This window comes from Monodon monoceros, unplaced genomic scaffold, assembly GCF_005190385.1.
Source record: "Monodon monoceros isolate NGI ecotype Baffin Bay Population unplaced genomic scaffold, NGI_Narwhal_1 Super_Scaffold_9, whole genome shotgun sequence".
NCBI lineage: Eukaryota > Metazoa > Chordata > Mammalia > Artiodactyla > Monodontidae > Monodon > Monodon monoceros.
Genome location: NW_021703786.1, coordinates 16,863,684 through 17,004,887, shown reverse-complemented (window position 1 = coordinate 17,004,887; position 141,204 = coordinate 16,863,684). Strand labels below are relative to the sequence as shown.

Genomic DNA, 141,204 nt, shown 5'->3' with positions numbered 1-141,204 from the left:
TACAGCGAGCAGTGGGGGAGGAGGCATGGGGAAAGCCTGAACTGCCGAGAGGGAAAAGACCAGATCAAAAGCGGAGAGGCCAGGCGGAAGGCGGCCGAGGGAGAATTGGGAAGGGGTGTGCGTGGTCCTACCTGCTCAGGTGCGTGCCGGCGGGGGGCGATGGGGTTCCCAGGAGAACTGGGGAAGCCCTCTCAGCTCGATTCAGGATTCCCCCCTGCTTCTGGGTTAGGCTGCTGCAAGAGGCACGGGTTCCCGTTGGGTCCTAAAGACCACTCTCCAACCAGGAGGCTCTCCCCACCCTCCGCCACCGTCCCTGACTGGGTCAGCGGATGCAGAGCTGAATTGATGGGGCAGAAAGAACTCACTGTAGAAAGACGAGGTCTGAGTCAGGGGCTGGGACAGCAAGAGTCCCCAGTGTCAAATACACAGCACATGGCTGATTTTAGCTGAGGATATTATGGGACAGGAGAAGACGACATTTCTTCTGCCTGCCCTGACCAGATGAATTTGAGCTTTGGGACCGAAGCTGGGGTTAAGATCGCTTTCCTAATCACTCCCAAGTAGCTTGGCTATCGAGAATTTGGGGAAGGGGGAGTTCACTTTGGATGGGAGCTCACTTCTACCCTCCCCCTCCTAGACAGAGCACAGTCTCCCCTTCTCTCCCCCACTATTCCTAACTGCCTAGAAGGCCACGCCAAGTGGGAAGTAAAAGTCCTGATTTCCAGCAAGTAAAAAGAGCAGTATGACTTGGATAGCAGTTGGAAACTGGCAGTTCTATATCCTTAGATCTGGGAGTGTGTACAGATATACAGAGCCAGGTGAGAGTATAAGCAGGTGGGGCTGGGGGAATTTGGGTTACATCCATTAGCAGAAATGGCAATTGTCAGTGAATGAAGGGAATGCAGAACCTAGGGGTCAACTCGGGCCCCTACCCAGCCCTTAATAGGATCCTGAGACTTTACTAGAGTGAATACGTAAAAGAAAGAATATTTTCCCAGGTACGACTTAGGATAAATATAGAGGGGCAGAGGGCCTCTTATGCACAATTAGATCAACTTCAAGGTTACAGACCCCGTTTAGGATAGCCCACCTTCTCCAGAGGGAGAACTCAGGGTTGGTGGGCCAGGTGGGCCATGGAAAGGTGGATGGGAAAGCTGCAGAGGGCTGGGGGGAGAACATTTTGCAAGGAGAGTTGCACATATCTCCAGCACCAGGGCAGGGAATATGTCATGGGGTGAAGGGCCAGGGGAAGTCAGGGACAGAGTCGAGGGAAGGGAGAGGGCATGGCTTCTTCCTAGAAGAGGCAGGAACTGGGGAAAGGAGCTGGACGGGAAGTTTGGAGGGCCCCGGGGTGGAGTCCATGGGGTGAGCTCAGGTCAAGCCTTTCACCTAATCTGCCTCAGTTCTCTCCCAGCTGTTAAACAGGGCTCTCGCTTCTTCCCAGGCAGTTAATGAGTGTTTACAGAAGAGCCTGGAGATATTCAAATCTCAGCTGGGCCACCACTACAGTTATAAAGCTCAATAAGGGCTGAGTGTCATTTGGGGAGGGGAGGAGTAGAGGAAGAGGGAAACAGACTACTCTCTTACAACCTAAGGATAAAGCCACGCTCACAGAGCAGCACAAGCCTCAGCTGCCACAGGATATCCTTGTGCCCAGGGATGGAGGTCACACACCTCCATCCCTCCAACCACCACCAAAGGATGGCCTGCAGTTAACTGTGGGCAGAACCCAGGCTACAGCTGGTCTTCATTTACTCCAGCTTTTTTCACCCCCCGCCCACCCCATACTGTGAACCCACAGCTTCAACAGGCCCAGGCTGGAGAGGCTGCCCTAGCCCGACCTTGCAGCTGACTTTGGGGTGGGGGGCACTGCACCAAAGACTCCCTTTTTGCCACTGGGAGCGAGCAGGGAGGAAAGAAAGGAGTGTGGGGCTGAGAGGGTGGAGGTGGGGGAATTTAGGGCAAGCAGCAGGCAGTGAAGTCAGCGGGATCGGGGCCCGGAAACCCCTACACCCTGGGGCCAAGTCCTACTCTGGCTGCGCCTTCAGCTTGAGTCTTGGCGGGGCCCCAAACTAGGGAAGGCCCCAGCTGCCCCTTCCCGCCTCCCTCCCCCCACCCTTATTAAATACACATTTTATCTCTCAGCATCTTCATTATCTTAACTGAAGGAGACAAGCAGTGGATGGCGGCAGCAGAGAGCACGGGGGTGGGGGTGGGGGTGTGTGGGGGTGTGTGGAGCAGACGCACCCTTGTTATAAAGTGCTGATCTAGCTCTTTCAGGCAGTGTGGGAAACAGAGGAGGGATCAAAGGGAGCCAGGCTGGTTCAGAACTCAATTAGAGCTTTTTAAAAAAAGAGCTGGCTCTCTCCTTTCGCCAGTCTTCAGACAGCCTTCAACCAGGCCCCTTGCACCCAATTAGCTTCTCCTGCCAGCGCCTTGGGCTGGGGTTGAAATCAAGCGGAGGCCAGAGGGCAAGGTTTCTTCCGCTACAGAACCACCTCTTCTGGGAGACGGAGACCTGCTGCTGTTCGTAGCTTAAGACAGAAATGTCTTCGAGGGCACCTGATCTTTTCGGGAGGAACCGGAGATCACATCTTTCCCCAGAAGTTAAAAAGTGGGACATCAGAGGGTTTCCCTGGTGGCGCAGTGGTTGAGAGTCCGCCTGCCGATGCAGAGGACGCGGGTTCGTGCCCCGGTCCGGGAAGATCCCACATGCCACGGAGCGGCTGGGCCCATGAGCCATGGCCGCTGAGCCTGCGCGTCCGGAGCCTGGGCTCCGCAACGGGAGAGGCCACAACAGTGAGAGGCCCGCGTACGGCAAAAAAATAAAAGTGGGACATCAGAGGTGGGTTCCTCCCTGATACCTTGCCAACTAGAGGCACAGCTTCTGGCCCATCTCTAGGGACATTAGGGAACATCCAGACAGGCACCCCCTCCTCCCAGCCTGTAGGTGGACTCTCCCTCCAAAGCCAAGGCTTCCTGGGAGCAACATGGAAGTTGCCTCAAGCAAAATACCACATCAGAGGGAGCCACTGGAACGCATCTGTGAGGCTGATAAATGCTGTGCTGACACATGTTGTAGGATGGAGCACCCCTCCTTCACAATGGCCTGCTCCACCTCGGTGCAAAAGCACGAGCAATGTCTGCCTCCAGATTAGAACTGTCCCCAAGATGGAGGGAGAGGCAGCATCTTACTTGGTCATGTATCTGTTCACTCAACAAGTTTACTGAATACCTCCCAGGTCTCAGGCACTGTACTAAGTGCTGGGGACAGATACAAATGTAAATAAAACCTCCATCTCGGCTCTCTCTTTTGGTCTCCCTCAGTAGTCAAGGTAACCTCTCCACAGATATTTTTTAAAAGCCCCAAGTCGTATCTCTTTCCTCCTTCCCAGTTCTTATTGCTGCATCTTAAAAGGACACTGAATAAAGGCAGGGAGCAATGAAGGGGAAGAAAGAGAGCTCTGCCGACTTTCTGGATCTCTGGATAGCTTGGACCTCACACTGTCTTGCCAGTCATCCAGCCACAGGCAGGTCTTCACTGAGCCAGAAATGTCAGTTGCAGCTCTGGGGTTGAAACTCATGCCAGTTTTATTGTGTCTGTGTGCGTTCCATGGCAATACCCACCAACACTCTATGGAAGCTTCATCTGCTACTGTGAAGAAAAATAAATAAACCAGGATACAGACACACAGCCCACCGCCTTCAAGAGGAAGAATGCAGGTCAGCATCTCTGCCACTACTCCCTGTGAAACAGCCTATGCTCCTGGCAAAAAACAAGTAACCACAGGCTCAGCCCAGCCCCTTAAAAATCCCACCACCTTCCCAGAGCTGTCAGCTTCAGTGAGAAAAGGACTTTCTTCCCCCTCTCAGTCTGCTCCAGCTGTCTGAATCACACTGAAGACCTCGCTGACAAACATGCATCAGGTGTTGCTCCCACAAGGGCAGCGGAAGCCAAGCAGGGACTCTTAAGTCAGCTTCACGCATCACTGACAGAACCAACCCTGTTCCAATTGCTGAAGTCTTAAGAGCATCAATGACCTAGAAATTGACAGTGTGGGGAGAATGGAAGGAAAGGAAACTAACAAACTAGTACACAGAAAACCTGATTTCCAAATACCAGGGGAAAGGGAGAGAAAGGAGGTAGAGGGGAAAGAAATTTGGCCCCTTTGAATCTGCAAACGCGATCTTGGCTCAGAGCCATGGAGGATGCATAGCAGCCCCACTGCGAGGCAAGCCATGTTCCTGACTCCAGCCCTGCAGTTAAGAGGAAGGCGCCAAGCCTCCAACACAACGAGGTGGGGAGGCTGCTCCTTTTTGGGCAGGATCCTACTGTGGACACAGAACAGACAGCAGCTGCCCACAGTGTGGAAACAAACTGTAAAGCAGTCACGTCTCTTAAGGCTGCAGCATCCAATAAAATGTAATTTAAATCAAGCCTCGCATCTGTTCTCAATCCCATTCAGTCTCTGCTTTCCATCAGCCTTCGGACAATCTCTGCAATTATGCTGGTTAACCCTTATAGCCCCAGACACTTTCCAAGCTTCTAGGTATAGAACTGTGTCCTCCCCTCACAAATTGCTCTCAGAGGGAATGAATGCTCTAGTGAAGGAGTGTGACGGTGAGACAGTCAGACTCCTGTCTATAGACTATGCGCTGCTACACACACCGGTGGGTAGTGTTCATTTCAGAGGGCTCTCTCTGTGTGCCCTTCTATCCCATACCACCTGCTGTAGACCAGATCACATTGCAAGGATACAGTGGGCAGCATGAACGAAACAGTGGCCAACAGATCATTTGTACACATATCAAGTTCTCAAACCCAAGCCATGTTGGGAAGGTGGGAGGAGGCAGAAGAGCTCAGGGAGCAGCAGACTTGGTCACTGGCTCTCAGACCATTCATAGCGCACATGGTTTGCATTCCAAGCATTTGCTCGAGTTATAAAAGTACAGCAACCTCCCAAATGAAGCAAACTTGTTTCTCTTTTCCCCTTCTCTCAAAACTACCCCAGCCCTATGCCTGCACTTTCAAGGCAGTCAGTGTTATAATGGTGCCCTCTGGCGTCCCCGTCACAAATTGCCATTTAATGCCACTGGAAACCAAACCCAGAAGAAAGGGGAGACTTGAGTAACCATATGGATGCATTTACCTAGAAGACTGGGAAAATGAGGTGTCATTGAAAATCCAACCCCAAACGAAGGCATCTTGAAACAAGTGGCTTCATTTGAGGGCAGCTAGGACAGTGGGACAGTTTGGGGAGGATTTTCACAATTTTCACATTGCCTTCTGAAAGTTTGAGCTCTCCTGAAATGTGACTGCTTAAGAAGACAAAGAATGCAACTTGAAAATAAATATATTCACAGCCTGTAGTCACATTCTCCTTACCACCTCCACAAGCTTGGGAGTGCCCAAGACACTCAATGAGTCTTTAACATGTCACAATGTGGGGGCTTCCGGGTGGCACAGTGGTTGAGAGTCCGCCTGCCGATGCAGGGGACACGGGTTCATGCCCCGGTCCGGGAAGATCCCACATGCCGCGGAGCGGCTGGGCTCGTGAGCCATGGCCGCTGAGCCTGCGCGTCCGGAGCCTGTGCTCCGCAACGGGAGAGGCCACAACAGTGAGAGGCCCGCGTACCGCAAAAAAAAAAAAAAGTCACAACGTGGAAGTATCTGCAACATGAACACAGTATACTCCAAACAGAAAGACATTCTTTGATCAAAGTGTCCTCCAGATCTCCACGTGGACTTGCTTATTTTCCTGGATCAACCCCTTTTTCATTCTTCTTCCTCTAGCCCAAAAATTCTTTAAAATACACCAATGTTTGAGGAAACAGAGATAAATATATAAACTTTCCACAGCCTAAGTCTGTATACTTGCAAGCATGTTGGTTAGAGGCACACTAGAGGTAGAGGCAGTGAATGTAATTAAAAAGGGTCTACTTGGTAGTTTTTAATGCATAAACATAATAAGACCCAAAGATAAATAATTCTGTGCTAATATTCACGAATTTATAGCTTAAATTTTATCAGTTTTAAGTAAAAAAGGTCATGTTTGCTTTCAGACCTAAGTGTATATAAAGTAATAAAATGAAGATTCCATCCCTCTCCAAATGCCAGCCAGATACTTTTAGGCGGAGTATTAGTATAAAAGAAAAGAATTTAAGGCAATCCAGTAGCTAAGATATTTCCAACTAAAGCTTTGTCCTTCAGAGCATGCTCTATTTCCTTCTCTTCAATCTTCAGAGACACCTGCAAAGAGAAAAGCACTTTTCATGGTGGAGAACTCACAAAAGCAGTTTTTATTACACAAACTTCTACCGTATTAAACTTTTCTCACAAGAGGCAAGCAAGTTAAACACTGCTTTTGCAATAGCCCGAAAAAGAAAAAATCTCATTCATACTTACTACAGCCCTACCTTCACACACCTTAAACCCTACCTAACAAAAAAATTGTTTATCTATTTGTGGTCATTTTTAAATCTTTACTTTAGCAAAAGATAAGCTCGCCAAAGCAGGACAGTTAAAAGCAATGTCACAAAGAAGCAGTTCGTTGTACCTTTGCGAAACGCGTTTCCTTGTTTTTCTTTAATCCGAAAATGCCTCTGGCCTCCAAGAGCCCTGAAAGTGACAAACACTCTGACTGGTCCACAGCTGCCACCTGCTGTTTGCGACAGACGTTACTATAGGCTTCATATAACTGAGAGGAAACAAGGGAGAACAAATGTTGCTTAAAAGTCATATGTCTTTTTTTTTTTTTTTTTTTTTGCGGTACACGGGCCTCTCACTGCTGTGGCCTCTCCGGCCGTGGAGCACAGGCTCCGGACGCGCAGGCCCAGCGGCCACGGCTCACGGGCCCAGCTGCTCTGCGGCACGTGGGATCTTCCCGGACCGGGGCACGAACCCGTGTCCCCTGCATTGGCAGGCGGACTCTCAACACTGTGCCACCAGGGAAGCCCAAAAGTCAAATCTCTTGTAACCCTGTAATCTTTTAAAAGAATGTGAATCTGGGTTTGCAAAACAGTTATCTGAATACCCTAATTCTCTCCCTTTACAATGAAATCCTTGAAAAGGCATTTTGGAGATACTGCCAAAAACCTATACTGTAATGCAAGAAAGGGGCTTTATATATTTCATAGGGAGAGGCAGAAATAAAGGGGAGAAGATTAATGGTAAAGTCTCAACCACAACCCAAGGGAAATAAAGTCAGCTGCCTTTTACATGATACCAGTACTTATTCTTACTGTTAAAATCCATTTTTAATTCACATCAGCTGGAGCGTGATAGGCCTTTTGGAAAATATCTGCTCTGCAAAGCAGATTCTCATCTCCACCCCAGCTCCATCTGCTGAGATTCCCAACTAACCTTCCCCAGAGTGACCTCTTTGGTTTTCAGCTGCCTGGTCAAGAGCAGCAAAGAGCAGACCAAGATCTTCTGCTGAAGAGGGAAGGAATCTTGTGCTCCTTCTTGGCTCAAAGTCATTCTGTTTCCATCAACTTCCGAAATGACTTGTGATATGTGAATAACACCAACCCGCTTGGGAACCAGTGACTCAGAGGGTGATTTACCTATAAATTAAATAAATCAAGCTTAATTAGATTTTTAAAATATTGTGGGTATTGAGACAGATGATATTAAGTTTTAACAGAAGGAAATTCAAGAGCAAAGCAGAAGTTCCAATTCTGTAACTAGAAGCCAAAGGATGAGACAAAATGTGATCCTTAGAAAGATGCCAAAGTGTGACATGACTTGGAAAGTACAGTTATCCTTCTTCTGGGCAGAACGGTGAGCTATTTTATCCTGTAGAGTGCAATTTAATGTCAGAGAGACAAAATCCACCTCATGAAAGAATAAGGACCAGACAGAGAACCAATGTACTCAGCCTTACTTGGAAGGTTCCTAATATCTCAAAGGCAAAGGACAGAACCTTGAAACAAAGATGGCTGGGTCTGGTCTTTTTTTTTTTTTTTAATTCATTTATTTATTTTTGGCTACGTTGGGTCTTTGTTGCTGCGTGCAGGATTTTTCTCGTTGCGGCGAGCACGGGCTACTCTTTATTGTGGGGCGGGCGTCTCTCATTGCGGTGGCTTCTCTTGTTGCAGAGCACGGGCTCTAGGCACACGGGTTTCCAGAGTTGTGGCTCGTGGGCTCTAGGGTGCAGGCTCAGTAGTTGTGGTGCACGGGCTTAGTTGCTCCGTGGCATGTGGGATCCTTCCCGGGCCAGGGCTCAAACCTGTGTCCCCTGCATTGGCAGGCAGATGCTTAACCACTGTGCCACCAGGGAAGTCCCTGGTCATTTTTAAAGGCTCAAAAAATTACCTAATATTTCAAATCAAATGAGTGGCTAGGGGACTCCCCTGGCGGTCCAGTGGTTAAGACTTCACCTTCCAATGCAGGGGGTGCGTGTTCGATCCCTGGTTGGGGAACTAAGATCCCACATGCCTCACGGCCAAAAAACCAAAACATAAAACAGAAGCAATATTGTAACAAATTCCATAAAGACTTTAAAAATGGTCCACATCAAAAAAAGAGTGGCTAAACGTGGACAATCCTACCTAAGTCCTCTAGATAGCCTCCCCAAATGACCTTTGAGGTTGGGTTCATTTGCCCAAGCTGATCTCCAGGAGAGCAACACTTGAGAAAATGTCACTGGATATCTTAGCAGATAGCACCATCTCAGAGTCTGGAGGTTGGGAAACTGCCAACAAGCTTCGGAGGATTGTGGCCTCATTGTTTGGACGCAGGAATTGCAAGACAGAGGAGCGATTTGCTCTGTAACAACCTTTGCCTAAAGTTACTTCCTGAGACCAAGTCAGTTGTCTCACAAGAGTTTGCTTCTATTTCATGATCACAAAAGGGATGCTACCGAGGACTAATCATCATGGAGAAACTGGAGATCAGCGATCAAACAAGCAGAATCTTAAAGTTGAGAGGAATTTAGAGGTCTAGTCTCGCTCCCTACCAACAGCTGAGTCTCTTCAAAACAATCCCAAAAAGTGGTCACTGGGCTTCCCTGGTGGCGCAGTGGTTGAGAGTCCGCCTGCTGATGCAGGGGACGCGGGTTCGTGACCCGGTCCGGGAAGATTCCACATGCTGCGGAGCAGCTGGGCCCGTGAGCCATGGCCACTGAGCCTGCGCGTCCGGAGCCTGTGCTCCGCAACGGGAGAGGCCACAGCAGTGAGAGGCCCGCGTACAGCAAAAAAAACCAAAACAAACAAAAAAAAAGTGGTCACCTATCCAGCTTGTGTCTGAGTATCTTCAACACTGGTGTACCCACACTGTGTCAAAGAAGCCCAGTTAGTGCTATTTATTGGAGAGTGTCTTCTTATATTTATTTCAAGTCAGTCTCCCTATAGCTTTCTAGAGCCATTAAAAGCTAACCACACCGGGGCTTCCCTGGTGGCGCAGTGGTTGAGAGTCCGCCTGCCGATGCAGGGGACACGGGTTCGTGCCCGGTCTGGGAGGATTCCGCATGCGCGGAGCACCTGGGCCCATGAGCCATGGCCGCTGGGCCTGCGCGTCCAGAGCCTGTAAAAAGCTAACCACACCTACCAGAGGTCAAAAGACAGGAATTAGATTAATAATTTATGACAGGAATCCACAACCCCTTTTAGTTGTATGTGTGTAGGCGGTGCTCACAGGGTCCACTGATAAGCCTAAATGTTATTGGTAAGGGAAAAAAGGGAATAATGTGAAAAGTTGAAGAGAAACCAGTATCTAGTCTATGCATTGGCAAATATTACCTGCTATCAGTCTAAGCACTAAGTTTGGCTAATTCTGAAATACTTTTATTAATTTTCTTTCAACAAGTTGATGAAAAAAAGAGTTTTCTGTGGAACTATGGTGCTAGGAACAATTTTAGTTAACACTCAACCAGTGCAGGAGTGAAGGAAGAAACAATCAAATCAGACTGTCCTGTTTCTAAAGATTAAGAGTGGATATTAAACACAAGATATGTAGTTCATGGACATTTTACCTCTGCCATAGCTAAGAGAACAAGGTTGAAGGAAAGGAAAATTAATTTTGTCATTTTTGTAAACGGCTGCAGTTTACCGTAGCAATACTATCTTTGTACCTCCACCCTCCTAGACTTGTTTAAAGGCTTGTGATATCTCAAGTTGAACTCAATTCTTTCCCGTCTGACTCTCTTACTTCCCAGGCTTTGCTTTCACCTATGCTGAGACGTAAAGTGCACTCAACGTAAGTACCCAGAGAGAAGCTGATCCAACCTTACTGTCTAGTTTTCATTCCCAGAGCTTGGAAAGAAAACTGACTCTGTCCCAACCATTCATGTAACACCCTGGAGAACTCACTTCCAGTAACACATGGATTATAGCACTGGCAGGCAAGATGGAAATAAAGTGGATGAAATTGATGAAAAACACGACACCCGTACACAAATGGGTGAGTGTGGATTTAACTATGCTCATTTCAGCTCTCTCTCTCTTTCCTCAGAGAAGTTAAGCTTCAAATTATAAAGGAAGACAAAAAGGAGATAAACTACTCACATTCAGACAGTGGTTTGAGGATAGTCTGGCTTTTGACATCCGACTCTACAATTTCAATAGCCCTCCTGTAAAAAAAAAAATTTCTAAAATTAATTTAGGCTGAGCCAAACCAAACACCACACCAAACCACCAAAGCTCAAAAACAGGCACATTAACAAAAAGCAACATGTCTTATAACTTTAAAGCCCCCAGACAAAACTGGGTTATGTCTCAGCTCCAGGGTACTTAATTGCCTTGAAATAATTCATGGACCAGGGAATCTGAGAAACTTCAACACTACATGGTTTCCTATTACAGAGGCCAAGTAAGTCATCGTACACTGAGCCAATGATAACATTTTGAACAAGGAAAACCTGTCATGGATGGGAGAGAGGACACGTAGTGTGGGTGCTTGACTAAGAGAGCCAGTACCGCCCATACACACCAGACCTAAGAGGAGGGTCCTCAGTTATCTCCACACAGGATATGTGTAGGCTAGAACCACACTGGCCTACTTGACTCTTGCTCATAGTTGCAGTCTTTACCCAAGTAGTTCGCTGACTAGGGGAAACTTTCAAATCCAGGATGACACCATCTAGCAATAGGAAGAGCTTACTCTCCCACTGCTCTCTCCAAAGTACTTTGCCCACAGGAAGCCATAAGCCAGACCTGGATCTTCTGCATCGCAGTAGGGGGAAGTTGGACCAGCGGGCCAACACAGCAAGTATCATTTTAATGGACCAAGTGTCCCTACTGGGAAGGAAGAAATTTCATCAGTCAGCACAGAGGCTTTCCCCAGCAGGAGGGGCCGGGGGATGGGAAGGGAGAGAGAGGTCTGGAGTACAACTGTGGGGGACCACCAACTGGAGGAAGGGGTGCTCACAAAAGCAAAGGAAGGGAAAAAAAAGTCTAAAGGCAAAGATGGTTCAGGTCCATAAATAAACCTGCTTGAGACCAGCTAATGGAAAAGTAAACTGGAGTCTTTTTTAATACAAATGTAATTAACCAATCTATAATCACCACAGGGAGTGCCAGCAACATCTCATTTGTTTCTCCCTCTGTAGGTAATGGACTGATAATGTTTTAGACATTAACACGGTGGAAATGCAGAGCTCCCCGCTGAGAAACAAGTCCTCCTTTCTGAGCGTAAAAAGTGGCAGAATGGAGCCTCTTAAGCCACATTCACTTGAGTTACATGAGACAATTAACAGCATTTCTTTTTTTTAATAAAAGCAGCCAACAACGCCATAACTCACCTGCAAACATCTAGCGCTTTGCGAACATCTCCCGAAACAGCAGAGACTTTGCGGGCACAGAACTGAATGGCAGCATTGTCCAGGACCTGATCTTTAGATGCCTTTGAACAAGACATAGAAGATGACAGTTTGAACTATAAGACTTCCCCTCTGCAATTTAGGTCCCAGACTTGATTGACCAACCTTTAGGGTCTAAGAAGCCTTTTCTGCTTAGAAGTAAATGGGGATTTCATACATTTAAGCATTTTGTAGGAATGTGGTAGAGGTTCACAAAGGGAAAAAAAAGCACTTGAAACTTAAATTAGCAAAACTAAACTAAACTAAAATCTATTTGGTCATTTCCAGTAGAGAAAGTGTTTTCATAGGTCCTATTTTATAAATTTATTTATTTATTTAGGGCTGTGTTGGGTCTTCGTTGCTGCTTGCAGGCTTTCTCTAGTTGCGGTGAGCGGGGGCTACTCTTCGTTGCGGTGGGCGGGCTTCTCACTGAGGTGGATTCTCTTGTTGTGGAGCACAGGCTCTAGGCACTCAGGCTTCAGTAGTTGCAGCACGTGGGCTCAGCAGCTGTGGCTCACGGGCTGTAGAGCGCAGGCTCAGTAGTTGTGGCGCTTGGGCTTAGTTGCTCCGCAGCATGTGGGATCTTCCCAGACCAGGGCTCGAACCCGTGTTCCCTGCATTGGCAGGCAGATTCTTAACCACTGCGCCACCAGGGAAGTCCCCATAGGTCCTATTTTAAAAGGCCATTAGAGAAGCATTTGGGTAACTCCTCTAACTCTTTTTATTCCAACACTAAGGCATCTAAAATGGAGCCAAGAGTAGAAATTCATATAAAAATGAATGGGCTATAGGAACTCCCTGTTTAGTAATGCAATCAAAGCAAAATATTTTTGAACCATCTTCACAGGTGATACAAGGAACACTCAGCTTGGTACAATGCTTGGCACTCACCTGATTAAGTCGATCCTGCAGGATAGTGGCTATCTGATTTTTGGTATAAGGTGGGAAGTTCAACAGCCGTGGCTTACATTTTTCTCTAGCTTGAAGCCTTGGCAGAATTCTGTCTGTGAGATCCAGGGTATTAGCAATACCTGAGGAGGAGATAAATGACACTAAGCATCATTGGTCAAATCATCGTAAAAGGAAAACCAAACCCTCTGAAAGCTGAATAAGGGACTTCCCTGGTGGTCCAGTGGTTAAGACTCCACGCTCCCAATGCAGGGGGCCCGGGTTTGATCCCTGGTCAGGGAACTAGATCCCACACGCTGCAACTAAGACCCAGCGCAGCCAAATAAATAAATATTGAAAAAACAAAAAAACACCCACCAAAAAACTGAATAAAATTTCCAGTTATAATCCAGCATTCCAACAGTTGCTTCGCACTTTCCCCCACCCCCCACCCTCAATACCCATTAGATAAGATGTGTATAATCATCGAAGAATGCTCTTTTTGAGTTAGATTTAGAATTGTTCAATTATAAGCAGGATCAGATACTCCCAAAATCAATTGTCTCTGAAATGCAGCATTATGTCATTTCTATCCAGAGTTAACAAAGTTGACTTGACTTAGATTAAGGTTCCTATTATTTTATAGTAACTTTCTTATTTTGGTAAGAGAGCAGAAAGCTGGTGTAAGATCAAATAATAGTTGATAAGGGAATTCCCTGGTGGTCCAGTAGTTAGGACTCGGTATTTTCACTGCTGGGGCCCAGGTTAAATCCCTGGTCGGGGAACTAAGATCCCGCAAGCTGCATGGCACAGCCAAAAAACAAAACAAAACAAAATATGTGATGAATAAACTGAAGAGATTAGAAAAAGGTCTTTAGAACCACCATGTAACATCAACAACAGAGCACTAACCAATCAGCACCAACCGAGAATTGCTTAGCCATGGCCATTCAAACAGTGTGTACAGTACATCCTGCCCTCTGCTGTCCAGCTGATCCATCTCGTCCAACACCAACACACTACAAAAAAAGAGAAACAATTAGTATCCATGTTCACCTTAACTCTCCAATCTGTTTGATCTGGGCTGACACTAGGTCACATTCCTACAGCTAAGACCAGTTTGAAGGGCTTCCCTGGTGGCGCAGTGGTTGAGAGTCTGCCTGCCGACGCAGGGGACACAGGTTCGTACCCCGGTCCGGTAAGATCCCACATGCCGTGGAGCGGCTGGGCCCGTGAGCCATGGCCGCTGAGCCTGCGCGTCCGGAGCCTGTGCTCCGCAACGGGAGAGGCCACAGCAGTGAGAGGCCTGCGTAACGCAAAAAAAAAAAAAAAAAAAAAGACCAGTTTGAAGATCATAATCTGTCCCACCTCCAGTCACTGTTATGATGATACCCCCCATCATCACCAGAAAGTAACATACAGGTTTTTCAAGTAATTAGTTTAAAAACATTTTCCCCCAATTTAAAATTAGAAGGCTTTTGTTTTTTCTTTTCTTCTTTCCCTTTAAGCTTATGTAACTACCCCTCAGAGAGAAAATATAGGAAATGTTCTTTTTATGAGCAAACTGATACATTCAAGAGACGAGAATGTGAGTTTGTGGGCAATGGATCCTGCAGATTTTCACAGAGCAACATGCAGCAGAGCAATGCTTACATCATGGGGCCCTTCTCCGCAGTCATATGGTTTTCCAGTTTCCTCATTATGTCCTTCCCAGCTGGCCTGGATACTTCTTCCTGACAAATCTCCTGAGCAATGGCTGGGAATACAGCCTGGGCACTCCTCAAGGACATGCAATTCAGCATGATAGTTTTAAAGCTTTTCAGTTCCTTCTAGAAAAATGGAAACATGCGAGTTATTTTGGCCTCAGATAAAGGTTTGATGGAACGTGAAGTGTCTTTGAAGAGTTAACAGCATACAAGAGAATAAGGTCCACTTTCATTTGGAAAGATTTAGACAGTGAAATTAAAAATGTCTTACTTTGGAGAAAACTGCAGTGCCCTAAGCACTTCTACTTTTTCTTAAGCCTTGATAACCAAGTGTCATTTTGGCAAGAGCATCATAATTCAGACTCTCAATGTACCTTGAGGTCCTGCAGAATTCGGCTTAAGCAGGCAGTTTTTCCAGTTCCAGGAGCACCAGAAAGATAAAGACTTCCAGCTTTCTTCCCACAGATGTGCTCCCTCAGGAAATTCCTGATGACATCCATCTCCTTTTCCCTGGCAGGCAGCTGATCTGGGACAGCTGTAGTCAGGACCTGCTTTGCTTGCTGGTAGCAAGTGCCTGTGCCAGACATGAAAGAACAATTAGACACAACAGAGGTGACTGAGAAGACCCACCAGGTTTCACTTGGAATCAGCAGCCATGTTTATGAGGCTGCACTAACAGTTGCCATGTAAGAACCAACCTTCTTGCTTGAGAAGTCTCAGACATGCAGATTCTTTCTCCAGTGGACATCTCTGCTCAGAATTTGTTGCGATGTCTTGACCTTTTGGAACTGAGGAACATATTTTGTTTTGGTGAAGTCTGGCTTGTTCTCTTTTGCTAGGAGACTCCGTTGTCAGCTGATTGTCAAATACCAATCTGCGCCCCTTAGATGTACGTGAGCGAGGGGGACCATTTTCTTTCTTGCTTTGCTTTGGTGGAGAACAGGGAGGTAAACGGGGAGTGTTACACAGGTTGTCGTCACCTGAAACATTAAAATCAAAATGTGGTCATTCATAGCAGTGGATAGTAAAAGGACTTGGAAAGATCTCTGCATCCCCCCCAAAAAGGGGGATGAATTTCTATCATGGTCAGAACCACCAAAATAAAATGCCTCTCATCCAGAAGCAAATAGTGGCCACCAGATGGCACCACTGAGTCTTACTATCTGGTAGCGGTTTTAATGGGATGAAATTCTAGGATTGCTCTAAAACAGGGTTTCCCAACCTTGGCACCATTGATATCTTGGACCAAGTAATTTTTCATTGTGGGGGACTGTCCTGTGCACTGTAGAATATTGAGCAGCATTCCCAGCCTTTATTCACTATATCAGTATCACCCCCTCAGTTATGACAACTAAAAATGTCTCCAGATCCTACCAAATCACCCCTCATTAAAAACAGATGATCTAAAACAAGAAAGGAAAAAACAAACAAAAAATAATTTTAAAACAAAAGGAAAGAAAAATAAAGGATTACCAACCACTGCTCTAAAATAAGAATTGTCACCTGTTTTTCTTAATTTCACAACTAACGAGGCAAGTTTCAAAATACTATATAACTAACTGCAAGGTTGTTTAAAACACTGACAGAACCAAGTTCAGTATTAAGGAACTGAAGATCAGACCTATTAAGTAGTTCAGAAAGTGATCTCAATAAGTAGCTTAACTCTGAAGTTCAGTAAGCACTTAGCAACCACTCTGAAAATAACCAAAGGGAACAGAGTGGTCTTAACTGAACTCAGAAAGCTGTTTCAAAGGCATCTTATTATTGAGAAAGAGAGGTCGAGAGCTACCAGTCAAAAAGTTGTACTCAAATAATGGATAGCTTACCCAGACGTTTTCTGGGGCTAAGAGGCAGAATTTTTGCACAAGGAGAACGGGGTATGGCCTGGACATTTGTCAGTTCTAGTTTGGTGTCACTGGAGTTTATAGCTTTGTCCAATGTCCGAGGCTGTTTCTTTTTTGGAAAACTGATTGTAGCCTGTGACTGGGAGCGGGTTTGAGGCATGACGGCAACACAGCTGCGTACAAAAAAGAGAACAGAACAGCCAGTCAACATGTAAAAGTGAAGAAAAAACAACTAACATGTAACTTATACTGAGGATCGAAATTCATTTCATAAGTAGATTATGTTGTAACAATATTTTAGCATTTAATTTTGCTTCATATCCGAATCTATGCAACAATAGCGAACACCACCTACTACGAGTAAAAGGCTGTCATGAACATTTTAGGTATTAACTCCTTTAAGTTTTACAACCACCTTAGAGGTAGGTACTATTATCCTTATCTTAATGATAAAAAAACAGAGGCAGAGAGGCCCAACGTCACAGCAAAGCAGGATATAAGACCAGGCATTCTGGCTCCAGAGCCCAAATTTTTAACCACTCGAGACGTACAATAACAAGTTGATCTTAATTGGCGTCCATAGTACTTCTACCCCCCTGGCTCCAGGCACGGGGTACATCGTTAACACCAGCTTAGCCCAGCAGCCTCCCACATTTACAGGCTTCCTCAAGCCCTCACTCCGCACTCAATCCCCGCTCTACCCAACTCTCGGCCCCACATAGCCCCAGATGTTCGGGGAACGTCTCCCTCCTGCCGCACTCAACACAACTGCCAGAGCACTCCGAGGGCGCACGTCTCCCTTCCCTACCCTGACCTTCTCACCCTCCCGCGATCTGAGCTCTCCTCCTCTTACGGAACCCGCGGTCCTCGCCCTAGCCCCTCACCCAACTCCGCCGCCCCCCAGGACTCGGGCCTCCTCTCCTTTCCACCTTACAGTGCTGCGTCACCTCAGTGCCGGCGCCTTCTCACGTCTCCCACAGAAAACTAAAGGGACTGTCCACGACAGGATCCTGGACAAACACCACACCGTCAGCCGGAAAGCCCAGACGCGCTCGCGCCAAATCTGCACAGCCGCAGCTTTCCCGCCTCCCGCCAAAGCCCGGCCACGTTTCTGATTGGGTGTCGCCAGAGCGCCGCACGCCTTGGCCCCAGCCCCCTCCTTCACAACCAATCAAGCGGGAAGGCGCACAACCAATAAGAGAGCCTCAGGTCTCAGCGCCACCATGAGGCCACGCCCACCGACCCGTAGGGGCAGTCTACATCCGGGGCCTCGGCGGAAAGATGCGCGCTTGCGCCGGGGCCGACTGAGTGAGGCCCGGCGGGAGCTGTAGTCTTTGCCGCTCGCGACTGTATTCCCACGCCCTTCCTTCAATACCTTCTCACTGCGGCACATACCCATTTTTTCCATACCCTAATGGGCTATATTTTCAGAGAGCTACTACATAATACCTGCCATTATTTGGGCGGTTCTGGGTGCGAGGTATGATGCTAGGCGCTTTACATATCTAATGCCCAACACTGCAAGACACAAAGCAAATGTGCCGAGGGTTAGAGGTCACAGAATTTTGGTGGCCTCGACGGGCCTAGGTCCATTTCCTGACACCAAAAGCAATGTTTCTTTGTAAAGTTATACATACATACATAAGTACACTGCACTTCATCACAGTATCTCCCTGATTTGTGTTTCAAGGGTGAGAAAAAGGGCCAGGCCTTTGCTTTTATTTTGGTTAAAGATAAGAATACGATATTCTGTGCACCTTCCTATCATTAATCCCATTAATCCACACAATGTGGGGAGTGGAGAGAATTATAGCCCCTTAATTTTAAAATATATTTTTATGGCTAAATACAAGGTTTCAGGGCCAGAGAAGACCACTACAGATGGAGTGGCAATCTGAACTTTTAATGAAAAATATAAATTAAAGCAGTAATTTACAGGCCAGCTTCCAATGCTAACAACCCAGGTTCCACTAAAAACCCAAATCCAATTCTAGGTGATGGTAAGCATGTATCTGTCATCCTTCAATATCAAATGAAATAGAGCAAGCCGAGAAATAGGGAAACAATAATACAATCAACTTAATTGTAGTTCATTCATATAGGAGATAAAAACCAATATTGAGTGCTTGTGTGTGCCAGGGGCTGAGCTCTGGTATTTTACCTATATCACCTTATTAATTCTCACAGGCACCCCCATGAAGTTGGAATTATTTCCATTTCACAAATGAGAAGACTGAAATAGAGAGGTTGAGTAAATCTGCCCAAGGTCACACAACTAGTAAGTGGAAGAACTGGAATTCAAACTCAGGAAGTCTAACAGGAGATCAAACTCCTGACCACTTAAACATACCGAGGGGAATAGACAGATGCAGGTTTTAGAGGGAGAGATGGCGAAGGAGCACATCTGGGGAAGGCTTTCTTGGAGCTGAAAACTACAAGAGTGAAGAGCGTAGGCTGCCACGAATGGAGAAGGCGTTACCACAGAATGGAGACTTTTTTACCAGCTGGTATTTCTGATCTCTTAACAGGGGAACAGAACCTAGAAAGAAGCAACTTTCACTGTTCATATTTATTTTTATAACCTGGACACCTAAAACTTGTCCTTCATAACCAGAAATGGTAGTAACAAGTGCCCAGCCAGCTTTTAAGGGATGGTGGTGAACAACTACCTCAGTTACAGTGGGACAGAGGGGGCAGAGGAAGCCATGAGTACTTAACGCGCATATTGGAGCCTATGAAAGCATTCACCAGGAAATATAGCACCGGTCCAAGAAAAGCCTACAAGAATAAGTGACTATTGTGGAAGCAGGCAGAGAATCACAGAACGTCCAGATTGAAAGTTCTCTAAAAGGTTACCTAGTTGAAGTTTTCTCTTTTCACTACTCCAGTAACATGATGAGCATACCATCATACTGTTTCTCGCTTCTGTGCCTTGTCCTTGCCGTTTCCTATGTCTGGAATGCCAGTCACCATCCTCCTGCCCTGGCTAATTACCATAAAGCCTTTAATGCCCCGCATAGGTTTCCCTTGGTGGCTGTCCTGAAGTCTTCTGCTAGACTCTGAGCTCCTTGGAGGCAAAGACCATGTCCTATTCGTCTTCGTATTGTCGGTGCCTGGCACAGAGTGAAATACGCAATCAACGCTTGCTCAATGAGTGGAAAGGACATTCCTGCCAAGTGGATATCCATCTTTTGCTTGAACATTTTTTTGTGGTCAGACAGTATACAGTCCTTTAAATCTCACACCCCTAAACCTAGGAGTGGAGAATCAATTCAATTATGTGTAAAAACAATCCAGACTGGGCTCCAGTGATGTCAAAGACGAAGCATTTCCCCACAGTTATCCTCTGGGGTGGTTAGGATCCTGAGGTTGACATTTTAGTTCTCTTACCTCTGTCTGCAGAGTAATAGGAAGTCAGAGACAGGTAGCTTCCTTGCAGTAAGTTGCAGTTAGTGGCTGGGCTGGGCCGGGCCAGAAAATACTTAAAGAGGCACATTCACCATAAGCGGCTATGTCTTGGTAATAATTAAAGTGGGCAAACTAGTGTCCTTATCACTTGCTAATCCATACACGGTGTCATGGGGGAAGGGACCAAACGACACAGGAAGAACCTGTCCGGCATCCTTACGTGTGTCTGTGTGCGTGCGCGTGTGCACTGGCAGGCACGTGCACACGTACACAGACTAGCAATACCATCCCAATAGGACGGAGAAAGCTTATAGGGTTAGGAAGTTGAGAGTCATCTAGGCAAACTCTATTTGAGGGCTATTCAAAGTCACAGGAGGAACAATTAAATCAATAAATAGGTAGTTTATTAATCATATTAATAACAATGATGGGTCAAAGAATCAGGAATTCAGCCAACCTGGCAAATATGGATGAAAATGAAAGGAGGCCCTTTTTTCTCCTCGCTCCCGCACCCTCATAGGTTTTTATATCAAACTGTGTGAGAGTGGCTCATACACACACCTATTATGAACCAGTACGGGAAATAATTTCAAGACCTTTGCTAGTGATGAAAGTGTAGATTAAGCTCATTAAATCTTAGTGGTGATTACGTCAGCTGACCACAGTAAGCAGAGAATGTCTGGTTCAATTCTGACACCTATAGTCAAAGTTCAAGAAAGCCAGCTAAGATTTCAACTTAAGCAGTGAAGAAAAAAAGGCAACACCCACATAAAAACAGACACAGTCTGCGTGTTCTGCCCTCACCTTTTCTTCACACTTCAGTGTGAGAATCTACCACACAGACAGGTGTAAAGAAGCATTAGGGATATAAGGAAAGGACACAAGGCCAGGGGGTCTCCTGAGTTCCCTGGAATCATGGGCAAAGGGGAGTTAGGTGGCAAATATAAATAATGACCAACTCTATCAGAATCACCCAGTCAGCCTGGCTAACTGGAACTGTGACTTTCAAAACACAGCGGGAGGGGAGGAGAGAAAACTCCGAGGAAACTGCAGGTGCTTCTGCCCAAGTTAGTATTTCTACTTCCTCAGAGGATCTGGAGTCAAACCAGTACCCTAACCGGAGGCAACAGATTTTCTCTCTTCTATGCCACCACTTGTGGTGGTATTCCAGACAAGACTACACAGTTTTCAGGTTTTTTGCTTTTGTTTTTAAGCAAGGTTTAATTAAACTGCACGGCATCCAGAAGAAAGAAATGTACCAAAGAATCCAACCTGAGACCGGATTATACACTGTAGAAGGGGGTAAAGAAATCAATGCTAATTGGGAGAGGGAGCCCTGTAATCAGAAACAACTCCAAAATAAATCATACAATAAATTATTTTTTAGAAGAAAAGAAACCAATCCACATGCAGACAAAGATGGACGCACACATACATACATACACTCTTCATGCACGTCACTCTAGTCTTTTATTCAGTGTTGACGATGGCTCCCATGCTGGTCGCCGTGGAAAAGGACAAGGGTTAGACGTGAGAAGAGAAGGCTCGGCCCCTCTGCCACCAGTGGAATGAGATTTAAGACCATTAGAGAGGGAACCCACTAAGTTGTCAGACAAGAGGAGAAAGAAGGAAACAGCAGTTATCAAGGAAGATTTTAATTGCTTCAAAAAGGGAGAGAGGAAGAAAGCACAGAAATCTAACACAAGTAAAGGCACAATGAATGTGGAGTTGAATGGAACCAAACCCTTCCTTTGGTTAAAATTATCCTTTTTTTTTTCTGTATGTGTTTTGAAGGTGGTTGTAGTTTTGCTTCACTTTGCTTTTAAGAGACGAGTCTCGAAGGCAGAGCTGTAATGCCTCCCATTCCCTAAAGTAGGGTGGCTCACAGAAAGCCACCTTGACCACGTACAGCCAGGGACTGAGATTCAACAGGGAAAGAAAGACTACAACTGGAATGTGAGGAATCTGATTTGCAGTTGATTGTAGGTTGGGTTTCCAGAAGAACAGACAGCTCAGTGTAGTGCCATCAAAGGGCCTCAGATGCCCTCTACTCCACCCCCAGAGCTTTGCAGAAGGGAAGGACCCTGGAGTCACACTTCACCCCCACTCCCATAAGCACTCAGCCTACAGATTATTTCAAGTGATCAGGAGAATTAAAACACACCCCAACCCTGAGTTGCTCTGTAGCAAGTCTATTTACAATTTTATCTCACCTCTCCCTGGAGGTAAATTTAGGTTTCAAGAGGGGAAGCTATGGGGTGAGGGGATGCCCCCAGGGCAATGGTCAGTGGCTAGTCTCCTTGCCTTTGCCAGTTCAGAGGGCTGGGATGAATTTTTGGAGACAGGAGCCTCATGTCTGTTGGGTGGGATAGCCCCTAAGTGCTCTCACTCTGCGGGCCCAGCTGGGAAAACGCTGGGCCTCTGCAGCTGGAGGAAACCCCCACGATAGAGCAAACCACACCTGGAGCATCACAGTGCTGCGATCCAGGTCTGGGGACCAGAGGAGACGGGGAGAGGGGCATCTAGCTCATTTAAAAACCTGCAGACCACTGGCCTGCTTCCCAGAAAGGGCGGTAAGAAACAACTATGAAGTTTTTCCCACCCGAGAAAAACATCATAAAGCCAAACCCACACGAGGGCTTTTAACACAGCTTCTTGATGCCTAGCTGGGCAATGTCTCTTCCTTCTGGGAAGGGATAAGGGGGTTAATGGGACTGGGCGACAGCCTCAACATGAGACCACCCAGTCTTCCACTGAAGAGATGACATTCCCACAAGCAGATAAAAAGAGCAGTTTAAAAGGTGAGAAGTTTTAGTGCTCTTGTAGCCAGCCCACCTCAAACCTATATTACAAGCTTTTTACAGCATACAAAATAGATCAATAACTATGAGGCTCACATTCCCATTCATCAATAGTAAATATACATGATAATAAATCTGTTATTAACACAGGGACCAAATAGGGTATAAGGCAAAGACATTTAAATAGGTACTGTGTCATCAACATGCTCTGAAGAAGAAAATCCATCTGACTAGATCTAGTCCCAGGCCTTTTTCCATGAGGCCAAGAAAATGAAAATACAGTCAATACCCACGTGACACAGTCCAAATGCTGGGGAATATGAGGGGCAGCAGGTCATACGGGAGGAAGATAGTAGCCCCAGTGAAAAGCTGGGGTTTGGCTTTTACATGTGATGCTCATTTCGATGCTCTATGTTTGAGGAGTGAGGGGAAAAGAGATACGCTTTGATAACATTGTACAAAAGGCATCAACTCCCATTTCAAAAATAAATGGGAAGACTTCACAGTCCAAGTTCAGTAACTGGGGTCAGCATCTACCCTGGAACTCTGCTGCAGTATCAAGTCTTGTACTTTCTCCTTTTCCCTCCACTAGCATCCTCTCTCTAAGCTCCACTGGCTTCAGGATGCTGGGGGGATACTGCTGGGAGGTAACTGCTAACAGATTTGAAAATAAGAATGATAAATAAAGAATGATTAGAAAAAGCGTGGTCACAGACCTAATCATGGTTTGCCCCAACAGTCAATATGGTCCAGGGGATGGCAAAGGATCGCAGACCCCAGATAAATAACTCAAGTTGAGAGCTCTCTCATCTAGCACTGGGAGGACTTGGGTTTCACTGGGAACCATGTACAGATCCTTCGTCTGTGATCCAACAGATAGGAAAGGTCCCTAGGGCAGTTTAAGCCTGTGATGTAACTGATGAAAGCTCCTTTGCTCTCACTTCAAGCTTTGAGCAGCCTCTGCACTTGACAAGAGCTTTAGCAAACCAAACCAGCTGGATGTGGAGCCCAGGAGCTCCATCATGCTGTTGGAGAAGGGGAAGTCCCTGTACCACGATCCAAGCTCAGTTCCTACCTAGACTGGGAACCTCCATTTTCTCTGTGCTCTTTAACTAGGACCTGGAAGACGAAACAACATATTGCTGGCTGCCAGGGAAGATCAACTGGACTGAGGCACACCGCACCAAAGTCCTTGTGCTTTTGGCAGAGGAATCTTTGACTACCCCCATAAGCTTCCTCACCCTTCTCTACTCTGCTGTGCTAACCCCTGCAGTCTTGGGGTTGAGTGGTGCAGAAGGGAACAGGAAGAGCCTGCTCACTCAGACAGGCTATGAACTTCACAACGAGTGGGCCTCAGTTAAAGCCATTCACAGCCCGCAGAGCTGGTCCCTTCCACAAGGTGCTTCACCCTTCCCTTCTTCGTCATCCTGGAGCACCCATCAAGGGCTGAAGTTTCTGAACAGGGATGAAAGGGCCAGTGGCCTTCAGGGCCAAGCAGAGAAGACTGAGGCAGCCTCAAGGTCAAGGTTAAGGCCAAGGCCAAGGTCCTATCTTCCTATCTCTCACTAGAGGTTTTGGGGGTTTCTGAATCCATAATGAATGAATGAAAGGGACTTTTCTCTTGAGGGGATAGGTGGTGAGAGGAGGAAAAACATCCCTCAGCCTCAGCACCTGAAGAAATGGAGCAGGGAGCCCCAGAGGGCTCACATGGCTCCTGGTCCCTGTGACGCAGAGGAACTGACTAGCTCTAAAAGGACCCCCAGTTTACTTCACCCTCTCTTTTTATTAGATGTTTAGTTCAATTGATTAGTATTTAGTGTTTATATCCAACCTATTTCTGGGTATAAGCGTGGGGTGGGGTGAGGGCAAAGCCAAAATACCCCTAAAAATAAAGCAGACCCACTTCCTTGCCCATGCTCTAAACTTGACCTTTAAAACAGATCACTTCTCTGCAAACTCCTTTCCCATTTCACTAAAAATGCCCACCCCCAGAAGTCCTGGCCATGCCAGCCTCCTAAAATGATGAAATATAATATACCCACCAAGCTCCCCCCACAATGGGTAGGAGAAGGTAGGAGTACCATTCTCCACCCCGCCCCGACAATGAGTTCATTCATCACAACAAGGCACCTTTCCCCAGAGGAAAGCAGGAGACATGGAATCTTTTTCCTCATCTGGCCAGCAGGGCTTGCAAGAGGAGGGATGGATGCAGGGTTTGAGACCCTACTGTCAATATAAAGAGTCCGGTCACCAAGTCCAGAGACGAGATGCATAGATGGAGGTGAGCTGGGTGGACGCTTGGAGTCTCGAGGTTGGTTGCACTGGAGAAACACGTTAGGAGCTGTCATGCAGGTTTCAGGGAGAATGGAAGGGACCATCTGAGAAGAGGAGAGGGTCCATCCTTTTCCTGAGGAACAGGACCAAGCCAGGCTTCACCTGAGAATGGGTGGCAAAGGTGGGGCTCCACGGGCAGCTGAAAAAAATAAATAAAAACCACATACGCAAGGTCACCCACCACACCCTGAATAACTCAAACATTCCTAAAATGAGAGACAGACAGGCTCTTCAAGCTAACCTTTAAAATCTGGGACAAGGCTTCGTTGTCTGTTTAAGAAAATGCAGACAAGGAGAAGCAAATTTTAAGCTAAGAAAAGCACGCACCGATTCTACAGCCTATGCAATTATGGAAGACCTTCCATGATTCTCTTCTCTCACCTCGGTTTGTTTTGCTGGGATATATTCTCTGAAAGTGTTTATACTCTTCTGGAGCAGGAAAGTCTTCTACTGGGTGGAAAGAATACTTCGACTCAAAGTCATCTGCAAAAGGAACAATATTAATTCATACCCCCTCCTCGTGCTCCCACTCACCCCTCTGCCACTTCCGACTCTCCCCATACCAGTCTCCCGGGCTTCCTGATGTACCATGAGGGCCTGCCTTGCCCACTGAAGCAAGGTTCGTGAGGGCAGCAACAGCATTACTCTCTGCACCTCGTACACACAGTGTGTTCAAAGGCTCTTTACGTTAAGGAATGAGTCTTTGAACTGGTTCTTTAAATCTTTCCACCCCAAACCAGGCACATACCAGGAAAGGAGCCCAGCTGTTTGCATGGCAGGAGAAGGAAATATAGTTCTGTCTTTCAGTAACATAGTCATGTTAGAGACTATCACCATGGGAAACCAACTGAACTAAATCCACAAATTGGCAGAAATTAATCTAAAATGGGACTATATGCCACCAGCTAGGGAACGATCTGACCAGAAAATTCCCTTTTGGCCCAGGCTCCCCTCATTGAGCTCTGCAACACAGTCGGGATGGCCATGTCATGGCTCCCACTCCCACTTTCCATGGCCCCTCTACAAGAAGGCTCAAATGTTCTATGGGTGTGGCTCGATCACATTCCAAAGGGCATATCCTCCAAGCAAAAATACTGGTCCACTTAACAGGAACAGACTAGAGCAGGGCCAGAGAAGAGTCAGCCATTAAAGAATCTACAGTGTTCAGGCTACAAGGGACTGTGCAGATCCTTCCAGACTTCCTCAACAGAGGGTCTAACAATACCTGATGGACAATCTTTACTTGGTGCTCCATCCCAGACCTAATGAATTAGAATCTCTTAGGTAGAGTCTAAGATTCATTTATAACCTTGGAAAAGTTAATCCAATACACTCTTGAGCTAGTCAGTCTCCTTGTTTCATAGATAAGGGAAGTGAGGTCCAAAAAAATGAAGTGACTTCTTCAAAGTAACACAACTAGTCAGTGGCTTTGGATTACTAGATAAAAGTTGGGTACACAGTGTTGTTTTGTTTTCAAAGGTCCAGAAAGGAGCTCTTCTTCCTAGGAGGATACGTAATTCCTGTCTCAATAATCCTGAAGAGGATACAGTCTCTGGCCTAAAAGCTAACCACAAATAATGAGCCTTGGGGAGCAAGAGATTGGCTTTAGAGTTAGCACAACACCTGCTGATCTTACTTCCATCTATTCCAAAGGAATCGTGCCTAGAATTTGCCTACGGAAAGGGATGTCCATGGATGGACCCAGAAGTCTGAGGGAAGGTCAGGAGAGGAACTGCAGTGAACAGAGGACACCAAGTGACCACTCCCACTCTGCAGCGGCCACTGGAATTAGTGAAGTCACCACAGGAACTATGAGACTAAAACAGCTAGCTACTCACCCAAGAAAGATCGGACAGTGGTAATAGAATCTCTGTGGCCATTCCTCAGGGGTGGTGGAGGCGGTGGGGGGGGCCCAGCTGGCGTCCTTGAGGGTGGAGGTGGGGGCCTTCCTCGGCTCAGGGGTTCTGACCCATGCATTCGGTACGGTGGGGGGGGGGGGGGGGCATCCCTGGTACCATTTCGGATCATGGGTGGCGGGGGTGGAGGAGCTGCAATTAAAGTTCAAAGCAGTTAGGTTTGGATGTAGAGACGGCGATGGACGGAGGGATTTGAGAGACATGGGCCAAAAGAGTGCTCGGTGCTTTCCCAAAGAACCAGACCCTGTGAACCACTGGGCAGCATGTTAAATATCATATTCACCCTCCCCTCATCCCTATTTCTTTAACAACATCACCATTCTTCTCGATACCAAAGTTCAGAATAAATTTATGACCCTTTTTCATTTCCCAAGACAAGTCAGTCAAGAATTCCACTTATCCTTGATGATTTTTTTCTCTGCTTTCGCATGCCTTCCTCCACAATTCTAAGTCAGGGCTTTCTCATTTTTATCTTGTTCTACTGCAAAAAGCCTCTCAAATGTTTTCCTTGCTTCTCATCTCTTAGCCTTTCAATCCATTCTGCATACCACCAACTCACTAATCTCCCCAAAATACTAGCTCAAACTTTTCCAAGGGCTTTGCATTTCCCATATCATAAAGTTTCAAATCCTTAGCTTCCACACTGACTGGGTCTCACCCAATCATTTTCCTTTTTTACACAGTAACCCACCACATCAGTCAGCCTGATTGCACCTTCTTTTCTTCCTTGATCCCTACACTGGATTAGGTACCACTCTTCTGTACTGCTCTATCGACTCTGTCTCTACCACTACTATGTTTTTTACACGTGCTTCTTCCCGAGGGTACTGTATATTTCTTAAAGTCAGAGCAGTGTCCATTCATCTGAGTTCCCAAGCTCAGCACATGGTAGGTCTTCAATCAATACGTGCTAAATAAACCAAATTACATATGCTTTACTCTTGTGACTCCCCCACAATACTCAGAAATACCACCCCTCATCCCTTACTATCAAATCCTACTTTTCTTTAAGGTTCAACTCAAGTCCCATCTTCTCAAGGCTTTTCCAAAGCAATCCACACTAACCTGATTCCCTCCTTTGCTCTCCCACAGCATTTACAGGCTATGTCACTTATTCTAACACTTAGTAGTACAGACTAAAATGAGTGATTTTCAAATTATCTATAATAATTTCATCTGCAGAAGTTATATATTTCCAATGATAGGCTCATTGCTCAAAAAAAATAGGGAACACCTCTTTTGGAATTGCCTCCAAACCCAGGTTGTCAGACAGATCCATAAATATTATCATATGATGGTCACTTCTCATTTCTGAGGTTGCACCACCAACAAAAAAATTCATACCTACGTCTGGCTCTGATTTTTGGCCATTTTCGAAAATCAAATTCACCCTTAAGAGACAAAATTTGCCACCAAGCATAAGGTAAGGTCAAAAGCATGTTGGGGGGACTTCCCTGCTGGTGCAGTGGTTAAGAATCTGCCTGCCAATGCAGGGGACACGGGTTCGAGCCCTGGTCCGGGGAGAGATCCCACATGCCGCGGAGCAACTAAGCCCGGGTGCCACAACTATGAGCCTGCGCTCTAGAGCCCGCGAGCCACAACTATGGAGCCCGCGTGCCTAGAGCCCGTGCTCTGCAACAAGATAAGCCACTGCAATAAGAAGCCCGTGCACCGCAACGAAGAGTAGCCCTCGTTCGCTGCAACTAGAGAAAGCCCACGCACAGCAACAAAGACCCAATGCAACCAAAAATAAAATAAATAAAAAAATTAAAAAAAAGAGCATATTGGGGGACTTCCCTGGTGGCATAGTGGTTAAGAATCCACCTGCCAATGCAGGGGACACAGGTTCAATCCCTGGTCCAGGAAGATCCCACATGCCGCGGAGCAACTAAGCCCATGTGCCACAACTACTGAGCCTGTGCTCTAGAGCCCGCGAGCCACAACTACTGAGCTCACGCACCACAACTACTGAAGTCCGCACGCCTAGAGCCTGTGCTCCACAACAACAGAAGCCCATGCGATGAGAAGCCCGAGCACCGCAACGAAGAGTAGCCGCTGCTCGCCGCAACTAAGAGAAATCCTGCGTGCAGCAATGAAGACCCAATGCAGCCAATAAATAAATAGATAAATAAATAAAAAGCATGCTGGACATCACTGGAATAGGTTCGAATGTGTTTAAGTTAGATTATTTCTATGCTCTGCACTAACAATAATAGTAACTACCATTTATTTGATATCCATCATGTTCCAGGCACTGTCCTGGGCACTTTATATGTATTAAATCTTTAAAAATTCTTGTAGCCACCCCTGCACAAGTATGAGGCATTATCCCCATTTCATAAATGAGGAAACTGGGACTCAAGCTATTTGTCTAAGGTCACAGATCTAACAGACCCAGCATACGTCTGCTCTTCCATAGTAAGAAAACTGCTACACAATGCTTTTCACAACAACCTCAAGTATTAAATATCTCCCGAACAAATGTATAACCCAGTGAGATGGAAATGTGTCTTTTGGTACCTGGGCCATGTTACCAAACAGTACATGGAGACTACTTGGCTTAACAGACAACACTGTCTTAGTAATAAGAGTGTATATCATTCTTCCTGAATTACTGTCAGAATTTCTATAGAGTAACCATAGTTAAGAATGAAACAGTAATGGCATGATTTTGTTATTGTTTTTGTCTTTTTTAAGTATTTATTTGCCTGCACCGGGTCTTTAGTTGCAGCATGAGGGATCTTCGTTGTGGTGTGTGGGATCTTATAGTTGTGGCATGCAGACTCTTAGTTGTGCCATGAGGGATCTATTTCCCTGACCAGGGATAGAATCTGAGCCCCCTGCACTGGGAGCGTGGAGTCCTAACCGCTGGACTACCAGGGCAGACCCTGGGATGATGCTTATAGACAAGAAGTCTGGCACTGTAGGCCCAGTAAATGTTAGTTTTAGCTTCCCATAAAACACACTCAGAATGTCAACTCTCCCTCACTCTCCAAGGTCTGTATAAGTATGGATGGGGCCATTAGAGGCCATAATTAAAGAGAAATCTCCTTAACTCCTCCCAGCAGATCTCTGAACCCTGTTTTCATTCCAAATCTGCCCAAACCGAAGCTCTTTCAGGTCATCCTCAAAGTATTTCCCTAAGACTCAGATTTCTCAGGGCCCTGAGAGTCTGCATCTACTGCGAGGGCGGGGTCAGGGAGAGTAAGGTAGATGGTCGGTCAGGCTCAAAAGGACACCAGCTAGACTCTGAGCAGGAGGCAGTGATGAGGGCCAACCTGGATGGGCAAAACGGAGCAGGACCAAGAGCTGCCTGCTTGGCTCCCTCAGCACCCTCCCTCAGGGCCCACCCTGACCAGACTCTGCCATCTCTAAGAAGTTTCTGAGCTCTTTGTCACATCCAGTTTCAAGACTTTCAAGTGACAGAGCCAGAACCCAAGGACCCCAAGAAACAAGCAGCGTGCAAAAGAAACCCTAGGATAGGAAGACTGACTTTTGTAATCCAAGATAAACCCGTATTAAAGAAAGCATGATGTTATTTTTATTTTAACTGAAGTATAGTTGATTTACAGTGTTGTGCTACTTTCTGCTATATAGCAAAGTGATTCAGTTATATTCTCTTTTTATATTGTTTTCCATTATGGTTTATCATAAGATATTGAATATAGTTCCCTGTGCTATACAGTAGGACCTTGTTGTTTATTCATTCTATATATAATCACTTACATCTGCTAAATCTAACCTCCCACTCCATTCTCAATTCTTTTAAAAAGAAAAAAATTCCCTTAAAAAAATAGTGTTTTAGGGACTTCCCTGGTGGTCCAGTGGTTAAGACTCCGTGCTCCCAATGCAGGGGGACTGGGTTTGATCTCTGGTCAAGGAACTAGATCCCTCACGCCGCAACTAAGACCCGGCACAGCCAAAATAAAATAAATAAATAAATAAATACATATTTTTTAAAATAGTGCTTTACTCTGCAAAGGAAAAATTCAGAAAACAAATGCTATGGACAATAAGGGACTTTCTGGTCTCTGAGCACCCCGGGGAGGGTAAAAGACTACAAACTCATTCAAATGTAAATAATTCATATAGAAACAAAAGTAAATTATCCCATGTTATCACACCATATGATTTATTAATAGAGATAAGTCCATGAAAACTGCCTAGAAGTCCTTTGCATAAAACCACTAAATTCGTCAGCACACCACAGTTTATAAAGCACTTTTACACATCCTTTTATTTATAACCATCTCTGAAAAGATGTGAACACCATTTTACAGATGAGGAAACAAACTCAGAGAATCAGAGTGATCTGCCCAATGTCACAAAACAAGTGGAGCCAATACTCGAAAGATCTCTGACTAAAATATCTCAATTTTTTTTCAGAGTGTCACTCTTGAGAACTGCTGCTCTGGTTACTGATACAGAAAGCAGGCTGAGGCCTATGTCAGGCCTCGAAGTTGGTGATGGCTAGTAGACAGAAGAACAAGGCTCATAACTTCACATTTTTCTAAAGAAATCACAAAAAAAGAACTGAGAAGTGGGAAGCAAGAAGTCTGCAGACATTTAAAACAACTCAGTTCAACCCACAGAAATTACATTTTTCTCTGCTTCTATTCCTGGTTGGCTTCAGAAAGATATGGGCTCTGCTCAGATAAAGGGTCATTTTTAAAAAATCCCTAAGTTAAAAAAAAATTTTCTTTTTAACCTAAACTTTGTAGAGTCAAAGGTCACGTAAGGACTATATCCTTATGGCTGAAGCCAGGGAGATACAGGGTCGGCCATGTACCAGGCTCCTGTGTGACCGCCTGATGCTACTGCCAGCTCCTAGAATACACGTCTCTGTACCTAATCAAGCAGCAGTACCAGTTAATGGGCCTTTAATACATACTTCCTGATGACACACCTGCTTAATCGATGATCTCATCTATACCTGCAGGGACTGTTTAAAATCAAAGTTCAAAAGCCATTTGTGGAGGCTGCGGCTCAAAGCCCAATGAAACAAGAGAATACAGGAGCCAAAATTCCTAGGTCTGAGAAGGCCCCAGCATGGTCTCGTTCCGTCTCTACTTTCAGTCAGGCTATTTTGTAAGATGACACAACCTCTCCCACCTTTTTGAAGGTTCCTTAATCCCCTCCTTACCCAGTTCAGGACCATGGTCCCTTGTTACAAGCACTCCCTTACACACACCCTTAACTCCCTTGCCCTGCTCTCCATTACAGTCGCACATGCCTAAAAACCGCTAACCTGGTTAAATACAACTCTGCTCCAACTCAGTACCTGCAGAAGCACAGCTGAACACACACCGCGCTGATGAATCTCACTTGAAATGTGTGGCCCCTAAGCTCGAGCGGGCCTTCCGTGATGCTGGTCATCCTAGCACACTTCTCTCCTCCACTCATTCTCCTGCATGCCCAGATGGCCATTTTGTGCCCTCTTTCCTCTCTCCTCAAATCTCCCTCTATTTCCTTACCCTCATTTGCAGCATATGTTCTTGCTTTCAATTTCACCCAGAATATAGAAGCAAAAGAAAAAAAAAGGGCTTCCCTGGTGGCACAGTGGTTAAGAATCTGCCTGCCAATGCAGGGGACACGAGTTCAAGCCCCAGGCTGGGAAGATTCCACATGCTGCGAAGCAACTACTGAGCCTGCGCTCTAGAGCCTGCGAGCCACAACTACTGAGCCTGTGTGCCACAACTACTGAAGCCCACGTGCCTAGAGCCCGTGCTCCGCAACAAGAGAAGCCACTGCAATGAGAAGCCCGCACACCACAAGGAACAGTAGACCCCGCTCCATGCAACTAGAGAAAAGCCCGCGCGCAGCAATGAAGACCCAACGCAGCCATAAATAAATAAATAAATACATTTATTTTAAAAAAGTTTTAGAAGAAACTTTCCACATGCTCCTACCACTATACCCACCTACCTACTTGCTTCTTTGCCTATATCCTCTGCCTTCCCTCCTGTTACCACAAAGAACTGTGCTCTTCTCTAAGGCCAGCCCTTGACCTGTGGATCAGGTTCCATTCCTTCTTGCCTCCCCAAGGACACTATCCAGGCAATTTCCTCCTCTCTACTGGATCATTCCATCAGTGCACGAACAGATGTTGAAATATCTCCCGTCTTGGGTGGGGTGGGGCGGGGGGAACCAACCCTCAATCTCTCATCCTCCTCCAGCAACCATTCCACATACCTGTACCCCCCACTCCCCTTTACAGCAAACTCCCTAGAGTTTCTCTATTGCTATCTTCATCAAGTCCTCTCCTATTCCGGCATGCTTGAACCCACCCCAATTAGACTTTCACCCTCACGCTCCCTCCAGCACTCCACTGAAACTACTTAGAAGGGCAGTTTGGGGGTCCCCAAGATGACTCCCACGTTGCTGAGACCAACGTCATGCTCAGTCTTCAACTTACCTGACCCACCTGCAGCACAGGCCACAGCCGCTCACTCACTCTATCCTGGGCTTTCTCCATTACCCTCTTGGCATTCCTCCTTTCTTCCTCACTAGAGGCTCTTTCTCAGTTTTCTCTGCTTAGTACTCTTATCACTCTCACCTGTCAATGTAGGAAGGCCTCAGGTCTCGGACCTCTCCTCTTCTCTATACTCACGCCCCAGGTGATCTCACCCCAGCATGTGGTTCTCAATATCCTTCAAATTTCTCTCTCTAGCCCAGACCACTCCCCTGAATTTAAAGTCTGAGAGTCAATCGACAATTGGCTATTTCCTCTTGGATGTCTACCAGGCACCTCAAACTTGACACCCAAAACTGAACACCCACCTTCCCCCAAACCTGCTGTGATCCTATCCATCTACTCAGATTATTGCACTAGCCCCCTAAGTGGTCTCCTTTGGTCCCTTTGTCCTCCTGCGGTGGGTTCTCAACAACAGAGCCAGTTGCCTTTTCAAAAGGTAAATCAAAGCTACTTCTGTGTTCCAAGCCCCGGTGCCGCGCCAGTGGCTCCCCATCTCACACAGAGTAAAACCCAAAGTTTTCACAAAGTCCTCCGGTGTCCTCCCGTGGTATCTGGCTTTCTGACCTCCACATCCTGCCGCTCTCCCCCTCACACATCCTGCCGCTCTCCCCCTCACACATCCTGCCGCTCTCCCCCTCACACATCCTGGTCTTGCCACAATGGTCTCCTTGCTGTCCCCAGTCTCAGGGTCTTTGCATTTGCTGCCCTCAATGCCTGCGTAGCGTACTCCCTCACTTCCTTCAGGTATTTGCCACACTGTCACTTTATCAGTAAGGCCTTCCCTGACCCCACCTCTACCCTCACCCCTATAATTTAAAATACTACCTCATCCCCACTCCAGTATATCCCATCCCCTTTCTCTGCTTTGTATTTTTCTATAGCATCTATATACTATGTATTTATATATATATATTTTTTTTTCTAATTAATTTGTTAACTGTCCAGGAGAACAGGATTTTTTGTCTTTTTTATTTACTGCTGTTTTCCTAACAACAGGGTCTGACACGTAAAGAGGCACTCAATAAACCTGTTGAATGAGTATTCACTTCAATCACTGAAGGAGAGCTTTGGGGAAAAGGGTGAAGAGGAAGGATAAACTCAATCTCAGTATGGTAGGAAAAATCAGGTGCTTCCAGGCACTTACCTGCTCCCCGACTGGGAGGGTCTCGGGCTGGGGGAGGTGGCCTATTACTCTGTAAAGAAGGGGAGGCTGAGGTGGGTGGAGGAGGCGCTAGGCCTCTGACAGGCCCTGGTGTCTTCCTATGCAAAGAATTGTGTCTCTGTGGCAGCTCAGGGGCTGACTCGTTAGTGGGACTGGAGGGTCCATTGGGGACCCCGGGAGGCTGGCGGTAAGGCGGAGGCGGAGGAGCTGGAGACTGGCCACCTGGTCCTGTTCTGACATTCACAGGGGAAGGAGGCGGCTTGACTGGGGGTGGAGCGGGAGGTCCCTCTCGACCAAGGTGAAGCCGCTGTCCAGGTGTGGGTGGCAGGGGCTTCTCTCTGTTGTAGGCTGCGGCTTTGCTGCTGTGCACAGGCAGAGGCGTAGGGGGGGCGTTGGCACGCCGCCCCGGGGGAGGCGGAGGAGGGGCGGAGGAGCTGTGCTTCATGCCCGTATTGCTGGTGGTATTAGGCCGAGAGAGGTCCGGTAACGAGGGTCTCTGCATCCGGGGCAGTTCTGGGAGTGAGGCTCGGTTGCTGTCTGTATCATCCTGAGGGCGCCCGCTGGCTGTAGACCCCGGAGGCCTTGGGGCAGCAGCTCGAGAACTGGGGACTTGTAGGGCTGGCTTGCCAGCTAGGTTCTCTACAAATACACCAGACAGCACTGGGTCAACAGAGCTGGACCTATGTTGCTGGGTATCTCCACGTCACCCCGCCTCCTTAGTGCAACCTGCATGGCAGCAGGGCAAATACCTATATGATTCTGGGTTTTAACCTGGTTTCAGGCTCAGGGCCCATTAACAAACACTACTGATGCAAGTTGAATGCATTCTTATTTACCCTCAGCTTTTGCTTTATTCTACTTTATAACCCCTGCCCTGCCCCCACTCCTTCTTCCCATCTCTACCACACTCCTCAACCCCAGAGGGCCCACCTGGGACCAGTCAGAAACGAAAGCGCTCGGGAAATATCCTAAGAAAGTACTTATCACATACCTGAACCGTCCTTGGCTCCCACAGGGCGGAGCTTGGGCACTCCTCCTTGGAAGAGACCTCCCTTGGGCTGCAGGGCAGCTGCTCCAGAGCCATAACCACCACTGCTTCCTTTGGGTTCTGGAAAGCACACCATTAGGATTTTCATTTCATATGCTCTGAGGCTGGTGACCAAGTCAATCCTGAGGAGAAACCCCTCCTCTAACTGGGCTTTAATTTGCAAACAAACCGATATTGCTTTTGCCTTTCCACTGAAATAGAAAGCTGGGCTTCTCTGCTCCACAGCTTCATGTAGGTGTGGGGATGAAACTCTGTGCTGTGATGAAAGAGAGAAAACAAAAGGAACGAGGAGCCAATCTTCCTTTATTTAGGGCAGCGTGGTAACCAGGATGAAGACCTGTTCAACAGAGTTCTCTAGGCTTTCCTCTCCAAGTCCCAGATGGTGAGGGGGCTTAATGGCTCAGGGACCCAGCTGTGAGAAAACCCCCAGAGGCCTTTCTAAATGAACACTTGTAGCAATTATAAAATCATCGTTGGCTTCAGCTTACAGGTTTTTAGGACTGTGGTGGTCTTGTCAGAGAAAAACCAAGGATATGCCCTAACAAGCACTAGTTATAGTAGGAGATGGGAGGCTTAAGACCCCGAGAATGCTTCTCAAAGGTCAAAAAGCAATTTCTAAGGTATTCAAATGAACAGATGAGAAGACAGCCAAAGAACATGCCAAGACAAAACTCTCCCACTCACGACCCAACAATAAAAATGACAGCCAAGCCTAGTCCCCGAGTCAATCCTGGGATCCCGGTGGTTCATTAGGAGATGAAGCTTAGACTCACTCTCGAGGAGGGGAGCGCTCCGATCATTAACGTTGGTCACCTTCTTCAGCCGGGTCCCTTTGCAGATGTCCTGTAAGAGAGCACCTCGACCACGCTGCTCATCTCTACTCAGCTTGGGCAGCTCAGTGTTGGCCTGAAGGAAGAGGGAAACATAAGTTCACCCTCAATATCCCCTTCATCACAAGCTCGGGATAAATGCCTTAAGCCAAACTGGATTCCACGAGATGCCTGTCTAACCTAATAAGATACATGTGCCGAACGACAGTATCAATGTCCATTATCCTCCTCCTTAGACCTTTCTCTCATGCTGTACCTTCTGTGAAGGATATAGGTCTTCCGCCTGTTTAGAAGCTTCTGACAGGAGGCCTGCACCAATACTTACTGAGCACCTATGTGCTAGGCTTGTGTGCCGGACACTTTATTTGTATCATCACCACCAAGGCAAATGTTTATTGAGCCCCCACTATATCCCAGGCATTGTGCTAATAATAAGCACATTACTTTCATTATCTTGTTTAAATCCTGAAATATTCCTATGACCAACAACAACAGGAGCATAGGGACAGACAGCTAGATAACTGGAACAAAACAGGAAGTCCATAAAGCAGGCCCAGGTCTATACAGAAATAATAAAAGTATATTTCTTCAGTGCAGAAAGGATAGATTATTAAATACAAGGTGTTAATAACAAGTGGTTAATTTTTTTGGCCATGCCAGGCGGCATGTAGGATCTTAGTTCCCCAACCAGGGATCGCACACACACCCCCTGCAGCGGAAGCGTGGAGTCTTAACCACTGGACCACCAGGGAAGTCCGACAAGTGGTTAATTTTTAGAAAAAAATAATAAAGTTAAATACCTACCTTAGCACTTTACTCTCAAATAAATTCTAGCTGAATTATAAAATTTAAGTGTAAAAAAATAAAACCACAGAAGTGCTATATGCAAAAATATAGGTAATGGGAAGGACTTTCTAATCAAGACAATCAAAATACAGGAAAAGATCGACAGATTTGCTTATTTCAAATTATTTACTTAGGAATATAAGTAAATAAGCAGATGACACACTGGAAGAAAAATTGTCGGTGACAAATGTTAACATATGATAGAAATAAAGGTAGTGGCCCAAATCTATAGAGCATTAACATATAAAGATGACTTAGAAATCAGTAGGATAATAAGCAAAAGATATGAACAACACTGCATAAAAGAAGTCAAAAGAGCCAACAAATATGGAAAAAAAACAACTATAATAAAAAAAAATGTAGTGTAAAACTATCATTATCTACCTATGATACTGGTAAAGGTTAAAATTACAAAGAGACTGCTAGCTTTGTGAAGGCAGGGACCACTGCCTGTACAGTGCCTGGCACACTGAAGATGTTCAAAACAATGTATAGAATAAAAAGCTGCCCCATGGTGATCTTAAGGATCCAGGAAAACAGGTACTCTTTTCTACTACCTGTGGTAGGATAGATTGGTATGATTTTTCTAGAAAGTAATTTATGTATCAAACACCTTGTAAAAGTCTAGCACAAGAATTCTACTTCCAGAAATTAACTTTAAGAAAATAATTGGAGACGTGCACAAAGACGATAATAATAGCAAAAACCAGTTTATAATAGCATAAAGCGGAAGTAATCTAAAAGTTCAACCGAAAAGAACAACAATGGTATAATCATACAGTGGGATGCCAGTTAAGCTCTTAAAGGATGTAGAAGTAAGCATCTTTTCATGGAAATAAATATCTGACACAATCAAGCAAAAAATATTATAGAACAATACATATAGCATGATTCCAGTTTTCTACAGGAGTTATAACAGGACCTATCTCATAGGGTAGTTTTGAGAATTAAATGATAACACTTTTTAAGAGCTTAGCACAGTGCCTGGTGTATAGTAAGAGTTCAATAAGTAGCAGCTAGCTTATATTGTGAAGAATAAAAAGGTACACACATACAGAAAATTTCTAGAAGGATATACACTGATACTAGCAAAAGTTAATCTGGGGTAATAATTATTTATGTTTATCTGTATTTTCTAGTTTTCCTACAATAAACATACAAAATGTTAACAAAGGTTAATTATAGATTAACATTTTCTATGTTTATTGGTGTTCTCTAGTTTTTTCTGGATTTTTAGTAAAGAATTTTTTAATGATATCACTAAACATTTAATGACATGACAAGCCATTCATGATGTATTAATGAGGAAGAAGAGCCAATCAGAAATCAGTATGTATATAAAGCACAGCCTTTTTTTAAAAAAAAGGTAGACGGGCTTCCCTGGTGGCGCAGTGGTCAGGAACCCGCCTGCCAATGCAGGGGTCACGGGTTCGAGTCCTCGTCTGGGAAGATCCCACATGCTGCGGAGCAACTAAGCCCGTGCACCACACTACTGAGACTGCATTCTAGAGCCCGCGAACCACAACTACTGAGCCCATGCGCCACAGTTACTGAAGCCCACGTGCCTAGAGCCCATGCTCCACAACAAGAGAAGCCACCAAAATGAGAAGCCTGCGCACCGCAACGAAGAGTAGCCCCTGCTCACTGCAACTAGAGAAAGCCCGTGTGCAGCAACAAACACCCAATGCAGCCAAAAATAAATAAATAAATAAATAAATAATTTTTAAAAAGGTAGACAGATACAAAAGGAAGAAGGAGGGAGGGGAAGGCTAGACACAAAACTGTTATGAATGGTTGGATTATGGGTAACTGCTCCTTTTTGCTTAACCACAGTTCATAAATTTCTTGAACATATTACTTTTGTAAAGAGAAAAATATTACTAAGCATGTCCAAAATTGAGCTCATATCCTCCTCCACAAACCTGTTTCTCTTGTAAATAGCACCAGCATTCAATCAATCCCCCAGGGCTTCCCTGGTGGCACAGTGGTTGAGAGTCCGCCTGCCGACGCAGGGGATACGGGTTCGTGCCTCGGTCCAGGAAGATCCCACATGCCGCGGAGCGGCTAGGCCCGTGAGCCATGGCCACTGAGCCTGTGCGTCCGGAGCCTGTGCTCCGCAACGGGAGAGGCCACGACAGTGAAAGGCCCGCGTACCACAAAAAATAAATAAATAAACAAAAATTAAAAAAATCAATCCCCCAACTAGAGTCATTCAAATCTCCTTCCTCTTCTTCACTCTTCCATCTGTCATCAGACTCTTAAGATTTTACTTTGTCATTGTCTCTTGTCTCCACTCTCCATCCTCACTGCTTTAGTCCAGACTCGCATTTTCAATTGCCACAGGCTTCTGTCTCCAGTCTCAACCTCCCTGTCTGTAGTCTCAACTCCCAACCTACCGTCCACACTGTGAAGAGTAATTTTCCTAATATAAACCCAAGCAGGTTCCTTCTGCTGCTGAAGAGACTTCAGCATCTCCCCATCATGACCAAGAGAAAACTCCAAACCCCCCACCTACACCTCCAGCCTCAGCTCCCACCACACCCCAAAAATTACAGGAAAAAACCCAGAAGTTGGCAGACCTGAACTGTTGTCCTAGTTCTGAAACAAATTAGCTAGGTTAAGTCACCTTTCCTCTTTCAGGGCACAATTTCTCATCTGTTAAACACCCAACACACACACACGAGATGAAGCACCCAGGTTCCTTCCTTCTTTCTCATGTGACTCCAGGTATCACAACTCAGATATAGTAAAAGTGGCTGTGTCCTTGGTTCAGAAGCCACATTGCTTTTTTTTCTTCCCATTACTGAACCTTTAGTCTTCTTCCTAATTCCATTAACTCCTTTCTTTCTTGATATGGGGCATGGGGGCATTTAGACCTGATGGACTTGACTTTAAAGTGAACTGATTTAGAGTAAAAGAGAAGGAAATGAAATGGCAGCAAGAAACAACAACTAGGAATTGCCATCCCTTTTCTCAAAGATGCAGAAAAAGGACACATTGACCTTTATACTACAATAGTTTTAGGGAAGACACACTAGTTCCTACTCTGATGCCACCTGCCCAAATCTCCATTTAGACTGAACCAGGATAAAAAAACCAAGACAAGCCATTATGGTCCTAAGAGGACTTCTCAGGAATCAGAACGAATTGAGGAAGACAGACTTTACTTATTTATTCTCCATCTTCCTACACCCCATGTCTTTGAGTACACTATGTCTCATACCAGGAAGCACTAAGTATCCATTCAGGTCTTGAGATAGCCAGGTGGATGGACTACCTACCTGATTAGAAGTGGGAGGTGGAGGAGGACCAGGGGGTGGTGGAGGGGGAGGAGGAATTGGCATCCTTGCCCTGTTTGCAGTTGGCACTGCTCTCTTTCCTTTTTAATCTGCAGCTTTAGGTCACTCATATACCTGCAAGTGAAACAGAAATAAATTCGTGAGAACAACTTTGCCATGAGACACACTGAGTACCCGGAGAACCAGAGGACTGAGCATGACACCAGAGAGAAACTAGGCACTCATCTCCTAGTCGCACTGTGATCTAGTCCAGGGCTCGGTAAATCTTTTCTGTAAAAGGCCAGATAAAAAAATACTTTAGGCTTTGTAAACCACATATGGTCTCTGTCGCACATTATCCTTCTGTTTTGTTTTGACAACCTTTTAAATTAATAAACTTTATTTCTTAGAGCAGTTTTAGGTTCACAGCAAAACTGAGCAGAAAGTACAGAGTTCCCCTAAAACCCCTGTCCCCCACCACACACACAGAGTCCCCCACTATCTATACCCTGCAGTGATACATTTGTCACAATTGATGAACCTACACTGACACCTCGTTATCACCCGAAATCCATAGTTTACATTAGGGTTCACTCTTGGTGTTGTACGTTCCATGGGTTTGGACAAATGTATAATGACAACTCTCCACCAATGTCGTATCATATAGAATCGTTTCACTGTCCTAAAAATCTCTTATACTGTATCTGTTCATCTCTCCCTGCCCCCCACCCCTGAACCCCTGGCAACCACTGAGTTTTTGGTTTTTTTTTTGGGGGGGGTGTACACGGGCCTCTCACTGTTGTGGCCTCTCCCGTTGCGGAGCACAGGCTCCGGACGCGTAGGCTCAGCGGCCATGGCTCACGGACCCAGCCGCTCGGTGGCATGTGGGATCTTCCCGGACCGGGGCACGAACCCATGTCCCCTGCATCGGCAGGCGGACTCTCAACCACTGTGCCACCAGGGAAGCCCAACCACTGAGCTTTTTAATGTCTTCATAGTTTTGCCTTTTCCAGAATGCTGTATAGTTGGAATCATACAGTACCCCTTTCTGATTGGCTTCTTTCACTTGGTAATATGCATTTAAGTTTCCTCCATGTCTTTTCATGGCTTGATAGCTCATTTCTTTTTAGCACTGAATAACATTCCACTGTCTGGATGTACCACAGTTTGTTTATCCATTCACCTCCTGAAGGACATCTGGGATGCTTCCAAGTTTTAGCAATTATGAATAACGCTGATATAAACATCCTTGTGCAGGTTTTTGTGAGGACATAAGTTTTTGACTCATTTGGGTAAAACATCAAGGAGCATGACTGATGGATCATATGGTAAGAGTATGTTCTGTAATAAACTGCCAAAATACCTTCCGCAATGGCTGTACCAATTCACATTCTCACCAGCAATGAATGAGAGTTCCTATTACTCCACATCCTCGCCAGCCTTCTGGATTTCGGTCATTCCAATGTGTGTAGCAGTATCCTGCTGTTTTAATTTGCAATTCCTAAATGACATATGATGTTGGAATATCTTCATATGCTGACTTGCCATCTATATATCTTCTTTTTTTGAAATTAATTAATTTATTTATTTTGGCTGCACTGAGGCACACAGGCTTAGTTGCGGCATGTGGGATCTTAATTCCCCGAACAGGGATCGAACCCGGGCCCTCTGCATTGGGAGCGCAGAGTCTTAACCACTGGACCACCAGGGATGTCCCTATGTATCTTCTTTGGTGAGGTGCGTGTTCAGGTCTTTTGCCCACTTTTTAATCGGGTTGTTTGTTTTCTCATTGTTGAGTTTTAAGAGTTCTTTGTACATTTTAGATAACAGTCCTTTATCAGATGTATCTTTTGCAAATATTTTCTCTTACTCTGTGGCTTGTGTTCTCATTCTCTTGAATTTTACATTTAAAAAATGTAAAAACCGCGGGGCTTCCCTGGTGGTACAGTGGTTGAGAGTCCGCCTGCCGATGCAGGGGACACGGGTTCGTACCCCGGTCCAGAAAGATCCCACATGCCGCGGAGCGGCTGGGTCCGTGAGCCATGGCCGCTGAGCCTGCGCGTCCGGAGCCTGTGCTCCGCAACGGGAGAGGCCACAACAGTGAGAGGCCCGCATACTGCAAAAAAAAAAAAAAAAAAAAAAGTAAAAACTGGGAATTCCCTGGTGGCGCAGTGGTTAAGAATTCGCCCTGCCAATGCAGGGGACACGCGTTCGATCCCTGGTCCAGGAAGATCCCACATGCCACGGAGCAACAAAGCCCGTGCACCACAACTACTGAGCCTGTGCTCTAGAGCCTGCGAGCCACAACTACTGAGCCCATGCGCCACAACTACTGAAGCCCGTGCACCACAACTACAGAAGCCAGTGTGCCTACAGCCCAAACTCCACAACAAAGCCACCGCAATGAGAAGCCCGCACACCGCAACAAAGAGCAACTCCTGCTCACCACGACTAGAGTAAGCCCATGTGCAGTAACGAAGACCCAATGCAGCCAAAAATAAATAAATAAAATAAAAATAAATAAATAAACTTATTAAGGAAAGTTGTAAAAACCATTCTTAGTCATTGGGCCATACAAAACAGACCATGGACCAGATCTGACTCATGGACCACAGTTTACTGACCCCTGGTATAGTCACATCACTGGAATCTGATAAGAGCGTAAATACCACATGAGAATTTATCCAGTTATCAGTGGCTTAATATTTAACACTCAAAAAGTATACAGTTGTCTCCTTATTACAGTCTGTAAGTGATCCTCATTTCACAAATGAGACTAAAGCCAGGGAACTTTAGTCTTCATAAGACATTGAAGTAGGGGGCAAAGATAAAACTAAAACTCAAGAACAATACCCCCCAAAAGTCACCCCAAGGAAATCCTACTTCTTGAACCCTCAAAAGTCAAAGCCAAATAATTGCAGAGGTTTGGTTCTAAACTCTTTACAAGGGTGATCAAAATCTCTCTGTGAATAAAGAAGTAACCACTTAAACACTTCTCTCAATGCCCTGAGAATGATAAAAGGGCAAATATTCCAAAGGTTCTATAAAACCAAGAACCTTTGTAGGTAGTAAATTTGATCAAAAACATGACCGTTAACATCTTCAAAATCCCAACTCCTTACAGTGGAATGCCACTCTAGGCTGGCTGCCCAACAGAGCTTTTTGCTCCAATCACAAAGAACTGGACAGTACTTTGGCTAAGTGGTTCCCACAGGGAATGATGTCTGAACTCACTTCAAGGAACGAGCAGTTGACTCCCCTCTAAGGGAAATACCTTCTCATTTCTGGTTTCAAAATTAAGTCTAGTCTTTCTTTGCCAGGAATCTAACATACTAGGCTTGAAAAATTGATCAAAATAGTAAATCCTCATAAGCAGAACATCTATCTCGGGGTGTGGGGGGTGTTAAAGTGAAAGAAACACGTGGAGAAGAAGAAAAAACCTTTCTTCTATTAAATTTTCTGGGTTCACTATGACCATTCCACTCAAGTCCCCATAGCAGTCATAAAGCTAGCAGCCCAAGAATAAGGAAAATAGTAGTTTATTCAGAAACAAACATTTTTAACTAATTCCAGTCACCTCAGTTCCCACCTTTTCTGGGTTTCCAGTTCTACCTACTTTGGCCACTGCCACAGTTGAAATGGTCTCCTAGAATGACCCGGAAAAGAGATTCAGACAAGTCCCTAGTTCTTTCTAGATCCACAGTTGATCCAATCTACATGCTACGGAGTAAGAAATGACCTAAAGGGACAAACTTAAGTCTGACAGTTAGAGTCATTTATTAGGCAAAGCAGTAGTTCTCTAGCAAGGCAAATCTTTTTTTAAAGTCACCCACTGCAGAAGGCCACTAATACATTATGCAGTTAAAGATGCCTTCTTAAAATAGGCTCAGGGGCTTCCCTGGTGGCGCACTGGTTGAGAATCCGCCTGCCGATGCAGGGGACATGGGTTCATGCCCCGGTCCGGGAAGATCCCACATGCCGCGGAGCAGCTGGACCCGTGAGCCATGGCTGCTGGGCCTGCGCGTCCGGAGCCTGTGCTCCGCAACGGGAGAGGCCGCAGTGGTGAGAGGCCCGCGTACCACAAAGAAAAAGAAAAAAAAAATCACTTTTGGGAGTTCCCTGGTGTCCTAGTGATTAGGATATTCTGGGCTTTCACTGCTGTGGCCCAGCTTCATCCCTGATCAGGGAACTGAGATCCTGCAAGCCATGCAGCATGGCCAAAAAAAAAAAAAAAATCACTACCATCACCATGGTTGACTACCAGCAGTGGCTTTCAACTTTTCTTCTGTCTCCACAAAGACTGCAGGCATGACACCCTCCTACCAGGGACACTGAGCAAACAATGATACACTACAGTAGAGTATTATCACTCCCATTTTACAGGTGAGGACTCTGAAGCTCGAGGAGTGGGGTTACATGTAGGCACACTAGGGAGAGAGGCAGACTGACTGAGCTAAGCGCGACCCCCCAGATCACTCAGGAGTAAACTGCAGAGTTAGGACTCAAACTCAGGTCTCCTGATCCCTTTCTATTTCACCAATCACCATGAAAAAAATCTCCACTGCAAGTTGGTTGGGTTTAGCAATTTTCTACTATTTTTCCTAAATGAAAACTTAACCCACTCCAAATTCCTATCTTAGGGATGGAATACAAACAGATCTCTATATTTTCCAAGAGCAAACCAATTTATATAATTTTTTTTTTTTTTTTTTGCGGTACGCGGGGCTCTCACTGTTGTGGCCTCTCCCATTGCAGAGCACAGGCTCTGGACGCACAGGCCCAGTGGCCATGGCTCGTGGGCCCAGCCGCTCCGCGGCATGTGGGATCTTCCCGGACCGGGGCACGAACCCGCGTGCCCTGCATTGGCAGGCGGACTCTCAACCACTGCGCCACCAGGGAAGCCCAATTTATATAAATTTAAATTAACACAACTTTCCTTGCCCTGAAGATTCCCTAAAGAAGCTTTATTCAAACCAATTCAGGATCGACACTACAAGCACTAACCCAATGCAGAGGGTCTGCTTTGAGAACTGCTTTCAGTTGAGAACAAATGAAGTGGGCTTCCTTGGTAGCACAGTAGTTAAGAATCCACCTGCCAATGCAGGGGACACGGGTTCAAGCCCTGGTCCAGGAAGATCCCACATGCCGCAGAGCAACTAAGCCCGTGCGCCACAACTACTGAGCCTGCGCTCTAGAGCCCGCGAGCCACAACTACTGAGCCCATGTGCCACAACTACTGAAGCCCACGCACCTAGAGCCCATACTCTGCAACAAGAGAAGCCACCACAATGAGAAACCCACACACTGCAATGAAGAGTAGCCCCCGATCGCCGCAACTAGAAGCCCATGCACAGCAACGAAGACCCAACACAGCCAAAAATAAAAATAAATAAAATAAATTTACTTTTTAAAAAAAGAATCTAACATTCCTGAAGTTAAACCTGAGATTAAACTAAAAAAAGGAAAAAAGAGGGTTCATCACGGAATTAAGTCTTTCCTTTCTGATCTATTAAATTAGAACTACAAACCTCACCATCTGTGTTCTTCAGAGTCCCTGATTTTCAGAAAAATTCTCATTCCCTTCTTAAGCCTTTCCACTTAAAAACCATGATAGCTTTTCACATCCTCAGGAGTCAGTTTCTCTGAAATAAAGATCAGAGAGCATTATTTCAAGTCTTCTTAATATCAAATTTATCACAGAATTCAGAGGTAAGTCTCCATAAAACTCAAGCAATGCACTTTTAAAAAGTGCTTTCTTCTATTCCTCAGAAGACAAAACCTATTTTTCTATTCAATTTCCAAATATTCGTACACTTTAGGAGCAGGAAACCTCCTGAGGACAAAGACAGAAACTACTTCCTTTTACATTTGATAAATGAAGAATCCAATTTAGTTGCTGCTTTTTATCATATATTTAAAAAGATCTAAGAGGTATTCCAGTTACCACTACAATTTGAGGGCTTTACTCAAATGGTATTCTGCTGTTATAAAACTCAGGTTTCAATACCAAGTTATTTTACAAAGAAAAAAATTTTTATTTTAAATCTAAATCTTAACGACATCCACTTTCATGCTGAGTGACCTCAGGTAACAGCACTCTCCTTTGATCTCAGCTTTGATTACAGAGTAAATTACAGTTTTTGTACCAAAGTACCCAACAAAATCCCACAGGGGAAAAAAAAAAACAGAAAAAACACCTGACCTTGAACATTTTTAAGTAGGCTGTCTCCCTCAGCAAAGTCTCAAGGGCCTTAGTTCTACCTTACAAGACTCAGTCATATGGATAGGAATTTGGGATGTCAACAAGAAAATTATCTCTCCTTTGTTAAATACATGTTCAATTCTTTAATATCCTATTAAACTACTTTGTAATATAAAGGAACAGAGAGACAGCTAAAAGAGACATTTCAAGATTCTCACTGAAAGACCATTTAGCTCTGTCTACTCTGTCTCCAGATAATCTAAAGAGAAGACAGTTGTGTCTTCAAGAGGAAAAGGTTCCAAATGTTCCCCCAATGCAATTCTTCTGATCCCATAGTTCAAAACAAACAAACAAACAAACAAAACACCTCTCTAACAGTATGAGAGATGGAACATAAATATTCAGCAGAAAGAGAAAAATCAGTTGCTCTAGGACAAAGAAAAGTCACATAACAGACAATGGGGTTTTTGTTTGGTGTATTTTCATACCAGGAGGATAGAGGTGGCAAGATTTTCCAAGCAAGGACGTTAAAAACTCACTGATGGGACTTCCCTGGTGGTCCAGTGGGTAAGACTCTAAGCTCCCAATCCAAGGGGCCTGGGTTCAATCCCTGGTCGGGGAACTAGATCCCATATGCATGCCGCAACTAGGAGTCCGCATGCCGCAACTCAGAAGTCCGAATGCCACAACTAAAGAAGTCCACATGCCGCAACGAAGGTCCCATGTGCTGCAGCTAAGACCCGGCGCAGCCAAAATAAATATAAATAAGTAAATAAATATTTTTTTAAAAAAAGGTTTTACGGATATTAAAAAAAAAAGAACCATTGATGAATCAGCTGTCAAGACCATCCAATAAAATAACCAACCCTAGAAACATTCCCATCAAACAAGTGCAAAATGAGCAAGCCCACTTTGCATATTTCTCAACCATGTTACTGACAGAATCAATAGCAAGAAACCAAGGGTAACTGCAACAATGAAAATAAGTAGAAAATGATTAGGTAGGTTTTTTTTGGCCACACCGTGTGGCATGCAGGATCTTAGTTCCCTGACCAGGGATCAAAGCCAGGCCCTTGGCAGTGAGAGTCCTAACCACTGGACCACCAAGGAATTCCCTGAATGGGTAGGTTTTTGTTAAAACTGGATTCCAAATTCAACAGCAATCACCCCATTCTGATAAGCATTTCATTTAACAACTATTCCTTAAATAACCCTATAATGGCCCTGGTACCAGTTTAGACATTACCCTGAACTAAGAAACTTTAGAGGAACATTTCATGTATCTGTGTCCATTTTACCCAATGTGCTTGCTCTTAAGCACAGACAGCACCGTATCCTTCTATAGTTCTTTCCTATTATTTTACAGCACAGAGTAGGGGCTCATCCGTCACTTGTTGAACCGAACCAAATTTAAAAGTAGCATTGTCTGAAAGAGCAAGCAAGCCTGAGTTGAGGGAAAAAAGCAGTGAAGGATGGATCAATGTGCCAGAAGTGGAAAAGACAAGAAAAGAGGTAAGGAAGAAACACAAGGCTATATACACATGTGTATTTCAGTGTTCCAAAAAATCTTAACTTGCTTAACCTGCTGAGTTTATTCATTCATTAATCCATCTATCATATGATAAACATTTATTGAGCACCCACTAGGTGCCAAAGCATTGTTCTATAACAATGGTTCCCAAGCGGGGTGATTTTGTCCCCCAGAAGACAGTTGGCAATGTCTGGAGACATTCTGACTGTCATGACTAGGAGGTGCTACTGGCATCTAGGAGATAGAAAACAAGGATGCTGCTAAACACTCTATAGTGCACAGGGCAACCTCCCACAACAAAGAATTTTCCCGTCCAAAAATGTCAATAATGCTGAGGTTGATAAACCCTGTTCTAGAGGCTGAACTAGACAAATTTTTACAATCTTGGGGCCTATATTCTAGAGGAAAAGATAAACAAGGAAACAAATACAATCTCAACATTTCCATTACTGACAAAAAGAATGAAAAAAAGAGAATCATAAAGGGAGAGTGCAGGAGTAGGGTATAGTGTTCTTTTAGATGAGGAGAGGGGTGGGGGCTGGGGGCTGGCTCTCCAAAGAAGTCTCTCCATGAACAGCCAAGCCCTAGAAACATCTGGGGAAAGAGCATTCCAAAAAGAATTCACAAACATCAAAGGGAAAACCGCCTGAGATAGTAATGAGCTTGATGTGTTAGAGAACTAGTGAAAAAGCCAGAGTAACTAGAACAGGGTGAGGTGAAGAGTGAGAGGAGATGAAATCTAAGGCCTCTATATAGGCCATCCTCCAAATCCAAAAGTAGTATCCTTCTCCATCCAATATGCCTATTATACCAAAGAAGTCTAAACAAACCAACAGCTTCACACCCAAAGTAAACAAGTTCCATCAGTTATCTCGTTCACTAATCTCACAGACTGTACACCTCATCTCTCGTTGGCTTGAGTACAGCTAGGGACCTAGGTACTAACTGAAAGCCTTTCAGGGTTAAAAGTCCCCTGATGGCAGTCTGCCTACCTGTCCACCTGCCCTTCAACCTTGCTCCTGAAAAGCAGTACAGTATGGGGAAGGAGGGGCTCATTACCACAGTGGCATAATGGCATCCAGTTCCTAAGTCACAGAACCCCACATGGGAGAACAGCCAGGAGCTACTGCCTAAGAGTATTCACATGCCACTGCAGGAGACTAACGAACAGCAGGAGCCAAACAGGTTCCTATAATTACGGAGGAACTGATGTCAACAGTGAACTATGAACACGCCTCCACGTGTTCTAGGACAGAATACAGCAGAGAGTTTCCACTAAAGCACTTTTGGTTTCTCTAAAATACAAGGAAACAGACTAGAGTAACATTCTTGTTATTCATATTTTACCACCCTCCCCGCCCAAAAAAGCTTTATATAGTCTGAAAATAATCTACAGCCCTCATCTCTCAATGGAAAAGTGCTCCCTCCCCCTTGAAATTCAATTCAGTCAAACCTGGTGAAACAGATTTCTATCATATGTAGAAATGGAATTAATTAAAATTCCAAGGTTACTCCATGAAGGGAAAAAAATCACTTTTCCAACTGCACGCATATTCCATCATGGAAATTCAACTCTGCAGCAAATCTGATTGATCCAACAAGTAATTTTTTAAAAAATCACAAAGGGGCTTCCCTGGTGGCACAGTGGTTAAGAATCCGCCTGCCAATGCAGGGGACACAGGTTCGAGCCCTGGTCCGGGAAGATCCCACATGTTGCAGAGCAACTGGACCTGTGAGCCACAACTACTGAGCCTGCGCTCTAGAGCCCACGTGCCACAACTACTGAGCCCTCGTGCCACAACTACTGAAGCCTGCGCACCTAGAGCCCGTGCTCCACAACAAGAGAAGCCACTGCAATGAGAAGCCTGCGCACCACAACAGAGTGGCCCCCACTCGCCGCAAGCAGAGAAAGCCCACGTGCAGCAACGAAGACCCAACGCAACCAAAAATAAATAATAAGTAAACTAATTTTTAAAAAAATTACACGCACACCCTGATAATTTAAACTGAAAATCCTAGACTTCTGCAACTAAACCTGGATGTTTTACTCTTTACCTCAATGATTTTTCACTGTTACAAGCAGAACACAACCCTAGAAGAGAAAAGGATAGAGGCAAAAGAAAGATATATAACTATATGATGAAATCCTTTCAAATATAATTTTCCTAATAAGAGCATAAGTATACATCCCAAAATGCAGCTTTTCCCCCTAATATGACTCTTTCCTCTTGTCTCAGATTATTTTTCAAAAGCCCGAAAAACATAAACTCAGAAGCCTACATATTCATAGACGACTTGATGTGGTAAATATTAGGTACCACAGGTTATGATTCCCAGTTACAGGGCAACCCAGCAGCCAAGTCCTCTCATCTAATATGATCACAAATCAATGAGAAGTCTACTCTTGTGTGCAATAAAATAACCACATCTGTGAAAAATTGCTTCAATAAAAAGACGGCTAGAGATAACTAATGCAAGAGCAACTGTAAACATAATACCTGAAAATCGTCCTAAACAGAGATCAGGGAATGACCTCACCAAACATCCCCAGCCCCTACCACACACACCCCTCAAAGCAAAGAGAAAATCCTACTATCCTGAAAGCACTGAAGTATTGGGAAGGTGGGGGAACATATATAGAAAATAGTCAACTGCAGTAAATCAGTAATAGTTCAAAGTGCTGTAGTGCTTCAAAACATAGCCAGTGATTCATAGTCAATGAGACAATAACACTTTATTTTTATTTTTTGGCCGTGCGGCTTGCAAGATCTCAGTTCCCCGAGCACGGACTGAACCCAGGCCATGGCAGTGAAAGCCTGGAATCCTAACCACTAAGCCACCAGGGAACTCCCAAGACAATAACACTTTAGATTTAGCACTGTTTTTGTGACTTCATTCAGCAAAACTGTTTCAATGAAACCTGTAAAATTCTACTAGAGCTGTTTTGATAGAGCTGTTCATCTTAGAATGTAAATCTATGTCAGAGCCGACATGGCTTCCTCAGGCTGCATTTTAGCTAATAATAGCAAGACTTCCAACACCTGAGTACTAGAGTACTACACTTGGCCTCTACAACATAGCTAAGACAGGTACTATTTAGCTCCTGATCGCCAAGCGACTCACAGCAACCAAGGAGCAGCAGCAAACACCTCATTTCCAGGTGTTTTACATACCAACAATAAAAGATAACAACTGTTTTTCCTTCTAAGGCCTAGGGATCTACAACACAAAAAGAAGAGAATGTGCCCTCTCATATTGTCAAAGTTAAAAACAAACTTCAGGGCTTCCCTGGTGGCGCAGTGGTTGAGAGTCCACCTGCCGATGCAGGGGACACGGGTTCATGCCTTGGTCCGGGAGGATCCCCCGCATGCCGTGGAGCAGCTGGGCCCATGAGCCATGGCTGCTGGGCCTGCGCGTCCAGAGCCTGTGCTTCGCGACGGGAGGGGCCACAGCAGTGAGAGGCCCGCGTACCGCAAAAAAAAAAAAAAAAAAAAAACTTCAAATCACAGTGCTTTAACATCTCCAAAAATGATGCTGCATAAATCTAAGGCAGATAATTAGTAAATTTGTTTTTAAAGCCTGAGTCAATTTTCCATTTCAAATACAAAAAAATAGATTCCTGGATTTGGACAGTGAAATGATGCAGAGTAGCTCAATGTTCATAACTAATATTTCCTCCCCACCCACACATCCCAGGAACCAGTGGGTTTACAAATGTTGGCTAAAAAAATGGAGTCATACAAGGCCAAAGTTATTACCATTAGCCAGCATTTAACTACAGAAGAGAGGAGTTAATCAGATGAAGGACACACATTCTAATTTAGAAATCCAGACCAAAGCCAGACAGACTAAAACGTAGTCGGAATACAGAAGCAACTTAGGATAGCAATAAATGGTTTAGAAGATCCTTCTAAAACAGAGCTTCCAAACTTGTCTGAAGATAAGACACATCGTAGGGCATCTGTTTAAAAATCAAGCACAAAAAAGATTGCTGGGCCCTAATCCAGACCTACTAAAATCAGAAATTTTGCAGGAGAGAGATCTGGGAATCTGTATTTTCAGTGAGCACCTTAAGTATTCTTGGTGTTAGGGAAGTCTGGAACACAGGGTTCTAAAGGAGCATTAGCAATCAACTGCTATCTGAATGGGTTTCAGTAAGGAAAAGGTGATGAATACGTTGGTTAAACATGAATATGTCCGTACATTTATCACACATAAACACCATCAAAATTACAGCAAAGGGATTTTTTAAGGCATAAACTTCAAAAAAGAAAAAAAAAACGGGAAAGGAGACAACAACATAAAGAGAGACGTCAACAAAATTTTGGAAGCTGGAAAGCAGATGCACTAGTGATAAATAACTTCACAGAAAGGAAAAAGCTAAATGCTTGCAGCAGTAAGAAGCAAGCAGGTTCCTACCACAGGATCTCAGAAAAGGCTCAGAAATTGTAGGCACCTAATACCTCTGGATAAAGGAGTGTAGGAGGGGCTAAAACAGAATTGGTTGAAAGTCTGTATAAGAAATAAGATTCTTCCATCCTCTCTGCCCCCTCCCCCATGATGCCTGGCAGAAGATGAGAGAAGTTGAACCAGAGGGCCTCTTGAACCAAGGGACCAGTCATAGCTAAGGGCAGCAGAGCCATAATGAAAACAGAGGGATCAAGTGAAAGTCTAACTTGTACTCAACAATGAGACCTCTTCCCCCATCCCCAGCTCTCTTCTCCCACTTGGCTCCAAAAACACCTGCTGCTGGGCTTATATTCTCCAGGCAGAAGACTGGAGCAGCCCTCTCTGAGGAAAGTGACCAGTGCCAATTCACCCTAAAATGGTGCCCACCACTTGATGAGCCAGGGCTCCACACTCAGCTTTTTAGTGCCTCATCTTTAAAAATGAACAGACATAGCCAAGAATTATCAGACATTTCAAGAAAACCTCTAACATGAAAGACAGGAATCAAAGCAAACAAAACACAATTCCTGACAACGTGCAAAAATATTTATATATAAAATTCCAAAAAAATTTCCTGGAAATTAAAAACACTGATAGCAAGGACTTCCCTGGTGGTGCAGTGGTTAAGAATCCACCTGCCAATGCAAGGGACACGGGTTTGAGCCCTGGTCCGGGAAGATCCCACATGTTGTGGACCAACTAAGCCCACGCGCCACAACTACTAAGCCTGCAAGCCACAACTACTGAGCCCGTGTGCTACAACTACTGAAGCCCGTGCACCTAGAGCCCGTGCTTCACAACAAGAGAAGCCACCACAATGAGAAGCCCGCACACCACAACCAAGAGTAGCCCCCACTCGCCACCGCAACTAGAGAAAGCCCGCATGCAGCAAGAAAGACCCAATGCAGCCAATAAATAAATTTATTTGTTTTAAATTGATAGCAAAAAAAATTGATAGCAAATATTAAAAATACAATAGAAGAGTTGGAAGAAAAAACTAAGGTTATCTGAAAATTGAATGAGAAAAAAAAATTCACAAGGGAAAAAAAATTACAGGGCCATTCTAGGAGTTTCACCATCTGGAGTCCCCAAAAGGGGTTCCCAGAAAGAGAGAAGAGAGAAATAATTATCAGAGAGAGAATACATTATAAAAGATGTTAATACAAGAAAACTTCCCAAGACAGATGGAAATAAGTTGCAGACTGAAAACGCCCACTGAAGGTCAGCCATGATGATTTTTTTTTTTGGCCGCACCACCAGGCTTGTGGGATCTTAGTTCCCTGGCCAGGGATCAAACCTGGGCCCCCAGCAGTGGAAGCGTGGAGTCCTAACCACTGGACCACCAGGGAATTCCCAAGCATGATGAATTCCAATAACCATCCCAATGCACATCACTGCATTTCAGAATACCAGGGATAAAGACAAGACCCTAAATGGGACTTCCCTGGCAATCCAGTGATTAAGACTCTGCGCTTCCACTGCAGAGTCTTCCAGGGGGTGCAGGTAAAGACAAGACCCTAAAATCTCTCAGAGGAAAAACAGATCCCCCACAAAGAATCTAGAATCGGAATAGCATCAAACTTCACAATATGATTTTTGAAAGTTAGAAAATGACAAAGGCTTAAAATTTCCAAAGAAATATGATCCCCAACATAATATTTTATATCTAATCACACTACCAACCAGCGTGAGGGTAGAAAAGAGATGATTCAGACATGCAAGACCTCAAAAAATGCACCCCCTCCTATAAACCTTTTTTCATAAAGCCTCTGGAAGAGACTCCACTAATGTGTTCGAGTGTACTGAAAAGAGAAACTTTCATCCGAGTTTAGGGATGAATTAATGATTGACACTCAGAAAATCAAGCAAAAAAAAACAACAACAAAAGAAAAAAGGCAATTATTATACTTAGGGGAAAAAAGTATGAAGAAGGAAATATAGTACACAGTCAATATACTGGATGCTTTTTTTTTTTTCCTTCTTTTGATAACACTCACCTCTACTCCCTTCTGGACTCATGGGAGAGGAGGGAGGCTGGAGGTCTGGAAACTACTTTTCCTAGAATCCCCTGTCAACGAGGCTGTGGTTTAAATTCCACCGACACAACTCATTCACTCAAGATCTGGAAGATGGAAGGAAGGTAGATGCTACTACTGACCTTCCAGGAGCAATGAGCAGGTGTGTGGCCTCCAACAGATGACAGACATGTGGTTTGCAAGTTTTCAATATTCTGTAAATTGCCTGCTTTGGTGTTTAAGGCAGCCAAGATTATTAATGGTAGCAGTTTCTTACAATCCGCACAAGTGGCTTTCCCTGACCTATGCTCCCCTGGCCTTCCAATGATTTGGTAATCTGTGAAATCTCAAGAATGGTTGGCTTTTCTATTTGAATCCTGATATATAATACAAAATATTGATTTAAGTAAGATTGTGATATATCTCTATTAGGCAGATAGCAGGAAGGGTTGAGCGTGAAAAGCAACATAAGAATGCAAAATTCAGTGTCCACAGTAGAAATTCAATAGATAATATCTAAGAATTGAAAAACCAAGACATAACAGTGTGAGTATACTATGTAGAAACACGAAGGTAATATACATCAGGAAAAAAATACCAGAAGTATTCAAAGTGATTGAGGACAAATAAGGAGAAATGGAGCAGCTTTTTAAATTGTAAGACTTATAGTACTATTTGACTCTTTAAACGATGTATTCTTACTCTATTTTTTTAATTTAATTACTAAAAATCAAAAAAATCTAATGCCGTATAAGCAAAACCAAGCTTCAGACTGACCAAAATTTCAAAAAAATGAGGTCAGTACTGGATCTGTTACCAATGCAGTTAAAGAGAGTAGAAAATCCCAAACAAACCAAAATAACCCGTGTCTCACTCACTGTAATGGAAGCAGGCTGCCTAATGCAACCTGAATCTCTGGCACAGCCTGGGTGTAACCAAACAATGTTCACCACCCCAGAGCTCACTGCACCACAGGTCAAATATGGGAGGAACTTCCAGGCCACCGTGAGAATTCGTGACCAAAATTTAACTGCAAAGGTAAGCACAAAAATAGAGGGATAAATCTTAAAATCAATTACCTTAGCCCCCTTTTTAAAAGGTCTTCTCCTCAATTTAATGCAGCTAATTGAAAAACAAAAATAACCATCTGTTGTCAAAATATCTTTAGAAGTTCTAAGAAACTGTTAATGAGATTAAAAGACTGTTACCAGGTAGGCTGAAACCTAGTCACCGATGACAAAAAACAGCTCTTCTCACTCTAGGTTGGCCATCTCATAGTACTAGCCCTCGACTTCTGTGTGCCTTCCTTCATTTGCACACCCCAAATATAAAAGTAGAAAGCTTAGACACAGAACAGTCAGAAGTAAGGAAAATCAGTGATGACAGTCTCCATTAAGAAAAGGCCTGGGCTTCCCTGGTGGCGCAGCGGTTAAGAATCCACCTGCCAATTCAGGCGACACGGGTTCGAGCCCTGGTCCGGGAATATCCCACATGCCGTGGAGCAACTAAGCCCATGCACCACAACTACTGAGCCTGTGCTCTAGAGCCCGCGAGCCACAACTACTGAGCCCACGTGCCACAACTACTGAGGCCCGCGTGCCTAGAGCCTGTGCTCCGCAACAAGAGAAGCCACCATAATGAGAAGCCCACACACAACAGAGTAGCCCCCGCTCGCCACAACTAGAGAAAGCCCGCATGCAGCAACGAAGACCCAACGCAGCCAAAAATAAATTAATATTTTTTTAAAAAGGCCTGAAAGAAAATTTAAGCAGATGCTCCATAAAATGTTGATCCAGACTCCACATGGAGAGAAGTGTCATGCCTCATTTCAAAGATAATATATTAAGTCCCAACTCACCACAGATAATCTTATAACAAAGCTATGACTTTCATTGAAGAGTCTCTTTCTCTCACTCTAACACCCTTAAGCCATCAGATACACATATGCTCCTTGCTCAAATGCTAGAAAAACTTGCACATTTTCATTCCTTGATCACTAGTGATGATCTGCTAAACCAAGAGTCTACTTTGAGCTATGAAAACAGGACAAGCTGATCCAATCACACAAGAAAGGTACTAAATCAAACAGGACCACCTGGGCTTTGGGGAAGAGTACTGTGATTCCTGAACAAACGTCAATATAAAATATACAGCAGATATAGCAGATAAAAATGTTTTCATATATTCAGTTATAATGGCCCTTGAGCTACTGATTCATTTGCATGTCCAATAAGTCGTAGGCATTATGTTAAGACATATGGCCTAGATGATGGGTATGACAAATTATATTCAGTAGCTCACAATAAGAACATCTGTGTTCTCTCTCCAGCCCCATGAGGCTTACAAAAAAAAACAGTCAATAGTCTCCAGAAGTGAAGAGGTTTTCTGTTTCCTAAATAAGCAGGTCTGGCAAACTAACAATCTCATCATCCCCCATATAAGAACTGCTCCCCAACAATCTCCAAACCAGTTCTCAAGAGCCCAAAACTTTAAGTCCTAATCCAGCCACACAAGTTTAATTTGCAGGACCTAAAAGAAATCAAGATTAAAAGAATAGACTTTACCCAGGAAAGTTTTTAGAAAACAACGTTCCACCGTACAGGCATCATACTCCTTTATGATATTGATGGTTTCAGCATCAACACTGGTCAACTACTACATGTGGAAAGAAGTGGCAGGAAAAAGTGTCTATTGTAAAGGTTGAGCTCAAAATTTACTATGCCATTTAACTTTACCTTTGGAGAGCTCACACTCTCTGAAGCCTTGCCTCCTATCTCTCTGCTTCTCACTCCCTAAGCTCCAGACACACTGGAACTTCCTTCAATTCTTCAAAATAGCCAAGTTCTTTCCCTCCTCAGGACCTTCATGTATGCCATTTCCTCCCCTCATCCTTTAGGTTTCAGCCTTAGAAGTCAATTCCTCAGGGACCTTCCCTGAGTGCCTGCCTTCCCAATGAACCAGGGTTAGGCTTCTCATTAGCTCTCTCCACAGCACTTATAGCAAGAGTAATTAATTATTTGTTTAATGGATGTTTCCCCCACTAGACCATAATCGCATGAGTGCAAGCTCTGAGTCAGTTTTGTTCACTGCTGTATCTCCAGCACCTACCACAGTGCTTGGCACACAGCAGGAGCTCAAAAATTGTCACATAAGTGAATGACAGGGCCCCAAAAAAGCAGCTTCAGCAATTCTACTTATAATTTACCCTACAGATACAGTCACACATGCAAAGGACCAAATATATATAGTTATTCACCGGAGCATAGTTTGTAACAGCAGAAGACTGGAAACATTAAATATCTACCAGTACAGGGCAGGTGCCCACTCTCTCTACTGCTCATGCGGAATGATGGTCAAAATAAGTTTCTTACAAACTGCAGACAGAATTAGCAGTGTGCTACACTCGTTTAAAAAAATGCAAGAAATGTATGTATTTGCTTTACATGTACACAGTATCTCTGCAAAGGATCTCAAGAAACTGATAATATTAGCTGACTCTGGAGAGACGAACTGGAATGAAGAGTAGACAAGGGTGGAGGGCAGACTACTGACTGTAAACCTTTTTTTTTAACCTTTCAAATTCTGGGCCACGTGAGTGTATTATCTATTTAAAAGAATGATATTTGTCAGGACTTCCTTGTTGGTCCAGTGGCTAAGACTCCACGCTCCTAATGCAGGGGACCCAGGTTCAATCCCTGGTCAGGGAACTAGATCCAACATGCATGCCACAACCAACAGTTCGAATGCTGCAACTAAAGAGCCCGCACGCAGCAACAAAGATCCCGTGTGCTGCAATGAAGACCTGACGCAGCCAAATAAATAAATAAAGTATTTTTTTAAAAATAATATTTGTTAAAGACAGTCCTGTCCTTATAAGACAGTGATAGCAAGAGTTTAAATTAATCTCATACCTGGATCTTTGATGACAAACACCCTGCCTACATCTGAGCACAGGGAAGGTAGAAGTGGAAAGAAGGAAAACACACTATCTACAAATCTTAGACAGCTTGTCCCATAGTAGACTGTACCACTTTAGAAAATGCCTTTTTTTCTTTTTTAAACAACCAATTGTTCCAATCTGGACTTATGGAGAATGTTTCACAGTCAGAGGGATTATTGGGAGGAAAAAAAAAGGGATTATTGGATTCAGCATTTCTACAAGCACAGAAAGCCGATTGATGAATTTGTACTGAAGAATTATCATAAATACCAACTAAAAACAAATTACTTTCACTCAGGGGCCTCAGTCTAAATGGAGCTTAATATGAATCCATGAAGTTTAAGAAACTAAAAATTTTTTGAAAACCAATTATTAAAATGGGGAGGACATCTACACACGTTCCTTGGATACACAGATGTGCCAAACTTCAAGACACTCTTCAGGAAAGACCTGAGACTAGGCTGAACACAACTCCAATAATCATATTTGTTGCCACAATCAAAGCCCTGGACCAGAGTCAAAACCTTTGGATCTGAACCTGCATATCAGGAACAGAATACTCTGGACTAACGATGGCAAGAGAAAGGTGAATCCAAGGCCACCAAGAAGAGGATTTGTTTTGGGGTTATCTCCAATGTTACAAGGGCCACTGTCACACACTGCAAGAAATGATCTTCATAATCCATTCCAAGACCTAATGGAGACACAGTTATCTTCAAATAATTATCCCCTGAAAAACAAAAGGGTAGGGACTTCCCTGGTGGCGCAGTGGCTAAGACTCCACGCTCCCAATGCAGGGGGCCCGAGTTCGAACCCTGGTCAGGGAACTAGATCCCACATGCCGTGGAGCAACTAATAGTTCGCATGCCACAACTAAGGAGCCCGCATGCAGCAACTAAGACCCGGAAAAACCAAATAAATAAATAAATATTTTTTTAAAAGGGGGTATTCAGTAAGTAGAACACACTGAAAAGGACATTTACTAAGTAGCATTAAGTACTTAGTGTAGGGCTTCTCTGGTGGCGCAGTGGTTGAGAATCTGCCTGCTAATGCAGGGGACACGGGTTCGAGCCCTGGTCTGGAAGGATCCCACATGCCGCGGAGCAACTGGGCCCGTGAGCCATGGCCGCTGAGCCTGCACGTCTGGAGCCTGTGCTCCGCAACAAGAGGGGCCGCGATAGTGAGAGGCCCGTGCACTGCAATGAAGAGTGGCCCCCACTTGCCACAACTGGAGAGAGCCCTCGCACAGAAACGAAGACCCAACAGAGCAAAAATAAATTAATTAATTAATAAACTCCTACCCCCAACATCTTCAAAAAATAAATAAATAAAGTATTCAGTGTAGTCATACTAAATTGCTGTAACTTTGCCAAGCCTAAATGGCAAGTTAGAAGCCAATTCCTGGCTCCCCTATTTGATAACCTATTTGCCTCCACAGGCATGGTAAGCCAAAATATTAAGAGATCTAAGACTGACACAGACATTAGCAAATGTATCACCTTCTTTCCCTACTAACATTGTTTTTCTCCATAAAGTTCTATTCAGCATTTTAAAATACCCCTCGATAATAATACCAAGAAGTGCGTGTGAGTTTAGCCTGTGGCTCCCCAGGCTCAAAGGCTTGGGAGTGAGAGTGAGGCGAAAAAAAGAGTGGGAAACACTCTTTCTCTCTTCCTCAATGCCTTGGACTTTCAAAGCTAGGCAAAGGCAATGATTCTGCATTTAATCACCAGATGAATAAGTAACAGATTTGAATTTAGGAGAAACATAAAGGCATGTAAGAACATTCAGTAAAGAGTACCGCCTCCATTTCCTTGCAGAGCAGCTCTCAGGATCTGCCAATGAACCTCACTTTGACATGAAACACCCCATCCACTCTAATCCGGGCCACATCCCTCAAGAGACAGTCAACCGGAACTCTGCCAACTTCTGCTCGGGAGCTGTGTAAAGAACAGTAGCAACAAGAGCCTACTTTGAGAAGGAGATCAACAATCACACTCAAGAAGAAAAGAAGTTATTTGGCAAAGGGAAGCATGTTGCCAAAATGTTAGTCACAGCTTCAAGGTCCTGGTTTGTGTTTCTGCAACTATTCTTTGCTTTGACAGAGTCCATTCTCTGGCCCAGCAAACCTAGCTCAGCTTCTGTCCACCCTCCCCATTTGAAGCAGTCAAAAATCCTTTCAATTTGGTGGTATCAAACTGTGACACAGACAAGATGTCCACCAGAGACTGAAAAGGAGGAAAAAAATGTGCAATTTGCCATTTTCCACTTCGGACTGGCTCCAGTAGAGCAATGGAAACACATGACAGGATAGGAAAAATGGAAAACCATTATGTGAAAGAAGCAGGCTATACCAAAAGTCTGCCCAGAGCTCTGAGCCTCCACAACTTATTTCAATACCTTAAAAACAAACCAAAAAGACACACTGTAGGTTGAAATGACAGCAAAATATTAAGCACGTTTTTACCCCCAAATAAGTGTACAGATGGGTTACATCCTGATAAACCTATTGTAAGTTGAAAATACTGTTAATTCGAAAAGACATTTAATACGCCTAACCTACTGAACGTCATAGCTTAGCCTAGCCTACCTTAAATGCGCTCAGAACACTTACATTAGCCTAGAGTAGGGCAAAATCATCTAACACAAAGCCTATTTTATAACAAAGTGTTGAATATCTCACGTCATTTACTGAATACTGTACTGAAAGTGAAAGACAGAATGGTTGTATGGGCACAGAAAGGTTGTAAGTGTATCAGTTGGTGTGGCTGACTGGGAGCTGCGGCTGTCTGCCTCTGCTCAGCATCACAAGAGAGTATGGTGCCAAATCAGGGAAAGATCAAAATTAAAAATTAGAAGTACAGCTTCCACTGAATGCATATCACTCACACACCATTATGAAGTTGAAAAATCTTTAATGGAACCACGGTAAGTCAGGGACCACCTGTATACACTTCATACCTGCAGTTCTTCCTGGGGTTGGGTTGCTGAAACAGCCTGAATCAGCAGGCCCACGGTTTTCAAAATTACTTCAAAACAATAAGAACACAGGTTCAAGTCCACCAGGTTACTCTCCCAATCAAAGAGCCCAAGAAGTCAAGAAAGAACACCCGACAATTTTCTCTTCAAAAGAAATAGGACTTGTGCTTTCCCTTCTTAAAAGCCATCAGTAAAACCAGAAAACTGTACAGTTCTCAACACCTTCCACTTTCCTCTGCATTTCACCTTTGTGCTGACATCACCTAACTAATCAGTACCAACTAAGGTAAACACTACTCTGATATCAAGTGTGAGTTAGAATCTGCCCCTTCTTAAGCAAATCCACATCAGACTTCAGAAATGCCAAGACCTTCAGGAACACTTCTAAGCTAAACAAATTCACCTAAGGACAAAGTGTTTATAGAGTATTATGCCCAAAGAAAACGCTAGAACAGTCAAGATGCTAAAGGATTAAGAATAAAGAAGCTAAAATTGTCCACAAACACACTGCTTCCCCAACAACTGGCAAAAAGGGCCAAAGTGACTGGACCAAAGCAAAAGGCTCAACTGTCTACAACACTATTTTCCAGTGAATTCTCAAAGACAATAAAATAGAAATAAAATACTGCATTCTTCCACATTCTCCATCAACCAACCTTATTTATTCCCAATTCTAACTTCCCCATCTCGGTCTTGATGGCAGCCAATACAATGTAACACAACAATATGAAATTTTTGGCTACTAAAAGTTGACACTGAGAAAAGTTTAATAATTGGACATGTATCAAATCAAAACCAACTCTTCCCTGGCACACACACACAAAAAAATGTGCAAGGCTGAGAGGAAGAAACTGGGAAAGACATGTCTTCTAAATATCAATATCTCAATCCAATTTTCAGGGATCACTTCTTTGCAACCACTTTAAAGATCCCATTTGGTTAACACAATCTTTTAGAAGCAGAGAGGGATCAAACCTACATTTCCAAGGGAAAAAAATGAGACAGTTTAATGATTTGCCTCAAAGTTACTTAGTAAATCCTTAGGAGTCCTTGTTCCCTGAGGTTCTGTTCTGGTGTGTAAAAGGAGAAAAAAAGTCACCCAAAACATACCATAAGTCATTCAGAAACAAACATAGGGCAAAAATAACACGATGAAATGGGAGGTGGATCCTGGAGGTGCCCAGAACTAGACTTCACATCACTCCAACCTGAACCTTCAATTGCAGGTTGCTCCCATGCGAACCCCAACGTTTCTCAATCCAACCTTTAACTCAAATCTGATTCCTTCTCAACTAATGTTCTCCAGATTCCCTCTAGAGTAAGCAATTTCCTCAGTTATCCCTTCAACCATTGGTTTTCACTCATCAACTCCCAAAATGTCACGGCGACCTCCTCACCCGGAGCATCCTGTTAATTACCTGTTCCCAACAGGTCCTCCCTCCCCATCTCCCTTTTTGCGCACGGTTACCTCGTTCCTCACCCAGAGTCGCCGTCTTACTCACCTTACCCAACCCTTCAGGATCCCTTATTTCCCGTCTCTCAATAACCTTCCTCACCTTTTCACAGTCGGCGCTCGCCCCACACCATTTCCCGATCACTCCTCCCTACTTAGATTCCCCACGCCCCCTCTTCTCCAGGTTCTTCAGGCCCAGCCCCCACTCGCCCTCCCCTCAGGTCCCGCCCCCAGGACCCCTCTCTCCCACAGGCCCCTCCTCCAAAGTCCCCCCTCTCTCTTCAAGCCCCGCCCCAATCGCCCCTCCCCCGGCTCTCCCTCCCATTCAGGTCCTCAGGTCATTTCAGCGACGGACCCACCCTCCCCGGCCTCTTCCCGACCTGGGCACAGCGCTCCGGGAGCGAATCCTCCGCCACCTCCGCTCCGGCTCCGTCCCGTCCTGCTCGCCCCCCGGCAAGCTCCCTTTCTCGCCGCCGCCGCCCCTTTTGCCAACCCGGAAATGGATCTGCTCCCACCGTCCCCAGCGTCCGCGAACAAAATGGAGGAGGGGGAAAAGGAGGAGGGAGCAGAGCGCGAAGAGAAGCTACACGCATGCGCCCCTGGAAAGCCCGCCCCCTGCCAGGGCACGTAAAGGCGGAAGTGGGCGGGTGGCCGCCATCTGGAGAAGGTCTCAGGAATTTGGTTTAGCAGCTAAAAGCTGGGATCGCAACTTTGGCTGCGATTAGAATCACCTGGTAAGACTTGACTAAATAGTGATACCTGAGTTCCATCCCCAGAGATTCTGATTTAATTGGTCTTGTGTATGGCTAGGCATCGGAACTTTTAAAATTGCGGAAGTGATTCTAACATGTTGCGGAGGTGGAGAATCACTGAGCTGAACATCTTTTTGAATATCTTTTTCATCTTTTTTGCGCGCGCGCGCGCACACACACACCCCATAAATATCCTTTCCTAATTTCGAGTTAACGAAGAACCCGCCCCAGTCAACCTTGCAAGGGCTCAGTAGTCAAGCTCTGGTTGTCACGGGAACAGAGGCAGGCCTTGTTAACAAGTTATCCTTAACGTCATCTTAGCAGCCTGACTCGAACACCTGTGAACATCCGTCTCCTCTTTACCGGGCCTAGGCTTCCTCAGTTTCCAGAGCTGGGGGTTGGTGCTGCGGACTTCCAGCTGCCTGGATCAGGGAAAGGAATCCTGTGCCCTCCCTGGTGGGGCTGCTGTTAACTCGGTCCCAGCTGAGTAAGGATCCCTCCCTAGTCCACCCACAAAAATGCTTTTCCGTTGCAGTCAACCCCATTGTCTTATATCTTCACAATGTCCTTTGGGTCTCTCCATCATCCTTATTTACGCTGAATCCGAAGTAAGGGGATAGAATTGGGACTTAGTTCTCACTACTTACTGCGTGCCTTTGGGCCGCAGCTACCCTATCTGTAAAATGGGTCTACATAATAGTGCCTGTCCCAACTGTTTCATAGGGTTGTTGGAAGGCCCAAATGAGGTGATGAATAGGAAAGCACGTGATAAAGTGCTTTCATCAGGTCCCCAACTCTTAAATGCTTTAATGGAAAATTGAGGAATTTTCAGGGCAAACAAAGTAAGTGAAGGCAGGGGACATAAAGAGAGATAAGTGGAACACTGAAGCAGGCTTTTGCTCTGAGGACACTTGCCTAACTAGATGAATTTGAGCTTTTTCCAGGTCTTGTGGGAAAAGAAAACACCCCAGGACCTCCTCAACAGGGGAGTTTAACGGGACATTCTCCTTCATAAAGATGGGACCCCAAAGGACTACATCCTCATGGTTAGGGTGAACCAGAAATAAACCTGTCCCCTCCTCCCTTGGATGTAGGGTTAATAGAGATAGATTCTAGGCTCAGATGATAATAGATTTTTCACACAGAATGTTCAGTAAGACAGTGAGAGTCATGTGGATAATTCTTGGTTGTGCAGAATGGTCCCTTCCATTGCCAAAATATAGCATCCCTAACTCCTGCCTACCAAATGCCAGTAGCACGAACTTATCATTGGGATAAACAAAAAAAAACCACAGGGAATTCCCTGACGGTCCAATGGTTAGGACTCCGTGCTCTCACTGCTGAGGGCCCAGGTTCGATCCCTGGTCAGGGAAATAAGATCCCACAAGCCTTGCAGTGGGGCAAAAAACAAAAAAAGCTACCACGAATTTCCAACATGCATCCATGAAGAACCACTGCCCCATGCTACACTGTCAAGTTGCCAGGGGCCAATTTGTGAAGGACTTTTTTATCTCTCATGAAAAGTTAGATTTTTATCTCTAGGGCAAGAGGGAAACCACTAGAAAGTTTGAGCCGAGAACTGCCATGACCCACTTTGCTTTCTAGAAAGATCCCTCTGACTGACTGCAGCATAGAGGATGGATTAGAGGGGACCAGGTTAAAGGCAAAAGTGTTGTGGACATCTAAGTGAGAGATGATGGATGCCTGCACTGAGTGGCCGCTGGGTATGACTGGGCACAAAGACTTTGGAGGCAGTGCTGTCGGAAGAGCCCAAGGCCTCGAGTCTTAGTTCTCCCCACTACTGAATAGGGTGAGACTTTGGGCAAGGTACTCAACCTCTCCCAGCCTCAGGCTCCCCATCTGCAAAGTGGAGAAAAGACTAAATGGAATGCACCTGAACGGTGTACACACTTGGAAAGCATTCATGAGTCATAGTATATTCACTGTCACATTCGTTGCTGTCTGCAGGCTCTCTCTAGTTTCGGTGAGTGGGGGCTACTCTTCGTTGCAGTGTGCGGGCTTCTCATTGCGGTGGCTTCTCTTGTTGCAGAGCACGGGCTCTAGGCGCACGGGCTTCAGTAGTTGTGGCTCACAGGCTCAGTAGTTGTGGCACACGGGCTTAATTGGTCCGAGGCATGTGGGATCTTCCCGGACCAGGGCTCGAACTTGTGTCGCCTGCATTGGCAGGCAGATTCTTAACCACTGCGCCACAAGGGAAGTCCCGGACTATACACTTTAAATAGTGGTTGCAAATTATATCTCAGTAAAACTGCTACTCCCCCTGAATGCAAAACACTATATTGTTTTGAGATATATACATATGTAATGAAAGTTTACAGAAACTCATGGAAATGATACCACACTCAGGAAAGTGGTGGCCTCTGGGGAGAAAGGAAGAGCCTGTGACTGGGGGCAGGTACTAGGAGCCTCAGCTGTAAGGTAAGATTTCATTTAAGCTGAGTGGTGGAGACACGGGTGTTCATTATATTAGTCTTTAAACTTTTTGTATGATTGAAATATTACACAACACATTTAAAAATAACTTTTTAACAAGAGTGAATGGTTAGGATACACAGGATATTTGCCAGATGCAAAAATCACCGCATAGTAACTGCAAAGAGAAAAAACAAAGCGTCTTTGCAAAGAGAAAAAACAAAGTGTCTTTTTAATGGAGAAATCTGGCAGTGCCTCCTTAACCACAGAGTCAAACTCAGCCACCACTAATATGGGCCAGCCTGACACTGTTCGCCTCCCGGCATAATGCTATTAACAGCAGCACCTATAAAGTATTCTTCCCTAGAATATTTAAGCTCTGGAAAACTACTAGAGCTATACGGTCCAAGCTGGGAGCCGTTAGTCACTTGTAGCTATTGATCAATTAAAATGTCATTATTCTGCACAGACATAAAGAAAGAACAGACTTGTGGTTGCCAAGGGGGTTGGAGGTGGGGGAGGGACGGACCGGGAGTTTGGGGTTAGTAGGTGCAAACTATTGTATAGAGAATAGATAAGCAACAAGGTCCTACTGTATACCACAGGGAACTATATTAACTCTCCTGGGATAAACCAGAATGGAAAAGAATGTAAAAAAAGAACGTAGGGCTTCCCTGGTGGCGTAGTGGTTAAGAGTCAGCCTGCCAATGCAGGGGACACGGGTTCGAGCCCTGGTCCAGGAAGATCCCACATGCCGCGGAGCTACTAAGCCCGTGTGTCACAACTACTGAGCCCACGTGCCACAACTACTAAAGCCCGCGCGCCTAGAGCCTGTGCTCTGCAACAAGAGAAGCCACCGCAATGAGAGGCCCGCGCACCACAACGAAGAGTAACCCCCACTCGCCGAAACTGGAGAGAGCCCGCGCACAGCAACGAAGACCCAACGCAGCCAAAAAAGAAAATAAATATATAAATTTATTTTTAAAAAAGAACATATATATGTGTATAACTGAGTTACTTTGCGGCACAGCAGAAATTAACACAACACTGTAAACCAACTTTACTTCAATAAAAAATAAATTTTAAAAAAGGGCTTCCCTGGTGGCGCAGTGATTGAGAGTCCGCCTGCCGATGCAGGGGACACGGGTTCGTGCCCTGGTCCGGGAAGATCCCACATGTCGCGGAGCAGCTGGGCCCGTGAGCCGTGGCCGCTGAGCCTGCGCGTCCGGACCCTGTGCTCCGCAACAGGAGAAGCCGCAACAGTGAGAGGCCCGCATACCGCAAAAAAAAAAAAAAAAAAAAAAGTGATTAGTCTGAATTGACATATGCTGTGGGTATAACATGCATACCAGATTTCAGTGACTTAATACAAAAAAAAGAATGTAAAATGTCTCAATATTTTTATATTGATTACATGTTGAAATGATATTATTTTGGATATATTTAGTTAAACTATTAAATTAACTTACTTGTTTCTTCTTCTTTAATGTGACTACTAGAAAAATTTTAATTACAGATATGGCTCACATTATATTTGTATTGGACACTCCTCTCTAGACAGAACTAATAGCTTATACTCTATAGAGGGGACGGGGACGCAAGTAAACAAGAGCATGGGGAAACAATCAGACAAGTCAAGAATTTACAAGACGTCTGTCCTAGACTTTGAAAAGTCAATGTCATCGAAAAGAAAAGAAGCTGTTCTAGATTAAGAGGCTAAAGAGAAATAACAGCCGAATGCAACGCATGGACCTTGATTAGATCCGGATTTTTTTTTTTTTTTTTTTTTTTTCTGTACGCGGGCCTCTCACTGCTGTAACCTCTCCCATTGCGGAGCACAGGCTCCGGATGCGCAGGCTCAGCGGCCATGGCTCACGGGCCCAGCCGCTCCGCGGCATGCGGGATCCTCCCGGACCGGGGCTCGAACCCGCGTCCCCTGCATTGGCAGACGGACTCTCAACCACTGCGCCACCAGGGAAGCCCAGATCCGGATTTTTAAAAGTTTTCTTACAGATTTTTTTGAGACAACCTGGGAAAATTAAATATAGACTGAATATTAGCAGATATCATGGAACAACTGTTGATTTTCTTAGGTGTGATAATGGTGTGGTAGACATGTAAGGGAACGTCCTTATTCTTAGGAGATTTCTGCTGAGGCTTTTAGGAATGAAATGATATTAACGTTTGCAACTTACTTTCAAGTAGGTTGGCAAAAGAAAAATGTGTGTGTGTGTGTGTGAGTGTGTGTGTACAGAGAGAACAAAAGCAAATTTAGCAAAATGTTAATCATAGAGTCTAAAAAGATCTAAGTATTCATTGTACTAATCTTTCAACTTTCCTGTGTTTGAAATCTTTCATGATGAAAAGTTGGGGGAACAAGGCAAAGTAAAAAAGGAATGAATGGGACATGAGGAGGTAGAGACAACCCTTTCAGGAAGTTTGGCCTAGAACTGGAAGTGAGGGGGTACAGAAGCTAGAGCGGGTATGTCAGGTGAAGGAAAGCATTTGTAGGGAGTTCCCTGGTTGCCTAGTGGTTAGGGTTCCGGGCTTTCACTGCCGTGGCCTGAGTCCAATCCCTGGTCAGGGAACTGAGATCCCACACACACAAAAAAGAGTTTGTAAAAATGGAGAGTTGAGAGGGGTTTAAACGCTTAATGGGAAAGAGCCAGTAGAAAGGCAGAGAATGAAAGATATGGGTTATTCTGGTCAAATTTCTCATGCCTGGAGATAGACCCTCTGAGAGATTCAAGATTCTACCCCGCTCTCCCCGTCCCAGGCCTCCTCCCTATTCCCAAGCGTGGTGAGACGTAATCTTGGTGGCGACACCTAGTGGATGCAAAGGGCACTGCTTAAATTCTTCACTGTGCCCCAGATCCAGAGAGCATCTTATTACATCTTATTTATTACACGCTAAATTATTTCCACCTTTTTTTCACTGCTAAGCCAGCCTAGGAGGTGAAACATTATTAAGTAAGCTCATCCTCTCCCCATACAGCCCACAGGGCTCTCTGACCACCTCGTGTCATGAGGGGCAGCTCTCAGTGCTGAGCAATGCTCCCATGTCCACACTTTGCCCATCAAACCCTTTGCCTGCTTCAAGGACTGGGTCATCTCTTCCAAGAATTTTTCTCTCTCTGTTTTGTGTGTGTGTGTGTGTACTTTTTGGCCACACCCCACAGTATGTGGGATCTTAGTGCCCAGACCAGGGATTGAACCCACACCCCCTGCATTGGAAGCATGGAGTCTTTTTTTATTTTGGTTGCATTGGGTCTTCATTGCTGTGCACGGGCTTTCTCTAGTTGTGGTGAGCGGGGGTTACTCTTCGTTGCGGTGTGCGGACTTCTCATTGTGGTGGCTTCTCTTGTTGTGGAGCACGGGCTCTAGGCACGCGGGCTTCAGTAATTGTGGCTCACGGGCTTTAGAGTGCAGGCTCAGTAGTTGTGGCGCACGGGCTTTGTTGCTCTCCGGCATGTGGGATCTTCCAGGACCAGGGCTCGAACCCATGTCCCCTGCATTGGCTGGTGGATTCTTAACCACTGCACAACCAGGGAAGTCCCTGGAAGCACGGAGTCTTAACCACTGGACCGCCAGGGAAGTCCCCCAAGGAGTTTTCTCTTATTGTTCCCCACCCCCCTATCCCCAGACGAGTAGTGAATCTCCTTGGCTTAACTCCTAGAGCATTTATCATCCTGTGTCTTGTCCCTTTCTTACAGCTCCTATTTCAAACAACCTAATTTACTCATTCAGCAAATATGTATCGAGTGTCTTCTTGGTGCCAAGTACTGTTCTAGGTTCTGAAGAGTGAACAAGAGAAACACATGGAGCTAACATTCTGGGGGCTGGAGGAGCAAATACACAAAGAAGAGTAGATGATGTCAGGTAGCGATGAGAGCCTTGAAGAAAACACAGGAGGATTAGGGGAGAGAGAGTGGGGGGGTGTGCGGGGGTGGGATCAGAATAGCCAGGAAAGGCTCAGGGAAGAGCAAAGGTAAAATCCCTGAGACAAGAATGAGTGTTATGTGTTTTAGGAGCAGTAAGGCAGTCAACGTGGCTGGAGTGGGATGAGTGAGAGAAGGGAGAGGAGGTGAGGTCAGAGAGAGAGCATTTTGATTTTTCACCTAAGTGTTATCAAAAACAGAGGAGCGTTATAATAATCGGAATTGTTTTAGTTGAACTGTAACATTACAGTGAAATGTATAAATCTCAATGGACACACACACACACACGTGTAACCACATCCAGGTCAAGATACAGAACATTATGTTCATAGCAGCACTATTCGCAGTAGCCAAGACATAGAAGCAACCTAAATGTACATCAACAGATGAATGGATAAAGAAGATGTGGTCCATATATACAATGGAATATTACTCAGCCATAAAAAAGAATGAAATATTGCCATTTGCAGCAACATGGATGGACCTGAGATTATCATACTAAGTGAAGTAAGTTAGACAGAGAAAGACAAATATCATATGATATCACTTATATGTGGAATCTAAAAAAATGTTACAAAGCAACTTATTTACAAAACAAAAATAGACTCACAGACATAGAAAACAAACTTATGGCTACCAAGGGGGAAAGTGCGGGAGAAATAAAGTAGGAGTTTGGGATTAACAGATATACACTACTATATATAAAATAGATAAACGAGGACCTACGGTATAGCACAAGGAACTATATGTACATATACATATATGTATATGTGTATATACATAACTGAATCACTTTGCTGTACACCTAAAACTAAACACAACATTGTAAATCAACTATATTTCAATGAAAAAAAAAAGATACAGAACTTTTTTTTAAACCAGGGAATTCCCCCGGGCATATTTTTTTAATTAATTAATTTATTTATTTGGCTGCGTCGGGTCTTAGTTGCGGCACACGGGCTCTCTAGTTGTGGCACGAGGGCTTAGTTGCCCCGCAGCATATGTGGGATCTTAGTTCCCTCACCAGGGATCGAACCCTCATCCCCTGCATTGGAAGGCAGATTCTTAACCACTGGACCACCAGGGAAGTCCCTGACACAGAACATTATTATAACCACACAGGGCTTCTTCACACCCCTTCAATACTCTCTCCCACCCCATGAGTAACCACTATTTTCACTCCAATCCCCATAATTTTGCCTGTTTTTTAACTTCTCTAAACAGAATTATATAGTGTGTAGTTTATATGTCTGGCTTTGCTTACTCAATATTATGTCTATGAGATTCATTTACACAGGTAGTAGCCATTTGTTCCTTTTATTGCTATGTAATATTCCATTATAAGAATATACTACAAGTGATTTGTCCATTCACCTGTTGAAGGATACTTGGGTTTTTTCTAACTTCTTTATCATGAATATACACCTAGGAATGGAAATGCTAGGTCACAGGTACGGTGTACATTTAATTTTAGTAGATACGACCAAAGAGTTTTCCAAACTGGTTGTACCAATTTAGACTCCCACCAGCAATGTATAGAAGTGCCAGTTGCTCCACATTCTCACTGACACCTGGTATCGCTGCTCTTTAAGTTTAGCCATACATTATCTGATTCAGGTTTGTAAAAGAGCACCCTGGCTGCAGTGTGGAGACCCAACTGGTGGGGTTAAGAGCAGGTTGGAGAGAGGAAGCCGAGAGCCCAGGTAGGAGGCTAGTGCAGTCGTCCAGGGAAGACGTGAAAGTGTCTGGACTGGGTGGTAACAGAGAAATCGTAGAGAAGTGGGCTGATCAGGTTGTGTTCCGGAGTTGTAACCGCCGGGCCGGGCCGATGAGATGAGTGAGGGATGAGGGAAAGAGGCATCGAGGGTGAGTCTTAAGAGTTTTGCCTGGAAAACTTGGGTGGATAAGAGGACCTTTTTTTTTTTTTTTTTTTGGTACGCGGGCCTCTCACTGTTGTGGCCTCACCCGTTGCGGAGCACAGGCTCCGGACGCGCAGGCTCAGCGGCCATGGCCCATGGGCCCAGCCGCTCCGCGGAATGCGGGATCCTCCCGGACCGGGGAAAGAACCCGCGTCCCCCTCATCGGCAGGCGGACTCTCAATCACTGCGCCACCAGGGAAGCCCGAGAGGACCATTTTCTGAGATGCAGAAGACTGAGGGAATAACTGATGCAGGATGAGGGAAGGTCAAGGGCTCACGTGTAGCTGTTTGAGTATATGATGTCTCCCGGAGCTCAGGCTCTCATTAGAGCCTAACACGAGGCTCTAGATTCTCCACATCTTAGTATAACTGGTAGGTACTGGTTGTGTGCAGAGTGCATGCTGTCTGGGTAGCGGCTAGAGCAGCGGTCCCCAACCTATTTGGCACCCGGGATCGGTTTCGTGGAAGACAATTTTTCCACGGATGCCGGGGGGGATGGTTTAGGCGGTGATGCGAGCAATGGGGAGAGGCAGATGAAGCTTCGCTTGCTCACCCGCCGCTCACCTCCTGCTGTGCGGCCCGGTTCCTAACGGGCCGCGGACCACTACCGGTCCGCCGCCTGGGGGTTGGGGACCCCTGGGCTAGAGAACGTGCATGCTGTCTATAGCGGACACATCTGGGTTAGGGGCCCCGTTCTGCCCCCTCGCTCGCCCTGTAACTTGGACATTATGCTGGGACTGCCCAGCTTCCAGCTTCCACCTCACAGTGTTAGAATTAAACGCGATCACATATCCATGGCACCTGGAACGTGGAAGAACGAAAACATTCACTCTTGCAAGTCCCAGGCACTAGGTGGCATTTCTCCCGAGGTTAGCGCCTTTTCCTCTCACCCACATTTTCAGTCACTCCGGAACAGCCTGGTTGAGGTAGCCCAGAGCCCCAAGAGGTGGTTCCCTCTCCCCTCCCTCGGCCTTTCCTTCCCCAGGCTCAAAGAAACAGAATGGAGAACAGCAGGCGGGTTGATTCAGAATTTTATCAGCTTTTACTCCACCGGGAGGTTTCTGCAATGACAACCGAGAGGCCCCTGGGCAGCAGCAGGGCAGGCGTCAAGGCTAGGGGTGGGCAGCAGCAGAGACTGGACCAGCGGGCCCCCGGGTTTGGGAGGATGATGAGAGCTGGAGTGACAAGGCTGCTGAGAGGGGTCAGGAGGAAGGGCGGCTGCAGGGAGAGAAGGGCACATCAGCAGTAGCAGGGAGGAGTAGATAGACAGAGGTCCCTGTCTGTGAGGGATGGAGGGGGTGGGACACAGCGCCTGTGAATGTGCTGGGGGTGGGGAGTCTATAGACATTTTTTTTGGGGGGGGGGCAGGAGCAAGACAGACCGCTGTATAAAAGGGACTGTACAACATAACCTATGATACACTGTTTACATATGATACAAGGCTCTTTCCCTCTTTAAGTTTTAAAAAATAAATTTACAATTCCCGAGCTTTTGGTAAAAAATATATACACTCTCAGGATAGGAACGGCAGCTGCTTTGGCTGCTGCCTCTTCGGAAGGGAAAGAGGTGGTGCCAGAAAGGAGGGTGAGGCTGCACCAGGAAACCTCACACCGTAGCTGCCGGGAGCCCTGCACCCCTCAGCCCTGGAGGCCCGTGATGGGAGACAGAGGGGAGACAGACAGGTAATAAAGGCATCGCCAGAGCCCAGTTTTGCCTTTCCAGTCTCTGCCGTTTCGTTCCCCACGTTGGGGGGCTGCCTGCCCCAGGTACAGGGGTCCACCCCACCCCAGCTCTGATGGGAAGGACCAAGGGGGAGTCAAGACAGGGAGGAGGATGAGACCATGTGTTGGTATCCCACAGAAGAGCCAGAAGGGAGGTGACAACTCCCTGCTTAGCAGTGAGACACCCGAACAGCAGGAGTATGGACAGCGGGCACCCCAACCCGACCGACCCTGCCACACCTCACCCCACTGCAATGCAGACGGAGGGTCCAATAGGCAGCTTAGGCCAGTGTTTCCCTGAGCATCTTTTACCCTCGCATGGGAGCCCACCCAGGGACCTGTGGGAGGCCTGAGGGGGGAAATCCTAAGGGCTGATGGGTAACCCTCCAGTCTGCTGCTTCTCCTTGCCCTCCCGAGCAGCTTCACCCACAAGCCTGGACATACAGGGCATCAGGGGAGCTGGGCAGGGAGCGGTGGGGCGGCGAAAGCACCCCACACCGTCCCAGCGGCAGAGTAGACAAGGGTAGCACCAAACAGAAGGACCCCCTCCCCGGCACACACAACACCCTCCCTCAACTACCAGATGCACTCCTGCTCCTTCAAAGGGGGCGCACATACCCACACACACACGCACACACACACCCACACGGACACAAGGTAAATATAATATTCGGGGGTCCATCTAGGGGTCCCAGCGTGACCATGGAGAAGCCTGGCAGGCGGTGGAGAGGAAGGACGCCAATCCCTCCTGTAACTCTGCTCTGCGAGATGGGAAGGGGGGCAGCTTTCCTGCCTGCTTGGGAAGAGGAGGCTGGGAACTGCATCTCCGGAACAGACCTCTATGGGAGGGGCTGGGGAAGGAGCTCTCTGCCCACTTTCCCTGGGAGGGCAGGCACCAGCAGAGTGTGGTTTGGGCTTGAAGGAGCAAGGCGGAGAGGACTTCAGCAGGACGAACAGGCTTGTGAGTCCAGGGCTAAGTCCACCCAACTCTTTCCTGCTCCCGGGGACAGAGGTCAGACGTGGGTTGGGACGTCGTGCAAAGTGCTTGAGTGCCAGGCGCCCAAGGACCCTGGTGAAGGGCCAGCCAGAAGCTCCGTTCTCACTGATTATTGGCCTCCAGCTTGTAGGAGAGCTCGAAAAGGAGGTTCTGGTTGTCGATGACCTGGAACTGGCGCACGTAGGCCTTGGTCTGCAGGTGATGCGGGGAGGCCTCCATATCAAGGCCTGGGGGTGTGAAGACAGGGAGGCAGTCAGGGTGCTGGCCACCCTTCTTCCCCTACACACATACCAGCCAGAGGAGAAGGGTGTGGATTGGGACAGATGTTAGGCAGGAGGGCCCCCCGGGCAGGCCAAGGAGAGAATGGAGAAATGACACATTTAAGGAAATAAACATTTAAGTGGGGACTTCTCCCAGGAACCCCCCCTGCTCAGTCAAAGCTCTACCTGCAATGCTCTCAAAACGCCGTGGGTTACTCACAAAGGGGCCGGCTCCGGTATTTGCGGACGGTCCTCACTTTTTCAGCCACTGAATGCTGGGAGATGACAAGGAATGAGTCCTGAAAAGGGCACAGAAAGATGCCCCCCCTTCTAATGCTCTCCCTCCTCCAATCTCCAACTCTCTTGGTTTAACTCCCTCCAGTCCCCAGCTCTGGAGGGTCTCTAAAGGACCAAAGAAGGGGTACAATAGGGTGCCAGGTGAGGGGGAGGCAGAGTTGCCCCCCCACCCTGAGCTGCCTGTCAGTTTTGCCACCCGTGGGCAGGCTGTCACAGTGACACCCCCAGGGAGACAGGAGTCTGTCAGGCAAGCTGGGCGCCATGAGGAAGGCTGGCACCTTTAGGGGGGATGCCAGGAGAGGACGAGGATGCCAGCCCTCCCCCACTCAATGGGAGTGAGGTTGGCAGTGCCACTCACCAGCTTCTCAATGTTCACCAAACCATCTACAAGGGTCTTACTCCCCTCGTGCAGGAAAGTCAGGTCTAGGGATGGGGAGAGAAGCAAATGGGTAAGAGAGGAGGTCCAAAGGGCCCTTCCCCTCCCCCCGACCGCACTCAATCTGGGGGGCGCTCCTCTCTAGGTGGGTTCAGAGAGAGCTGAACACACAGAGCTGAGTTCAGAGGGGACGGAGGGTCAGAATGTGGCATGGAGAGCGTGGAGAGAAGAACGTAGCTTGGAAGTGACTCTCACCTTTGAGGATCAGAGGCACGAAAGGAATCACAGGGGGTTTCATCTTGGAGATCACTTCTCGGTAGCTTTTGTGGTTCCTGCAGGGGTCCTAGCATCCCACAGAAGAGGGAAAAAGGGACAGACAGGCCCAGTGTACCCCAAAGTCATCCCCCACTCCCTCCCTCAGCCCCTGCCCTAGAAATATCTCCAATCAGATAGGGGTGTGTTTGGGTGTCTTGCTTGGGGCTCAACTGCTCTCCCCTCTCCTCCAGGGATAACAAAGCAGCAGTCCTCCCATCTTCCCTCCCAGCGTGGTGGGCAAGGGCGGGCAGGGGTGGGGGGACCCAGGCACTAAAATCTTTGAAAGGGAAGCTTGAGGTAAAAGGTTTATGGGCACAGAAATTCTCTGGGGTGCCAGTCCAGGGGCAGATCATAGAGCCAAACCCACTCACTGTCAGGTTCTCAAATTTGCGGAACAAGTTCTTGAATTTCCCTGGCAGCTTCTGCAGTTTGAAGGAAGAGGAGATGTCAGAGTCTGGAGCTCCTTGGGTTTCACGGGATCTCCTGACTAATCCCCAGGTGTTAGAGGGGGAAAGGGCCTGTCTCCCAGGGGGCTGGGAAGCTGGCCGGCGGGGAAGTAGAACCAGCCCTGGGCTAGGTGTGGGGAGCTTGAAGCGGCCCAGAGGAATGAGTTATTCTGGGGAAATGGAGGCCTCTGCAGATGCACCTGCCACGTACAAGGCCTCACTGGGTGCTGTCTGAAAGCCAAGAGCTAAGGCTGCGACCTGCCCGGGACTGCCCCCTCCCACCCCACCCCTACCCCCACCCCCAGGGGAATCCGCCTCTACTAATCTGCCCTGGGACCGGGTCCCTCAGCCCTGCGGTGTGCCCCGGGGCTGTATTTGCCAGAAGAGGGCGCCTCCTTCCAATCGGCACAAAAGCTCCCCAGAGGCGAGCAGCGGTCCCGGGAGGCCGCTTTGGGGTGAGCCCGAGATGTCAAGGCTGAGGGTGGAGGCCAAGACCCCCGAGGTGGGCCAGCACAGGTGGGAGGAGAGGAAAGGGAAGAGGTCTCATCACCTCCCAGGTGAGCCTCAGGCGGCTGACCGCGGCGTTGTCCAGCCCCATGACCAAGGCGTAGAAGGACAGCAGGTCCTGGTTCTGCTTGCAGCTGCGGGGGCGGGAGGCGGGGTCAGCGGGGGGGCGGCTGGCCATGGCCTCCCCCTCCGCGGCCGCCGCACTCACATGGCCGCGATCTTTATGAACTTCTTGAGCAGCTGCGCGCGCTTGCCCGGGGCCTCGCAGAGCAGCACCTCTGTGGCCACCCAGTGCGTGACCTCGCTGCAGCGCTGCAGCAGCAGCTCCAGGTTGGCCGTTTCCCGGCGGCCGCGCTCCCCGTGGAACACGTAGTCCACGAACTCCAGCTGCACCCGCGGTGGCAGGAGGGGCCGCCAGGGCGTGGGGAGTGCGGGTGGGAAGAGGGCAGTGCGAGGCGGTGAGCAGGGTAAGGCAGGAGGACGGGGGCGGGAGGGGTGGAAAATAGAAGAAAACCGGGACAGGGCAGGATGCAACAGAGAGGGGGGAGAAAAGACAACCAACATTAATAATGCTCTACCATCTACTGAACACTTACCCGGTGCCAGGCGCTTGAACCATCTGATCGACATTATTGTCCTTGCCTTATTTTCTTTAATAGTGAATATTTTACGAATTCTAACCGTGGGTCAGGTTCTGTGTAAGCAGCAATTGGATCCTGAACCACCCAGGGAGGGGGGCGGGTAAGACGAGGTGTTTCCTCTCTCTTTGCTTTTTTTTTTTTTTTTTTTTAAGATAAAGGGAACAAAGGCTTAGAGAGGTTCTGGCGGCACACTGCCCCAGGGCATGCTGCAAGGGAGCGTCCTAACCAGAACTTTCAGCCCAGACGCTGCCTCCCTCCAGGCCCCCAGCTCAGCTCCAGCCTCAATCCCCACCTCATGCACACAGCGGAACAACTCCCAGTGGAAGGCAGTAAGGTGGTTGGCGACGTCCTCAGGCTCCCCTCGGTGGATCTCTGTGTCTCCAGGGGAGACCTGGATCTCCTCGGGGAGGGGCACCTGGTGGCAGGCAGGGACATGGGCTGGGCTTCTGAATTTCTGCTCCCGGCCCCTCTCAGCCTTCCCTCTCAGCCGAGGCTTGTGAAGGAGTTCTTACCAGGGCCTCATAGCTGTCTCGGGTACAGGCAAACAGGTGACTGTTGATGCCCAGCGTGGTGAAGACACAGTCTTCGGTCGGCTGGAGAAGGACCTTCTCTGCAGGAGAACAAGCTGCCCTGCCTCAGCACCGGCCCCTGTACCCTCACACACCCCAGCCACCACCGCCGTCCCCTCCAGAAACTCCTAATCCCGCCCAGACATGTTCTAGACTAACAGGACTCATATCATCACCAGTTTATGCCATATTTATCTGACATTTTTCAAAAAATGAGTTCTCTTGCATTTATAACCTCCTTTTGGCTCCCAACCTTCTTTATAGCTCTTCTCTTAGTCTATCATCCCTGTGACACTGGGAAAGCAGGAATTTTTTTTTCTGAATTAGAGGAAAATAAGGCTATGACTACACTGCAGGGTTTTTGCCTTCCTACCGGGAGGGCCACCCTGTGCCTTTGGCCTCAAAAACGTAGCATCCTTAGATGCTCGTGGAAGTTAAAGGACAAGATTCCAATGTAAGAGGCAAACCACCCAGAGCAGCATGCAAGTGTCCTGGACCACTGCTGCCCAACTTTAATGTGCACAAGAATCACCCGGGGATCTTGTTAAAATGCACATTCTGATTCTGCAGGTCTGGAGTGGGGTCTGAGATACTGCATTTTTAGCAAGCTCCCAGGTGATGCTCATGTGTCTGGTCCCAGGACCGCACTTGGAGTAGCAGCCAGGGCCTGGCATTCAGTCTTTACTCCTGCCCCAAGGCACTGGGCTTGTGAGTTTCTTTTCTTGTGCGCCCCCGCCCCACCCCCCCACCCCGTCCCCAGCCCAGCTCCTTCTGACCCTCACCTCCCGAGGAGGCCACAGCTACCAGGATGAGGGAATCTTCACGCCCCGCAGGCTCCTCTGAGTACTGCAATTTCTCCGTCACAGAGCCCAGAATGTCCTGCACAGATGCTGAGAGGCGGCTGCGTATGGTCACGTAGGAATGGTCAGGCATATAGACCCGGCAGAAGACTGGATAGAGACCGGGAGGTGGCTTTTCACCAGTGGGCAGAACGGCAGCATCAGCACAGTTCCCCCCTGGGCACCTCTGTTCCCCACCCCACCCCAACCTGAAATTGGTTGGCCTCTGAAAAATATGCTGTGAAAAGGACTAGTTCTATGACACAGGGAGACTCCACAGAGGGTGCCCGAGATCCAGAGCCCCCGGAGCCGCTGAAGAATCCCTGCCCCTCCTACGGTCCTGCCACTCACTCTCATCGGAACCCCGGAAGGCCACGCGGGTCTGCAGACAGGAGTCTATCCGACGGAAGTGGCGGAAGAGTGGCTTCACCTGCTTGCTGGGCAGCTGGCTCTCGTCCGGGATCCTGCTGTGGACACAGCTGGGCATCAGGAAGCCCTGCCAGGCATACTGCATGCAAGGCAGGCAACATCAATCAGGGATATCAGAACTGGTCAAGGATGCCCCGGCATCAGGTTCAGAGAGTGGTGAAGGGGGTAAGAAGAGAGGACAATGGCCAGCATGGGACAACTGACTGAATGACCCAAATCAAATGCCACCTCTTCCGTGAATTCTTCTCTATCCATCCCACCCACCATGAGAGGTCACCATTTTGTCTTAATAGCTGTAGGACATTGGGCTAATATTTGTTTATGTTCATGTCTTATCTCTTTTACAAGATTGAGAGCTGACTGAATTTTATTTTCATCCTACAGGTCTAGCACACTGCCTGGCACATGGTAGGTGTAGGTCATCAGCTGTCTGCTGAATTTTGCCAACAAGAACTTCACAGTCTGGGGGACTTGCCCAGTGGTGCAGTGGTTAAGAATCCGCCTGCCAGTGCAGGGGACACGGTTCAAGTCCTGGTCCGGGAAGATCTCACATGCCGCAGAGCAGCTAAGCCTGTGCTCCACAACTAATGAGGCTGCGCTCTAGAGCCTACGAGCCACAACTACTGAGCGCGTGTGCCACAACTACTGAAGCCCGCGCGCCTAGAGCTTACGCTCTGCAACAAGAGAAGCCACTGCAATGAGAGGCCCGCGCACCGCAATGAAGAGCAGCCCCCGCTCACTGCAACTAGAGAAAGCCTGCACGCAGCAACGAAAACCCAACGCAGCCAAAAATAAAATAAATTAAAAAAAAAAAAAAAAGAACTTCACAGTCTGGGAGGGAGGGAGACGTGCATACAGCTACATCTAACACGAGGCAGGAGGTGTTAGGTGATATAATAAAGGTACGAGAAGGGTTACGTTGGTATGGGGGAGGGACAGCTACTGCTAAAAGATGCCTTCACTGGGAGGATGGCATTTGACCTGGACCTTGAAGAACAACAGGAAGAGAAGGGGGTGGGAGGAGGGCACGCTGGGGTGAACCACATAAGTGACAGCAGGAAGTTGGGAACACAAAGGTGTTCGTGGAATGGTGGGGTGTATAGGGAGTGTCACGGGTGAAGCGGGATGTGGGAGATGAGATGGGAAGAATGACCAGAGGCAGAAAGAGAGAGTCTCGGATGTTGCAACTTTATCTTGTAGGCAATGGGGGGCCGTGGATATTCTCGGAACAGAAGCACAATGTTGTCAAGTTTGAAAGATCTCTCTGGGGTCAGCATAAGAAAGACACAAAACCACAAGCTGAAGCCCTGGATGGGAGGCTGTGGCGATAATCCAGGTGAGAGATAATGACGCCTAAATGAGGGTTATGATGGTGGGATGGAGCAGGGAGAGACTGAAAGGGCTGAAAAGATGGAGGGATGGATGCGGTAGTGTCCTGAAGCCAGCTCACATTGGTTCATGAAAGCAGATTGTTAAATTTTGGGGAGCTCTGCCAACTGGTTTTTAAACATAGCCATTCAAAAATTAATTATACATATATATGTAAACTTACATATATATAAAATATATAATTATATATAAACATATATATATATATGTTTTATAAACTTACAGCCAAATTATTACCCAAAAAGTAGTTTCCTAATTGTTTCACTACCTTTTACTCTTATCTATGCTCTTCAGGTTAAGTTACGTCTGTTGGATTTATATGGTGAAGATAGTACCTAATGGCCTGCTACTGCACATCTCTTCCCAACTTCACATTCAGTAATGTCATACTGGTAGCTTGGAATCAACCACAGTGAGAGAATTTACACCATGGGAATCAGCAAAAGCTATAAACCAGGGCTCTTTTTCCTGAAGTGCTGATCGTTCAATATTTATCAGTACACCATTGGATTGACAAATAAATGGATGGGAGAATGGACCCCAAAAATGACTGGAGACAGTGCTTTGTGCTACTCTCCAGTAAGAGAAAGGGAATGAAAATAAAAGCATCTTGGAGCCCAAAGGCCACAGGCACCCAGCCCTGTAATAGAGGAACAAGGGGGATTTCTTTCCTGTCCCCTCCCCCAGCCTATTCCCCTCACTTTAGCTCCACTGTTTCCACAAGCTGGTGCAGCCTCAGTGTGTCCTCTCGCAGGTCCTGGTAAAGGGACTCATCCTTCATAATCAGCAGGTACAGATCCTGCAGAGATGAGAAGAGAGAAGGTGAGGGCAGGGGTCTCAAGCATCACCCTCTGCAAGGGCGGGGCAGGGTCTCCATGCCTGCGAGCACAGAAGAACTGTACATGCTAAGGCTCACTGGCATCATTTCCTTCCAGGTACCCAGCTTGAGAAGTATGGTTCCTTCAAAGGGGCCCCCTTCCAGAGCAAACAGCCTGCTCACCCACCTTCTCATCCCAGGCCCACCTTGATGATGCGGCCAGCCCCCTCTTCCTCCTGCAGCAGCCCTTGGTAGGTGTCCAAGAAATGAAGGAGCATGGCTAGACAGGCCTGCTTCCGGCCAAGCCCCTCGGGGCCCTCCATGCCTCCTGCCCAAACAAAGCTGACCCCTAAGTTAAGAAAAAGCCCTGGGCAGGCAGACCTGAGGACACCGGGAAGGGGTATGGGAGGCAATGGGAGGCAAGGCTACCCCTAAAAATTCTCTAGGTTTGGGGCTATGGAGAAAGGGGCTCCAAGGGCCCTTGGAACCAAGACCACCTCATGCCCCAGCCCAGGTTTTTGCCAGAGTAGGTAGGGATGGCACCCACTTGACCACATCCAACTCCTGCCCCTGCCTGTTCGAATTTCACCTGAGAAAATTCACTAGAAGCTACTCTGCCTGGACCCACCCAACCCCTGATCAGCCCACAGCCTGGAGCTTACAGCAGGCTGATAAAGGCCAATGGTGCTAACCACAAGCCTGACAATACTTCAGTGTAAGGCCTGGTGTTTCTAAGAGAGCCTATGATATTCTACTCACTGGCCTGACGTTTATAATTAGGTCCTAGAATAACCTGGTGAGAAGCCCTGAGAATAGCCCAGCCAGTGGCTTGTCTCTAGTAGACCCTGCTGAAGCACAGCCACGACCTGATGTTTACATCAGACCCTGTAATAACTCACTGGGCAACCAGATGTTTAGAGCAATAATTCAGTAGGGAGAGAGGCACTCTTAATAGAGTAATAACCCCTTACATCTATACAGGGCTCTGCAGTCTCCAGAGCACTCCCACATCTGCTGTCAGAATGGTCTCCACAGCAGCCCCACAGAGAGGCAGGGCAGGTGCTATTTACCCCCGTTTTACAGAAGAGGAAACTGAGGCCCCAGGAGGTTAGGTGAGCTGCCCAAGGTCACACAGCTGGTGAGTGAAAAACCTGGAATTGAAACCCAGGTGTGTTTTCTAGGGAAGAGCTTAGACCCTCACATCACATGTGGGGTGAGGGGGGGTGGCTCCCTCCTGACCTCCCCTTTTGCAAGCTCCCCAAAAGGATATTACTGGTGTAGCTCCTGCAGAAACTTCTCCGTGGGAAGGAAGAGAGAATGCGTGAGGACGATGTCATCCAGCAGGATATCTGTAGAGAGCGATTGCCACCACTGATGTCGGGAGGGCACTTCCAGGACCCAATTTGACACTCACCACCCCCTCTCTTGCCTCCGAGGGCAAATTCTCTTTAGCCAGGCTGGAGCCCCAGCCACCTGCCCAGTCACGCTCTGCACACACACACGCGCACACACACACATGTGAAGGTTCTGGGCAGCCGCTGTGGGGGTGGGGTTGGCAGCTGCCAAGGCGGCTGGAGAGAAGGAAGGGGCGCGCTTGCATGGCCACGCCCACTTCTCTCCAATGTGTGTGGGAAGCTGGTCAGTTAATACACCAAGCTTGAGATCTGCCTGAAAAAAAGAGGAAGAGGTAGCCCCCAGAAGTGTCTCTAGACAAAGAGAACTTTTAAGCACAGAGGTTAGGGTCAACGTGTGTGTGTGTGTGTGTGTGTGTGTGTGTGTGTGTGTGTGTCCCTCCGCCCCTCTTCACTCCCTACCTAACAAATTTGAGTTCCAACTAGGCAGGTGAGAACGAGCCCCATTCAAAGGGAGAGGGAGCGACTGCCATCTCTTTGATCCCAAAGCCTTTAAATACAAAGCCTGTGTCCTCCTGACGCCCAGGGATGGAAGAGTTAACGATGGAAGGGTGGAGGGGAGTGGTTCCTCACACCACCCTTTCCCCCTCCACACCCCCATCTGGGCCTGGCTCAGCCCGTCAGCCAGGTACAAGGTCGCCCTGACTTGCAGCCAGACCTGGGGTGGGGCAGGGCAGCCTGGCACACACAGACAGGCAGGGTTCGGGGAGGGAGCCAGGTGTCCTCACCAGGACAGGTTAGGGCCAGGTCCCCAGGTACTGCCCCAGGGCAAAACCAAGGCTTCTGATGGCCCCCGGGTCACCGTCCCCTGGCCTCCAATTCCAGCCATGAAGGTGGAGCAGGAGAATCAACACCAGATCCTCTACTTCAACTACTTCATTTCACAAATGAGAAACTGAGGCCCAGAGCTGTGGGAGGGACTTGCCTGGAGCTGGAGTAAGAACCCAGACTCCTGAGTCTTTGTTCTTTTCTCGCCATGCCTGAGGCCAGCAGAGCGTCAGGGTACAGTGGGCAGGTGGGGCTGCTTAGACGTTTGGGAGCCTTTGGTTAGTTTGGGGTACCTTCTGTAAGTCCCCTCCTCCCACACGCCCTGGGAGGGAACCGAGATGGCTTAAGAACATTGGTTATATTGGAGAATATCAGAGTGGCAGGTTAAGCTGATTCTCATTCACTCTGGGACTGGTTTGGGGTTCCCCAAAGCAGTTACTCTGGGGATCCAGCCTGCCAGTCCAGATAATACGGTGACAGTCAATTCAAGACTCCTTCCCCAGGGAAGACTGAGCAGCGCCTGTGGCACCAGGCCCCTGCCCCTGCGGAAGGGGAAAGACAGTTTCTCCCTTTACCTCTCTGCCAAGTTTTTAAAGTGAGTCTGAGCCCTCCCAGCCCTGACCCTCAGCTCCAGGTATGGGGACGAGGAATAGGGATGCCCAAAATCTTTCCTCTACTCTTTATCTCACAGGAGAGCTAAACAGAGCAAAGGAAGAGGAACGTGGGGGCAGAGTGGGGGAGATGCTGCTATGGGGGCTACAGTTTGGCGTCTGTCTCTTCCAAGGCAGGCTCTGGTCCAATGTACAGCCTCCCCAGGGAATGTGTCATAGAGACATAGGGTGTGTGGTGTAGGCGGGAAGTTATGGTTAAGAGAGCTGTGTGTGTCTGATATTTTTCTAATTAAATGCAAAAGGTGTCAGCTCCCCAGGGCAACTACAACCTGAGCCAAGGAGAGTACCTGGGTGTTGAGAAAAATCTAGGGGAGTGGAGCCCCATTCCACACACCTGGGTTAGGACTCCCTGCAAAGGTCTGGGAGCAAAGCATGAAACCCCATCTTTAGGCCCTCAACCAGGGCTCCCAATACTCAGACCCTGCTGGGCTTAGTGAAATGCCGAGAGCTAGCCCTAAAGACCCTCCGGTCTTCTACCTCAGCCACTAACCAGCAATCTGAGGCCTCAGTTTCCTCAGAATCCCCTTAGTACAGGTGCTGGTGGGGAGTGGCAAAATAACATCATCATTCAGGGAATAAGCCTCTCAGGGTGCGGTTATTTTTTAAAGAGGCCATGTGCTGAGGCCTGCCACCGGAAGGGTGGGAGTCGGAGAGGTTCAGACCCCCCGGGATGCTGCAGGGCCCTGATGTCTGCCCAGCTGCCTCTCCCCCAACAAATATCTTCTGAGTGGGCCCCCAACTAGAATACCTCCCTCCCCCCAAGCTGCTAAGGACAATGCATCCCTTTGCCGGAGGCCAAAAGGCAGCTTGGGCCGTGTGCCTGTCTGGCACTGCCCCACTGAGTGGGCCAGCCCTCCGCTCTGGGTCTTCTAAACGGAATCGGGGACTCCTGGAAGGTCTTGTGGGGCTTGGCCACCTCTAGGGGGCTGCACCGACTGGTCTGGGCAGCTTCCATCTTACTGTGTCAGGCCTTAATTTTGGGCCACAGAAGGAGGTAGTCAGCATCAGGGACCCATGAGGGTCTAGATGAAATGTCCAGGTGAGAGGAAGTGTGGCTTAAGGAGAGGAAGGGGTTCAGCTTCTTCTGCAGCCATGGGTGAGGCTGCTACAGGGAGGAAGGTGGCACTGCCACTTCTCTGCTGCAGAAAGGTCTGTTCCTCCCATAGGCCCCCAGCTGACCACTCAACCCTCCCCCCCCCCACGCCGAGGCTCGGCATAGGGCAACCCCCACCCACCGTCCAAGGGCAAAGGAAGAGGAACCACCAGGTGGCAACCCCCTACTCCGGGATGGATGAGCCAGCCACCCCTTACCTGAGGCGGCGCTGTCCCTGGTGGCCCCTCCGGCCAGCCGCTCCAGAACCCGGTTCAGAAGATGCTCCGGCCGCTCGGGGGCGCCCAGGGGGGCCCAGGGTGGGGAAGTCAGAGGCTCGCCCGGGGACAGCTCGTCTGAGGAGTATGAGGAAGGGGAGCGCAGGGGACCCCCTCCCCCGAGAGGCCCGGGCCCCGGCACCTCCTCCAGCTGCAGCCAACAGGGCCCCCCGCTGCCGAGATCCTCCGCGACCCCCGCCGGCTCTCCACCGTCCTCCTCTGGGGGCGGCTCCAGACCCGGCTCGGCGAGGGGCTCCCGGAGGAAAGCTGGGAGCAGCAGACGAGACACGCTCTGACGCCGCTGCAGCGGCCGCGGTCCCCCGGCTAGACCGCCGCCCCCGCCAGGTCCCCCACCCCCTCCAGGCCCGCCGCAGCTCCCCGGACCCCCGCCGGGACCTCCCGCCACCGTTCGCCCCGCCAGCTGCGACGTCTGCTTCTTCAGAAATTTCTCCAGCGGCTTCATGCCCCCCCCGCCCCTTTGCTCGGGGCCGCCGGGGGACCCAGGTGTCCCAGGCACAGGCGGGGGGGTGGGGACACGGTGCTCAGATCTGGAGGGTCACAGCGGAGGGCCGTGCCAGGCGCCGGACTGGGGGCCAGAGGTGACCGAGGTGCGCTGGCCGGAGTCCAGTGGCCAGGGACCGGGGGAGGTGCCAGAGGGAAGGAGTGCCCGCTCTTAGTGGCCCCCCATGCCGGCTGCAGCGCACGCGGCCCGAAGGGTGGTTAGGCTGCGGGGCCGGTGCCCAAGGCTCTGCGCTCCTGGGCCGGGCTGCGGCGGCAGAGCCAGCGGGCGGAGCGCAAGGCTGAGAGGACGCGGCGGCGGCGGCGGCGGCGGCGGCGGCTGCGCTCCCGGCCCGGAGGAAGGTGGCAGAACTGAGACCGCGCCCCCTCCTCCAGTCCCCGCCCAGTCCCCTCCCCTCCCCTAAATGGACCCGCCCCCTGGGCCGCGCCAGGCTTCAACTTGGGGCTGACCGCGAGGGAAACAGTAGGGGCTGACCGGCATTGGGTTCAGAGCAGACGCAGACATTAAGGGCAAGGGTGAGGGAGTAATTTACCAATGGAGAGGGGGTTCCTGGCTCGAGGCTTACGAGGACTCTTGGTATCATTGCAAAGAGCCAGGCTGAACCTTGACTCACCTACCTGTATTCAGGTGAGGCCTACAAAAATTGCTGATTGGGTGTCCATCACTCTCGATCTCGATTGTGTGCTCTGTTGCCATACTCACTGGAATATGTGGTCTTTATCTTGCTTCTGTAAGAAGGGATGGGAAGGCCTCCGGTGCATTGGCATTGGAACTGGGGGCGGTACCCATCTGCCCTTTCTGGTAGGGCACCATAGGTGGTGAGGGCCTGGCCTGTGGGAGGCAGGTACTGGCAGGCAGGTAGGAGCCAGGTAGGGAGCAGCAGGTTGTGGCAGGTCTAATTAGGGTGAAGAGAAGAGACAGTAGGCAGGTGGAGGAGGAGACCAGGGGTACAAGGGCACCTGAGCCTACTGGCAGCAGGAGGAAGCAGAGCCCTGGAGATGGGTGACAAGCTCTAGAACTGCCAACCAACATCGTCAGGCATAGAGAGCCCCTCCAGAGGTGACATAATCATGGAGTGGGGAAAGTGGTACCGAATTTGCACTCCAAATAATCCTTAATCCTGATCCTATGCCCGGATCGTTCTGTCCCTAAGGGTACACTGTCCCAGGAGGAGGGCTGCAAAGAGACACGCACAGTGTAAGCACACCAGGGTTAAGGTAACAAGGTGGGAGAGTGGCACCAGGCAACAGATGGGTCGAGGCTCCTTGGACAATGCCCCACCTCTGTTTACCGTGCACGGACCAGGCAGGGACAGGAATGCTAAAGGCTGGGAGTGGTGGTAGAACTGAATAGGGTGTGTATTACACATGTGTCACTGTGTGTGCTTATCTGGTCCTACGTGTACAGGAGCATGTGTTCACAGAAATAAAGCTTTGCACACCCATCTGTTTGTGGATTTGCAAAAAGGAACAGTAAAAAAAAAAGAGAGCACAATTTTGGCTAAGAAGCTAGAATAAATATCAAAGTATCAGTTTCCTGGACCCACTTTATTGGATACCCTAATATCCCTGGGGTTAAGAGGGGAAACTGGCTGGAGTGGCTTGGAGCTCCCCAGGCATTTTATGAACCAAGTAAGAAGAGGGGAGGGCTCCACTCCCAGCACATGCCACAGTTACCAGATTAAACTGGTTGCCTTGGTAACGTCCTCTCTGGGCAGGATCTGGGATTGTCGGCTAGGAAGGGGGAAGAATTGGGCAGTGTGGAGGGTGTAGGGGCTGCAAATAAAAGGGTCAAAGAGACTTCTGGAAACCGGAGTGTGGGGAAACAGGACCTCAGCACACTCCAACTACTCAAGGATGTCAGGCATAGACTAAGTTCAAGACCTTGAATCAGAGAGGAAAACCAGCATCGAGTTATGGTCCTCCTAGAACAGCAGTGGTTCTCACGCCAATTGCATACTGTAATCCAGGGAACTTTTCAAAAATACTGTTCCCCAGGCCACACCTCAAATCAATTAAATCAGATCTCTGAGGTAGGGCCAAGGTTTATGGTATTTTTTAAAAGATCCCCGAGTAAAAAAAAAAGTAAAAAAAAAAAAAAAGATCCCCAAGTGATTCATATAGCCAGGGTTGAAAATCACTGCCCTAGAGGGACAACCCAACCTAAGTGGGCTGCAGACGCTGGGAGACAACTTGGGGCTTCTAAGTCCTTGGCTCTTCTGAGTCACCCATAAGGCCTGTGCGCCGACCTTGTGGGGAGGATTGTTGGCAGGGCATCTACACTCCATGAAGAAATAGAGGGAGAGAGGGTGGTATGATTAACACCATACCTCCTCACCTCCTGTGAGGAGACGGAGGCAAAAAACTGTGAGAGCCCAGCCCATGGACTTCTGGAAGGGGATAGGGCAGGGCTACCTAAGGCTGATCCGTCTGCCCCTTAACACTCGCCTTCTTTCTGCCCACTGAGAGGCAGGCCGGGAGGGCAGAGAACCTGGGGGCTTTGCTGAGCTTGAGTTTCTTCTTGCTGAGCTGGTTACCAGGGCAACAGAGAGAGCAATGGGATCTAACTGCAGGACTGGAGAATCAAGAGGCAGGGGTGAGGGGGAAATATCATGCTCATTCCTCCTGCCAGCAACGCACCCCCAAGGCTGGCTGGCATCCTTTGGATGACCCCAAGAGATCAGGCCCATAGTTACCCATCACTCTGCAGGGGAGAAGGTAAGTAAACTGACATGAATCAAAGGGGAATTAGGGCTGAGGGTCAGAAGAGTCAATGGTTCTCTGGCTGTGGCAGCAGCACCAAAGGGTATAGGAGGGAGTCCCAACTGTCATTTTAAGATGCACCATGATGCCCATGCCCCCAGTGTACAAAGGCTTGTGGGACCCAAGGACAGATGCTGCCAGCTCCACACTGAATTCAACTGCTTCCCCACACCAGGGATAGCCTTTGTAGTAAACTTCCACACCACCCAGGATCTGGAGGATCTGCAGGAGGAAATAGTCAACTCAAAGCTAGCTACCAAGTGGCCTAGGTAACTGGGAGTGTGAGCCAGAGCTGGTCTTTCAATTGCCCCTCTTCTTTACTTGTACTGATAGGAGCCTCTCTCTTACACTGTGGTCCTTGATACTTCAGTGCCAGCGCAAATTTTCCTTTTCAAGAGGACAGCTAGCTAATTGCACCTTCCCCTCATCCAAGACCTGGTACAGTTGTATTGATATGTGGGGCATCACCCTGGGAAACTTACTTGCCAAGCACAAAGGCAGGCATGAGGGTTACTAGCTGTTCATGTAGGTAAGCAACATCTCACTAGATTTTCTGTCCCTTGCACTTCCAATCTAAGAGACTGCATATCCTGGTGTCTATGCGGCAATGGGGTTAAGAAAATTAATAGGGAGTACAGTCATCTGTGGCCTCATGGGGGGGGTCTTCACCTCTCTGGGCTTCCATTTCACAATTCTGAGTTGGCTCAAGCTGGGACTGCGACTCTAGGGAATCAGGGGGTCCCCTTCCCTCCCTCCCAAATCAAGACTCATGCAAAACACTGGCAAAGGAGCCAAGTTTACATGTCTAAATTTTATTTTCTCCAAGTCACAATGCCAATCACATATGTGCACCCTTTAAAACAGTAACAAACAAGAACAATACACATGGAGAAACTCTTGCAACAAAACACAGTGGACCAACAGAGACAACTGTCACAGTGTCTTAAGGTCTGGGAATCTGGGCATGTGGCCCACTGGCTTGAGGAGACATCTTCAGGTTTAAGGCAAAGGGAACAGCCTACAAAAGGCACAACCATCAGCCACCCCTGGAACAATCTCTTAGTTGTTTCCTCCTTGGGGGTTACAGCTTGAGTGCCTCTTTCCCCTCCCACCCCTGTGACTCAGAGTGGTTAAGCCAGCTGCTGAAGAGAAGGAACAGAATTAGTGACATTACTTGGGGAGAGACACAGCTGCCACCTTCTCCCTCAGGTCTGTAGAAGGACAGGGACAATGGCCAAGTTACCCCTGGCAGTCACAAGTGCTGCAGTAACAGGAATCTCTTCCAAAGAGGCAGCAGGGGAGTGGTTCAGCGCCATAGATAAGAAGGAAAGGAGGGAGGAGCCCTTGCCCTGAAAAGTGACTGGCGTCCTTAGGCTTTAGGCCCAGGTGTGGTACCCTCTGTCTGCAAGGACAGGAGTAATAAAACTTAGGGAAAACAAGGCAGTAACATCTAAAACACTTGTAGCAGGAAAGACACGGAGAAGAGCAATTGCAAAGGACAGGGAAGACGGCTGGCTGGGTTATATCTGCCTCGAGAGAGATGCATTGGTCCATAGCAACTGGAAGAGGTGTGGTAGAAAGGATGTAAAGAAAAGCAGAGCCCTCTAATTCCACTTACCTCAAAGACTGAGCCCTGAGGACTGTGTGAATACACACCCCTAAGGTGCAAAGGGTCTCACTCCACCCTCCCTTTCTCACTAAAGCATCTAGTTTGCCATCTCTCTCCACTTTGAGACTTTGCCCTTAGTAGAGAAGTGAAGTCTACCAGAGTACAGAGACTGATGAAGGCCCAGAATTCTAAAAACCGAAGTCAAGAAGAAGGACTCCTACCACACACTTTGAGATCTTCTCCACAATGGGACACTCTGTGCAGACAGCTATGTTTCCATAGAGTTAGAAGAGTTAAGAGAGTCCAAGTATACAATAACAAAGGCCAACCAAAAATGAAAGGCCAGCTCTTTGTAGACTTGGTGGGGGAAGACTGGCTGGTAAGGTCTCAATTATCTGGGATGCAGGGAAGAGCCAAAAGGGAACCCAGAGAAGCTAGCAAACCAGAGAATGAACGTGTTTCATTTAAAGGCAGAGAGAGAGAAGGGGGCGGGGGGGGGTGTTAAAGGAATATTAATTTAAGAATAGCAAGCCAGGCTTTAAAAACGAACATCTTAGAAAACAAAACAGGATGGAGCTTCCCTGGGAGCAGCAGATGCTTGAATTTCCCAGGAGAAAGTGAAGAAGAGCAAAAGATGTGGGCTCCTAGATGTAGACTCAGAAGCCTGGGCTGTCTGGATCTCTGCTCCTCTGAGCACAGCCAACTCAAAGAAAGACTGAAAACGGGAGGAAGTCCACTTGCTTCTCCCTTTCTCCAACAGAGCCTATCCTCAGAGGAAGGCAGGGGTTCCCCCCATTCAGCTGCTTGCTGGTAGGAGCCATCCTATATCTTCGAAGCCCTCCTGGTAGTAGACAGCCAGTTGTTTTCTATCCTGGGTTCTCACCTCTGCTGTCCTGACAGGGGTGAGAAAAAGGGAAGAACCACCAAAGTGTTAGTGGACCTTTTGGGTATTTATAAGCTATTTCCAAAAAGCCACATTTCTAAATAATGTATATTAAAGTAATATCCCTAAAACAAAACAAAACAACAAAACCACCATGGTCTTTCTCCTCCACGACCTTTAGAATTAGCTCTGCTGTAGCACCTCAAATTTAGATTTCCCTTTTCCTTAATAAGGAATGCCCTCCTGCATTTTTTCCTTCCAGCTTCCCAAATAAAATGCTACCAAATTAACAGTGGTTTTTACTCAACCCTGCTCAGTGCATTCATAAAACAAAGAAACTGGCAAATTCTGGGACTCCTCTAAGCCTCCCCGAGATATCCCATGATTACAACTTGGAGCACTAATTAGGTGACTGTTGAGCAAGTAAGCATAAGCATTAGTTTTAAGAATGTTCTGAGTCATATTAAGTTGTACACTTACTTTTATACGATGTTAGATTTAAAATATTCAGAAATTCATATTAACTGGAACCCCTGCTTACAACCTGAAATAAAGTTGGAATTTGTTATCAGGTCATTATTATTAAAAAAAAAAAAAAAAAGACCATTTTCCATAGAAACACACCCAGAAAAGGAGGGAAATCTGAAGAAAAGGAAAGCCCACTGAGGTCGGATGTGCCCTAAACATCCCTTGTTTAGAGCTCCTTCCCTAGGAGCTCTCATACCTCAGGTGGTGGGGGCTTGATGGTGACTGGCTGGGGAGTCCTCCGGGGTGGGGAGGGCTTTGGCTGCACCTGCTGCTGGGCGGGGTTATAGTAGGTCACTCCTCCATATACCTGCGATGGGGCCTGGGACCCCAATAAGCAAGGAGAAGAAAAAGGAATTAATTCATCCAAACTATGATAAACAGGAAACATTATTCAGGCACAAAAATAAGAGCATTGAGGAATTTATAATTTTTTAAATCTCTAAGCTGCCCCCCTTTAAAATAATTATTCATTTCTGCCTTAATATGTCCTAATAGGGTTCTTACTTCTTCAAAGTACTACCCAGCTTTCTCTAATTCCTACCATCAGCTGACAAATGGAAGAAACTGAGCTCAGTGGTGACACTCCAGATACCACATGGTGTCAACCTTCTGGGAGTTAAACAGTACAGGGAGGGGTAGGGCTGGTAAGTAGAATACAACTTCATTATGCAGCTGAATAAACAGCAGACATGCGCACCTAAGACATACTAAAATACTTGAATGAAACACCATTGAAGAAACGGAAGAGAATAAACAGATGATGGGCATCACGTAAGCTGCATTTCTAGCTCATGACCACCAAGAGGCGTCCTGACACCACATGCAAATCAGTGGCATTGAAATGTTCTCTCCAATTCCTTGAGCATTCTCCTCATACTATATTCCTGTCTGATTTAAAGGATGTGTACTTAGGAAAATCTCATTAGCCATCTCACCTGTGTGTTAGGATATAGATGAGGCGGTGGGGGGGGAGGCAGTGCCCCTGGAGCATAAGGGTAACTGGGATTACCAAAGTTCATGACGCCTGGAGCAGAAAAGTAGGTAGGAGCAAGCAACTGCTGAGGTGGTGGCTGTCCTGGAGCCATGGACACTGGTGGGGGATAGAGGCCTGGATTGGGCAGAGGTGCCGGTGTCTGGTGGGGATGTAAACCTGGACAATAAGAAAACAAAAACTGAAATAAAAGGTAACACCATTTCCATGGGATGGCCTGGCTGAACTGCTCACCACAAACTGCTCAGGATGGAAATCCTCAGGATGCACCCAAGAGGAGTTTGTTGCCCAAGCAGCCGAAGTGGCCAGCTTCATTAGCAAGCAGCACAGAGCTCAAGAGGATGGGGTTTGTGAAGCCCCCAACACACATCCTTACGTACTGGAAGCATACAAGCAGAGGCGCAAAGCTTACCTGGGTGGGGAAGGTGCATTTCTGGCTGCACAATCATGCCCTGAGGAGGCAGTGGGGCAGGGCTGTCACCATGGGTATAGATTGGTCCCTGGAACTGCACTGTAAGATATCACATTGGGACTCTCATAAACCCTCACTCTTCACATCACATGGACAAGTCTCCTTGACCCCCAAGCCCTTTGAAAAGATGTTCTCATTTCCATGTGAAGAAAACAGCAACCAGAGAATGTTTGTTAACCACAAGGAGAGGTCAGAAGGGAAATTCAGGAGGCAGGAGGCTGGTCTCTTAGTTCACTTCACCCTGCCAAGAAAGATACTCCAACAATAAAAATAAACTCACATGGATCATAGTAATGTCCCTCCATGATACTGATGTGCACAGGAGGGGCAGGGGGCTCCGGCACAGGTCTTTGCCGTTGAGATGAATAGCGCTTGGCTCGCCCACCCTGGACACCCTGAAATAAAGAAAGAGGTCTGAGCAAGAAGACTTCCAAAAGGCTGACTCTCGTATCATGCCCCACCCTCCTTTAGGTACTGCAAAACACTTACTTGGTACATGGCAGTGTTAAAAAAAAGTATTTGCAAAAAGAATTGAAAAACCAATGAAAAAGCATCAAGATCTAAACCCAAACCCTGTACCCTACATTTCGGGAGACCCAAATTAAAAGGGAAACATGCGAAAACTGACTTAGTTTAAACAGTGAATGAGCTGTGACATGCAACCCCCTACATGTGCCCCTTTCCCCCTTCTGTACCATTTCTTCCATCCGGTTAAACTGAGGTGGAGGTCCTGCTCCCATGTGTATGTGGTTGGGCATACCTGTAATACACCAAAAAAGTCACTGCTGCAGAGCAGACAGATGTGAACGGGACTCAAGATACCATCAAGAAAGTGACAGGCTGAAGAATCCCAACATGGGGAATGGCTTTCTTCCTTTAAACTAACAAAATTCCTTTTAAACTATCTCTGCTTCCTGTCAACTCCAGCATTTGGAAATTTGCCCCCATTGCCTGCCACCTTAATACAGCAATAAAACCTCTGAACATGAAAAAAAAATTACTTCAGTAATGCAATTCAGAAAATGCAAGTTCAAAATTTTCCCATCAAGTATTTCCCTGAACAGAATCCCTGGGAGGTTATAATTAGCATATTACATTATCAAGCATCTTGAAAAATCTCAGCCCTGAAGTCTCTGAGCAACAACTAGAGAGGGGAGGATGTTCTAAATCTACCTGATTATTCCTGGCCACAGAGGTCTGGGCTAGAAGTATAGGAAGAGATTCCCCTCTGGCAGAAGATGACTCAGGACAAAAGGGAATGTTCTAGAGACTGTCTTCCAATGGTAATAAGGCATTGGTAGGAGAGTGTACTCCTCTATCCAAAGATCAACTCCAGGTCCAGTTTAGGCTACCCTGGTTTTCGGTGTTCAAAAATTACGCACACCAGATAAGAATGCAGAAATTGCCAGTCCAAATCAGGATTTCCAATCTTTGAGTTCGATTTAGATTTCAGAAACTAAGGAAAAGATCCTCTAAACTATCTGACTGCAGGAAGAAAAAAAGGATTGGGGAGAGGGGTGGTAGATAGGTCCTAGTCACTAGCACTATGTTGTCCAACAGGATATCCACTAGCCACATGTGGTTATTTAAATTTCAATTAATTAAAATTAAAACTTCAGTTTCTCAGTCACTCTAGCCATATTACAAGTATTCAAAAGCACCATCAGTACAGAAAGTTCTACTGGGCAGCCTGGCTCTAGAAGACTGAGGAAATTAGAGAGGCTTTCCTTTCAAAAAGATTAGGAGATACTCATCCAAATTCAAATGCAGTTTCTGCCCTGAAACATTTAACCATTAGTTCAAATAATAAGAACACTGCCTTCTTCCACTTTTTCTACAGCGACTGGTAACGGGTTCTGTACTCAGGAGCTCAGTATTGATGACTGATCAGTTAATAGTAAGCAAAGTAGTGGGGTAGTCTTGTGCAATAGATAAAACTGCTCTGAGGTTTTTGAATGAATATACCTATGAATCCATCTGTTTCTTGCAGTTAATGAAGATATTGTCAGACACCACATCCCTGAGAGACATAAGTCCCATGCGCCTAAGTCCAATGATACAAAGGGGAAAAAGCGAGTCACTATCCCTAAGGTACCTACCCCGAAGCTCACGTGATTGCAGGAATGAAGGCTGCCCTGGGCTCCAATTCTGTTCTGTTATATTTAGTTGTGCCACATCTTGTTCAAGTCCACCTGTAGTAGAATCCACCGGAGCCTCCCAGTTCCCAGTCTTAGCAGGCGGAGGAGGCGTAGTTTCTGGGACTGGAGGTGCTGGGGTCAGCCCTTCAGGTGGAGGGGGCACCTCCTCTGCAACCTTGACTGCATCTCCAGCTTTGACCCTGGTTCTTCTTGCCCGGGAATAGGATTTCTTCTCAATAGGTCTGTCAGGAGCTGGTGGTGCAGTGTCAGGAGCAGGATTTGGTATCTCTGGGGCTGCCTCTTCCTTCTCAGGACTGCCAAGCACTTGAGCATCTGCTTCTGGAGATGGATCCCTTACTGGAGTCTGCTCCAGGCGCCGTGACCGGTAACTGGTCTCATGTTTAACAGTCTCACCAGACCTGCCAGCATGCTGCACGCCAGCTTCCACAGGCCTAAAACCAGCACAACCTTCCTTGAAGCCTCCAGATCGAGAGTAATTCCTGGCAGCAGACATGCGGCCAGTACCTACAGCATTCCTGTTGATAAATGTCCTTGGTGGTAAGGTGCCCCCAGGACCCTGGTGGCGATGGGACTTATTTGGCCGCTCCCCAATCCAGTTTGGATCTCTTTGTGGAGGACTCCCAAACCTGAACAAATGGAACAGAGAAATAACAAAAGGGACCACTAGAGACATAAACTGAGGGTCAGGGAGACTTCCTATATTCCTCACCCAATTATGGGCCAGAATAGCATGTTTGTTTTTTTTTTATAATAGTGTTTATTTATTTTTACTTGTTGACAGTTTGCTTTATTTATGGCTGTGTTGGGTCTTCGTTTCTGTGCGAGGGCTTTCTCTAGTTGTGGCAAGCGGGGGCCACTCTTCATCGCAGTGCGCGGGCCTCTCACTATCGCGGTCTCTCTTGTTGCAGAGCACAGGCTCCACACGCGCAGGCTCAGTAACTGTGGCTCACGGGCCCAGTTGCTCCGCGGCATGTGGGATCTTCCCAGACCAGGGCTGCGAACCCGTGTCCCCTGCACTGGCAGGCAGATTCTCAACCACTGCGCCACCAGGGAAGCCCCCAGAATAGCGTTTTAAAAAGCAGAGATCTGGGCTTCCCTGGTGGCGCAGTGGTTGAGAGTCCGCCTGCCGATGCAGGGGACACAAGTTCGTGCCCCGGTCCGCGAAGATCCCACATGCCGCGAAACGGCTGGGCCCGTGAGCCATGGCTGCTGAGCCTGCGCTTCCGGAGCATGTGCTCCGCAACGGGAGAGGCCACAACAGTGAGAGGCCCGCGTACCGCAAAAAAAAAAAAGCAGAGATTTTCTCCTGTAAATATCAATAGTGTAGGCTCCAAAATTTCCTCACCTGGGTTTCCGAATTCTTCGGGGTTTGATGTCATCAGGATTGTGAGCTGAGCGGATATCATAGCCATAAAGAGCAATGAGCTCCTGTCGGGACTTTGGAGCCTGTTCATCTTCCCGAAACTTGTCATGCTCCCAGCGACCCTCATCCTTCCACAGCTTTCGTTGACGTCCCTTGGGTCTGGTTGAAACCAGGGAAAAGTGTCTTAGGTTGGCAGATTCTGCCAAGTAAAGATGTTCATGGGGCTTCCCTGGCGGCACAGTGGTTGAGAGTCTGCCTGCCGATGCAGGGGACACGGGTTCGTGCCCCGGTCCGGGAAGATCCCACATGCCGCGGAGCGGCTGGGCCCGTGAGCCATGGCCGCTGAGCCTGCGCGTCTGGACCCTGTGCTCCGCAACGGGAGAGGCCACAACAGTGACAGGCCCGCATACCGCAAAAAAAAAAAAAAAAAGATGTTCATGAAATAAACAGCGTTGGGCAGGGAAACAGTAGGAACTCAGGTATTCTCTCCATCTTTCCCGACAGGCTATACAAAACAGGCCTTCCAAAAGCAAAAGTGAATCACAGCACCTCAGGGCCTGCTGGGCTCAAATGTAACAGGAATAGAAATGAGGAGAGACTTCACTTCAAACTACTCAGCACTCTGGAAACATCGCTCTCCTATAAGGCCACATATGCAAGTATTTCAAATCCCAGAGGTTTTGAGCCTCAGATTAAAGAAGGCAGTGGAAGTGTGGCTCTGGATCCCAGCTCCTCCAAGAGTTACTAAATATTCTAAGCCTTACTTTCCTCATTTGTACAAGAGGGATAATCACAGTACTTACCTTAAAATGTTGTGAACGGTAAATGAGATAATACAAGTAAAATACTCAGCAACGTGCCTGGCATATATTTCAATAGTAAGCACTAAATACATACTAACATACTACAGAGCAGTGGCAAGTGGCTGTTACCTGACTTCCTCCTCCTGAGTCTGCCCTCGAAGATCATGCTCAAAAAAGAGCCCCTTCCGGGGTATGTATGCTGGGTTCTTCCGATCTTCATCATCATCCAAATGCTTAGGGCCATTTTTACCAACTTTGTTCTCCACAGGCTCTGTGCTCTCCTATCGGACAGATAAAGGACTCCTTACTCACTCCAAAGTTAAGAGCTCCTATTCCAGAACCCAAATGGAGGCCTTTGGTGGGTACTAACCTGTCCATCCCCACTTTGCCTCTCTCCAGTCACAGTGCCTTTGGTATCAGGCTTTTCTTCCCCCTTCTCGTCTTTTGCTGAAGAATTAGCAGCATCATTGGCTTCTGATTTCAGCTCCACTTTGGAGTTTTCCTCTTCACTGTACTCCCCTTCATCACCCTGAAAAAAGTTTCCCTGTCAGCTGTGGAGATAAGATCTGAATGGTGTATTTTAAAATTTTCCATTTTTTAAAAAAATTTTCCATTCTTTAGGAAAACATTTTCTAACGAATTAAAAGCAAACACATCAATATTCTTACTAAAATTTCTAGAGAACAGAAGCATTGTTAAAAAAATTAAAAGCACATTAAAAAATATATATATACAGGGAATTCCCCGGCGGTCCAGTGGTTAGGACTCCATGCTCATGCTTTCACTGCCAAGGGCCTGGGTTCAATCCCTGGTCAGGGAACTGAGATCCTACAAGCAGTGCAGTGTGGCCAAAAAATATATATGTTTATATAGATTCCTGTAAGTTTTCCAGGAAGAAATGCAAGGGTCTGTTAACAGCAGCAGCCTCTTTCATTCACTAAGCTTACTGTGATAATCATTCATGATGTCAAATCATGCTGTACACCTTCAACTTACACAGTGCTATATGTCAATTATACCTTAATAAAACTGGGAGAAAAAACCCCCAAAAACCAAAAACAGTGGCAGCCTCTGGGGAAGAAGCCCAGGGGATATGGATGGGAGGCTTTAAGTGTCTAGCATACAGAAGGAGCTTTATCTTTGTTGATAATTTCTCTCCCTCTCAATGAATCGTCTCTTTAAACATGCAGTGCCTAATAACTACACTCTAACTCAAGCTGTTAATTCTCTCATCTCAAAATGGCTTAGAACAGAGATTCCCAACCTTTTAGATTATATGAACCCTTTTTTTAGGATCTAAAATTTTCATGGATCCCCATGAGACAATAGCTTAGTATAGTATCCACAAATTGAGAAAACATGTAATGACAAACAACTGCTATACATTCAATAATACTTTTAAATACATTTATATTTTATTAATTCATATATATATTCAATAATAGTAGTACATAAAGGTGGGAGATGTCGATTTGGTCTACAGATAATGAGAACACAGCTAGTGAATTTGCAACCCTTTATAATAACTCCATGATTTCCCAAGGCACTATTACTCTCAAGTTGGGAAATAGTGGCTTACATTTTTTATGTCTATGATATAAATACTAAATTTTCTGTAGCGTGAGAGCCCCTTAGCCAACAACTCTGTCCAGAATAAAATTATAAAATTATGACTTGGAAAACATTAGAAGGACTTGTACAATCACTGCACCTGAGAAATGAAAAAAATTAAAGCCCAAATGCTCTCTCTCCTCTCCACTTTCTTCCCTCTCTTAGCACAGCAAGATTGGATAATCCAATCAATTATACTTCAATTAAAAAAACAAACAAACAAACAAACAGGGGCTTCCCTGGTGGCGCAGTGGTTGAGAGTCTGCCTGCCGATGCAGGGGACACGGGTTCGTGCCCCGGTCCGTGAGGATCCCACATGCCGCGGAGCGGCTGGGCCCATGAGCCATGGCTGCTGAGCCATGTGGCTGGGAGAGGCCGCAACAGTGAGAGGCCCGCATACCGCAAAAAACAAACAACCAAAAAAACAACTGGATAATCCTGTTTGTGACATAGAAGTGTTAGGTCTGCCCATACAAAGAAGGGTCCCTTAGGCCATCCTTTAAATAGGGGCCACTAGAAAGGGTTAGGCGATAGAGGTGTAGCTAATTCTAGGTAGGGAAAGGGAGCAGCTAAGGCTCCTGCTAAGGGGGCTGGCTTTAGACTAAAGTTACTCTCATATCCTTGTCATTCCAAGATTTGGACCTAAGGAGGCAGGGCTATAGGCCAGGGGAGGTAGGTTTAGAGACCTATGAGGACACAAAGAAATGAATTCAAGGGAAGGTAGTTTAGTCCCCACTGCTGGGTTAACATGTAAGGGTATCGATATACCTCTGCCCCCCTGGTATATTCATGTACACTGGTCTCTTATTCTCCTACTGGGTCTGACACTCAATCTGTACCAGACCCTCTCCTGACTCCAGGTCCATGATGGCCTCAGGAATCTGATCAAAGATACTCACTGAGACTCCTGATGAAACAAGCTCTCAAGTTCTAAGTTTTTGACCTTTTTTCAAATAGGGCTAAGATTGCTGACTGGCCCAGACAAGTCAGTTAATTCCCCTTCCCCTTTATTCCCTGCTCAGCATCAGGGCGTTTCGGCCTCTAAGTGTTTTGGGTTAGGAGTCCCAGGAAGGTGACACTGCTATGAAACCACAGAGTTCAGGGAGACTGCTTGACCACACCCACACTATGAGAACCACACCTTTACCTACAGCTTTTTAACAACCAAGTACCCTTGATTCTTCCCATTTCTCCTCAATCACAAGAAGTTTTCTCTCCTCTTGAGTTGGGAATAGGTGGGTGGTAATCATTCAGTTCTTTCCTTGGTCCTATGTTCCCTGCAGGTTCTGTAGCAGAAATTGCAAGAATCTTGCTTGGGGGACCTCCCTGGTGGTCTAGTGGCTAAGACTCCACATTCCCAATGCAGGGGGCCCAGGTTCGAGTCCTGGTCAGGGAACTAGATCCCACATGCCACAACTAAGACCTGGCGCAGCAAATAAATAAATATTAAAAAAATAATAATAATAAAGATTTCATCTTTGAAAAAAAAATGTCTTCCTTGGTGTGTATGTGACCTTAATTCACTACTCCCCCCCCCCGCCCCAACACTGATTGAATTCAAACACCTTAAAATAGTATCAGCATGATTAATGAGAGAACTTTGTTTTACGCTCTATCCCCTCTTAGTCTGTGGTGGAATGTCATGAGGCAACTCTTTTATTCCAAATGAGAAACTAATTTTGTTTCCAGGGCAGGACAGAAAGATACAAATAGCACAGCGCTGAGGAGACTCCAAATTAGCATCAAAGTCTGGTGTAATGGAAGCCAAGGTGCTACCCTAGAGTCAAGCTTCTTCAGCTATGGGCTGACATCAAAACCCTTTCCCCTACTGCTGACTCTCCCATTCAGTGAACACTCTTCCCAACCCTAAAGCCTAGCTCTCTACTGAAGCAACTGCTTCCCTGGCAGAATCCTCATGCAAAGGTTTTAGCTCATGTTTCCATTTCCCACATATTTCAGAGTAAGAGGTCGACCTGGTATCTTCCTCATTGTCAATGTCTCTTCCAGATCTAACTCCTCTGCCTCATTTTAAATTTTTTTTAATTTTTATTATTTTTAATTTATTACTTATTGAAGAATAGTTGAATTATAATGTGCTAATTACTGCTGCACAGCAAAGTGACTCAGTTATACATATATAAACATTCTTTTTCCTATCCTTTTCCATTGTGGTTTATCACAGGATACTGAATATAGTTCCCTGTGCTACACAGTAAGATCTTGTTGTTTATCCATTCTATATATACCAGTTTGTATGTGCTAATCCCAACTCCACCTCATTTTAAACTGCTGTTTCTCTGAGGCTCCTATCACCTAGCTATACCCTGCTTCTCGAAAGTTCGGATTACACCACTTTACTTTTACGAAAGACCTACAGTAGCACTTGTTTTCACAAACTGAAAGAAACTTGAAGATAATTTTTGTTTTAAGAAAAAAGGCAAAAGTTAAAATTGTACTCAGTGTTTTGTTTTGCAGTGAGCTGCCATATTGGCAGCTCCACACCCCAAGCAGAAATAGTGGCACCACCAAGCTCCTGCCCTGGGAACTACACTCAGCCTCTCAGCATCAAGCTACCACAGCTTTGAACTGTGTCTGTGAGCATCCGTGCTTTATGTCGATTTATTCTGTGCATCCCTTGGCAAGATGTGTCCTAAGGTAATTGCTTCTTTGCTTTAAGCCATTTCAGCTCACAGGGACGCTCTATCAGACCAAGGGGGAAACCTGTACCTCTATGCCTCTGCCTGGGTCCACCTTGTCATTAATTTGAAGACTATGGCAAGGAGCTCACAGTTTTCACCTCCACTTTGGTCATCCACTTCCACGTACACACTTCAGTCTTACCTGGAACTGCTATATACATTTTCTTTTTTTTTAAGTAAACCTGATCTACTTTTAAAAATCTTAAATTTAAACACCTCAGACTTTGATCAAAACTGCCACATGGGGGACTTCCTTGGTGGCGCAGTGGTTAAGCATCTGCCTGCCAATGCAGGGGGCATGGGTTCGAGCCCTGGTCCGGGAAGATCCCACATGCCCTGGAGCAACTAAGCCCGTGTGTCACAACTACTGAGCCTGCACTCTAGAGCCCAAGACCCACAACCACTGAGCCCACGAGCCACAACTACTGAAGCCCGTGCGCCTAGAGCCCGTGCTCCGCAACAAGAGAAGCCACCACAATGAGAAGCCCGCGCACCGCAACAAAGAGCAGCCGCACTCGCCGCAACTAGAGAAAGCCCGCGTGCAGCAACAAAGACCCAACGCAGCCAAAAATATATATATAAATAAATAATTAAAAAAAAAAAAGCCACATGGAAAAGAATGAAGTTAGACTCTTACCTCACCCCTTACACAAAAATTAATTCAAAATGGATCAAAGACCTAAAATATAAGAGCCAAAACTATAAAATTCTTAGAAGAAAACATGACTTTGCATTTGGCATGGATTCAGCAAAAGCTTCTTTGACATGACACCAAACACACAAGCAACAAAAGAAAAAACAGATACATTGGACTTCATCAACACTGAAACCTTACACCATCAAGAAAGTGAAAAGACAACACACAGAATGGGAAAAAGTATTTGTAAATCATATATCTGATAAGAAACTTATATCTAGAATATATAAAGAACTCTTACAACTCAATGATAAAAAAAAACACCCAATTAAAAAAAGGACAAGGTATCTGAATAGCCACTTCTTCTAGGAAGATACACGAATAGCCAATAAACACAAGAAAAAATGCTCAACATCATTACTCATCAGGGAAATACAAATCAAAATGAGATACCGTTTCATACCTACTAGGATGGCTGGAATCAAAAAATCAAAACAATAATAAGTGCTGTTGAGAATGTGGAGAAACTGGAATTCCCATACACTGCTGCTGAGAATGTAAAACGGTGCAGCTGCTTTGGAAAACAGTTTGACAATTCCTCAAACAATTAAACAGTTACCACCTGACTCAGCAACTCCACTCCTAGGTACATAACCAAGAGAAATGCAAACATACAACCACACAAAAACTTGTACACTAATGTTTACAGCAGCATTATTCATAATAACAAAAAAACAGAAATTCAAGTGTCCATCAATGGATGAATGGATAAACAAAATGTGGTATATGCATACAACGTAGTATTATTCAGCCATAAAAAGAAATGAAGTACAGGGGACTTCCCTGGTGGTCCAATGGTAAAAAATCTGCCTTCTAATGCAGGGGGCATGGGTTTGATCCCTGGTCAGGGAACTAAGATCTCACATACCACAGGGCAACTAAGCCGGCGCGCCACAACTACTGAGCTCACGCGCCTCAACAAGAGTGCCTGTGTGCCACAAACTACGGAGCCCACATGCCACAACTAGAGAGAAAATCTGCACACCACAACTAGAGAGAAGCCCGCACACTGCAAAGAAAAATCCCACATGCCTCAACGGAGACCCTGCATGCCGCAACTAACAGCTTGGATGAAAACCTTGGAAACATTATGCTAAGTGAAAGAAGCCAGTATATTATATTATGTTGCCATATATGATTCCATTCATATAGAAGGCCAGAATAGGGAGATCTCTAGACACAGAAAGTAGATTTGTGGTTGCTTAGGGCTGGAGTGAATAAGGATGGAGGAACTGTGGGGGGCAAGTGACAGCTAAAGGGTACAGAATTTCTTTTTTTTTTTTTAAGATTTTTTTGATGTGGACCATATATATATATTTTAAATTAATTTATTTTTTGGCTGCGTTGGGTCTTTGTTGCTGCATGCGGGCTTTCTCTGTTTGTGGCGAGCAGGGGCTACTCTTCATTGCAGTGCGCAGGCTTCTCATTATGGTGGCTTCTCTTGGTCAGCACAGGCTCTAGGTGCATGGGCTTCAGTAGTTGAGGCACGCAGGCTCAGTAGTTGTGGCTCGCGGGCTCTAGAGCGCAGGCTCAGTAGTTGTGGCACACGGGCTTAGCTGTTCCGTGGCATGTGGGATCTTCCCGGACCAGGGATCAAACCCATGTCCCCTGCATTGGTAGACGGATTCTTAACCACTGCACCACTAGGGAAGTCCCCAGAATTTCCTTTTGAAGTGATGAAAATGTTCTGAAACTGACTGTGGTAATGGTCACGCATACCTGTATACACTAAAAACTATAGAACTGTACACTTTAAAGGGGTAAGTTGAATGGCACATAAATTATATTTCAATAAAGCTGTTAAAAAAAAAAAAAAACGAAAACCCGCCTGTTATTCCTGTTCTTCCCCAGTTACTCCTTTACTCTCTAGTCTCCAATTTCTTACGTCATCCACTCCCTTGACATTTCTACCTTTTCCCTACCGATCAGTCCTTTCCCACATTCACTTTCCTCTCTCAACTCTGTGACCCTTTCATTTCAATCACTACTAGTAATTCCCTCAAGTCCCCTACTCCCATGTGCCCAAGACTGGATCAACTATCTTTTTCTAAGCTTACAACCAGACTTCTGATCATCACTAAAGGGAGTTAAAAAAAAAAAAAAAAATCATACAACTTCACCCATCAGTGCCACCTCCAACCTCAACTACTCAAACTTCCTTTAGTCTCACAATTCCTACACTGCCCTTCCACCAACAACCATTCTTTACGTTTTTCCTTCTACTTCACAAGGAAAACAAAACAAAGGGCGCACCAGCTTCCTCCCCATATACCTTTGCTTCCCACTTCTCTATAATTACAATGGAAGATGTTTCCTATTGTTGTTGTCTTTCCTATTTCTTCTCATGTACTCAGTCAAGGACACCAATACACGCATTACCTATCCCCTCCCTTTTCTCTCCCTTTCTACTGATTTCTTCAACCTTTAGCCATACTTTATTCTCCAACTTAAAAAACAACACCAAACCCTCTCTTGACGTTACAGCCTTCTTTCCAGCTACCAGCTCTCTAGCCTCCCCTTCATAGGCTAATTTCTTTAAAAAATTTTCTTGGAGGATTCTGCGAAAATGGCAGCAGCATAGTTTTTGATCTCTTCAAATCTCCACATGAAATGGGAGCAAGATCAAAACCCTCTGGATAACATTTACAACAAAACTAGGTTACAAGCTATCCCCCAGGACCCAAAATATAAGCACATAAGAGCAAAGCATCAACAGCCACAAGACATGCATCAGATTGGTATCAGTGCTGGAAAAAGCAGAGAGCACTAAATGGACCTGAAAACAGAAGAACCCTGAACTAGTCAATAGAAAGCAAAACTGAGAATAACAGTTGAAACCAGAAGGGGTTTTACTGTCTCCAATAGAATGTGTGTTTAAGGGTCCTGCAGTAAGAAGGTCTGAAAGGGTTAGAGCAGTCTAACCCTTCTGAAATCTTAAAACCAATCTGGCTGCCAGGGTTCCCCTCTAGGAGAGTAACACACTGAAGATAAAACTGTTGAGAAGGGAATCAAATTCAGCAGAAGAGGGATAAAAGGAATGAAGGAAAGAGAAAGTCCAAAACAAGTTAGAGAAGGGAACAAAAGCAGAAAATCTCAGAAAGCAAGCCATCATATATATATTTTTTAACACTACAGAAAAACAACTGAAGAGGGAGCTCTATGAAGTTAGAAGAAGTTACTCTGAGCCGTACTTCCTTCGAAAAGATCAGGAAAACTAATTTTTAAAATCAACAAAGGAAAAATACAGAGATCAAGTCCCACATAAACTTGCTATGAGAAAAAGAAGAACGTAGAATAGCATTCCTACAATGAAAGCATGCCAAAAAGACATGCATATCATATCAAAATTGTAACTTCTATTTCAAAATGAGCAAAAAAGACATTAATATTATATAAGGCATGAAAGAACATCAGTCAGAATTAGAAAAATCCAAAAATGAAATGAAAGAACTCATTCATTCAAAGGGAGATATTAGAAATTAAAAAAAAAATTCATTTCAAATACAAAGTCTAAAACTAGAAGGAACACAAACAACACAAACACAACAATAATGCCTTATGAGAAATTAAAAGTGAAAAGGAAGAAAATATTTAAAAATCAACAGAAAATGAAGAAACAGATATAAAGGATTACAGAAGGAGGGTCAAACACTGAAGACAGGAAAAGAATATTGGGATAGAAGTTCCATGACATACTGTAGAGCACATCTCATACCTATGAACACTGATCCAGAATGACCAACTCCAGGACAAATTCTAATAAATTTATTGGACCTTAAAGAAAATATACTGGGAATATCTAGACAAAAATAGCAAGTGACTTATAAGGGAAAGAAAAATCAGGTGTTCACCAGTCAGTCCGGTGCAAGATAAAAGCTCTGGGTCACACTGGTATTTTTCCAAGGATATCATGGAAAGACAATTTGCAAGAAATACAAAGGACAGAGAGAGCATGCTGAGTTGTACTATGAATGAGTGACCATCAAAATCTTTTCAATGGATACACTGTAAAGAAAAGAAAGGGATGAAAAACTAAACTGCAGACTAAGAGATAGATCAAAATTTAAAAAATAGGCAAGACTAAAGTGTAGCATCTAGGTATATACAGTTAGTAATCAACAAGAAATTCAAGCAAGTAACACATTACAATGAAAGGCAAGATATCAAGTCTACTTCTCTAATCTAGACAAGTGCTGTCCAACAGATCTTTCTGGGATGATGGAAATGTTTTTATTTATGCACATGTGGCTACTGAGTACTTAAAATGTAGCTACTGCAACTGAGGAGCTGAACTTTTCAGTTTAATTAATTTAAATAGCCACATTTGGCTGGTGACTACCCTATCAGACAGAACAGAACTACACCTCTCTCTTAAATTTCAGACAATATATACTAGATATTGCCACATCAAAGTCCCACATGTTCCTCAATCTCAAAACAACCAAAACTTAACCCAACACTGTCCTTCCTGAAATCTCCTCCCACTGTGGTCCGTTTCTTAGTGAATAACACCATTCATCAACCTGGGCATCCCTTTGACTCCTCCTTAATTCAGGCTCCACATTCAATCAATCAAGAAGTTCTGTTAGTATCACCGAAATATCTCTCAAATCTATGTCTTGCTAGCGCCACTGCCATGTCCCTTCTTTAGGGCACCATCATGCTCCTTGGACTATCCTAATAACCTTTTAACAGCTCTGTCTCCAGTCTTGCCTCATCCACAATGCATCCCCCACACTTAAGCCTCCAACAGCCTTTCTTTCTTTGCTGTTAGAGTAACATCCAAACTCATTTATACACAGAATGGTAAACTCCTATAAAGTCACAAGCACCAAACCTCACTGAACACTCCATACTGCCTGGCAGTCTTTCTGATGTTTCTGTTCTCTAGTGACTACTGCAAACATTCCTCACTCCAAAACCTCTTATCTCCTTTTTACTCTTTGCAGATAACTTTACCACTGACTTCAAAGAAAATAAATCATCTCATCAATCACCACATTCTGTCAATTCCATAGCCTAAATAACTGTCAGTGCTGTCCACTTCTATTTTCACTGCCACCACTCCACTCCATGCCACACTTACTACTTTCCTAGACTTCCACAGTAGCTTTCTTAACTAGCTTTGCTGTCTCTAATCTTGCTCCCTTCAGATCAACTCTCCCCACTGCACACAAAATAATGGTTATAAAAATAATAATTCTAAAATATTACTGTGCCTCAACCTGGGATCTTGTTAACATACAAACGTCTGAGTCTTCCCTCCCTCTGCAAGATTGTTTCAGTAGGATTTTTTCATGTAGGTGTTCCCTGGATCTGACAAACACTGCTTTAAAATTTAAGTCTAATTCATAACCTGTATCACACTCTTGTTTAAAACCCTGGTACACTTTTTTACTTCCTTAGAATAAAATCCAAATAGTTTTCAACCTGGCTTATAAAGTACTTTAAAATTTGGACTGAGATTCATCCTTACCACCAGTCATACTAAACCTTTCATATCCTCCAACTCACCATGGAGTCCATCCCTTCTAGACCTTCTTTCCACACTGTTCCCTCTGCTTAGAAAATTCTACCTGGCTAACTCCTACTCACCCTTCAGGTCTCTATTTGAACATTCGCTCCTGTAAACATTTCCAAACACCCTAAACCCAGTTAGTTGTCCCTGCTATGTGCTCCCAAAGCACCATATGCTTCCAATAACATGGCATTTACCAAACATTATTGTAATTACTTAGTTAACTGTCTATATTTTCCCCCTCTGACCTGGAATGTACTGCTAAGTTCCATGAGGGCAGAACCATGCCTGTCTTTTATTCCAGTGCCTAGTACAGCTCCTGGCTCTGAGCAGGCACTTAATAAAGAGAAGGAACAAGTAATCCCTGCATGATCTGGCCCTTACTCACTAATATGCCCTTATTTCTTGTATCCATCCTGTCCCGACAATGTTCCAGCCACACCAAACTACTTTCAAGTTTCCAAATATTTAATCTTCTCTCCCGTCTCTGGGCTTTTGTAGCGGTTGTTCCCTCTGTCTAGAACATGGCTTGCCTGGCTAACTCCAATTCATTCTCCTCTGACTGCCTAAGATGGATTAAGTACCCGGCCATTAACACCCTACTTAACCCTATCCCCTAGCAGTTGTCACCAAGTCCTACGATTGCCTCAATGTTTGTCTGACTTCCTTATTAAGTTGTAAGATTCCTAAAGATAGGAACTTTGTTATATCTGTTGCATCTCCAGGGCTTAATGGAAAGTCTCATATGTAGCAACAGTTCTATAAAATTTATAGAATAAACCTTTGATCCACAATCCAATTCCTCCTTATATCTCAGGGCTCTGTTCAACAACTCCAGTAAACAAATAGCCATTCTGATAGCATCTCTAGTAGTTTATCCAATCAAAACAAGTAAGTTCACAAACGTTTGGCTTAGGGAAGCTTTCTGCTAAAGACAGAAAACCTTATCCATAAACTGAGAAATGCTTCTGACACAAACCACTCAGAATCCTACCCTTTTAAGGTCTTCAGATATACTCAGAAAAAATATCCAACTGGCTGGCTTCACTACCTAGGCATCATGAAATGGAGTGTCAAACAACCTGTAAAGGGCTTCAGAATGTTCTCATTCTCTCATTTAGAACCTTATTTCCTTTAGATAGGGTGAAAAGCCAGCTATTAACAGTATAACACATGTGGCCTGAAGAGGCTTACACCAAGCTTCCCTCCCTATAACTGAACAAGACCCTTTATAATAGTTTTCAGAAGCACAAATGAAGAATGCACAAGAGGAGTAACAAGTAGGTGATGGTACTTTTGAACCACAGGTGTGTACAGTTTTTAAAATACACTTTCCAACCTACACCATAGGAGAAAGAATCTATCACACTCACTTCTGAGTCTTCTGCACTTTCATAATCCGAGAGAACAGCTGAAAGGAAACAGAAACATGGAAAGAAAAAAAATTCAACACAAGTTATTATAATTACATCTCCTGACTGCCTGTTGCGGATCAAGCTAAAGTTCTCATTTAATTCTGACTTCAACCTATGAGGAAGATAAAATTACAGTCCCCATATCCAGACTGAAAACAGGTTCAAAGAGTGACTTTGACCTTCCCAAGATCATACTGCTAAAACGTACGCTTTTAAGCTCTATGCTACAAAGAGCCACTTTGCGGCACCCTCCCCCAAATCCTTACAGCCTGAGAGGATGTCAATTGCTGGAAACAGCTGACCTGAGTTTACGGGCAAACAACTGTCAGGATGCTACTCACCATCGCCCTCGATGCCATCTTCACTCTCCTAAAAGAAAGGAAAAGACATGGGTTAGTTCTGTGATTTCCAGAGGGTGAGAACTGAAAACTGAACACAAAATGGTTGGAAAGGGGCACGAGAAAAGGTACATCTTTAACAAGCAGCATCCGCGGGAGGTCCCGTCTATTCACCTCCAGTCCCAATTTCTGAATAAACATCCACTACCCATCCGCAGAAACTCTGCCCTCCCCCCACAAACCGCTCCTCCTCGCTTGGGGCTCCGGAGGCAAACCGCACTGGGATAGCTCTCTTCTCGAACACGTTACGCCTCAGCATCTACCGTCAACTCCCAGCCTCCCATCTTCACCTACACCCCGCCCGCCCCCCGGCCCGCCCCGCCCGCGCGCACTCACACACTCCGACTCCTCGGCGCTCTTGGCGCCCCCGCTCTCCAACCGCCGCAGATGAAGGGCCCCGGCTCGGCCTCCGCGCTGGGAAAGGAGAGAGCCACTGCCGCCGCCTCCAGCGCTACCACTACAGCTCCCGCCGCCCCGCGCCGGGGAACCGCCGCTGTCTGAGCCGGAAGCACCAGATTCTTCGTCCTCGGTGTCCTGCGAAGCGCGCTGCCGCCGCCGGTCCGCCATCTTACGGTGAACAGCCGCCGCCGGCCAGCTCCTGACGTACCCCGCCCGTCGCAGGGGCTGCCGGGAAGCTCGAGACCTGGTCCCAGCATGCTTCACTTGCGGCGCTGATCGCCCGGCTCTTCAGAGGGAGGGGCTGGGGGCGGAGCTGGCGCGCTGCGACAAGTTTGCCGGCGAGCGGGATTGCGTAAGTCGGTGACGTGAGGGGGCGTGACGTGGCCCCTGACTTCCCCCGGTAGGGCACCGGGCAAGGGGGGAGTTGCACTCGGGCAGCCTCCTTCGGCTCCACGCCCGGCCATCTTGGGCTTTCCGAGTGGATATCGTTGACCTGTCACAGCTTCACTGCGGCATTGGAGTTGTTTCATGATTTTCTTTTTCGTTTCTACCTACGTTTGAAGCAGATCGTTTGACTGAATTCGTTTGCTTGGTAAAATCACGAATCAAGGGAAACCTCTGAAGCCGTTGTGCTGCATCAGATTTGTTACACCAGCCCATTTTAAGCTAAAGGGCGGAGGAGAAACCAGTTGTCCGTAGTGAAGCCCGAGGATTTAGTGTTGCAGCACTACAGTGTTTTCCCTTGCATTCTCATTTACTCTTCCCTCTTCAAGTGTCTTCCCACCCCAGCCATCACCTCTCCCAAAGCGCAGGCTGGTATGATGGTAATCTTACCAAGATTTTAGAACCGATTTTAAAAAAGATAATCATAGGAATGGACATTTGGTTCAATATCCTGACATGATTTCCTTCTTGTTAAGGGCATGCCAGACGGGTAGATGAGGGAATGCTGAGATTTTGGCAACACATTTTTCAGCAATGGTATATTTGTTTTGTGCCATAATAAAAACATATAAGAAGCGTAAGCTATTAGTGCACCTACGGGAGTACACATTTTAATAATACACACCAGAGAAAGGTCACTATCATAGCACAGGATTGTGTCCGGTGTAATGCTTTTACAAATGCTATGGTTAAGGATACTGATGTTTATCAAATTTATAGACAATATGAAACCAGAAGGTATTCTGAATGCCTTCAGAGATATAATCAGGATCCAAACAGATCTCAGCTGGTTAAACAAGTGGTCAAATGTGACAACTTGTAAATACAGCTCCAGAAACCAACTGCCTGAGTTCAAAATGGAGGATGTGTGATCTAATAAGTGTTAACAGAAAGAAAAAAAAAAAAAGACCCAGAGGATCCTATCTATCTCAAAGTAAATTGATATAGTAAAGCTGCCAAGTTTAGTGTCTAAATAAGGAAAGTGATAGTCTGCCACTTTGCCTTTCAGTTGTTTGGTCTGGATTCAATTTTTTTTTTTTATAAATTTATTTATTTATTTTTGGCTGCGTTGGGTCTTTGTTGCTGCGCGTGGGCTTTCTCTAGTTGCGGCGAGCGGGGGCTACTCTTCATTGCGGTTTGCGGGCCTCTCATTGCGGTGGTTTCTCTTGTTGTGGAGCACGGGCTCTAGGTGCACGGGCTCAGTAGTTGTGGCTCGCCAGCTCTAGGGCGCAGGCTCAGTAGTTGTGGCGCACGGGGCTTAGTTGCTCCGCAGCATGTGGGATCTTCCCGGACCAGGGCTCAAACCTGAGTCCCCTGCGTTGGCAGGCAGATTCTTAACCACTGCACCACCAGGGAAGCCCCTGGATTCAATTTTTAAATGGACATGAGCAAATCGTTCACTCATCCAGAGAACTGAAACATTCAAGATCCTTTCTTTTGAGGAACAATTGTAAAATCTCTGAATGTTAACCATGAAGATTGGGATTGCCACAGCAAACTTTAACTATTTGAGGGACTATGAGGAAAGGAGGAATTGATATTTTTTCATCACCCTGGAAGGCAAAGCAAGAACCAGTGGGCTCGAGTTACAAGAAGTTAGATTTTGTCAACGAGGAAGAATTTTCTAACATTTAGAAAAAAATGTATAAGAGAAAACAAAGTGTTAAAGGAGAAGCTGGACTTCATTTGTCTGGAATGTTGTCAAAGGGAAATCATGTATTGGAGTCAGACTAGATAACCTCTAAGGTCTTTCCAACTGAGGTTTTACTAATTTAGACACCAGGCACCAAGTATCCTATCATCTCTTGTTTTTAAAGTTGCCAATTATGTGTAAGGAAGAACACAGGACAAAGAGGGATGAAACATACATTGTGTTCATACACAAATGGAAGTTAATATCTCATATAAAAGGGAAAATGGTGTTTTTCTATTTTGTGAAAATGAATTTCTTTTTCTAGTCTTTTAAAATATACAAGCAGAATTGTTTAATGCTTCCCAATAAATCTAATAAATTGAAGCAGAAGTTCAAAATTAACAGCCACAATAGTTTATTTACAATTGAACTCTTTATAAGATATTTACAAGACAACCAATTTTACACATCAGAAATGGTATCAAAAGTATGAATTACAACACAGACAACAATATGAAACGGGCATAAAACAAAGCTGAAGTGGACAGACAAGCAATTTCTCTTTTTAATTTATTAACACTAGCTTAAACTTTGTTAAGGAAAGAAACAAAGAACTGTGTTTTAGGAGAACTGCAGGTCCTTCAGTTGAAGATTGAATTTCAGTGTTGTATCCCATGTAGGGAAAAAATAAGGCTAATTTTCCCCCCACACTTCAACACACTGTAATTTTGCTCTTGGAACTTTGCTAATCTACTCTCCAACCTCCTTCTCAACAAAACTTCAACATATCCAAATCAAAGGAGAATTGATCTAGAAGAGGGGACAATAAAATAAGAGGTCCTAGGTAGAGGGAGAACCAAGGAAATAGAATCCACTTAAGACTGGCCAGATAGCACCCATGGATTCCTCTTAGTCTAACTCAAGTTCAAAATCTGGGGAGTCTGCTGGATAGGCACAAACATAAAGGCTAAGTTTGCTAATGCATACCCAAATTAGGAGTCTGACAAATGCTGAAAATCAAGAAGAAACTGAGAGGAATCAAGGAATAAAAGAGACACTGACTGGTCTTTTTCTTCTTGGGCACATTATAAAGGAACATAACATAGGTCAGAGTAGGAAAGCCAAACAGCTTGCCATATTAAAATGATGGAGAACAAAGAAAATCTGGCCCAGTTTTTCTAGAAATCTCCTTCCTCTCCTTAAGGTGTGAGATGAGAGCCCCTAGTGGAATAAGTCCTATTTCTCTCTACATTCTTGCTGCAATGAAGTTCACAGCAGGTTCCCTTGTGGAGAGCCCACTCTCCTAAACAGATGGAGTTACAAATGAAAACCCATAGCCACACACACACACACACACACACAAAGGAGAAATAAGAGCAGCAAGATCATCCAAGAATACTACATGTGCTGCCAGAGTAATTCCTTTAAAAGTCAAACTCAGGGAGCACAGATCAACATCTCACAAAAAGCTTTAGCAGTGGGAGGCCCCTGAGGAACTTTTTTCTTCCCTTCCCACAATGGTATCCCATTCTCTCATGCTCCACTGATGGGCCGGCCACACATCCTACATACCTTGGCTTCTCCTCTAAAAGTGCTAATAATCTGGGGACATATTCTCTTCAAGGATAAAAGCCCCTACCTTCTAGGAGATTAGACCCCTACTTGTTTTCATACAATAGTCCTGAAGACTAAAGAAAGGCAATTCCTATATATTTAAGACCAGAGGTCTTGGCTTTATTTTCCTTCCAGATAGTTACAGGGATCTTACACTGAGACCAAAGTGGCCTGGAGTGCTGTCCTGAAATTCTTTTAACAAAATGGGGGTGGGGTGGGAGGTGGGTGGGAGGGGGGAACTAAGATGGTACACATACAAATCTATTTTTACAAAATGAACGGAGAAGCTCATTAGGTACATCTGTTTGTTTCAAGATGTAGACATTTGCCAGCCAAAGGAAGCACATATTTCCACACACACCCCCACCCTCCCTAAATCTCTATCCCACCACCAAGAGCTCAGCTAAAAGGATAAAACCCAACTAAGGAATACTGGAGAAGTGATGTGACACAAAGACATCTATACAGGATCTGGCATGCCATCCCCAAACACCAACGGCTTTTGTTTAGAGCCATAACTGGTCCCAAACTTACCATCCTCATTCTCTTTTCAGAAGATTTTATTCTTTGAGGGGTGGGGGAAGAAATTCAGTTAGCCATTAACTAAGAAAATAATCACAGCCAAACATCCCTTCCCACATGGCTATATCACAGGATAGTTTTAAGAGAACTGTCTTTTCAGGTATTTATCTACCAACTCCAACCTCTTTTCTACCCTGTGAAGATGACTTGCTTTATCACGTCACTTGTTATTCCTCATCTGGTCCTTAAGCTCATGGTGAGGTTTTTAGTTTTGTTTTGTTTTGGGGTAAAAACCACTATACTCACACTATAAGGAAGGGTATACCAGGGCAGGAAGAGTGCCATGCAGGCACAGCTCTAAAGGCAGAGGTTGCTTCATCTTCCAAAAGTCTAATGAAGAGAGCCCTTTCACCCTTTTAACATAGGCAAATGTAGAGAAGCAGACCCCTGAAGCTTCCAAATCTGCCATCCTATAGATTTAGCTTGAGAGTTCATTTCCCCAAAAAGGGAAAAGAAATCCCAATCACCCTCCATAATTCACAATTAGCCCAGTGAAAGAGTATTTGTGAAATCAGAGTGATGAAAACAAAACCAAGATCAAGGGAGTATGGAAGGGCATTACCAGCGAATGATAACATACATGAGGACATCGGTCACATATACAGGTCTCTGCCACTCTCTGGGAATGGCATGCTACAACTATCTGAAGACAGAAGGTTCTTGCCAGCACAGCTATTTCCTACATGTCCGATGAGGTGTTTGCTTCTTCTGGATCTCCAACCTGCATCGGCTACGCTCATCCAACCAGGGCAGCTCAAAATTCCTGGCAAAAAACGATACGGAAATCAACCTGCAAGACTAGAAGAAACTCAGTATGGACATGAGACTAACTCAGAAAAAGACACTATGCCCTTTACCACTCCTAGCCCTGACTCCCAAGTCCCAGGTTTAGAGTGTCTTGCCTGCCTCAAAGCCAGAGCAATGGTGTGCTATTAAAGTGATTGAATAATCTATTTCTAATTCAAAAAGCAATCCTCCAAATTCCTGGCTTGGGAATCTTATCACTGCAAAAACTAGTGGCCCAGGCAGCCTCACTTCTGTCAGAGAGCCATGGCTATCCCTAAGCCAGCTATTCCACCTTATATCTAGGCTTTCATGAAGTCTGGAAGGGAGGTGAAGCACAGACAACCTGAGAGAGGAGGGGAAAAAAACTTTATACTTACTGTGGAGTTAGTTTTGGTAATGGTCGTCCAAATGCTACAACAGGCAAGAAGGGGGTAATCATCAAACTTTCAACTACGGAAGAAAGCCAAACGGGACCTTGTTAGTGACACAGATGGAAAATGTCTAGCAACTATACCTGTTCCAAAATACTGCATTCATTCAGAGCAAGTTGTATCCTGGAGCCCTGTACTCTTTTAGATAAACAAAACTTACCATCATCTGGCTCAGGGAAAAATGAGGTAACCTCGGGCTCAGATTCCTGAATTCCTTTCTTTTTATACATTCTGAGCTGCAGTCGCTGTAAAATTCTTTGTTCCCTGATCCTCTGAATATCCCATCTGGGAAAAACAAACCAGACAAACAAAACAAACAAACCCAACATTACTGAAAACCAGCTCTATAAAGGCAACTCACACAATCCAGATGCTAGGGAGATCTCTGCTGAGTCTTCTAGATGGGGGATGGGGGGTGGGGAGGGGTAGGGGGGTAAAGAGAACCGCCTGCTTGGTTAGGGAAGAGCTGTATAGGTCTGGCAGTCTAGATCATGTGTTGGTGTTCCCCAGAAGAAAAAGAGGCCAAACGTGTATAACAACAACCACTTCACACTCTGATACTCAACCAATTGAGTAACTGAAAAGTATTAAGAGCTCCAGGGCTCCCCTCAGCATAGATAAGAGAGGTTAGGGTCCTATAGGGCTCAGTTGTCCCCAGAATGGACATCTCCAGCCTCACCTTTTCCTTCTCTTCTCATCCAGCTCCAGTTTTGCATGCCGCTTCGAAAACACACTGTCATCCAGGTTCTGTGTAAAGAATAGCACCTGATAAGCTACTTATCACCGTGTGACACATGTATACTCATTTCCAGCTTCCAGGAATGTAAAATCTTTCACCTTCAGGTCCCACCTGAGTCTGTGAGTTCTATGGATATCATAGGAACCTCCTGGTAACAAAATCAACAAAACACATACTCCTTTCCCCACCCCTACCCTGTAGAATCTCCATATTCCAAAATCATTTCTATAATTTTCCAAGATGAAAGTCACATCAAACTGAAACAACCCTTGAGACTGCCACAAACCCTCCCTACCTCTATACTTTATAAGAGTCTGAGTTTAAAGTAAGTATCAAACTTATAAGAGTCAAATGAGGTTGGAATATATAATTCTGTTGCTGAGTGGTACACGCTAACTTTTCTACTTAGCATGGAATCTAGCTTTGTTTTGAACATTCCCTAGTTATTTATTTTTTAATAAATCACTTAGCCACTCTGGACCTCAGTTTTCTCATCTATACAACAAAGGAGTTGGACTAGATAATCTCTCAAGTTACCTTCTTGCTTCAAAGTTCTATTTAACCCATCCATACAGTTACAATGACATATTCAAGTAACAGCCCCATTTCTGTCTCTCACTCCCTTCTACTGACAGGTCTTAGGTACCTACCTCCAAAAGGTCTGAAGGATTTGGGTCCCTTAGAGGCTCTACTGAGTGGTCCCTCCAAGAAGGAACTGGAAAGAAAAAAGAAAGAGAGAAAGAAAGGGAGGAGGGGTGGAACCACCCTTAAATCCAAGGTCACACAACCTGCTATTCACTAGGACAAGAGACCTCTCCCAGATAAGACAAAGTTACCAAGTGATAGGAATCCATTCTATGGCCTCACCTGAAGCCATATTCAGTGTCCTTGCTACGGTATTAAAAGAACCTAAAATGCCATTGCAGTCTGCCAAACACAGGATCACAAAAAACCCTAAACCAATACCTGACAATTCACATAATGGATGCTATTGCAGTTCCTGAAAAACAACTGAAATTTGTAGTCATTTTGAAGTCTATAGTGTAATCATACACCAAGGAATCTCACTCTCCCCCATCCAACTGATGGGGAATGCAGCTCCCAACCATCCACCATCCCACCAACCCCCACCCCAGGCCCAGCCGGCACAATTCCTATTCTACTCACCAGCCAAGACTGAAGTTTCTCCTGCAACACTTGATGGCATCAGACACCCTAAATAATGCAGGAAAGAAGAATCACCTCAGTGTAAAAAGAAAAAAAGCCCATACCCAAAATGGAGGAAAGGATCATCACTGAAGTTCTCACTAGGAAGCCATTTTGGTTTTTTGAGTTGTTCTTTTGAGAATTTCTCTCTGGGGGAGGGGAAGAGGGAACAACAGACAAAAGAAAAGAAAATAAGCCCACCACTTTTTTTTTTACACTGAGACGACTTCTTTTCTTCATTATTTAGGGTGGTTTCCCTGCAACAGTTGATGGCCAAGGATATCAAACCTTAAACTCAGAACATGGCAGGTGAGTAAAAGTTGACCCTATTTTTCAAATAAAAGATCAGTGTTCTCAAAACTTACATATGTAGTCTTCTTAAACAGCTCCCTCCTCCCTCCAAACAAACTACCTTGCTGGTCCAGCCTGAACAACATGCACAAAGACTTTGGCTTCCTTAGAACAAGCCATTGAGACTTCCTCTTGAGATAGGGGCGTCAAGAATAAGGATTCACACGTTTATTCACAACTCAGGGTCCTCAAAGGACTGGGATTCCCCCCAATCAGACTCTTTCTGTACTGCTAGGCCCACAATATTAGAGGTGTTTGGAATTTTCTGTACTAGGGCAGAAAGGGTTTTCAAAAATAGCCAGTCACACAGAACAGCTCCGGGACTAAGCCATTTCCCAATCCCGGATGGGAAATTGCTTCACGGTTTCTCTTGTTACACAGCATTGCCATGGCAGCAAGAAGGTTAACCATTAAGGATGAACCTGTTCAACTAACTGAACCAACAAAAAACCTGAGCCTAGATCAGGGTCCTGGTCTATCGCATGTACTCAAGTGTAAGGCCTAATGAATTTTAGATAATTAAGAAGAGTAATCTATCTTCCCCACTTAATTTTGTCACCAGAACAGCCAAACAAAGCCTGGAGAATGCTCTTGTCTTACTGGAATGGATTCCCATCCCCATCCCTACTAGGGCAAGACACAGCATCAGAAACTCAGGGCTGTGACTCTATCCAAGGCTTCCCCACCGTCACCCCGGAGCACCCGCTGTGACTGTCACAGACTAACATTACACGATTGAAGGCACATTCCAGTTACTGGTTGATGTAGGAGATAGGGGAGCATCTCTGTGTGGAAGCCATGAAGAAAAAAAAGGGAATGAAGACCAAGGTCCCATACCCCACACCCATCCCAAGCAGCTCAGATATCCCAAGATAGTCCTTATTGTTTGAAAAATAGTTTGTAGACCATTTTATTTAAATATATGAACAACCAATGGGCTACTGCAATCCAAGTAAACTCTTCACATTTAGAACCTTTGTGAAGTATCGTAAGATAAAGTAAGACTGTTGGTCTTTGGCAGATTCCTCCTGCCCCCCAGACCGGGACATAGAGATACAGATAAATGTTTATATAGTTAAAGAGCGGAGGCCCAGGTGAAATTCCCCACCCCAAACTGGCTCCCCAACCCAAAAATTACCATTGGCCCCTGAGAACACCCAAAGACCACCCTCCCAGGTTTCACACAATATCAATTGCAGGAACAGTCGTGCATGGCAAAGTATAAGTTCTATGCATTTCACAGCACAGAAAACCCTTCTTTCAGAGGGCATGCAAGTTGCCGGAGATTACACCCCCAAGTCTGGTGCTCTTGTGATGAGCAACTTACTGGCAAACACATCTCCCAGTGTTGTAAGCAGGCAAATACATTGAGCACATTTTGCTGTAATTCCATCTATTTGCAATGCCTGCACAGTGTCTGTCTCTGGCTGTTAACTTACTCATCTTGACAGAACTCTGCTTTATTGATTGCACTTTTTTAAAAATGCCAAAGGCATTTTCACACTTGTTAGCTTGACCGCCACCACTAGGGTATAAGAGCAAGTGTTCTCTATGCCTTACTTGCTACAGTCTCCTCCTTCTTTGGAGAGGATTCCCGTAATGGTAACGGTGATGGGGGAGGCTGGTGCCAACGACACAAATACATTTCTGTGGTGGAAAGGTACGGCAAATCTTCTATCTCACTTGAGAAGGCTTTCTCCTTGGGATGGGTGCTGGGTCCCTTCTGGGGAGTCGAGAGTCTTGGCGGGGTGTCCACTGAAGACCGGGGCTTTTCTGGAGTTTCCTGGCTCCTCAATTCACGTTTACAAACAGTTTCAGATAAGGAACCACAGGGTTCCTCTTTAACAGGAGAGTGCTTAGGAGTTTTTGTTTTGACTTTTGAAAATTCAGGAGCCAGCTTTTTAACAGGAATCTTTCTTTCTGTACTTCCAAATGGGGATTTCCTATTAGATAGGGAAGAAAACATTATAGAATTTATTGACTCTTGAATAAAATCTAATTTGATTACATTTTGGGGCAAGAGAACTAGCTTGCTTCAAAATAACCAGTATTCAAGTATCTAAATATCTGTGTTCATTTGGCTGTCATGAGCAGGAACAGCCTCATGCTTAACAGTATATATAATAGGCCCTTAGTAAATGTTTGTTGAACAAGTGAGTTTCCATGCTTAAGAACCTCTACTAGTATCCTACTGCCTACTAAATCTAAAAAGGTCCCTATTTTATTCAAGATCCTTTAGCTGGGGCTTCCCTGGTGGCGCAGTGGTTGAGAGTCTGCCTGCCGATGCAGGGGACACGGGTTCGTGCCCCGGTCCAGGAAGATCCCACATGCCGCGAAGCAGCTGGGCCCGTGAGCCATGGCTGCTGAGCCTGCGCGTCCGGAGCCTGTGCCCCTCAACGGGAGAGGCCACAACAGTGAGAGGCCCGCATACCGCAAAAAAAAGACCCTTTAGCTAACATTAGAGGCCTCTACTTTGTGGCCTGTTTCATTCCTGTCAACCAGAGACCAGTCTCTTATTCTACCCCTCCAAACCTACACGTTAATTACAATCTCTGTTTCTTTTTTCTTGCTATCTTCTGGCTCTCTTTCTCCCACCAGTCTACACACACACACACACACACACACACTTCTAGAATGCCATCTCCTCTCCTTTTTACCAATCTAAATTCTATACTTCTTTTTCAAGATCCATCTCCTCCTTAAAGTTTCACTATTTTAACGCACAATAATCTTTAATCTCTCAATAGTTTGTATCACTGTTGTCTATCTGCATATTTTATTGCAGTTGAATTCTGAGTTTTCAAAACTTATGCCATCCTTATAGCTAGACTAATCTCTTTGAGTCCAAGGACACTTAGAGCTTACATTTTAATGTCTACCAGTGCCTGATGCAATGAAGGAATTTAACACTTCCTAACTTGAAATGAAGGGCTATAGTTTTCTTTAAGAAACTCAGCTGTCACATTTGTTGCCCATTCTCTTTATGATGTACTCTGCATTCTGTAGTTACTACGGTGACCAAAATGTTCCTAACAGACGTACATAGTCTGTGCAAGAATGTTTCAAGACAGTTTCTCAGCACAGAAGACCTCATGATTCAAGATATAGTTCTATTAAAACAAATTCATAAGTCCTAATCCCTTACTCTCAGTCACTGGAAACAGGTGACCTCATGTCCAGACAGTGTAACAAAGTTATCAGCACACCTTTTGTGTCCCTTTCCACTCCGCCCACAGGAGAAAGGCTTGGGAGGCAGAGTCTGGGATGTCTCGGAAAGCTCCGGCTGGCACTCCAGTTTAATTTTCTCGGATATCTCCGTTTCCTCTCTCTCTTCAGTTTCATAGCCCTGAAACAGCTTGTGCCTTTCCTTCTCGTTATCCTTCTTTACCAGCTGCATCCGCCTTTCCATACGTTCAATCCGAGCAAGGAGCTAAAAGAGAGAATGGCAAAATGCAGACTTAAAAAACAAAAAAATTAAACACAGGTGCTTAGCCCTATTTGCGAATCAGTATGTTCTTCTGCCTCTTTCCATGAACCATAGCAATTCAACTTATTTTTAACAGGCAGACATTAATCTGAATAGATTTTCTTAAACACAATAGAGAAGACAAGGTACACTGCTTGATTTTAGGGGCTAAACTAGTTGGGGAGGGGCATGGGGGAATTTGTACTTCATTCTTCTGAAAGAAAATCCTCTTCACTGGGAGGGGCCACAACATGCCTTTTAAATGGCATGGTCTCTGCTACTGCTAACCATGTGGCTCCAAGTCAGTTTGGGAGTTTCCAGAATTAACCTTAATGTTCTTTTAGGAGGCCCTAAGGTTCTCCAAACACTATCCTCTCTACTTCCACTCTAAAACACTATACACAAGGACAAAGTCCAGACAGTACATTGAGAAGGAATTAAAAGCTCACACAATCACAGTGCCACTAGGGATTGCAGTGTTATTTGAAGGCGGGTGGGGTGGGGGTGGGGAGGTGCCACCTAAATAATGAACACTCAATTTGCAAGAATTATAAAAGAACCAGTACCCATAAATCCCATCAATCATCAAATATACATATTGCTTTGCATTTGAGATAACAAAAAAATTATACCTATTTGTCTGAATATTGAAAACAAAGTCTTTTAATTCTAGTTAATGGGAGGACCACATAATCAAACATAAAATGGAAGTCTATTATCATTGAAAAGTTCACATTAAAATGTTCTGAGAAAAGATGCCAAATGTGCTACTTACACCCTATAATAAGAATTTTATTTGGGTTAGACTGTGATATTAATGTTGACTTCATTACATCCACTTAGCTGCACAGATTTCATGAGAGGCCAAACAACAACTGGAATAAGAGAAACAAGCTTAAGCATCGCTAAGACTGCAATACACAACAGAGGCAATGAATGCCAAGTTCAGACTGACACTCTATCCTTAACTCACCCCGCTTTTCCTGCCTAGGAAAGTCTGCAAAGGGGCCATTACCTCAGGTACTGAACAGAAACCTCCACAATCAGCAGACAGCCCCCCCTGTCAGCCACATTCTCATTTCATCTTCTGTTTTGATTCACAGCCTTAACATTACTTAAACACGGCTTATGGGTGACATTTCCTTGATTTCTTCTCCTTCACTGGTCGTTCTCTTCCCGCCTCCCCCCCCCAAATAAGGACACGATGTGTTGTAATTACAGTACCATCACACCCCTAGACTGCAGTACAGTAGCTGAGCAGTGCCACCTCCATGTTGAGTAACTTCCACAAATCAACACCATGAGATATTTTAATGAGACCGGCCCCAGCTCCCATTCCACCTTGCAGAATGCCTTCTCCAATAAAACAGTCGCTGCCTGGAGAGATTCATTTGGAAAGCAAACAAAATGAACAGCCCTCTGCTCTCCTGCTCAGCCCTTGGCGCACACAACGCCAGAGGGGGGGGGGGGGGGGAGGGGGGAGGGGGGGGGGGGGGGAGGGAAAGAGAGAGGGAGGGGGGGGGAGGGGGAGAGGGGGAGGGAGGGAGAGAGAGAGACTGCTGCAGCCTGAACACAACAATTGTAGAAACCATGTTTATTTTTAGGCAGCTGTAAGGTATGCTAGCACAGTAATATCCCACCACCACAGCTTTCCTGATATCTGGAGGAATATGTTTTAACACATAAGGTGCCCTTAACTACTGCTGCAGTAAAAATAATCCTATATAGTCGTGCTCCTCAGAAGTACAAAGAAATAATAAATGACTTCTCTACTACCTTAAGATTCTAATATAGGGGAAAAAAATTTGGTCTACTTAATACATTTAATAAGCTTAATTTCCCCTGATGCCTTAAAAACCTTCCAGCCTCTAAACACCATGCTCATACAAGGGAGCTGGTTAGCAGGTCATGTTTTATAACTCAGATTCCTATGAAAAACTGTCTGAAATCAAAGGTGATGATTCTCTTAATATCATTTTAAAAAGCTGTAATAGGGTTCCACTGTGAATCACCTTGACCCCTCTGCCAATTAAAAGGCCTACTACTCTGTCTAAAGATGCTACAGCAGTGCTTAGAGCAACAGCTGCTATGGCCCTCTCCTCCAGAATACATTTATAACGCAAAGCTCTTTAAGTTAACCCCTTCCATAAAGCCACCACATATGTATCCCACCTTTTCATTTTTCAACCCCTCACAAATCAGGTCTTTTCCCACTCTAAACGTCTTTCCCACACGTCTGGGGCTGTCATTTTAAATTAACCCTTTGGCACCTGAAACTTCCCCTCCCCCTCCCCCTGGGAGGTTGCCCTTTAACCCCTCCCTCCAACCCAACGTGTCTGTGGGCCTGGCTCCCAAGGACCCGTTAACTAAGAAGACTCCTACGCTGGTGGCCAACCTCCTTACCCCTAACCCAGGGATACCTTAACCTCCTACAGCCCCCTTCCCCCGAGCATGCGCACAACTCGCTCCTCGTCCCGAACGCAGATTAACCCCTCCCGTACCGTGTCTCTCTCTGACTTCAGCTCCTCGATCTCCTTCTCCTTGGCCTGCAGCTGCTGCTGCTGCTGTTCGATGAGGTCCAATTGCAGCAGAAGGATCTGTTTGAGGCAGGCGGCCTGACTGGAGGCTCCCGAGCCGCCGCCACCCCCGAGAGGGCTCTTCCTCGTACTCTTCCATCGGCCCTCGCTGGCCGCCAGGGTCCCGGCGGCGGCGGTGGGCGCGAGGGGTGGCGGCCCGGGCAGAGGTAGTGGTGGGGGTCCCGCCGGGTCCGAGGCGGTGGCACCTGGGGGAGCCGCCCCACCCTTGTCCCCAGCCCAGGGCGTAGGCTCTTTGGCCGCCGCCACGAGAGAGCCCGTCTGAATGGGCAGCACCGCCTGATACTTGGGTCGGGGACTGCAGCCGGCTCCGGCTGCCGCTGGCTCCCCCCCAATGCCAGCTTGTTTGGTGGCCGGGGGCGGACAGGGCAAGGGCACCGAGCCGCCCCAGCTCTCTTCCTGCTGCCCGGGGGCCGCCCCGGCCGGGAGTAACAAGCCCCGGCCCTTGCCGCCGCAGCCGGCCGGGGAGGGCGCAGGGCTCCCGCCCTGGGAGGAGGCCAGCGGAGGCCCCGGCTCCTTGAGCTTACGGTGCCGGGGGAGGAAGTGGGCTTCGGCCGCCCCGGGCTCGTCCTCGGGCCCGCCCAGCGCCGCAGCTCGCTCGTAATCCAGTCGCTGCTCAGGGTTGCCGCCGGCAGGGGCCGCGGCCGCCTTGAACACTGCGGATCTCATGGTCATAGTGGTCCGGAGCAGCGCCGGGGACCGAAACGGAGGAGGGGGTGGGGAAGGGGTGAGGTGCGGGGGGTCGAGGACGGAGGAGGGGGAGGGGAGTTTGGCGGGCTCGCCTCAGCAGCGCGGCAGCAGGCCTTGGCTAGCGCGGCTCCTCCGGGACCCGGGCGCCATCCCGCCAGCGTGCGGAGAAGTGGAGGCCGCGGCTGAGGCCCGCCGCCGGCCCATGGGGGCCTCGCCGCCGCCTCTGCTGCCGCCGCCGCCGCCGCCTTCGCCTCAGAGGCAGGAGCTCGCACCCAGCCGCCCCCGAGCTCATCCCCGGAGCTCGCTTCGGCCCCCCCCTGGCCCGGCCGGGCCCGCCTCGTCTCCCCACCCCACACACCCCCTTCCCCGCCCCGGCCCCCCGCCCCGGAGCTCGCCTCAGCCGCCCCGAGCCTCCATTTTCCCCCCCCTCCTCCTCAGGAGGGGGTGGGAGGGATGGGTCCGCCCAAAGCCCTCCTACTCCGGGAGGGGGTCTGTCGCCTCCCCCGCGGGTCTCCGGGCTCGGGATCCCCCTCCCCCACAGTCACCCCCGGCGCCTCAGCGTTTCCCTTTAAAAAAAACGGAGCCGCTCGGAGCCGCCACAACCGCAGCCGCCGCCGACCGGAGGGCGCATGCGCCGGGAGGGAAGCGGGCGGGAGCGAACCGGGAGCTGAGAGGAGGGAGGCGGGCCGCGCTATTGTGAAAGGGGCCGCCGCCGCCTCGAGGAAGGCGGGCAAGGGGCCCCGGGGGCCCCGGGCGCGGGGGGCCGGCGAGGGGAGGCCGGGGATGAGGGGCGAGGACCGAGGAGCCCGCGGAGCGGCGGGGTGAAGGTGGGCTGCCGGGGGAGGGGCGAGCCGGGGGAGGGTCAGGAGGAGTGAAGAAAGGGCTGGGGCCAGGACGGGTAGAAGGCGAATGCGGAGGCTCCTCGGGAGAGAGGAGCGTGAGAGAATGGAGTTGAGAGGAAGGAAGGGGTCTTCGGGAAGCAGATGCGCCCTCCGTGGAAGTGTACCGAGCGGTCCACGTACCCGGCCTGCGCTGGATTACCCCTTCCCCGGGCACCTTGGCAACCGGCCTGGCCCTCGCCGGAGGGGCCCAGCGGCCCCGCACGCCTCCTGGACCAGTCAGGATGCAGGCTCCTGTTTGAGCCTATGGGTGTTTCCTGGGCATAGAATTCTAACCCTCCACCCCCAGCACTCCCCAGCAGCCCCACACTGGTATGGGAGAGAATGAAGTTCTTTGTCTCTAAGGGATCCAGGCCAGAAACGGAGGGGACCTCTGGTTCCCCGAGGGAGGAAAATCCATGATGTCTGCTGTCTAGGGAGTTGTTGCCACCACCTCCCTGGAATGAAGTATTGCCAACTACCGACAGTTCTTTCCCAACGGCCATCTCCCCAGCCTTCTTAAGTCACTTCTAGCATCTTCTGGGGGTTCATGAAGGATTGAGGCAAAGGAAGTCTCGGAAGGGACCTTTACCTTTACCGGGAATAGGAATACTTTAGGGTATTCTCCTATGCTGAGCACTTTGTCCTCTCTCTTCAGTGTTCATTTTGTGTGTCTGTCTGTCTGTCTTAACTTACAGGCAACTTTAGCCAACAAGTCCTCACAGAATTTCTCCTGGAAAAACTTTTAAGTAGTTTTAATTGATTGTTTTGTGTTGAGGTGGGATTTTTTTTTTCCAGTCTATATGGAGATGGAGATGACTTAACATTCTTTGGTCTAATGTGAAAACCTCCCCAAAACACAGAGCACTGGAAATTTTAAATAAATGGGTGCGAATATGCTAAGCCAAGGGAGCCCCAGCCCTCTTCTACCAGACTGTGTGGCCTCAGATCCGCAAGGGGAGTACTGGAGTTAGGGATACCAGTGAAGGAGGTGTGTGGCAGGAGGCATATAGAATAGTGGTGATATTTTTCAGTGTCGAGACTTTCAATACCATCTCTACACTGGCAACTCCTAAATTTATATCTTCTTCTGGGATCATCCTCTCACTCCAAAATCATATATTCAGCTGCCTAGGAGACATATCCACTTGGATGTGTAACAGGCATTTCAAATGTACATCTAAAATCACACTCCTGAATTTCCCTCACCCAAATCCTGCTTCTTCTACAGCCTTCCTCTCTTTCTCTCTCACTCCACATCCAATCAGTCTTCAATCCCATTGCCCTTCAATATATATATATCCAGAATCACACAGCTTTGCAGCATCTCCACAACTTGCACCTTGAGTCATAATCTGTGCCATAATCGTATCTCACTTATTGCAGTAACCTTGTAATTAGTCCCTCAGTTTCAAGCTTTGCCTTCCCCCACTTAAGTCTGTTCTCAACACAGCAGCCATCGTGATTCTGATAAGATATGAGGCAGAGCATGTTCTTTCTCTGCTCAGAACCCTCTCATGACTTACCTACCATCTTACTTGAAGTAAAAACAAAATCATCATTGTGGCTTGCAGGATCTGGTCCCCGGGACTGCTCTCTGACTTTGGCTCCTACTACTCTCCCCCTTACTCACCCCCCTCCTGCCACACTTGCCTCTTTGCTGTCCTTCAAACACACCCAACATGTGTCTGCTCAGGTCCTTTCACTTGCTGTTCCCTCCACCTGGGTCACTCTTTCTTCAGATAGTCACATACCTTCCTCTCTCATCTCCTTCAGCTCTTTGCTAAATATCATCTTTTCATCATGCCTTCCTCTCTGGCTACCCTGTGTAAACGCACAACCTCTTCCGAATACCCTCCCTTGCCTTTCCTGCTTTATATTTTTCATATACTTATTACCATCTAAGATGTAATTGACCTTGTTTATTGTCCTCTTACACTAGAATGTGAGCTTTGTGTTTTGTTCACTGCTGTATCCTTAGCCCCTAGAACCATACCTGGCACAAAGTAGGCAGTTAATAAATATTCATTGAATGAGTAAATGAGCTGTTTATGTTAAGAGAAAGCATGTACCCTTGACCTTTAGCTTGGTTGAGAGTGACAGTCTTGTAACATTAATAGACTGTAAAAATTAGTGAAACCTAGGGAAGAATAAAGTTGTCTAGAAGCACAGAGAAGATAGAACATATTATCTGGAGGGAATTGAGGAAGTGACAACTGAAGTGGGTCTTAAAGTTTGAGGCCATAGGAGGACATTTCAGACAGAGGTGAGAACATTGCCTAGGCATGGGATAAAAGGATGTGTTGGAGTAAATAGGAGAAGTTGGCTGGACTTTAGCTTGGATACTGGGGAGTACAGGGGGTAAAGCAAGCAAGGTGTGTTGAGACCAGATTGTTAAGGTCTGAAGGCCCAGTTAAGAAATGGATACAGCCGACCCTCCATATGCGCAGGTTCCACATCTGCAGATGCAACCAACTGCAAATTGAAAATATTCAGGAAGGGACTTCCCTGGTGGCGCAGTGGTTAAGAATCTGCCCGCCAATGCAGGGGACACAGGTTCGAGCCCTGGTCTGGGAAGATCCCACACGCCGGGGAGCAACTAAGCCCACGAGCCACAACTAGTGAGCCCGTGTGCCACAACTACTGAAGCCCGTGCGCCTAGAGCCCATGCTCTGCCACAAGAGAAGCCACCGCAATGAGAAGACTGCACACTGCAACAAAGAGTAGCCCCTGCTTGCGGCAACTAGAGAAAGCCTGCACGTAGCAACGAAAACCCAACGCAGCCAAAAATAAATAAGTAAATAAATTTAATTTAAAAAGCTGACCATTAAAAAAAAAAGAAAATATTCAGGAAAAAAAATTCCAGAAAGTTCCAAGAAGGAAAACTTGAATTTGCCGCAAGCCCGACAAGGATTTACATAGCATTTACATTGTGTTAGTTACTGTAAGTAGCCTAGAGATGATTTAGAGGATGTGCATCAGCTATATGCAAATATATGCCATTTTATATAAGGGACTTGAGCATTCGAGGATTTTGGTATCCTGAGCAGGGTCTTGGAACCAGTCTCCCTCGGATACTGAGGGACAACTAATTTATCAGCCAAGGTGAAACATCGAAGGATTTCCACCAAAGTGTGGAATGGTCAGATTTGTGTTTGAAAGCTAACTTCAATATACCTTTGCACGGAAGGCAGGAGGCCGGCTTGCAGGCTGTTAGTCCAGGTGAGGGATGATGAATCGTTAATCTCAGGCTTGAGAGTGTAGTTATCACATGATGAGTAATTTGCAGAATTTCTTGATCGATAGAAAGTGTGAGGAGGGGGTGAGGGAGAAGGAGGACTTTGTGGTCAAGATTTCTAAGGTCAGGCAGATGGCAATTCCATGAACGAATTGCATATGTTTTCTTCCTCACTAGACAAAGTGTGGTCCTGGACTGGCATCATGAGCATGAGCTGGTGGAACTTGTTAGAAATGCAAATTCTCAGGCCCCACTCTAGACCTAATGAATCAGAAACTCTGCAGTGGGACTCAAGCAGTCTTGTGTTTTAACAAGCCCCCCAGGTGATTCTGATGCACCTCAAATTTGAAAAACACTGCTTTGGAGTCTATACCAGGACCTATTCTTCAAGAGCCACATAGTAAGTATTTCAGGCTTTGACAGCTGTGGAGTCTCTTGCACTATTCAACTCTGCCACCGTAGCACAAAAGACAATGTGTAAATGAATGAGTGGTGGCTGATGAGTGGTTAATCTAAGGTACCAGTGGTACGGGGATTTAGAGGGAATGACAGGTGGCAGACTCATTGTTTGAAAGCAAAGGCTCTGGGGTGAGGCTGCAACCAGCGATTACATTCCCACCATTTTATAAAATTTTATTTAGGAACACTGAAGTTTAAATTTCATATGTTTTCATGTTTCATGAAATATTATTTTAGATTTTCAACTATTTAAAAATACTTAGTGGGACTTCCCTGGCGGTCCAATGGTTAAGACTCCATGCTTCCAATGCAGAGGGAGAAGGATTCAATCCCTGGTCAGGGAACTAAGATCCCTCATGCCTCTGGGTGTGGCCAAAAATAAATAAATAACAACACACACACACACACACACACACACACACACACAAACTTAGCTTAATTATTAGAGAAATGCAAATCAAACTACAATGAGGTACCACCTCACACCAGTCAGAATGGCCATCATTTAAAAGTCTACAAATAAATGCACCCATGTAAATTTATGCAGGGTGGCTTAATACTGTCATTTACTCAGAGATCACATACTTCCTATTTTGTGTATGTTAAAATGTACTTTCGTGAAATGATAGTGATAGTACACAGCAATCGGTGGTGGGTAGTTTTTTAATGTCCTTACTTGGCAAAATAAAAAGCTTACATCAGTCCCCCACAATTTTTTTTCCTGAAAACTTTACAGCTCTGAAATCCAAACTCTAGGATTTCACTGCTCCAGACTAAGTAAACATGCTTTTCTCCCCCAAAGCGAAAAGGCTGGAATTCTGGATTTGAGGTCTGATCTTCTTGATCTCAATTCACAGGATGAGGTGGACAGACCACCAGAAAACTGAAACCTGGGAAGAGAAGCTCTCTAAAAAGGGAAGAGAATTCTTGCTGCCAAACCATTAGGTTCTAAACTGTGATAATCCCTGAACTAGGACATATATAAGGACGTGAGATATCAAAGTGTAAAGGACAAGAGGGAGAAAGTGGACCTACTGGCTGAGGAGCCTTAGGAAAACCATAGGACCCATAAATGAAGTCCCTAAACAAATCTCTGTTTCATCCCTAATGGGATAATGACCAGTCCCATTTGCCCTCTGGCTAAGTGTATGGATGGAGCAACACTTTCACCATTCCTCTAAGACTTTTTGGAATGACAGAATTCCGTTTCTATGACCTACATTCTTTGAAGGGAATGCCTATAGTGTGGAAAGAGCATGTAGCAAGCCCTTTTAACAGTCTGGGTCTTGGTTTCCCCAGACCAAAAAGAAAATTGAAATAGATCATCTTTAAGACCGTATGAAGCTGTGTTTTCCTACTAAGAGTGGGGCCGAACTAGGTATAGTAAAAAGAGACTTGTTTTGGCTTCTTCCCGGAGACAGAGTACTCATCTTGGCGGCTTCCTGAGGCTCTTGGAAAGGTAAATGAAGACGGGTTGCGTGGCTGGCATTAACCCAGCTCCACATGGCACTGAAATGAGACCACGGGTGGAGAGGCCACCTTTCCCTTTTTTGGGAGGATGGGGGATGGGGAACCAGCATGGAGCCACAAAGGTTTCCGGCTCTGAAGCCCTGCCCCGGCTCAGAGCTTTCTGGCAAAAACCCTGCCCTGCGTTCCAGGCCTCCGCGAGCAGGATGCTCGTTTGCCGCTCCCCTTCTCCCCTCCGCGGGGGCCTCTCCGCAGGACACACCCTCCCTGCTGCCTTTCTTTTTTTTTTTTTTTTAATAAAATTACAACTCAAATTCGGCTATTTTTCTCGTTTTGCCAGCCCCGCCAAAACTTTCAGCGAGTTCCGCCCACTCCACGTGGACCTCCCTTCCCTGGCCCAGCAAGCTCTGCGAGGACCCCACCCCCAACACGTGACCAATTGTTATATTTCCTTCTTGGGGTCCTTTTTCGCTGGCACCAACTAACGACTGAACAAAAGTGCCCCCTTCAGGGTGAATGTGGAGCAGCAGCCTGGGGAGAAGAGGAAAGTTGACTGAGGACTGGAGTACAATAGGGGAACGTGACTGCCTCTGCTTAAAATGATTTCAAAACCATAACTCCCTGGTTAATAACTTTAAGGATCATACAATTAAAAGATGAGGCAGCTTTTCCGGTAAGCGGCCTGAGGTGACCTCTAAAAATGGTTCGCTATTCACTTGACCCAGAAAACTCCACAAAATCATGCAAGTCAAGAGGTTCAAATCTTCGTGTTCACTTTAAGAACACTCGTGAAACTGCCCAGGCCATTAAGGGTATGCATATCCGAAAAGCCACCAAGTATCTGAAGGATGTCACTTTAAAGAAGCAATGTGTGCCATTCCGTCGTTACAATGTTGGAGTTGGTAGGTGTGCCCAGGCCAAACAGTGGGGCTGGACGCAGGGTCGGTGGCCCAAAAAGAGTGCTGAATTTTTACTGCACATACTCAAAAATGCAGAGAGTAATGCTGAACTTAAGGGCTTAGATGTAGATTCCCTGGTCATTGAGCATATCCAGGCGAACAAAGCCCCCAAGACGCGGCGCAGGACTTACAGAGCTCATGGTCGGATCAACCCATACATGAGCTCTCCCTGCCACATTGAGATGATCCTTACTGAAAAAGAACAGATTGCTCCTAAACTGGACGAGGAGGTTGCCCAGAAGAAAAAGATATCCCAGAAGAAACTGAAGAAACAAAAACTTATGGCCCGGGAATAAATGCTGCAAAAATTAAATGCAAATAAAAGTAAAAGCAGAGTGTTGGTTGTCTTAATTAGTAAATCTATTTCAAGTGTCATCACAAAATGGATCAAATGAGTTTTCATAAACATGCTGTTTTGCAGAAAAAAAAAAAGATGAGGCAAATTCAAGAGGAAGGATATCATTTTTAAAAACTGCTTTGGGGGCTTCCCTGGTGGCTCAGTGGTTAAGAATTCGCCTGCCAATGCAGGGGACACGGGTTCGAGCCCTGGTCCAGGAAGATCCCACATGCCGCAGAGCAACTAAGCCCATGCGCCACAACCACTGAGCCTGCGTGAGCCTGCGTGCCACAACTACTGAAGCCCGTGTGCCTAGAGCCCGTGCTCTGCAAAAAGAGAAGCCACTGCGGTGAGAAGCCCGCGCACTGCAACAAAGAGTAGCCCCTGCTCACCCCAACTAGAGAAAGCCCCCGCGCAGCAACGAAGACCCAACACACCCAAAAATAAATAAATTAATTAGAAAAAAAAAAGAAAACTGCTTTGGAGGTGGAGTTGGGTAGAGTTTTAATCCCTAGCTGCAAAGTTGGTTACCTCTACTCCATTTCCCCTAGACTTCTTCATGATGCTGGCAGAGCTCTCTGAGATCCCCGAATACCACCCGAGTTCTTCAGTTACGGGCGGGATGATGGGAACGTGGCCTCTCCTCAGGTGAGCGTTCTGCTTCTTGCCTCCTCCGTCACCTCCTCTTCCCCAACGACACTGGAAACAGTTCTTCCTCCATGGGCTCAGTTTCCTCAAGCTGCAAATTACTTCCAGAATGGAGAATACTCCTCTCTCAACGTTGGGAACATTTGTCCTGGATGGGAAGAGCCCTGGGAGATCATGGTGAAGGAAGGGGGAGAGGGCAGGACAGCAAAAATTAGTCCAGCGGGAAGGCTTGATGCAGAGCAAGGGGACTAAAGAGGAAAAGCTAGAAAATAGGTTAAGTGAAGCTAAACAGAGGAACTGTTTTCGTTGGGACAAATTCTGACCGGGGCTTTGTCCATTTTCCGCCCCACTCCTTTTCCCCACATGAGATGTGGTGTTGAGAGATGGGGTAGGAAATTGGGGTGACGGAAGTTATGTGGTTGGAGGCTGACTAGGAGAAAGGGTTGTACATCAGGTAGTGATCAGAGAAGGAAGGGTAGGGAAGGCTAAATTTAAAATCAGAATAGTTGGGTGCCATTTGTCCCTCCAAAGTCACAGAGGTCATGAATAGTAGATAGCCCAAGAACTACAAATCTTGGGGCACAAACAAGGGGACTTCCATTGTAGCCAAGAAGCACACCACCCAGGGGCATGTTAAAGAGAGATGTGTCAAAGGGAATGTGAGGAGTCCTAAGGCACCTATTTTCAAGGGAAACAGCTCCAAAGCAATCAAGCTAGAACGTTAAGGACTAGGGACACTTGCTCTCCTATAACTCAGCATCTGTCAGCGGTCTCATTACCAGGTGCTATTTCCAGAGTCCTGGGTCTAGTGGAGGAAACGGGAGGGGCCCTGGTGGAGAGACAGAGGGAGACCCGATGGGCTCCTCCCCCAGCCCAGCTGCAGTTCTAGATTCTCGCCACTCGGGGGCTCCCGAGCTCAACCACAGTCCCAGAGTTAGGGACGGGGACGGGGATGGGGACGGGGAAGGGGGAGGGGGCGGGGAGAGAGAGAGAGCCTTCAGAGGACAGTTTGGGACGTCAGTGGTGACCCTGAGCAGAGAGGTGACTTAGGGGACATTTGCTCTGAAGCTGCAGACCCTTCGCATGGCCGTTGGGAAGACATCCAGCCTCAGCCCTTCTCTCGTGGGACTGGGACTAGTTCCCCACCTCTTACCCTCCGAGGTCATTTCCTCCCCTGCGCGTTTCCTTCCCCTCCCCCATCCTTGTGGTAGGAACACCACCACCATCCCCCACAGCCTGTCAGAGTCCTGAGGAATGCTCTCACCCTGGCTGGGTGCCAAGCTCTGGACTTCCTGGGCTTTGGGGTGGGGCTTGGCCAAGGGGAAGCCCTTTGGACAGGAGAGCCACCCAATCCTGCATAGCCTGCTTTCGCGCGCTCTCTCCGTGTCTCTCTCTCCCTCCGCGCCCCCCCCCCCCCGGCCCCAAGCAAAAGGCTCATCTATCATTCTCTGTCACCATCACCTAATTTCCTACCCCCACAATAGGATTTCCTTGCCAGGGCAAAACATCCACAATATGGAGACTGTGGGCATTCTAAACACTGGTTTATAGTGAGAGAGGCGGAAAAAACTTATTACAGAACCTGCCTTCCCTGTTGCAGAAGGCATGTAGCTGGAAGGAGAGGTTCAGCTGCCAGGTCCTGAAGGTAAGGGTTTTGTAAGCGGTCATTTGGCCCTGGGGCTCCTTCTGGATCCTCCTCAGGACCATTGGGTCTAAGGAAGTACGTCTCTCTGTAGTAAAGCTTGGGAGTGAATTTCTGCATATCTGACTACCTCTGCTCACTCTCCATGTTCCTGAAATAAATCAGCTGAGATCTGAACTTGTGGTCTACATCAAGGCCAAGGAAATCTTTCCACCCAGCTGTAGCCGACTGGGATGGGTTCAGCGAGAATGGGGAACAGGTAGAAACCACTCCCAAATCTAATGAATAGAGACCACGCCTGTCAGAGGCCTCTGCCTCCTCTCTGAGGGGTCACTGCTCAGAAACGTTTTTGCATTGAGGGGGTTGGAGAATCTTCTGATGTTGTCCACAAGTGACAAAGTGAGAACTCAGTCCTGTGGCATCGCCTGCCTCGCGGTCCCTCGGTGCAGATTTTGCAGACTGTCTACCTGAAGTCATCATCTGTAGACCTGTGCCAGATTCCCAAGTTCCCATCTTGAAATCTCAGCCCCCCACACCCAGGGCCTAGAGGAGAGCCGATGTAGGTCACTGCAGCTGAGCCTGCGGGGCTGTTTGCTCCTTGAGCGCACAGCCTTTCAGGCACAGAGAGGAAACCTTGCAGAGAAGTGAGAGAAAGGGCTCTGTGAGTAACAGAGGAAAGCATTCCTCAAAAAATGAAGCATGGAGAGGCCAGGAGTCAACTGGTCGCACCTGAGACAGTGATGGGAGCTCTGCTCCTAAGAGGCTGCATGTGATGGAGGAGGAAAAGGGAGAGGAGAAGGGCTGAGCATGGCCCCCTCCCTGGCTTTCCCTCCCATGCCCCACCCTTGCTTTCTTTGCCTGTGTAAGGGAACCCTTCTGATCTACTGTCCATCCCCCATTCTCCAGTCGCCTTGCTTTCAAGGCTTAGATTTCATTCTCTGGAGCCTTTGTGACTTGCCTCAGAGACCCTCTGCTTCCTCTGGTCACAGTTTCTGTGTCTCAGGAAGCTAGAGTAGGCCAGGGTTGTCCCCACCCGCCCCATTGAAAGACTCTTCCTGCTTGTTATCTGTTAAACTCATTTTGCCCAGGGTACTTCCAACCCTCTGGGGCCTCATTTCTTTTCTTGGCTCTCCCTACCCGCCAAGATCCCAAGGAGTGTGTGTTTTTGTGTACATGCATGGTGCCCATACTGTCTTGGTTTTGCATGGGGTGTCAAGGACCTATGGCTGTAATGAGCTTGGGGTCCTCATGGCCAGGAAAAATAGACAAGGGACCAATTTCTACCTCCAGACTCAAAACAACTTAAACCACAATCAATTGTTCTGTAGGAGTCTCAGGACAGGAAGAAAAGTAGGGAAGATGGAGAAAGGATAAATAATCAGTCTTAGCATTCTCTTCCCCTCATTCTTCCCCTCAAACCCTTACCCTCCCCTTTGGCGTCTCAGCTACTTATCCTCCTACTACTCGTTTGCTCTCATTCCCAGAATCCCTGCACACAGTAGGCACTCAATAAATGCTTTTTACACTGAGTCAAACTGAATCCGCTTATGCTCTCTGGCTAAACTTTGAGATGAAAAAGCACAAAAGGAGAAGGTAGACCCTCTCCAGATCCTGGGCTAGATTCTCCTACAGGACTGATTGCTAGGGAACAGAGACCCAGAGCAGTGGATCTCCTGCATCAGAATCACCTGCAGAGCTGGGTGAAACTCAGATTGCTGGGCTCTACCGCCAGAGTTTCTCATTCAATGGGCCGGGATGGAGCCTGAAAATTTGCATTTCTAACAGGTGCCTGGGTGATGCTGACCCCTCCACTAATCCTGAGAATCACTGTCTTAGGGAACCACAGCCCCTCACCCCAGTGCTCACCATGGGGACCTGGTTCGTCCCAATGTCATATAGTTTAGGAGGAAGGAACAGGTGAGAATTGGGAACACGTGACTCCTGCTCAGTCCTCCACCCCAACACCTACAGGGATCCCAGAAAGATAGGGCAAGGGTGAGCAGAAGTCGGTCTCCGATTGATTAGACGTTCTCTTTTTAAATAGTCCATCGACTCCATCCTTTTTTAAAGTCACTTCCCAAAACATGTTTTGCAGCAGCAACGGAGCACTAGGAATTTCCTGTGGCGAGGCAGCGCCAGCATGGGGAGGGGAGAGGCCTTGCTGAGCGAGCGCCTTCCCTTGGCTCGGGCAGGGCCACGTGCCCCACCCCCTCGCTTGCACATGTCTGCACCGCCACCGCCGCAGCAGCCGGGCTGTTTATGAGCGAGTTGTTGTGGTAGAAATGGAGCAGGCTGCACATGCCCGGGCCATGTGACCCCAGCAGCCCGCGTGAGCCTCGAGCCGGCACAGACACACACACTCGGCCCTGTCCTCCACCGGCTGGAGAAACAGGAGGAAAGATGGGGAAGGAGTGAAAGGGCACTGGGCTCCCTTCCCCCTGTCTCCTGGCTCTTTATTCTGCTTCTGTCTCCTCTGTCTCTCCCAAGCCACCAGGAGAGGAAACACCCAGGAAAGGAACATGGTTTCCCCAGGCATATTCTCCTCCCAGGCAGCCCCTTGGTATTTACACAACCCAGAGCCCTAAGCCCCAAATGAACAAAGGACCTCCCCAAGCCAAGAGCACAGAATGCCAGCCCCAGTCCTCCAGCTGATGTGCTAATGGCAGCCCAGAGCCAAGACTTGGTTTCCCTGCAGCCTGGGCTCCCCAAATCGGGCTGCCTGGTCCCCTCTTTCTAGGAAGGAGGATGCTGCACAGAGATGCAGTGAGTGCCCGGTCCAGAATTAGAACCAGGAGTGTTCAGGGATTTGTGGGGTCAGGGACTGGAAGCAAGGATTCTTTCTGCAGCGGTGGTCTGTGGGGTTAGTGGACAGGAAGGGCAAAATCCCTCTGCCAACTGGGGATAGGGAAGAGCTGAGGGATGGGGTGGGGATGGGGGGGTGAGATCTGGAAGAACACAAACTCTGTCCAGCTGGAGAACAAACTCTTCCTTGTGACGCGAGAGACAAGCTCAGCCTCCATCCCTCACGGAAGTGTCCCCTCTCATCCATCTGGCCCTCCCAGCCCCTTACAGACCTCTGTCAGCACTCTAACCCCAGACCCCTGCTTCCAGCCCTCTGCTCCGGCCCCCCACCCGTGACCCTGTTTCTGAGCAGCAGTGCCTCTTGCTGGGATGTGAGACTGTGCTGGAGTCAGGCGGACAGTAGGTTAGCAGGAACAAGCAAATGAAAGGAGCACGACCCACATTTCCTCACCGCACCAAAACTTCGCAGATCCTGCATTGCAGAGCTAGCGTTTTTTTTTTTTTTAATTCTCCACTGGGCCCCTACACGCGTCTGCATTTTTGCAACCAGTACAGATTTTTTTTCAGGGTGCAAACTGCGCATTCTAATGAGCCAAAGCTCCTTCCCGCGGCATTGAAAATCTCTGGCAAATTGCTTCTCCCCACCCCCACCCCCAATTTAGAAAAAGAGGAGGGATCCCAAATTTGTGAAGTCGCATCCTCCCTTTCTCCTTCCCCTGCTCCCCTCCCCCAACATACTGCAGTCTTTCCAGCCCAACTAACAGCTGCAGACCAGGGGAGAGGGATGGGAGGTGGGAAAAATCAGCCTTGTTCCTCCTTTCCACTCAGACTGAGCTGGCGGGGGGCGGGGTTGCTTTTTTCCTGGGCAACCCGTTGCATCCCTCTTTCCCTCCCCATCCCAGCCAGTGTTTATGTAAGCCTCCCAGAAGCTACACACAGCCCCTAATGCCTGCCCAGGCCGCAGCTCCTCCAAGGTCCGTCCTGCTCACGAGGACTGTCATGAGCCTCCGGCCTCCCCAGACAGCTGCATGGAGATCTGCAGAGGCCCAAGGAATGAGGAGATGTTGGACACAGAGGGGGTTTGAGATGGAGCTTGGGGTAAGGGATGGCGATGGGGGCAGGCACACAGGTATCCCAGCCTCACCACTCCCCATACATTCCCCTGCATCTTAGTCCTACAGAGGCTCAAGGACAGCCAAGGGGCAGGTGCAGGGACCTGGAAGGTGACACCACCCGTGGGCTCCAGCATCAGCATAGCAAAGGTTGGACAGGATGGCCTTGCCATAGCATGTGCTGGATGTCACTGCCCCCCAATCCGGGAGGAGGAACCCCGTGCCAGAAAGTGGGCACTCTGGGGCTTAGTTTTCTCCTGCCAAGGGCAGTCCATGTCACCTCCTTGATCCTGTGATTTTGCTGGGATCCTGGGCTCAGAGAGGGGAACCCAAAGGAGGATTCCCCAAAGCACCTGCTGAGGAAGCACTGATCCAGGATGGTGGGTGGCTTTCAGAGGGCTGTTTTCAAACATGCTCATCTCTCAAGCAGGTAAATGGGGAAGAAGGATGTTGTTTCCTTATGGCTTTTTTTTTTTTTATAAATTTACTTTATTATTTATTTTTGGCTGCATTGGGTCTTCGTTGCTGCACGCTGGCTTTCTCTAGTTGGAGAGAGCGGGGGCTGGACTTCGTTGTGGTGTGCGTGCTTCTCATTGCGGTGGCTTCTCTTGTTGCGGAGCACGGGGTCTAGGCGCGCGGGCTCTATAGCACAGGCTCAGTAGTTGTGGCACACGGGTTTAGTTGATCCGCGGCATGTGGGATCTTCCTGGACCAGGGCTCGAACCCGTGTCCCCTGCATTGGCAGGCGGATTCTTAACCACTGCGCCACCAGGGAAGTCCCTCCTTACAGCTTTTTATACAACTTGTGTCTGTCCTTGGTGGTCTTCCGTACTCTCATTTAACCAATCCATTCTTTTTTATTTTTTTAATTGAAACTTGTATTTGAAGTGTTAACAAGGAAGGAGAACTTTGGTTCACTGGAAAAGTCAATCGACTAAATGAATTATAAAGGTAAGCAAGTATGTAACAGGTCATTACTGGCAATGGGCCCATATTGATTGGTTCCTACCAAGGGGTACATGTAGATATGGTTCTCACCAAAGGGTCTGCGTGCACAAGGCTCCCACAGGAGGGGGGCATCCATGCAACCCCCATTCATGTGGCCCCACCGAGGGTGCCTTCCAGCAAGATAGAGACCACACCACGCAACCAATCCTTTTTTTTTTTTTTTTTGGCTGCACCGCGCAGCTTGTGGGATCTTACTTCCCCGACCAGGGCCCTGGCAGTGAAAGCGCCAAGTCCTAACCACTGGACCGCCAGGGAATTTCCATTTTTTTCCCCAACCAATCCATTCCTGATACACCATGGCCCTTTAAGGGGCCCAGACCTATGTGTCCCTCTCCCTTTATCACCAGCTGCATATCCCAGAGTCACGGGGTCAGAGAAGAGAATTCGTATGCCTGCTTAAGTTACTCACTTCTGTAGCAATGTATGTGGAAGTTTGTTTTTTTGTGTGTTTGTTTGCACCCTAATCTGGCCCCCTTCTACCTAACCAGAGGAGGGGAATGTAGGAGTGAGAGAGGGAGGAGTTTAAGGGAAGAAGAAATGAGGGTGGAGTTAGAGGTTCTGGGAAACTAAGGTACTTGTGCAGACAGGAGCAAGGGGTACTTCAGGCTTCCCCTTCTTGGTGACACACCTCATTTCCAGCACCATCGTTGCTTAGGAAACACCAGGATGAGCTTGCAGCTCAGACATTCCACCCAGAGTAATCATTCTCTCAAGGAAGGGCAGTCTTGCTAGTGGGAAGAGTTTTACCCTCAGGCCTGGGGTTGAATTCCCAACATTGCCATCTTCATTGTGCCATTGATAGTAGTAGTTCCAAGAGACAGCTGGGGGAGCTTTAGCTCCTCCATAAGTGTCCATTAACTCCACCATTCTTTAATGTGACACCTTCTCAATCTTAAGCGCTTCACTTCAAATACAGCTTCAAGACAAGTTGCCTTGTCTCTGGAGCGTCCTGGGCAAGTTAATAAATGTTTCTAAGTCTCAGATTCCCCATCTCTAAATTAAGAATGAGGATTTTCCTGGTGGCGCAACTGGTTAAGAATCCGCCCGCCAATGCAGGGGACACGGGTTCGAGCCCTGGCCCGGGAAGATCCCACATGCCGCGGAGCAACTAAGCCTGTGCGCCACAACTACTGAGCCTGCGCTCTAGAGCCCGCAAGCCACAACTACTGAAGCCCGCGCACCTAGAGCTCGTGCTCCGCAACAAGAGAAGCCACCACAATGAGAAGCCCACGCACTGCAACGAAGAGTAGCCCCCACTTGCCGCAATTAGAGAAAACCCGCGTGCAGCAACAAAGACCCAACGCAGCCAAAAGTAAATAAATAAATTTTAAAAATAAATAAACTAAGAATGAGACCTACAGCATAGGGCTGTCGTGGACGTTCAATGAAATGATGTGTGTAACACACTTAGCCCGGTACCTGGCATAAAGTTGGTACTTAATACATATTTATTACTTCCTTTCCTTGGAAAAAGGAGTAGTGAGGTAAAGATAGAATCTGAGACAAAACACATCCATGGGACCC

The 141,204-nt window shown here is 46.7% G+C and overlaps 6 protein-coding genes and 1 pseudogene across 11 annotated transcripts in view; 1 reads left to right on the top strand and 6 right to left on the bottom strand.

The window, feature by feature from the left end:
- Positions 1-237, bottom strand: part of RARA (retinoic acid receptor alpha) — a 43,982-nt gene extending 43,745 nt beyond the window's left edge. The window contains exon 1 of the mRNA XM_029212202.1: positions 132-237. The gene's annotated coding sequence lies outside the window, so the exon portion shown is untranslated. The remainder of the gene's footprint in view (positions 1-131) is intronic.
- Positions 238-5,742: 5,505 nt separating this feature from the next.
- On the bottom strand, positions 5,743-17,255 carry CDC6 (cell division cycle 6). Of its 2 annotated transcripts, XM_029211751.1 has the most exons (12): positions 17,171-17,255; positions 16,219-16,409; positions 15,091-15,372; positions 14,767-14,966; positions 14,340-14,515; positions 13,599-13,705; positions 12,690-12,829; positions 11,742-11,842; positions 10,507-10,571; positions 7,364-7,566; positions 6,558-6,698; positions 5,743-6,250 (listed from the first exon to the last, which is right to left on the bottom strand). In XM_029211751.1, exons 2-12 carry the CDS (start codon positions 16,394-16,396, stop codon positions 6,161-6,163), a joined length of 1,683 nt encoding a protein of 560 aa, XP_029067584.1. In that variant the 5' UTR covers positions 16,397-16,409; positions 17,171-17,255; the 3' UTR covers positions 5,743-6,160. The 2 variants fall into 2 exon arrangements, with proteins under 2 accessions (XP_029067584.1, XP_029067583.1); XM_029211750.1 differs by lacking the exon at positions 17,171-17,255 and having other exon boundaries at positions 16,219-16,616.
- A 2,776-nt stretch (positions 17,256-20,031) lies between these two features.
- On the bottom strand, positions 20,032-63,427 carry WIPF2 (WAS/WASL interacting protein family member 2). 3 transcript variants are annotated; one of them, XM_029211752.1, is made up of 8 exons: positions 63,284-63,427; positions 40,338-40,469; positions 36,154-36,286; positions 35,324-35,440; positions 34,315-34,971; positions 26,618-26,827; positions 25,161-25,262; positions 20,032-24,918 (listed from the first exon to the last, which is right to left on the bottom strand). In XM_029211752.1, exons 2-8 carry the CDS (start codon positions 40,398-40,400, stop codon positions 24,878-24,880), a joined length of 1,323 nt encoding a protein of 440 aa, XP_029067585.1. In that variant the 5' UTR covers positions 40,401-40,469; positions 63,284-63,427; the 3' UTR covers positions 20,032-24,877. The 3 variants fall into 3 exon arrangements, with proteins under 3 accessions (XP_029067585.1, XP_029067587.1, XP_029067586.1); XM_029211754.1 differs by lacking the exon at positions 63,284-63,427 and adding an exon at positions 45,863-46,116; XM_029211753.1 differs by lacking the exon at positions 63,284-63,427 and having other exon boundaries at positions 40,338-41,095.
- An 11,338-nt stretch (positions 63,428-74,765) lies between these two features.
- Positions 74,766-86,230, bottom strand: RAPGEFL1 (Rap guanine nucleotide exchange factor like 1). The gene is made up of 15 exons (XM_029212771.1): positions 85,711-86,230; positions 82,819-82,897; positions 81,755-81,890; positions 81,433-81,530; positions 79,265-79,377; positions 78,857-79,024; positions 78,018-78,115; positions 77,798-77,920; positions 77,073-77,251; positions 76,908-76,998; positions 76,283-76,333; positions 75,852-75,939; positions 75,579-75,643; positions 75,144-75,198; positions 74,766-74,890 (listed from the first exon to the last, which is right to left on the bottom strand). Exons 1-15 carry the CDS (start codon positions 86,228-86,230, stop codon positions 74,766-74,768), a joined length of 1,989 nt encoding a protein of 662 aa, XP_029068604.1.
- A 3,611-nt stretch (positions 86,231-89,841) lies between these two features.
- On the bottom strand, positions 89,842-110,841 carry CASC3 (CASC3 exon junction complex subunit). The gene is made up of 14 exons (XM_029212103.1): positions 110,532-110,841; positions 110,139-110,166; positions 109,756-109,793; positions 98,228-98,386; positions 97,987-98,138; positions 97,037-97,213; positions 95,632-96,317; positions 94,228-94,292; positions 93,813-93,927; positions 93,473-93,571; positions 93,005-93,219; positions 92,266-92,388; positions 92,022-92,085; positions 89,842-91,551 (listed from the first exon to the last, which is right to left on the bottom strand). Exons 1-13 carry the CDS (start codon positions 110,760-110,762, stop codon positions 92,062-92,064), a joined length of 2,112 nt encoding a protein of 703 aa, XP_029067936.1. The 5' UTR covers positions 110,763-110,841; the 3' UTR covers positions 89,842-91,551; positions 92,022-92,061.
- Positions 110,842-113,069: 2,228 nt separating this feature from the next.
- On the bottom strand, positions 113,070-125,761 carry MSL1 (MSL complex subunit 1). 2 transcript variants are annotated; one of them, XM_029212743.1, is made up of 9 exons: positions 124,348-125,761; positions 121,587-121,810; positions 119,941-120,323; positions 117,991-118,038; positions 117,474-117,538; positions 116,764-116,831; positions 116,245-116,369; positions 116,031-116,103; positions 113,070-115,630 (listed from the first exon to the last, which is right to left on the bottom strand). In XM_029212743.1, exons 1-9 carry the CDS (start codon positions 125,113-125,115, stop codon positions 115,540-115,542), a joined length of 1,845 nt encoding a protein of 614 aa, XP_029068576.1. In that variant the 5' UTR covers positions 125,116-125,761; the 3' UTR covers positions 113,070-115,539. The 2 variants fall into 2 exon arrangements, with proteins under 2 accessions (XP_029068576.1, XP_029068577.1); XM_029212744.1 differs by lacking the exon at positions 117,991-118,038.
- Positions 125,762-131,135: 5,374 nt separating this feature from the next.
- LOC114889202 lies at positions 131,136-132,462 on the top strand (annotated as a pseudogene). The gene is made up of 2 exons (XR_003791983.1): positions 131,136-131,164; positions 131,513-132,462. The product of XR_003791983.1 is annotated as a 60S ribosomal protein L17 pseudogene (transcript).
- The last annotated feature ends 8,742 nt before the right edge of the window (positions 132,463-141,204 follow it).

Bases quoted from the DNA above. Each gene is read 5' to 3' on its own strand.
- RAPGEFL1 (XM_029212771.1), bottom strand. From the start codon at position 86,230: ATGAAGCCGCTGGAGAAATTTCTGAAGAAGCAGACGTCGCAGCTGGCG. The intron at 78,116-78,856 runs GTGAGGGTCAGA...GTTCTCCTGCAG, and splicing joins AGCTGTGGCCTCCTCGGGAG to AGAAGGTCCTTCTCCAGCCG. The intron at 77,252-77,797 runs GTGGGGATTGAG...CCGCGGGTGCAG, and splicing joins TGTTCCGCTGTGTGCATGAG to CTGGAGTTCGTGGACTACGT.
- MSL1 (XM_029212743.1), bottom strand. From the start codon at position 125,115: ATGACCATGAGATCCGCAGTGTTCAAGGCGGCCGCGGCCCCTGCCGGC. The intron at 117,539-117,990 runs GTGAGTAGAATA...TTTTCTTTCCAG, and splicing joins AGAAACTTCAGTCTTGGCTG to TTCCTTCTTGGAGGGACCAC. The intron at 115,631-116,030 runs GTAAGTATAAAG...GTTTTTTGCCAG, and splicing joins TTACCAAAACTAACTCCACA to GAATTTTGAGCTGCCCTGGT.
- CDC6 (XM_029211750.1), bottom strand. From the start codon at position 16,447: ATGTTGACTGGCTGTTCTGTTCTCTTTTTTGTACGCAGCTGTGTTGCC. The intron at 14,967-15,090 runs GTTGGTTCTTAC...TGTCTGGCACAG, and splicing joins GAGACTTCTCAAGCAAGAAG to GCACTTGCTACCAGCAAGCA. The intron at 6,251-6,557 runs GTACAACGAACT...TTCTCTTTGCAG, and splicing joins AGGAAACGCGTTTCGCAAAG to GTGTCTCTGAAGATTGAAGA.
- CASC3 (XM_029212103.1), bottom strand. From the start codon at position 110,762: ATGGCGGACCGGCGGCGGCAGCGCGCTTCGCAGGACACCGAGGACGAA. The intron at 96,318-97,036 runs GTGAGGAAATTT...CCATTTGTTCAG, and splicing joins CGAAGAATTCGGAAACCCAG to GTTTGGGAGTCCTCCACAAA. The intron at 92,389-93,004 runs GTGAGATGGCTA...TTGGGGTCCCAG, and splicing joins ATCTATATCCTAACACACAG to GCCCCATCGCAGGTATATGG.
- WIPF2 (XM_029211752.1), bottom strand. From the start codon at position 40,400: ATGCCAATTCCTCCTCCCCCTCCACCACCCCCTGGTCCTCCTCCACCT. The intron at 26,828-34,314 runs GTAAGTGCCTGG...CTTTAATTGCAG, and splicing joins CCCTCCCAGTCGGGGAGCAG to CTCCTCCACCCCCGCCACCC. The intron at 25,263-26,617 runs GTGAGTAGCTAG...TTCCTTTTGCAG, and splicing joins CACTGTCCGATCTTTCTTGG to ATGACTTTGAGTCGAAGTAT.